The 144,179-nt window shown below is 40.1% G+C and overlaps 2 protein-coding genes across 2 annotated transcripts; one reads left to right on the top strand and one right to left on the bottom strand.

The window, feature by feature from the left end:
- Positions 1-9,239: 9,239 nt before the first annotated feature.
- LOC126353233 (ubiquitin-like modifier-activating enzyme 5) lies at positions 9,240-110,929 on the bottom strand. The gene is made up of 7 exons (XM_050002749.1): positions 110,691-110,929; positions 81,217-81,352; positions 80,941-81,137; positions 80,491-80,677; positions 67,427-67,554; positions 37,628-37,845; positions 9,240-13,201 (listed from the first exon to the last, which is right to left on the bottom strand). Exons 1-7 carry the CDS (start codon positions 110,837-110,839, stop codon positions 13,014-13,016), a joined length of 1,203 nt encoding a protein of 400 aa, XP_049858706.1. The 5' UTR covers positions 110,840-110,929; the 3' UTR covers positions 9,240-13,013.
- Positions 110,930-110,982: 53 nt separating this feature from the next.
- LOC126353249 (39S ribosomal protein L55, mitochondrial) lies at positions 110,983-115,397 on the top strand. Its single transcript, XM_050002750.1, has 2 exons — positions 110,983-111,321; positions 115,013-115,397. The coding sequence occupies exons 1-2, from the start codon at positions 111,112-111,114 to the stop codon at positions 115,169-115,171; spliced, it is 369 nt and encodes a 122-aa protein (XP_049858707.1). The 5' UTR covers positions 110,983-111,111; the 3' UTR covers positions 115,172-115,397.
- The last annotated feature ends 28,782 nt before the right edge of the window (positions 115,398-144,179 follow it).

Genomic DNA, 144,179 nt, shown 5'->3' on the forward strand with positions numbered 1-144,179 from the left:
ATGTAGGTTACAGTAGGTACTGGGAGATGAAGAAGCTTGCACAGGATAGAGTAGCATGGAGAGCTGCATCAAACCAGACCACAACAACCTAAGGTCATTATAGGCCCATCTGTCAGAGTCACAACTATGATTTTCCAAGAAAGCTCTTAGTAGAGTCCTGTATTTGGACATTCAAGAGCTTGTGTTCGGTCCAGTATGTGGAAGGCTCCTAGATTTCTCTTTTAGGTGACATAATTAGAAAAAAGAGCATTATTAATGTTATTGGAATTTGTGCAGCTGAATAGGTATTAAGGAGAAGAAAGGACATTTTACTAATAACTATATTTGCACATTCAAGAACAAAAAAACTTACAGCGAGCACAACAGAATAATTAGCGCACACAAAGAGTTTTGTTTTTGTGAATATCCTTATACCACAAGTCTTGCTTTGTATTTTGGTGATGAGCTTTCAGGGTTCTTCAAATTGAATACCCATCTTGCCTGCAGTGGTTTCTTATCTCCTGGCATATCTACCCATTCAAAGGTTTCGTTCTGATATAAAGATTCTAATTCTCTCTTCATCGCTTCTTTCCATTCTTGAGAGTTTGGGCCACTCATTGCTTCTTCTGATGTTCTTGGCTCATCATTAAAAGACTGTGCTGTATACATCTCAAAATCCGGATATTCCTTCGGTTTTGGTACACGAGAAGAACGCCTTACATTGTTTTCTTCATTTTTTTCATGCTCTAACTCATTGTCATCATAAATTGTATCCATTTGTCCTTGGCTGCCGTCTTCCTCTTCTTCACTTTCTATTTCCTCACACAAGGTTTCACCCTCTGAACTAGGTGCAGCTGACTTAGTGGTTTTGCTCTGTTTAGAGTCCTTTCTATTTTCAAAGAATATGACATCTCTACTTGTGACAATCTTTTTAGTCAATGGATCCATTAATCAGTAGCCCTTTGAATTTTCACAATAGCCTACAAAAATATACGTTTTAACTTTCAGATCCCATTTTCCTCTTAGCTGTTTTGGAATATGTGCCATTGCATCGCACCCAAAAACCCTTATATTGCTTAGATCAGGTTTCTATCCGTATCTCATAAGGGGTTCTATTCTTTAATGCTTTTTTAGGTGATCTATTGTTCAAATATACAGCTGTTGACACTGCCTCTGCCCAAAAATCTTTGGATAATTCAGCATCAGTCATCATGCTCCTTGCTTTCTCAACAATGGTCCTATTAGCCCTCTCAGCAACCCCATTTTGAGATGGGCTGTACCTTATGGTAGTTTGATGCCTGATTCCCTTTTCTGCCAGAAGTTCCTTCAGTTTCTGGTTAATATATTCTCCTCCATTATCAGACCTGATGATCTTGATCATCTTTCCCACCCACCTTTCAACCATATTGCAATATTGCTCAAAGGTATCACTCACTTTGTCTTTAAACTAAGAAAATAAACATGAGTATATCGTGAGTAATCATCAATAAACGTAAGAAAATAATTACTCCCACCTATGGATTCACACTCCATCGGACCACATACATCTGTGTGGATTAACTGTAAGACTTCTGTGGATTTACTCTTACTAGTCTTGAAGGGTAACCTTGCTTGTTTTCCCTTTATACATGCCTCATAAGGATCCTTGGACACACTAAAATTCTGTATTCCCTTTACCATATCCTTTATTATAGACATACTCTTTCTATTTAGATGTCCAAGCCTCCGGTGCCATAAAAAACCTTCTGCTGAATATACTGAATCACTAACATTTTTATGTTTACTGTCAATGGTATCCAACTTAAAAATACCCCTTTCGTTTCTTGCTGTAGCTATAACTTCACCACTTTCACTGATTACTCTTGCACCCCGCATGTCAAAAGTGACTGTATTTCCTTTCTTGACAATTTCCCCTACAGACAGCAGGTTAGTTGCCACATTTTTCACATAATCATTGCGTGCTGTGACCATATCTGATTCACCATTTACACTTACATGTAGATCTAGTTTCCCAGCCACGTACCACTGGAGCTTGTTGCCAGTAGATATTCCCATATGAGTCTTATCTTTGATGTCATAAAGAAGTGATTTATCTTTAACAATATGCACAGATGCACCTGAGTCTAAAATCAGTTCCATATCACGATTACTCATCCCAGCAAAAGAATAAAAACACGAGAGTGCCTTACCTTTGTTATTGGTCCTTCTCTCTGGGCTATCAGTAACATACCTCTTTTGGTGAGTGTCTGATCTTGGGCTTACTTTTTCTTTGCACTGAGACGCAATATGTCCCATCTTCTGACATTTATAGCACCTCACCGATTTCTTCTTTTTGTTTTTTGTGTAGAGAGAAGACACACCTTCCTTCTCCAATGTACAACAGCTTGGAGCACTCTTCACGTCCTGCAGGATTTTTACCTTAACACTGTCGCCTGTGATTGGTATACCCGAGCTTTCAAGTCCCATAATCATAGGTGCATACCTTTCAGGCAGTCCTGCCAACAGCAATGTTCCTATCCATTCGTCAGCGATCTCGAATGTGATGTTTCTCAGTCGGTTCGACGTGGTTATTATTTTGTTAACGTATTCGTCTACAGTCCTACATTTGTCCAGATGAGTGGTAATTAACTCGCGTAATAATTCTACTTTTGTCATAAGACCACCATCCTCGAATGCACTACGTAAATTGTCCCAGACTTCTTTCGATGTAGCAGCTTTTTCAATGTGAACATAATTCACAGAATCAATCAGTAATATCAATTTTGATTTTGCTTTCCTATCCTTACTTGAATAATTCTGATCTGTGGATTTCATTGTCCCATCTACCACGTCCCACAGATCATCTGAACGTAAATACGCTTCTACTGCGAACTTCCAGGTTGCATAGTTTTCGCGACCTATAAGTCTTTCAATCTATGGAATTTGTACCGCGGTCGCTTAACGGTAACTTGCTTTTTATTGCCATAAAGAATACCGAAAAATAATGCGGAAAAAAAAAAAAATTGCGATCATCTTGTAAGGATAACTCGCACTTCACTTAAATTGAAACTTGTCCAATACTTTCTCCCTACTATTTTATGATATACTTATTCCAATGTTGCTCAATGTAGGTGAAAATACGATCAGCAGTGTTTCAGATTTCGAGGTAGAATGGGATAGGAATGATGATGGAAATAGGATCACATTTGAGGAAGTGGAGAAAATGGTCAATAGATTGCAGTGCAATAAAGCAGCTGGGATGGATTAAATTAAGTCGGAACTCATCAAATACAGTGGAACGTCAGGTCTTAAATGGCTACACAGGATAATTGAAATGGCCTGGGAGTCAGGACAGGTTCCATCAGACTGGACAAAAGCAGTAATCACACCAATCTTTAAACATGGAAACAGAAAAGATTGTAACAACTACAGAGGTATCTCTTTAATCAGCGTTGTGGGTAAAATCTTCTCAGGTATTGTTGAAAAGAAAGTGCGAGTATTAGTTGAGGACCTGTCAGTGTCGGTTTAGGCCTCTCAGAGGTTGTCAGGACCAGATCTTTAGCTTACGGCAAATAAAGGAGAAGTGTTATGAGTGGAACAGAAAACTGTATCTATGTTTTATAGATCTAGAAAAGGCATATCACCGGGTTCCTAGGAGGAAGTTATTGTCTGTTCTACGAGATTATGGAATAGGAGGCAAACTTTTTCAAGCAATTAAAGGTCTTTACATGGATAGTCAGGCAGCAATTAGAGTTGACGGTAAATTGAGTTCATGGTTCAGAGTAGTTTCAGGGGTAAGACAAGGCTGCAACCTGTCTCCACTGTTGTTCATATTATTTATGGATCATATGTTGAAAACAATAGACTGGCTGGGTGAGATCAAGATATCCTAACACAAAATAAGCAGTCTTGCATATGCGGATGACTTAGTTGTGATGGCAGATTCGATTGAAAGTTTGCAGAGTAATATTTCAGATCTAGATCAGAAATGTAAGGACTATGGTATGAAGATTAGCATCTTCAAAACGATAGCAGTGTCAGTGGGAAAGAAATATAAACGGATTGAGTGCCAAATAGGAGGAACAAAGTTAGAACAGGTGGAGTTTCAAGTACTTAGGATGCATATTCTCACAGGATGGCAACATAGTGAAAGAACTGGAAGCGAGGTGTAGCAAAGCTAATGCAGTGAGTGCTCAGCTACGATCTACTCTCTTCTGCAAGAAGGAAGTCAGTACCAAGACTAAGTTATCTGTGCACCGTTCAATCTTTCGACCAACTTTGTTGTATGGGAGTGAAAGCTGGGTGGATTCAGGTTACCTTATCAACAAGGTTGAGGTTACGGATATGAAAGTAGCTAGGATGATTGCAGGTACTAGTAGATGGGAACAATGGCAGGAGGGTGTTCGTAATGAGGAAATCAAAGAAAAACTGGGAATGAAATCTATAGATGTAGCAGTCAGGATGAACAGGCTTAGATGGTGGGGTCGTGTTACACGCATGGGAGAAGCAAGGTTACCCAAGACACTCATGGATTCAGCAGTAGAGGGTAGGAGGAGTCGGGGCAGACCAAGGAGAAGGTACCTGGATTTGGTTAAGAAAGATTTTGAAGTAATAGGTTTAACATCAGAAGAGGCACCAATGTTAGCACTGAATAGGGGATTATGGAGGAATTTTATAAGGGGGCTATGCTCCAGACTGAACGCTGAAAGGCATAATCAGTCTTAAAGGATGATGATGACTTATTACAAATACAGTCTGGGCCCACAACTTATTGGAATTTGCGCAGCTGAATAAGTGTTAAGGAGAAAAAAGGACATTTTACTAATAACTATATTTGCACATTCAAGAACAAAAAAATTTACAGTGAACACAACAGAATAATTAGCGCACACAAAGAGTGTTAGACAATGCAGAGGTCTATTTTACACACTGCACTTTGCGCCGTCACACATGAAATACACTCCTGGAAATTGAAATAAGAACACAGTGAATTCATTGTCCCAGGAAGGGGAAACTTTATTGACACATTCCTGGGGTCAGATACATCACATGATCACACTGACAGAACCACAGGCACATAGACACAGGCAACAGAGCATGTACAATGTCGGCACTAGTACAGTGTATATCCACCTTTCGCAGCAATGCAGGCTGCTATTCTCCCATGGAGACGATCGTAGAGGTGCTGGATGTAGTCCTGTGGAACGGCTTGCCATGCCATTTCCACCTGGCGCCTCAGTTGGACCAGCGTTCGTGCTGGACGTGCGGACCGCGTGAGACTACGCTTCATCCAGTCCCAAACATGCTGAATGGGGGACAGATCCGGAGATCTTGCTGGCCAGGGTAGTTGACTTACACCATCTAGAGCACGTTGGGTGGCACAGGAGACATGCGGACGTGCATTGTCCTGTTTTAACAGCAAGTTCCCTTGCCGGTCTAGGAATGGTAGAACGATGGGTTCGATGACGGTTTGGATGTACCGTGCACTATTCAGTGTCCCCTCGACGATCACCAGAGGGGTACGGCCAGTGTAGGCGATCACTCCCCACACCATGATGCTGGGTGTTGGCCCTGTGTGCCTCGGTCGTATGCAGTCCTCATTGTGGCACTCACCTGCACGGCGCCAAACACGCATACGACCATAATTGGCACCAAGGCAGAAGCGACTCTCATCGCTGAAGACGACACGTCTCAATTCGTCCCTCCATTCACGCCTGTCGCGACACCACTGGAGGCGGGCTGCACGATGTTGGGGCGTGAGCGGAAGATGGCATAACTGTGTGCGGGACCGTAGCCCAGCTTCATGGAGACGGTTGCGAATGGTCCTCGCCGATACCCCAGGAGCACCAGTGTCCCTAATTTGCTGGGAAGTGGCGGTGCGGTCCTCTACGGCACTGCGTAGGATTAGAAAATAACAACAATGCTGTTTTGTGTGATTCTTTCTGGCTTGTGAGAGAAATTACAAGACAAATGCACAGCATACAAATCTATACCAAGTGGAAGATATTTGCAAGTACTATACGCATAGTTGTATTGAATTCCCCAGGCACCTTCAGGAGCTTGGTAAATTTGAGAGGCAAAATCCCCATATATCTATTTACGTATACAGCATGAAGGAATACAAGACAGATGATGGTTCTGTTATACACAAAGTGATTGTACACCTTTACTGTTCCAAATCCGTGACACATGAAAAATTAATACCCCCAGGTGAGAAACAACACTACTATTGGCTCAAAAACATATCCTAGCAACTTTCTTGCCAAATCAGTAAAGATGGTACACTAACTCCTGGGTTGGAGTTAGTATACCCCAGCTGTCTGCGTCTAGTGTAAGCCATGAAATGGTGCGAACGTGTACTAGATATGTTATATCATGTGGAGTGCAGCGTACATGATTCAATACATGTAGAAATGTACACCAAGGAAAATAACTTTCTAAATTTAAGAATTTTCTCTACAAAGAATGAGTACCATTCGCTGTATATGCTGACTTTGAATGGCTTCTCGCTCCTGTGGTCGGCTGTGAGCGTCACCTCACAGTCTCAGATACTACTCTCACAGAATGACAGGTACATTTTGCAGCAGTATATCAAGTCACATGTGTGTGTATCTACTCTAGTCTTAATCAATTTGATTTATACATTATGGATGATCCTGTGAGTTGGTTGCTCTCTGAGCTTGAAGAACTTGCAAGGAAAGTTGGTGTGATTTATAGCACCAATGTTTCTATGTTCAGATTCTGGGAAAATAAATTAGTGCACAAGAAAGCAGTTGATTGTTATGTTTGTGGGCAGCCATTGGATAAAAAAGCTGAAACACTGCATTGCCTTCATATCATCATCTTTGTCCTGTTTCAATGTAGGTTCAGGCTTGTTACTATGGATTTGGCGGTGGTAGTTGCAAAGGGTGGCCAAATGCCATTGCTGTCGCCACCCTGAACCACCCTGGGTCGGAGTTAGTGCACCCTAGCTGTCTGTGTCTAGTGTAAGCCATGAAATGGTGCGAATGTGTACAAATGTCTGGGAGTTGTGTAACTGAGGCGAAATGTGGGGACCAGCCTGATATTCACATAGCAGGATGTGAAAAACCACCTAAAAACCACATCCAGGCTGGCTGCCATACTGGCCCCATCGTTAATCCGCCGGATGGATTCAATCCAGGGCCGGCGTACCTACCTGACTCCAGGAAGCAGCACATTAGCACTCTCAGCTACCCTGGCAGGTCAAACACTGCATTGCCTTCTAACCAGCAAATTCCATGGTGCTATTCACAATTCATGCAACTTGAATTGCCAACTACTCCTACACAAACCTGTTACCATCCACTATTTAAGCTGGTACGATGCTCACTTCCTTGTTAAAGGGGGGAGGACATATGAGAAACTACATGGTTACACATAGGCTGATGTAACTTTTACTGTCTGAGAGATAACTGAACCAAAATTTGCACATGTTGTTATCACTTTATTGGCTTCAAACTGGATTTTTTCAATTTTTTGCCACATAATTTGATCATCACATTGCAGGATACTTTAACCAGATATACTATCGTCACATGTGGAACGTTTTCTCAAAGTTTAGTTTATTTATCACTTCCAAAAAGTGATATGTTATTCATAGTAATTAGATAAACAAATCTGTGTACCAGTTTGTTAATAGCACTGTTGGAGCTCTCATAACAACTTTTGAAATTTAAATGTATGATACATATTTTTACTTCACAAAAATTTAAATAAAGTGGACAGTAATTCATTTTGAAAAATTTTGTACCACAGAAAGGTGTGTTATAGTTTGTAAAAAGTCTGTAGCAGATTTTACCCTTTTATTTGCATGTTGTGGGGAATGCAGAAAAAAGCTTTCATTAGCATTTATGCCAGAAACATGTACCTTAACGTTGGCCACAACAGTATTTTGGTCTCTTTGATATTTGGGCTTCTTCTAGTCTTATACTTCTGTCATTCCCTTTTGGCAATATCCTTGACTGACAATTTAGAACTAGCAATACACACATCGACAATCTTCTTCAACAAGTTGTCAGTGAAGTAACCTGCATCAAACCCTGCTCTCATTAGAGTCCTGATTTTCCCAGTATTACAATCATTGACCATCAGAAGAGCATCTTATGAGGAAATTTTAACAGCAATAGATAAACAAATTTTCATCTTAGGGTTTCTCTTCTAAATAAGGTTGTTAAAACTATCCTTCAGATTTTGCGTTCCACCATGTGTGCATTTCTTTAATAAATCACAATTAATTGTGTTGTAAATGGGTTCAGAGCATTCTATCCTCTACAGATGTCTTCTCTGATAGCAGGAAATCATAAAATATCGCAATCAAGGACATAGTCATATACAAAAGGACGCATATCACTACGTATTGGTTGAAACAATGTGGCTTCTACATCATTTTTAGTAGGAATTAAACTCTGAAAACTGGAGGCAATATTTCTAACATGCTGCAGAACTATCTGGCAGCAAAAAAATCAATATTTTTTTATCAGTCCTACAAACAACCCCCGTTAAGTCCTTGTATGATTCCAGTCTGAGTAAAGATCAGGTTAGTCTCATGCCTGACAGCAGAGCTCTTTTCCAAAGAGAGTCTCTAAGAAAATTACGCTGCACTGTCTGGACTCACAAATATCCATGAAGGCACCTCTTCAGAAACATGTTGAAACCATGCATCAATGGGACTTGTATCTCACTGCATTTCCTGAAGATGCTAAGTTTCAGCCCATAATGGTAAAGGGATTTTTCCATATGAATATCTGGATTTGAGGGCAAAACTCAGTGAAATCACATTGCCTGATATAACCACATACTCCAGCAAACTGCCATATCGGATGTAGAGTATGGCCACTTAGTGAGCGTTTGGCAGATTCAACATCTGTAATTTAGAGGAATATGCAAATTTTTATATGGACACAGATGTACACTTACTTGCAGACATTTTAAAATGATTCCAGAGTGTATGCCTGGTAGCACACTCTCAGGGTCCTGCCTTCTTTTACGTGAATGTATGTAACTTCTATAGGTTTGCTTTCTGTCATATGTTGTTTTGGTAACACTGCCTCTTAACCTTTCCTCTGCTTCCTTTAAACGCAAGTCTGTTTATCTACGAGTTGACTTTTTTTCTCTTTTAGAGCTTCTTCTACAGTAACTACATAAATTTTGCATTCTGACACTTCCTCTACAGCAAGGGTGCTGCCCTTATCCAGCATCCCGGCTTCAGCTTTTTGAGATATTTCCTTTACATCTGCACATAACTTATCTCTCTCTCTCTGTTTCTTTTTTTTTTTTTTGGCAAATTCCAACTCTAAACTTAGCTGATCTACTCTTAGATTCAACTTGTGTTTTTCTGTAGGTAGGTTTTTGCATACGTCTTGCAGCTTGCTGACTGCATTTGTCACATTTTTTGCCAACACATCCACTTGGGATTGCATCTCCTGAATTTGAGAATATGCTTAACTAAGATTTTGCACTCACCTGCAAGTTGTTGCTGTTTATAATCTATGGAAGTTACCTTCTTTTGTTAACGTATTTATACTGCGCGACATGTCAGTAATTATTTCTTGTTTTAGTTTTTTACTGAGCTCTGTGAACTTACTGGATAAATCGTCAGATAATTCAGTGCATATAGTTTTGCTCACCTCACTGACTGTTGACTAATACTATTCTTGAAATCGTTAAAAGCATGATTTTGCTGTGCAAACTCTTGGGTTATTATTTGTATGAGCTGTGTCAAAGTTTGTGTCTCAATAGTATTTGCATTGCTTTTGTGAACTTTTTACTGTGCTTGCGTTTGCAATGTAGTGAGCAAAAAATCAAAGGAATTTTTGCTGTTGCTAGCTTTGGTTTCACTATTTGAAAAAAATGATTCCTGTGAGACCTGAGAAATTGTCTCATCGAGCGTCATTAAAGTGACATCATGATGAGTTATATTACCAGTGTCATCATTTTTTAACAGTGGGATGCCAGCCTGTTTGTTTTGGTAGCCATCAGCCAGTTCGCGAGTTACTTTCAACTCGGATTTCCGACATTATGGCATATTACATTTTGTAATAAGTTTTCAACAATGGACATTTCCTTTTATTCCACTGTGAACAGTGTTTAATAAAATTATGAAAAAAAATCATTTAAAAAAAAAAGTTTTGTTTTTATCGGTACTTTTCAAATAAAGCAGTTTTATATGTATATTCATTAATGAAACTGATTATTCTGTGATACAGTGTTACAAAATTTGAATGACTTATTTTGAACTGTGATGTTGACTTTATGCAAATTTTTGTCTTTCCTATAGAAATACACTTTCTGTAAAGGATATTAATTGGAAGGAAAAGAGATTATCTACTGCGAGAGAGACAGCGCCAAGTGTGGCCATATCAGCATACAGCGTAGCAGCTTCCTTCCTTTACTTCTGCAATCCGCATTCCTGGCATGTCTCGTTTGTAGACAGAATTAATTTTGATTTGCTCCTTCAGGTTGTTAACAGTCCCAATCTCACGGACATGTAACAAAAAGGCCTCAGTAGTTTTTTGAAACGATAAAAAGGATCACTTACCTAAAAAAAGTATCAGAACAACTGAAAGGTTTGTTCATATTCCGCTCAGTGCCATCCTTTGAATGGTCACCACTGAATATTGGAAGGGGGGTGGGGGATAAAATGTAATATATATTGGAAAACTGATTAAAAATTTGCTGCTTAAACAATTAAAAGGGAAATTTTGAAAGAATAATTGAAATAAATTAAAATCAACATCCACCATTTAAATTTACGTACTTCTTGTTATTGCCATTGTGCATAGAGCTGGTTACGACGATCGCCTCTCTGTTGCTCACACAAATTCCTCATTCTTCTTGTTTGCTTTGATCCTCTTGATGCAGAATTCTCCGGGTGGCACAGAATGATGAAAAGGTGTTTTTTTTTAGTAAACTTCATCTGCCAAATGACATTTTTAACACTCCTTTACTGTCCGATTACAATACACATTTTTGAACAATATTCACATGGCGAAACTCTTCATACATCCGACCGCTACCACTTATAGAGACAAATAGATTATTTAACATTATTAAGTTGGCAGAACTTGTAATACGACTGCCCACTATCACTTTTAGAGACGAGTACCTTTGTGAACCACATACTCAGTGTTGAAACAGACAAAGAACATTTTCTTCAATTTGGATTTCTCATCCTCACCTTCTTCTGTATCGGGTATTCTGGGGTGTGTCATTGAGCACTCTGGTACTTCATCTCTGGGTTGTATTGAAATGTCAAAATTTCATCACCATAAATAACACTGTTCAGAAAACTTGACTAAATTTTCAGACGTTCCTTCAGTTCACTAATGACTGACACTCAATCGGCCTTTTGCTCATGCATCAATAGATTGGGAACCAGCTTAACAAAGAGCTTTCACAAGTTCAATTCTTCCACAACAATGCGATACACAATGATTTTCGGTATGTTTAGAATGTCTACCGGCAGCTGAAACAGCCATTCAATGGTCAGTACTCAACAACCCATGCACACAAGTCATATTGGCTTGTTGGTGGCCATCCGAGCACGGATCATCATCTGCCCATTTCTGGTTACCCTAAAACTACTTCATTCACTTCATAACTTATACATATGAAACAGCGTACTCCTGGCAGGCTTCTTTATGCACTTAATGAGTTTATACAGTTTTACGTCAAATTTTGTGTGGAATTTAATTGCACAATGTTGTTTGAAAGTATATGCCATGACATGGTCTCAAAACAGTGGTGCACTAAATCTAACATGGCCTTATTTTCTAGCCCCATGTGTGGGGTATATTACAACTTTTGGTACTGCACAAAAAGGCAATTTAAAAGATCTTAATTAAATGCAGTAAATACAATGATGAAGTAGTGTGAGCAGTCCAACTGTATTTATCAGAGCTGTGAATTTTCTTTAGCATGTCTGTATTCTTCAACAGCATATGAATAAATCAATGCAAATTTCATAATAAATCAATCCAGTGAGGAACAATGCTTTCATAGTTTCTACAGCAAGTTGTGTTTTATTCCTCTGCTCCATACGTTATCCATGCAGGAAAACGGTATTATGCAATACACTGGCAGCTCACACAACCCCTCTCAGTCCATGGCCGAGTAGCACTTGTTGTTTGGTAAAAACATTGAACTGACCTTTTCTTCCAACACCTCCACAAGTACAGTTAGTAGTATCAGCTCACAGTCCAACAGCAGAAGCACACGTGTTGCATCTCACTTTTCCTTTTGAGTCAGAAGAAATAATGTCACTGAAGAATGGAAATTCTTTTTGTAATTTTTTATTGAAAGAGGACTTGCACTTCTTGGAACTCACTCAAGCTGCTAAGAAAGGCCATTGACAAAGAAAAAGAATTAAACTTAACTACTGCCATATAGCATAACACTAAGAAGCACAAAATGCAGTCTGATATAATTGCTGATGTATAGATGACTATGGTGGTAAACGTGCAACAATGCAAGTGGGAACTCTTTGATAAGAGCAGAATCCCTGTTTGCTAAAACAGTTTCACCAACTTCATTAAAACTAATAATAAAATATACCGATACAGATGAAATAAATATCAAATTCAGGATAAATAATTTCATAACTGCTAAATCCAGGCTAAACAGGTGTCTGAAACTACCTTTGAAAAAAATTGGGACAGTGCTACAAAAATTATGACTGCCCAGAAAAAAGGACTGATGGCCAAGTCAGCAAATCAGCGATACTGGCACCACTGATGCTTGGAGCAGACTGAGCTAGGGTGTGCTATAAGGCTGAGAGCCCCTACACCAACCCCACTTACCTGGAACCATCCAAACAAGACAACTTGACGTGGGCCAGCAAAATAATATATTTCATGAATTTTGGGACACACATTGTATGTTGATGAGAAACTTATTCTCTTGTCTGAATTGAGTTTGACTGAGGGTAACAACAACAACAAGGGTAAAACAATTTTTATAAGATAAAAACATTTTTCTGGAAAAAATGCATCTATTTGGAATTACATCAATTAAAACATCACATTGCTGGTACTTATTCATACAGCTTTCATTTGTGCCATTAGTTCCTCTAAGCTTGCATCTGTGTCACCAACAGCTGGTGTATTACTGTCATCATCTGCAGGAAGTGTGTATGCTGGTTTCACTCCAGAAACAAAGCCTAAGTCCACCTTCACTTCACTTTTGTCTTGCTCTTCTGTGTTGGTTTCATCTATAAGGCATATTCCTGAGAAAAGATAAAGTATGTACAGTAAAATGTTTTCCTTCGTACTTCGTAAGAGGGGTACAAGGTGAAATATTTTTAATATCAACATAAAGTTGTAAATTATTGTCTTGTGCCTCCCCCTAGATCTGTGTGTCATTTGGTTATATGCTTGGCTCTATCTATTTTTTATACTACATCAAGTACATTACAGATTAGCATGGTATCAAACGTAAATACGGTGGATTGTATGTATTCAGTGGATGCAAGGTAAGCATTGCTCCTCCAGTATAAACAAAGGCAAATCTAATGGAAGCATTAAAGTTTAACAGCATTCCTTACATAGCTTGACAAATGTCATAGTACACAATACTTTTCGATTAGCACTGTCGATTTTTTATGATTCTCAAAAAAATATTTAAGTTAGGGCTCACTATGCATTATGATTCAGGGCAACAGCAGATCTTGGCATGAGGTTTGAACAATGAATAGTTGCATTTTTTTTCTGAGGCTATGGAAAAGTATTGGTGGTTGAGGCAAATATTTAATTATGCATGTGGTACATAGGTTTTTGTTATCTTAATGCCACAAAATAGCCTCACCAGTTTATAATAACCACTGCATAGGTATACATGAAATGTACTCACAAGTGTGAATATGGACAAGCATCAGCTGTATAATGGAATGAATCCGGTTTTTCTGCGTATTGCAAGCATTAGGATACCTGAACACGCTTCATGGCCAGATCCAAATTCCCACATGTCGTCAATCATGTGTCTACAACATGCACTTGTATATACATTATGCATATTCCTGAACAGAGGAGCCATTTTAATTTAAAGTTGCTTGCTGGTGTCGGCAGATAAACATGACAGTCCAGTGTCTGTGTTATTCACAACAACACAGATTTTGCAATACTGTATTGCATGGGTACGCTGCTGTTTGCCAAAAAGGTAAGCAATCGAGCTCAATGCGTATTATGGTTCTGAGCAGTAAAATTATGGAAATCAATGCAGTGCATCAGTGTAAATGCCTGCAATTTCCCAGAAGAGAAGAGGTCATCCTACAACTGAGTCATGAATTACAACGAGAAACCTTGCATATGGTATTTCAATACACAACTTTACAACAGCAACTAGTGCTTGTCAGGACACCCTATACTACACAAAAGCTGATTAAACGTAATTGTACTGAATTCTTTCCACCTTCTCAATGCATATGGAAAAAACATAAAACTTCATTTAGAACATTCTTCTGTGTTTACAGGAGTGTAAAATATAACACACAATGACTTGACTGCTTCTTTTTCAAACACATACATGGATGAACTAAGAAAAAATATAAGTGAATTAAATTATGTCTCAGATATTCCTCATGAGGCAGCTGATACCTGTAATTTCTCACAGGTGTCCTCAATAATTCACTATGTCACAGCTGTTGATCAAGTTCAACTGCATGCTGTGTCAAAGGTAAAAGAATGCAGAATATTGGTCCTCACTTGTTATGGTATTGTTACTTCTTTCCCAACTAACTAAAAGAAACCGGGCTTTAGATGAGAAAGCGAAGAAACAGCTGTGTAAAGTATCTGCCATGTGGTGGAGATCTGGATCTCGTTTGGTGGAAACCTTATAGTAAGTCAACCAGTTTCATTTTTCAGGAAAATAACAGGTCCATGTAATAAGACGAAGAAGCCTATTCTGTTGTTTGGTGATTTTAAATCATGATGCAAGCTGTCAGTTTCAATTTCTTTCCACAAACTTTTCCTGATATTTCCCCTCTTACTAATGCCTTCATTGATATACTGGGTGTAGAGCTTACAACAACAAAAATGAACACAAAGACTTCAAGACATGTTGAAAACTGAACTTCACAGATTTTCTGAAAGAACCTACTGTAAAATTTTGGAAACTGTGATGATGCAGTTACAAGATAGATCCAGTAACCTTAACTCTCTTATTTTTGAAACTTTTAAATGTACATAATTGTGATCAGTGTAAACTGTGTTACCTTGAACTTACATTACAACCACAAACAACTGTTGTAAATTTTTTTCTTTTTTGTTTTTCCCGCCTGTTTAAGATCACAGCTAGTAGTTGCATATTTTCCCAGATTTGGTGATTTGTTGAGGTTATTGTTAAATTGACACCAGACTGCATACTGCAAAATTGTAGACTTGCATCCAGTGCCTCAGCTTAAAGAAACTTCTCAGCCATAAAATGAATAAAGAACTATGTACACAGTCCACAAACTTGAACAGCTTTATAATCTTAGCTCTGTTATCAATTGAAAAGAATCTCCTGTGCCAGCTGATGTCCGAATTTTACAACCCAGTGGCAAATTGGAACAAATTGGCAAAAAGGTAATTTTATTTTTAATAAATGGCATATTACTCTTTTGTAACTGCTTGCCTTAATGAAAAGTTCAGTCTATGCCACTGGTTTAATGTTATCTCTCTCAGAACTTTAGCTACTGTAATGCATCTTCCCATGAAACACACTAATATACAGTATTTCAAGGGGAGGAAGCGCAATTGTATGTCTATTCATTGTGGCCATTTGATATCTGGCTGTTATGGAAGATTGTACGTATTTATTTGAAACAAAGCTTCATATTTAATGTATTTATTTGAAACAAAGCTTCATATTTAATGTGGGCATACTCCGTCATTCACAAAGAAGCATTAAAGTAGTTGATTACTCCAGTGAAAGAATCCTTAGAACATTTCTGAATAAACTACGCAAGAAAAAAAATAAAAACTTGCATAAGTATGTTGGAGCCAAATGCAAGTCAGTGCTGTACTGTTCCAACTTATGTCAATATGTGCCCATGTATTGTTTTGTACATTCCAATTATGGCAAGAAATGTATGCTTGTTTTTAGGATGAAAAATACAAGGTGCCATAAACTTTGTAAACAATCTTTTTTTGTTGAACTATCACCATAATGTGATATCTTTCAAAACTAAAGGTGTTGGATCCCTCCAAATGAGGACATAATGTGCATATTTAAAAACTAAAAATAGCAGATTTCGGCTATCAGAAAAAAATACACTACGCAATAGAAATATCAGTTATGAAGTTATCAGTGATTATTCTTTTGCAGCGCCAGTTTCCTATCTCCAGTGAAGTTTATTTGTCTTGCAATACAAAATCTGTTTCCTAAGATAATCTACCACAGCTTATCAAATGATCAAAAACTTCTTTAAACCAAGTAAAATTGACAAAATCATATGGATTCGAAACCCATTCGAAGCTGAAGGTATGCCTGAATTGATTTAGAGGAAGAAAATGTTGTACTGTGATAGCATATTAAAGATAATAACAGAATGGCATTCATGATTTTTGGATACCAGTAAAAGATGGATATCTGCTGCACAATGAACATTAATTCCATCTATTTAATAAAGAGTAAATACCATGTAAAACTTAATGTGGGATAGAAAATGTGAGTAATTTGAAACTTAATAGACTTAATGGTATTCTGAAATATATAATACCCATGTTTTTTGTAATCTGAAGATTTACATTTTTCATTTTTGTATCAACGATAATAATTTCTGAAAACGTAACTAGATAGATACAAATGTACTTTGCAAGTGATGACAGGAGAAGAAACATGTGCAAATTACAGAATTGTGCAAGCTTGTGATTGAAATGTGCTGGTTCAGTCAATCCTTCCCATCCCTGTCGGTAAGTCTTCCCTGACACACGGTTCTGGGTGTCTTTTCTGTAACTCTCCCCATTTCCTAAACTTCACCAGTCCTTTTCTTTCATCCCTCCCCTTCAACTCTTCTGCCAGAAGAAGGAGCCACTGGCTCTGAAAGTTTGCACATTTCCATAATTTTTTTGTGTTTGTTTTCTTCTGCAGCCACTTGGTCAATAGATATTTTTAGCTATCCAATCATATTAGATTTACATTTCTGAGAATATGTTGTTTCAGTGTAAGTGGTTAACATCTAGACGTGAGTTAGTTATGTTTTATACCAATAAGTAGCAACTGTGTACTTCATTGCTTTATGCAATGGAAAGAAAATATTTTTACATAAAGAGACTGTTGTTTGGAGAAAACTAGACTCCTGGTCACTAAAATTTCAACACCATGAAGTATACAAAGCAACAACATTGTACTCATTGTTCATATAGAGTCGAAATGATTAAATTTGTGGGTTGATTCAAGGCATACAAGGTGCAAAAATTTAGTACACAGAGCTGCCAGCTCCAGTAACAACACTGCTTCTAACCTAGCCGCATGTCAAGTCAGCTATGTTTGGATGACAGATACAGATACCCCATCCCTTGCTGTTTCTACACTAAGCCAGAGTTCATAAATAACAACAGCTGGCATGTGGTGGTGTGAGAACCTCTTGGCATACTGTGACTTAAGGTTTCCAGTGGGTCAGAAATATGAGGAATTTGCTGGCCAGAACAACAATGGAAAAGCATCTGTTATGAGGTAGGTACGGATAGCACAGATAACACACAGTTTTCCATTACCCTGTCCAAAGATAACATAAGCAGGACCTCGAAATGGGGCATGACTACTGACCTGAAAACAGCAGAAATGTCATTTCTGCTGTCCAAATTAAAAGCTGTGTGAACCAGAGATGATTGTGTTTGCACTAAGAGCACTTTGTATCACTACTGGTGATAGGCTTGTAAACTGATGACAGGCATAGTTTGGCAGTGTTCGTTCTCCATTTAGCCATCACAAAAAATATGTCCATAATTATACCACACGTAGAAACAGGACTTCTTGGAAAAGTTGATGTGATGCCACTCCTGTGTCCAGGGCTGTCATTGGCGGCAATACTGTTGGCACAACTCTCTCTGTTGCTACAGTGAGGGAAACAGCTACAATGGTTGAAATGCTAAATGGGTGGTTCCAGATGATGTCCACATTTGAATGACAGTCGTGGGATCCCGAACAATGCAAGCAGTGTCTATGTCTACAGCTACATCTAAATCTACATGGCTACTCTGCAAGTCACACTTAAGCACCTCACAGAGGGTTCATCAAACTATCTTCAAAATAATTCTCTATTATTCCACTCTTGTAGAGCATGCAGAAAAAATGAAAACCTATACCTTTCCATACAAATACTGCGTCCCTTATTTTATTATGATCTTTGTTTCTCTCTATGTAGGTCAGTGCCAACAAAATATTTTTTCATTTGGAGGAGAAAGCTGGTGACTCAAATTTCATTAGAGGATCCCGCTGGAATGAGAAAAGCCTTGTTTTAATTATGACTACCCCAAATCCTGCATCACATGCAGGACATTCTCGGCCCTATTTCTCGATAATACAAAACATGCTGCCCTTCTTTGAACTAACTTGATGTACTCTGTTAATCCTATCTGGTAAGGATCCCAAACTGTGCAGCAGTACTCCAAAGGAGCAATACTTAAAAAGAGGACAGACAAGCGTAATGTAGACAGTGTCTTTAGTAGACCTGTTTCTTCTAAGTGTTCTGCCAATAAAACACAGCCTTTTATCCATCTTCCCCACAACATTTTCTGTGTGTTCTTTTTCATTTAAGTCATTCATAATTGTAATTCCTATGTATTTAGTTCAATTTATGGCCTTTAAATCTGATTTATTTATTGTGTAACCAAATTTTAACAGATTACCTTTACCACTTATCTGGACGACTTCACACTTTTCATTATTTAGGATCAATTGCCAATTTTTGCACCATATAGATATCTTTTCTAAATAATTTTGCAAATGGTTTTGATCTTCTGCTGACTTATGTCTTCTGCTGACTTATGTCTTCTAAATCCTTGTTGACTGTGTGTTAATAGACCATTCTCTCCAAGGTAATCCGTCATGTTTGAAAACAATATTTGTTCCAAAATTCTGCTCCACATCAAAGTTAATGATATGGACCAGTAATTTAGTGGATAGGTCCTACTGCCTTTTTTAAATATTGGCAAGAACTGTGCAACTTTGCAGCCATTGGGTATTCGAGTCTTTCATCAACGAGCAGTTGCACATGATAGTTAAGTATGGAGCCATAGCGCTGGTATACTATGAAAGGAACCTAATTGGTATACAATCTGAACCAGAAGAATTGCTTTTATTAAGTAATTTATGCTCCGTCACTACTTTGAGGATATCTACTTCTAAGTTACCTATGTCAGCAAAAATACTGCATAATAATAAATCACAGTCTTGGTACACAAAATACTATTGGTATCAAATTCAATCACATGCTGCTTGACACTTTCTTCTTCTTCTTCTTCTTCTTCTTAACAGCATTACATGATCTCATAAACAACCTAACTTCAATTATGATTTCTGAATAAGTAAACCGTTTTGTTGTTGTTGTGGGCTTCAGTCCTGAGACTGGTTTGATGCAACTCTCCATGCTACTCTATCCTGTGCAGGCCTCTTCATCTCCCAGTATGTACTGCAGCTTACATCCTTCTGAATCTGCTTAGTGTATTCATCTCTTGGTCTCCCTCTACGATTTTTATCCTCCACTCTGCCCTCCAATACTAAATTGGTGATCCCTTGATGCCTCAGAACACGTCCTACCAACCGATCCCTTCTTCTAGTCAAGTTGTGCCACAAGCTCCTCTTCTCCCCAATCCTATTCAATACCTCCTCATTAGTTATGTGATCTACCCATCTAATCTTCAGCATTATTCTGTAGCACCACATTTCAAAAGCTTCTATTCTCTTCTTGTTTAAACTATTTATTGTCCATGTTTCACTTCCATACATGGCTACACTCCATACAAATACTTTCAGAAACGACGTAATGACACTTAAATCTATACTTGATGTTAACAAATTTCTCTTCTTCAGAATCACTTTCCTTGCCATTGCCAGTCTACATTTTATATCCTCTCTACTTCGACCATCATCAGTTATTTTGCTCCCCAAATAGCAAAACTCCTTTACTACGTTAAGTGTCTCATTTCCTAATCTAATTCCCTTAGCATCACCCGACTTAATTCCACTACATTCCATTATCCTCATTTTGCTTTTGTTGATTTTCATTTTACATCTTCCTTTCAAGACTCTGTCCATTCCGTTCAACTGCTATTCCAAGTCCTTTGTTGTCTCTGACAGAATTACAATGTCATCGGCGAACCTTAAAGTTTTTATTTCTTCTCCATGGATTTTAACATCTACTCCGAATTTTTCTTTTGTTTCTTTTACTGCTTGCTCAATATACAGATTGAACAACATCGGGGAGAGGCTACAACCCTGTCTCACTCCCTTCCCAACCACTTCTTCCCTTTCATGTCCTTCGACTCTTATAACTGCCATCTGGTTTCTGTACAAATTGTAAATAGCTTTTCACTCCCTGTATTTTACACCTGCCACCTTTAGAATTTGAAAGAGAGTATTCCAATCAACATTGTCAAAAGCTTTCTCTAAGTCTACAAATGCTAGAAACGAAGGTTTGCCTTTTCTTAATCTAGCTTCTAAAATGAGTCATAGGGTCAGTATTGCCTCACGTGTTCCCATATTTCTACGGAATCCAAACTGGTCTTCCACGAGGCAGCCTTCTACCAGGTTCTCCATTCGTCTGTAAAGAATTCGCATTAGTTTTTGCAGCCGTGACTTATTAAACTGATAGTTCGGTAATTTTCACATATGTCAACACCTGCTTTCTTTGGGATTGGAATCATTATATTCTTCTTGAAGTCTGAGGGTATTTCGCCTGTCTCATACATTTTGCTCACCAGATGGTAGAGTTTTGTCAGGACTGGCTCTCCCAAGGCTGTCAGTAGTTCTAATGGAATGTTGTCTACTCCTGGGGCCTTGTTTCGACTTAGGTCTTTCAGTGCTCTATTAAACTCTTCACGCAGTAACATATCTTCCTTTTCATCTTCATCTACATCCTCTTCCATTTCTATAACATTGCTCTCAAGTACATCATCCTTGTATAGACCCTCTATATACTCCTTCCACCTTTCTGCTTTCCCTTCTTTGCTTAGAACTGGGTTTCCATCTGAGCTCTTGATATTCATACAAGGAGTTCTCTTTTCTCCAAAGGTCTCTTTAATTTTCCTTTAGGCAGTATCTATCTTACCCCTAGTGAGATAAGCCTCTACATCCTTACATTTGTCCTCTAGCCATGTCTGCTTAGCCATTTTGCACTTCCTGTCGATTCATTTTTGAGACGTTTGTATTCCTTTTTGCCTGATTCATTGACTGCATTTTTATATTTTCTCCTTTCGTCAACTAAATTCAATATTTCTTCTGTCACCCAAGGACTTCTACTAGCCCTCGTCTTTTTACCTACTTGATCCCCTGCTGCCTTCATTACTTCATCCCTCAAAGCTACCCATTCTTCTTCTACTGTATTTCTTTCCCCCATTCTTGTCAGTTGTTCCCTTGTGCTCTCCCTGAAACTCTGTACAACCTCTGGTTTAGTCAGTTTATCCAGGTCCCATGTCCTTAGATTCCCACCTTTTTGCAGTTTCTTCAGTTTTAATCTGCATTTCATAACCAATAGATTGTGGCCAGAGTCCAGATCTGCCCCGGGTAATGTCTTACAATTTAAAACCTGGTTCCTAAATCTCTGTCTTACCATTATATTACCTGTTTTGTTATCTTTCCTTATAATGGGAATGAAGACAGCATTACCCCTACATACTTGATGTGGTTGTGCTGGGAGCACACTTCACGCCAATTTCACATTTGCTGCATGTTATCTTCTGTGTTTTGCAAATTTAATGGCCTTTTGCAAATTTAATGGCCAGCAATGTAGATTTTTTTCACAACTGTGGCATAATTTCATGACTGAATAACTCTACTTTTTCTTCATTTACAGTAACATATTAAACTTAAAATTACATGAACATCTTTTTCAAATAACTGAATGCTTTATAAGATAATATTTCCTGAAAAAAATCACAAAATATGAAAAAAAGAAAATTTTGAAATTCTAATACAAGTTATAAACATATAATATGAATAATATTTGTCCTAGTGTGTCCTAGTCCTGCACCCATGCACGTCACTTCATAAATCTGAGTACATAATCTTAGTTCTGCTTATTATAGATATTATTCAAGCTCAGTGTAAAACATGGAAATGAAATTTCCTCCTTTTACAATTGGAATCAAGACCTTTTTTCATTAGGAATAATCTTCTTATATTCAGCTCCATCAACTCCAGCAACAAGTAGGTATGATAGCTATAATCACTATCAATTTATTTGTAGTGTAGAGGTCTATTCTTATGAACGATGTCACGAAAGTAACAACTAAACCACTACCACAATCAAATCGTCAAAGGGGCATTGTAACTAGGCAATCTACTGCTCATACTACCTTCGCAAACCAGACAAACTGTGGTATTGATAGCTAGGATGCCACGGTGTAGCTGCCAGTTAAATTGGCACTACGACAGGCAACGACGACAGCGCCCTCTAGCAGGCGCTGTTCAGCTCTACGAGCACCACTGTACATTCAGCCCATTTGATCAAGAGCAGACGGCCGGGACACTTCGCTTCAGCTTTGCACCTCAGGGCAAAGTTATGTATTACTCTTGTTGCTAAAGTAAAAGTGATTTTAATTCACACAGCAGTACCGAGAGATTTTCACCTTTTCCTGCTACTACTCATGCGCCGCCTTCCAGGTGGGACACAAAAGTTGGTGAGGAGGTTTCCCCTATCATTTCCTTTCTTGCTCGGTACTACTTTCTTTTGGTGCTAGCTTCAGTATAAGACTTTCATTTGTGTAAACCATGGCTTTGCCACAGGAACAGGCTTCGCTGTCTGATCTTGTATTTTTTCAGGCTCAGCAAATGACGCAGCTGCTTGCTGCCGTAAATGAACTGGACACACTACAAACTGCAGCTATTTTGGTGCCTCCAACGCCAATGCCTGTACCGATGCCTTCGGCGACGGTGCCGCCATTTCATGCGTTCAATCCTGACGTTGAATGCTGGCCAGAATACATCGCACAGCTCGAGGCACGCTTCGCAGCATACAACATACCACGTACAGAGCGACTTGCCTTTTTCATTGCCAACACGGGTGCTCATGGAATTGTTTCCCACCACCCGCCCAGAAACTAAAACTTACGACGAAGTGATTGATGCTTTGAACTCCCACTTCCGTGACAGTGTAAATGTGGTAGCTGCACGGTACAAATTCTTTCGCCTCCGGCGTGGCCCTGCTCAGTCGAATAAATCTTGGTTAGCAGACCTTCAGGGACTAACTTCTGATTCCGACTTTAATTGCTCATGTGGATGCTCATATGCCGATATAATGATTACAGATGCTATTGCGCAGAATGTGGAGGATCACCGCACCTGCAAACAAATCCTCAGATTTAAAAACCCATCTTTGTAAAAAGTAGTGGACTTGCTAGACAGACGAGGTAAATAGGACATGGCTACTTTCACGTTCGACGTGACCCTGGGTGTGTGTACGGTTAGTGCGGCACAACACGCGCCCTCCCGCCTGGCGCCAGCCACACCGTGCCGTTCCCGCGCACGTAAACATGGTTCAAATCAGGCACCCTCTCAGAAACTGAAATCATGTCCAAACTGTTTTCGTGCCCACCCACGGGACAGTTGCCCATCCCATAAAGCATAGTGTTATTTTTGTAGTAAGAAAGGACATGTTCAAGCTGTGTGTATTAAGAGAGACTCTAATTCACACCATGTCTCACGTAAGCGTGACTCAAGTGGGTGTCACCACAACGGAAACCACCATGATCATGATTCACATCAGCCTACGGATGTTAATGCCATTTATTTACAGCCTTCTGCTTCGAATGCTTCAAAAGCTCGTCATGTGAATCACGTTTTGCAAGACGCTTCCTCTCGTATTCAGCTTGATGCGAGGAAACTTTTTGTGACTTTGAACATTTGTGGATGTTCTTTTCGGATGCAGATGGACACTGGTGCATCAGTTTCTTTACTGACACAAATCAAAAATAACTTGCTTGGTTTGGCCCACTCTGTCATTCGCATTCCACTCTGACTGCATTTACTGGACAGGAAATCTCAGTGCTCGGTGTGTGTAGTTTGTTAGCCATGTATGGTGCAACCACCTGTACAGTGGCTTTCCATGTGCTCCACTCTAGTGATGCTACGAACATTTTTGGCATGGACGCATTTGAACTTTTTGGCCTCGCAATTCAGGACAATGTACTTTGGATCAATGCTAGTGACCATGGAGACAGTATTGCTGAAATATGCAATGATTTTGCTGAACTCTTTTCTGATGGCCTTGGTTGTGCCACAGACTTTGCAGTGCATGTTGTAGTTAAAGACAATGCCATGCCTATTTTCCGGCATGCATGCCCAGTACTGCACACACTGCATGACACTGTAGCTGCTGAACTTAAGCATTTGCAAGATATTGGCGTCATTGAGCCTGTTTCTGCTTCGCCATGGGCTTTGCCTATAGTGTGTGTGAAGAAACCAAACGGTCACCTCCGTATTTGTGCTGACTTTAAGTCTACAGTAAATCCCCAGACAGTGGTAGCTACGCTTCCCTTACCGCGTCATGAAGACATTTTTGATAAGCTTGGTGTGGGAAAATTCTTTTCCGAGATTGACTTCCAGGACGCATACTTTCAGATTCCGCTCGATGAACAATCGCAACGGGGTTTTACGATCAACACCCACCATGGGTTGTTCAATTTTGCCACCTTCCGTTTGGTTGTGCTTTGGCTCCTGCTATTTTTCAGTCTTATTTGCAGCAGTTGTGTGCCACTATCCCTCGTTGTTCCAATTATCTGGACAATATACACTCCTGGAAATGGAAAAAAGAACGCATTGACACCGGTGTGTCAGACCCACCATACTTGCTCCGGACACTGCGAGAGGGCTGTACAAGCAATGATCACACGGACGGCACAGCGGACACACCAGGAACCGCGGTGTTGGCCGTAGAATGGCACTAGCTGCGCAGCATTTGTGCACCGCCGCCGTCAGTGTCAGCCAGTTTGCCGTGGCATACGGAGCTCCATCGCAGTCTTTAACACTGGTAGCATGCCGCGACAGCGTGGACGTCAACCGTATGTGCAGTTGACGGACTTTGAGCGAGGGCGTATAGTGGGCATGCGGGAGGCTGGGTGGACGTACCTCCGAATTGCTCAACACGTGGGGCGTGAGGTCTCCACAGTACATCGATGTTGTCGCCAGTGGTCGGCGGAAGGTGCACGTGCCCGTCGACCTTGGACCGGACCGCAGCGACGCACGGATGCACGCCAAGACCGTAGGATCCTACGCAGTGCCGTAGGGGACCGCACCGCCACTTCCCAGCAAATTAGGGACACTGTTGCTCCTGGGGTATCGGCGAGGACCATTCATAACTGTCTCCATGAAGCTGGGCTACGCTCCCGCACACCGTTAGGCCGTCTTCCGCTCATGCCCCAACATCGTGCAGCCCGCCTCCAGTGGTGTCACGACAGGCATGAATGGAGGGACGAATGGAGACGTGTCGTCTTCAGCGATGAGAGTCGCTTCTGCCTTGGTGCCAATTATGGTCGTATGCGTGTTTGGCGCCTTGCAGGTGAGCGCCACAATCAGGACTGCATACGACCGAGGCACACAGGGCCAACACCCAGCATCATGGTGTGGGGAGCGATCTCCTACACCGGCCGTACACCTCTGGTGATCGTCGAGGGGACACTGAATAGTGCACGGTACATCCAAATCGTCATCGAACCCATCGTTCTACCATTCCTAGACCGGCAAGGGAACTTGCTGTCCCAACAGGACAATGCACGTCCGCATGTATCCCGTGCCACCCAACGTGCTCTAGAAGGTGTAAGTCAACTACCCTGGCCAGCAAGATCTCCGGATCTGTCCCCCATTGAGCATGTTTGGGACTGGATGATCGTCTCACGCGGTCTGCACGTCCAGCACGAACGCTGGTCCAACTGAGGCGCCAGGTGGAAATGGCATGGCAAGCCGTTCCACAGGACTACATCCAGCATCTCTACGATCGTCTCCATGGGAGAATAGCAGCCTGCATTGCTGCGAAAGGTGGATATACCCTGTACTAGTGCCAACATTGTGCATGCTCTGTTGCCTGTGGTTCTGTCAGTGTGATCATGTGATGTATCTGACCCCAGGAATGTGTCAATAAAGTTTCCCCTTCCTGGGACAATGAATTCATGGTGTTCTTATTTCAATTTCCAGGAGTGTAGTTGTATCAAGTCGCACCCCTGACGAACATCTGCAGAGTTTGCGTGCCTTATTTACTGTTCTTTTGCAGGCAAGACTAACATGTAACAAAGACAAGTGCAAATTTTTTCAAACTGAGATTCAGTATTTAGGACATACGATTAACGGACAGGGTATCCACTCCTCACCATCACATCTCAGTGCAATTAGAGACTTGCCAGCACCCAGGAACTTGAAAGAACTTCAGGCAGTGTTGAGCAAGATTACATATTATATTCAGTTTATACCAAATGCAGCGCAGATTGCAGCGCCTTTGCATCGCCTTCAGCATAATTACGGTCCATTTGTTTGGTCTTCGGAATGTGATGCTGCTTTCCACAAGCTCAAATCTGCTTTGTTGAGTGGTCGCTGTTTGATTCCTTTTGATCCCTCCAAACCAGTTGTTTTAGCTGTCGATGCATCTTCTCACGGAATTGGAGCGGTTCTCTCGCACTGCATTAATTCTGCCGATCGCCCAATTGCTTTTGCGTCTAAGTTGCTCAATTCTGCCCAGCAAAACTATTCTCAAATCAAGAAAGAAGCTTTAGCTCTTTTATATGGCGTAACCAAGTTTTATGATTTTTTTGTACGGTCGCAAGTTCTATTTGTTAACTGACCGTAAGCCTTTGACATCGTCGTTCCACCCGTCACTGCCAGTCCCGGCCCCGAATTGCACAAAAGTTGCAGTGTTGGTCTTTGTTTTTGTCTAACTACAATTATGAAATCTTGTTTCGACCTATAGCCCAGCATGGCAATGCTGATGCTTTGTCTCGTCTGCCTATCGGTCCCAACAAAGTGTTTGATTCTTCTGAACTGTCCTGCATGTTTATTGAATCATAAGATAAGGAATAAGCTGATGGTTTTCCGGTGGATTTTCATCGCATTGCTTCCGCGACAGCTGCCGATGCTTCTTTGCAGATTCTTTTGCAGTATATTCGTACTCAATGGTCTTCATCTGCTACACAGATTAGAGATTCTCTTGTGAGGTGTTACTTTGCGCAACGTCACATGTCTGTACACCATGGTGTTATCTTGTTACAAACTGACAATGATCAGTCTCGTTTGGTTGTACCTCATGCGTTGCAGTCAGAAATCCTCAGATTGTTGCACGCTGGTCATTGGGGTATAGTGCAGACGAAACAATTAGTGCGACGTCACAGTACTTGGGTTGGCATTGATAAACAAATTGAGAATTTACTTGCTAACTGTCACTCTTGCACGGAGCATCAATCTGCTCCCTGCCAGTGCTTCTTTGAATGGCTGACTCCTACTGCACCTTGGCAGCGCATTCATATTGATTTTGCCGGTCCTTTCTGGGACACCCGCTGGTTGATAGTTATTGATGCCTACAGCAACTTTCCTTTTGTTGTCCCTATGTCTTCTACTACATCTGCGAGTACTGTTTGGGTTTTGATGTCAATTTTTTGCATTGAGGGCCTTCCTGAAGTTACTGTCTCCGACAATGGCCCCCAATTCATGTCCTCAGAGTGAAGCGTTCTGTGCTGCTAATGGCATTCACCATCTGACCTCAGCTCCGTTCCACCCCCAGTCGAACGGCGAGACTGAACGCTTTGTGCATACGTTTAAATCGCAGATGAGCAAGTTGCCCGCAACGTGCTCTGGACTTTCCTTACTTCCTATCGCTCTCAGCCACGTGGCGCCCGTTCCCCAGCGGAACTGCTACACAGCCGCACCCATCGGTTGTTCCTGCAGCTATTGCACCTGCCGCTGCACGCTCCCGCTGCTTCGCCTCGTTCTGGCTTGGCGCCGCATGATTAGGTGTTGATTATGCATTAGGCATGATTAGGCATTGGGAGCAGGGGCGCATTCTTCACCAGCTTGGCCGCATGTTATTTCTCATTTCTGGTCCCTCCGGCACTGTCACGCGACACTGGAACCTGATTCGTGTGTACCGCTGGTTGTTTTCCAGCAGAATTGGAGGCTTCGCAGCTTCCGCTGCATCCGCCCATGACTCCATCGACGGCACCTCCGCCGCTCGCACCTCTGCAGGCGCACTTGCTGTTGTCGCCGCTGCCAGTCCGGTAACCTGCATCGGACGGGCACCTCTCGCCACCGCCACGGCCCCACCTCCGGCCGTCATCGCTGCCGTCGTCGCCGAATTCCTCTGCGGTGCCGGAACCAAAGGGTGCTGAGGCTGCCGTTACACCACCGCCCATGGAGGTCGTTGCTCCGCCTCCTCATCTGAGCATACCCAGTAGCAGTGTGCGGCCCGGGCAGGTTTTCCATGGGGCGTTTTCCCTGGGGCATTTTCCTCGCCCTCACGCGAGCATTTTGAGGTCGCAGGTGGACAGCGTGCTGTCCGCCCCCTCAGCTGCACCGCCCCTGGGTCCCTCCACCCACCGTTGGAAGCCATACTCAACGATGGTGCTTCATTTCAGGGGGGAGGGATGTGGTATTGATAGCTAGGATGCCACAGCTAGCTGCCAGTTAAGTTGGCACTACAACAGACAACAATGACAGCGCCTTCTAGCAAGTGCTGTTCAGCTGTACAAGCACCAGTGCACATTCAGCCCATCTGATCAAGAGCAGACGGCCGGGACACCTCACTTCAGCTTCGCACCTCAGGCCAAAGTTATGTATTACTCTGGTTCTAAAGTAAAGGTGATTTTAATTCACACTGCAGTACCGAGACATTTTCACCTTTTCCTGCTCCTACCCAAGCGCCTCCTTCCAGGTGGGATACAAAACAAACAGTGATAACTACACAATTCTTGACACAGACTCAACCACAACAGTCAATCCAGCCAACAGCCAATCCAGAAAGGATTAATATCCACTGGCGGTCAGAGCTGAGAGTGTAGCGCTGATGTGTGCAAAAGGTGTGCTTGCTTGTGTGAATGAATATGTATTTTCTTTGCTGAAGATGGCTTTGGCCAAAAGCTATAACGTGTAACATCTTTATGGTGAGTAGTAATTATCCTTTTCCTAATTCTGTTAACACTAAATCACTTTTGGATACCTGCCACAGTGAATAAGATAGTTAGGTTTTAACATCCTATTAACATCTGGCCTATAGGTGATGAAGGTTACTCTGTAACACATATTATTCAGCTCTTTTATGATGTCTCAGAAGACATGTTCCAGGAATCTTATCCTTTTTTCCTTTACGTCATCTTTTTTCCCATTTACAAAGGAAATGTACTTGAGGACAATTTTGTGGAAAGGGAAGAAAAAACTGATAGAGACAAGATGGGTAATATGATATTACAGGAAGAATTTGACATAGTACTGAAAAATCTAAGTGGATATAATAATCCTGGAGTAGGACTAAGATCCTTGGGTTAACATATTATGACAAAACAAATCCACCTGATTATGCAAGATGTATGAAACAGGCAAAATACCCTCAGACTTCAAGAAGAATGTAATAATTCCATTTAGAAAGTTGATAGGATATGACAGATGTCAAAATTTCATTAGCCTAATTTTAATAAGTCATGGTTGCAAAATACTGACTACTGACATGAATTATTTACAGAAGAATGGAATGAAACAGATTTCAAGAAACATAACTTTGGGTTCTGAAGAAATGAAGGAACATGTGAGGCAATTGTGACCCTATGGTATATCTTAATAGACTGAAGAAAGGAAAACCTACATTTATAGCATTTATAGATTTAGAAAAATGTTGACAAAATTGACTAGAACATCTACTTTGAAATTCTGGAGGTAGCAGAGAATGAAAGGTTATCAACAATTTGTACAGAAAACAGATTTAGAGTCAAAGGATATGAAAGGAAAGCAGCAGTTGAGGAGGATGTCAGGCAGGGTTGTAACATATCCCTGATGTTATTAAATCTGTAAAGTAAGGAAAAGGAAACCAAGGAGAAATTTGGATTGGTTGATTTGGCATCCTGTATGACAGCTGTAATCTTCTTTCAGGAAAGACAACTTCCTCCACCAGGAGTGCTGCATGATTCTCAGTTTACAGAAAGACTATACCTCCACAGCATTTACTGTCCAGTTCTCTTATATGAGTAGGTGGCATAATTTCACTTAGCACATGATAGAGAAGATACTTTCAGTTTATTTGATGAGTACGTTTTGCAGTTGTTAAGTAAGCTTTTGCATAAATCACATTCCAGTAAACAGTGCTGAGAAGTGTTTAGTTTTATATGTGTGATATTGTTGGAAACCTATTTAGTGATAGTGGGAAAAAGAATGGATTGGTAAATGTGACACCTTGTTGTTTATCACTGACAGTATACTGTAAACCCATGTAACTGTGTTGTTGTCACTGGGTGGTGAATTCATGAACGATCGGAGAGTTACTGCACTTCTCTCACCATTACCTGTGTTACTGGTAAATTGCATAAATCTTTTCCATTCGCAAATTGCTGGCACTTGTTGAGATGGCTGCACTTACAGGAATGACTTATCACACATCCACATTATATCTTTCAAGATGGATGTGAATATGTCTGATGGAATGAGACTGATCATAGTCAATACTAGAACAGTATTCTGATGTAATGCATTGCTTGACTTACATTGAAATATCTCAAGTTCTGTAACACCTAGGTGACCTACTTCCATTGTAGAGGGATGCCACTTAAGCCCCTGGATCTCTTCAGATGTTGGGAAGACTGACACTGGTGTAAATCACTGCTTGCCCCTCATGCTGTGAAAAGTATTCCAACAGTGATAATGGAGACAATGTAACTGACATTGTCGAATACATAGTGACAGCATGTTACACCTGGAACAGGATCCTCAGTGTAGTGTAAAGTTACAACTCCAGCTGTTGAGATTTTTGACATAACAGCTCATTTAACAATTGCAAATATACAACACTTATTAAACTGAAAATAACCACAGTATACAAATGTGCGCTCAGTGAAGTTATTTTGTCTATTTAAATAACAGAATTGGACAGGAAATTCTCGGGAGGTCTAGTCTGCCTGTAAACTAAAAATAAAGCAGCACTCATGGTGGGGTTAGTTGCCTTTCCTGGAAAAACACTACAGTATGACTATGAATCAATTTTCCTTCTAGCAGTCAAGAACAATGTGCAGAGATTTATGTACATTCTGTCCACGTGTGTTTCTTGCATTAGTGTTACTAATAACTCATATCTGTGTTCCATGTAGTTTTAATGCATTTTGGAAAATAATCCCCTGGGCGTGTCCGTGAACTGTGCTGCCAATGATTCACAAGGTGTGCTGTGGAGAGTCGGCATAACTTTGTATGACACCCTGTAATTGTTTCTTGTGACAGTGGGGTAGATAGAGTGGAGGAATGCCTGGTTGGTCTTCAATTTGCAAACTGATGAAGGAGGGAAATGCATGAACATAATCTGTGGACTTACGTTCCCTCGCACCTCTACCCCACACATCTCCCCTACAAACCTCACTGTGTTACAGCGCAGAGTACAATTTATCCCTTACCATGCCTACTGCACATAAGTTTCTTATTTGTTGTTAACCCCTTCATTTACGGACAAACATTAATTTTATATGGTTAAAACAATATTTTTACTAATCTGCTAATTTTACATTCCCTGAAATGCACAAACTATTATTCCTAGAGAAAAAATGAACAGAATCTTTTTTGTAGGCAATTTAATGCAGTTTATTTTTGTACTGGGAAACATTTTTCCTACAAGGTGCAGTTTTTAAGTTATACAAAGAAACAAAGTTACCACTAAATGCTGCGTTCCCCACCCCTTTCCAATGCTCTCATTCCAGCAATCAGGAATTTTAGTCTGTTGTTCAGGTCAGTCCCTCTGAGCACGGTGCAAAAATTTGTGACTGAAATGTTGTTTCCCTAATCAATCTTTTTTGGTATTTGTCGGCTGGACTATATTCCACCAACCCACTCAACAGTTTTTTTTTTTTCCTCTCATTTTCCATTCTCCTTCCCTCCCCACCCTTAAATGTATTGACTGCACCTAGCAGCCCTATTCTGTCCCAACCACATCCCTGTAATCTCCCACAGGCAACACTATACCTTCCCCAACCCCTACATCAGTCTCCACTCCAGCCTCATCCCTATCCACATCACCCACAGAGTGTTTCTCCCATCAGGTGCAGATGTTGTACACAGTCCAGTCTCTGTGGCCACAGACAATGGTCATGCGTGTGTGAGTTGTAGTTGTGCTTGTGCTTGTGCTTGTGCTTGTGCGTGTGTGTGTGCGTGTGTGTGTGTGTGTGTGTGTGTGTGTGTGAGAGAGAGAGAGAGAGAGAGAGAGAGAGAGAGAGAGAGAGAGAGAGATATCTACTTCAGAAGAATGTCTTTTGGTTGAAAGTTGAAATGTGTAACGACTCAATCTCTCCTCTATAAAGTGAGTGGAAATCTATCCTTTTCATAATTTGTCAGTATTTCCCCTAGCTACAGACTTATTCTTGTCCTCTAATCAATCCTGCTTAGCTGTTATGGACTTTCTGGCAATCTCATGTTTAGAAGTTTGTATTGTGTTTCACCTGACTCATTTTCTGCATTTTCATATTTCTTCCTTCCATAAGTCAAATCTCTAATGATATCCAAGGATTTCTACTAGGCCTTATCTTTTTACCTAGTTTATCCTCTGTTGCCTTCACTATTTCCCCTCAACAAGCCAACCACTCATCATCTACTGTATTTATTTCCCCCCATTTTAATCAGACATTGCCTAATGCGCCATCTGAATCTCCCATAACCTCAGTTCTTTTGATTTATCCAGGTGAATCTCCTTAATTCCCTACCAATCTTTGTTCCTCTGGCATCTGCCACAGACTCAACCTGTACCAGTAGGTCTTCCTCTGATCCTATAGGGGTCTTGTAAATCACAGATTTCATATGGTCCCACAGGTATCACCTGGAGTGTTCAAGTTGGGAGAATGTGCAGGCCAAGCAATAAGGCCACCGCAATCTATCTATTGTAACCCAAATCGTTGATCTACATGATCTCAGACTAAATGTGGAAAATGAGGTGGTGGGCTATAGTGCTGGAAGAGCATGTTTTGCCTAACATGCAGTGACATACATTCCAAAAGACTATGCAGTAGACTGTCAAGAAATCACAAGTATGCAGCACCCACAAAATGCGATGGAAGAAGGTATGGATCAATCACATGTCCATTCAGGAACCCGGCCCAAATGTTCAGACAATATCGGTCAGGAAACCCGTGGTGTATATGCGGACAAAGAAAAAAAAAAAAAAATTCCTGGATTTTTCCCAGATTTCTCAGTTAAAAATACACCTTCTCCCGGGTGAAAACACACTTTTTCTGTATTAAGTGACAGTGTATTTTCCCTTGTCAATCCTTTGAATGGTTATGGTTTTATACACGGTACTTTAGAAAATGAAACTCAGGGAAAAAGACACATTTTGGAAATATCTTTGATGTGCAGCAACATGCACACTGTGTATTTTTGTATTATGAAAGTGTACATTGGAATTCCATCAAACATCGCATGTTACTTTCGGAATCATTGAAATCGAGATTGCGATATGCTTTTGTAAGCTAGTCGTAGCTCACGTCACGTGATCCCGCCAGCCGATGACAGCAGATATTCAGAGCATAGGACACGTGATGTAGTCAGCCAACAGCATCATCACTGTTAAGTAGCACGAACACACAAACAGGGAAAGTTAATTGTTTAAATTAATACACATGGTGTTGCTACAAGAAAAGCAAAGCTTTCACATATAAGATTGGTCTCTAAGGTTAATAAGCTGTAAGAGAAGCTAAGCTTTCATATGTAATGTTGATCGTTTTTGTGCATGTTACACTTTAAGATATATCTCACAAATGTGCCAGTAAAATTTTTAATAACGACATAAATGTCTGATCTTCAGGGTTCGCAATTCTAAATAGCTTGTCATCAAAGAGTTTATTTTTAAATGAGGATAAAACAGTCTGTGATTTAATAAATTCATGGTACATTCTCGCACATGGTTCAACTTATGTAAAAGGATATTTACATTGAAAGTAACGCTTTTCAAACCACCATTTGCAATATTTTCCCGCGAACTGTTAGAAATAGTTACGTTTCAGCAGTTACCAGAGAGAGCAGATAACAGGCGACACAGCACTTGTGCAGCTATCATGAAGTAGGAAGACCGTATGTATGTACGTGTAAAATATTGAATGATCATACACTATGTCATAAAAGAAACAAGACATCAGAGGTTACTCCAGGAGTATCGGAATTTCGTGAGCCATACTAAAATGCACACATTTAAAGTGCATACTTAAAGAGCACATTCCTATGTCCAGATTCCCAATGAAGTAGACCTCGACCTGATATTAAATTTTTCAATGTGATTTTCGGGATGTCAATTTTCTTGGAGCAGCGTACTGTATTATATCATGTTTGGTTCTTTATTATGGCATAATGCCATACAAGCTAGAAGATGAGAACGTGCACTTGGAATGCAGTGACCAGTTGAAACTAGCCAATACTGTGGAATTAAACATTTCATTTCAAATACATTGACTGCCTCTGCGGAAAAGTTTAATAAAAGTCAAATTTCTTTTGCAACCAGACAAAAACAACTTCATTGTTCCACAAGGCGATTAATGCTCGACTCAGAATGGTGGAAATAGAATAAAATCTGAAACTAATTACATATTTTAGCCTTCCATAATTATGTGAATGTATTTTAATTCACTTGATAGCTCCCGTCCACAGATATCCATTTTGTTTTCATGTGACATGAGAGTAAACAACGGGGAAAAAATGGTTCAAATGGCTTTGAGCACTATGGGACTTAACATCTGAGGTCATCAGTCCCCTAGAACTTAGAACTACTTAAACCTAACCAACCTAAGGACATCACACACATCCATGTCAAGGCAGGATTCGAACCTGTGACCGTAGCGGTCGCGTAGTTCGAGACTGAAGCGCCTAGAACCACTCGTCCACACTGGCTGGCAACGAGGGGGAAACAGAAAAATCACTAAATGTAAACACGGGTCACATGGAGACTACCCACTATAACTCAGACTGCTCTGCACATCAGCCCCGAATCTACGATATTTGCAAACCAGGTCAATATTAAAAAAACGACTTTTCAAACACATGTTCATCTTGTAGTGCACATCTTTCTGAAAAGTCTGAAACATAAAACATACGTGTTAGAGGAAATGTAAGACATAAGTGTGCGAAAGTGCAGTGCCATGCCTCTTCATAAAGCATTCTTCTACCGCACATCACTGTATTTCGCTCTGTGGAATGGAAATGTGTATATTTTGTAATGGATGCCATCAAACTATATTCAGAATAGTGGAAATTGAAATGTCCTGCTCTCAGTTGGCTGGTTTGACAGCGTGCCTCTCTCTCTCTCTTTTTTTTTTTTTTTTTTTTTTTTTAAAAAGAAATCTTGCAATTAATAGCAGATGGGATTATTTGTAATCGGGAGAACAAGAACACTTAAGAAAATTTGCACTCTTTATAGCCTATTAGTTAATAACTTGCTATTTTGCGTCATAAAATTAAATACAGGATACATAAAATCAATAAAGACAAGAGACAAGCAAGAAAGTACACATTTCTTCAATCCTTAGCTCCTAGCATTTTTTCTCTCTAATCTTGTCACAGCTTTACATGGTGTGCTTACCTTTCCGCGAAAGAATCTGTCACCTCATCAAAGACCGTCAAACGTTTTGCTATATGAAAAATCGAAATGTCATTATCTAATACTGAAAAAGCTGTTAACAGAAATAATGCCCAAGACTGGTATGGTTTCTCGATCTGATTACGTCTATTTTGTCACTGTCTGCTGAATAAAACAAGTTAGTAACACCCTGTATATTTATTTTCAAATGAAAATGTCAATTAAAAAATACTTAATCATAATTTTTAATAAAACAACTCAACTGCCTTTACCTTTAAGCAGAACACACCAAACAGTTCCATAATTCACATTCTATCAACTTCCTATATTTCTGGCACTCATCATCGCATCCTCTGTCATTGCATGGAGTACAGCCTCTTCAACCTCATGTGTACATCAGAACTATGCAACACCACAGTCAGCCCTACTGGCAGTTAATGTAACCATGTCTGTGGCCTGCTGGTACACCGTAGCACAGAGGAGGAGGAGGAGGAGGAGGAGGAGGAGGAGATTAGTGTTTAGTGTCCCATCGACAATGAGGTCATTAGAGACGGAACACAAGCTCGGTTTACGGAAGGATGGGGAAGGAAAACTGCCGTGCCCTTTGAAAGGAACCATCCTGGCAGTTGCCTGAAACAATTTAGAGAAATCGAGGAAAACCTAAATCAGGATGGCTGGAGACAGATTTGAACCGTCATCCTCCCAAATGTGAGTCCAGTATGCTAACCACTGCACCACCTCGCTAGGTCGTAGCACAGAGGGAATGCAAGATGGCAGGGGTTGTGGAAAATGCTCTGCATACAACTGACAAGTTTTGCCATACAATAAGATCATGGCAATGTATTCCACCAATGTGAAGTTCACCATGGTCAATAGCATCACACTAAAAATGAAATTTATGTACAGCTTGCATTCTGTACTGTAGTGAATGATTGCTACTGTCCAAGAATACAGTATGAACAAAAACCACAAGCACAATAGTAGGTACAGACCTCTCTGGGCAGATCACAAACTCAACAGAATTGCATGTAAACAAACCTGTAGTGGGCGTGGGACATCTGGTGATTGGTGAATGATGTAATTATTACCCTAGTCAGTGGCACTGAAAATGCAGGTGATTTGAATATGTGTTGTGGTATTTTAAGTTTAGGGGGAAAATGGTATGTTTCCAGACATAAGTTCTTATGTAAAACTTAACCTCCTTGGTGCCCACCACGTGACCTCGATGTCTGGGAAGGGAATTTAGTAACACCCTGTATATTTATTTTCAAATGAAACTGATAATTAAAAAATACTTAATCATAATTTTTAATAAAACAACTTTTTTGCTTTTAATTACAAATCGCATAAAAAAATGACTATTCACAATAAATTAAACTTTGGTATAAAAGTGCAGCAAATCATCAAACAGTAGATAAAATACTTCTTTTACACACACACACACACACACACACACACACACACACACACACACACACAAACAAACAAACAAAACACAACACAACACAACACAACACACGCTGAATAGGTGTCTGATAAAGCTAGCTTCTTTATGGTGGTATGAAGGTACACTTGCATTTTCCCCTCTTCTCTTTACTGACTTCTCTATAGCTTTTAATTCTTTGTTTACCATTTCCCAAGAATTTATGATTAAAATCCATAATTCAACTGTTTCATGCTAATGATCTGGTAATTTTCTCAATTAAGTTTGTGTATAAAAACATACTGAATAGAGCTTACCCCATTCGTTATCTTCATGTACAACATTTTCCTGTGAATGCTTTTCTATGCATTCCTCAGCATTTGCTGTTTGAGGCTTTGCAGCTTCTTCTTGCTGTCTTTTCCTACAAAAATTATCTTCACATGATGGGTTAGGGCGCAGTTTCATTACTGGAAAGAAATCCTGTAGAGCACTGTATCCTAAGTAGTACGTTACTTGACCAAAACCTAAAAGATACCTGAAAGCAAGGGAAAGGTTTTAAGATTTATGATGTAGTATTCTTCTGAAAAGCTCATAATCGACAGATTAAAAAATCTAGTAATGTAAGTAAGCATGAATACTCAAGTATATTATTTTATTTGTTTCACATGTAGAAAAAGTGACTTATTTGAAAGCTATTCCTTTCGCTATCCAAGTTAAGACAGTGAACTGCTGCAACAGTCAATTTCTGAGAATGACATTTCAAGAACAGGAGGTCTTTAAAGGTTTCAGCAAGGCATGGGTTAACTTCTAGTCGCTTGCGGGCCTGATTCACATACTTAAGTTATTGCGCCTCATCACATGATGCAACAGCAGTGCTTTGAGTGGCGAAAGTCAAAATTATAGTGTCCATGACGGTAACGTTTATCAGGTAATGGGCTGATATAAGTGGTACCCCTTTTCCACATACCACTTCAACAAACATGTGTAAAAACATGTGTTTTTGAGAGTACATTCATTTTATGTTCATCCCATCTTTAGATGTTTGCAATTATTTACATGTCATGAATACTGTTTCCTTACTTTGAGATTTTACAATAGCTATCTTAAAAACTTCCACTGCAAAATTCAGCAATGTCATTAGTAAAGAAACAATATTCAGAGGATACAAATAAATATAAACATCTGTAAATGGCCTAGCAGGAGGCATCTTCAAATGTCATCACAGAAACATAAACTCTTATAAAAACAACTGGTTGCAGATAATTTATTATAAATTTCCTTCAATTTCAGCAGCTGCAGTGCTCTAAAACATCAAAGCAGGCAAGAACTATTTACTAATGCCCAATATGTATTGGTAACAGGAAGTATTTTGTTTGGTATTAACATAGTTTGACAATATTTCCAGTATTGACAACACAACACTCTCCATAAGATTATTGTTATATTGACGAGTGACGTCCCTAAAAGTCACATTTCCACTACAGCAGATGATAGGCATGAATCGTACATTCATAACACTGCACAAAATGGACAAAACTGCTCACAAGCATGAAACCAGAGCTCACTAAAACTTTTAGTCTGTACAGCTAATAAGAAAGCAGTATTCTTGTGGTGTGATCATAGGACTCCTAACACATAAGTTCAAAAGTATATTACCTGTGTTGTTTATGGATAATGTAAATCAGCACTAAACTTTCCAACATGCCATCAGAATAAATTATACCTATAATATGCCTCTTCAAGAGAAGATGAATATTATCATAGACAGAAACTGCCAAAATTAAACACAAATCTACAAGACAGCTAAATGTCTCTCCCCCATAAATTTCTTCCATGGACCAGACTGAAACCAAATGCAGGCCAGATGCAGCCTGTGGGCCATCGGTTGTCCACCAAAAGATCATAATGGCAACAGTCAGCCACCCAACATGAGACTGTATGTCAGGGAAAAAATCAAATTATTCACTCTTTAGACGCTGCACACGAAATGAACAAAAATATATAAAAAGCTGCATATTACTGTAATTTTCCAAAAATTCCAACATTTTCTACACACCATGCAACTCAAATTATGGTACAAATGTCACCAGCATTCCTTTTACCCTTGAAGCTATAAATCCAAGGCATCAGAGTTAATTTTTGATGGAAATTGTGTCAGGTGGCATTACAAGTAATACTCACAATTTTGTAATGCCTGTAGACAAAAGAGGTTAGACTATTGTACAAAAGGCAGAGATTGTGTATTGTTCCCAGAAATCAAGTGTTCCTGTGACACTTAAGCACCTAGTATGCTCAGAACAATATGTTATATTGTCAATAGCAACGTAGTGGGCCTGCTTAGGAGAGTAAGTGGCTAAAGAGTATATGGGGATATCAGCTCAGGGTAAGAGATATGATGCAAAAATAAGTACTGAAAATTGGGTGACAGAGAGAAAGTCAGTGTTTCACTAGACGTTTTTTAATGAAATATTCTTTCACATCAACAAACAAAGTTTTTAGTAGTGCACATGAAATAAATGTATCTGGGAAAAGTGAGTGTGATTTTGTGTATGTGTATGCTTGTGCACGCGTGTTGGTTTTTCTCTACAGCCACTATATGCACAGTACTGCAAAACCAATTTTCCCCCAGTCATGAGAACGTGTCTACCACTATGAGCATATTGGTTTGTGCAGGGTGCAACGTGGCCATGACCTGTCAATGTTGAGTTTCATTTCCTTTGAGAAAGAATTGGCCTTCGTATAATTTTAAACAGTGTTTCAGAACATCATGGAGGAGGCTTAATATAAAAGCCCCAAAATCTGTACAACAGGAAACCACAAAAATGCATTTTAACTCGGGTCAATCTTAGTAAACTTATACTGTAAAATTTCGGAAGATTTGGCGACAAGGTACAAATGTGACTACAATAATCTGTGCTGCAAAATGGTGAACATGTGGAACATGTTTTCCATTCCGGGTCTATCGATGCTACAGCCATTACTTTGATATGAATTCTGCACCAATATTTACCAAAACAAATGTGTAATAACCAGAACCAAGTGACTTTATGTCCTATGTATAATTTCACAATTAATACTGTTGACAATCTAAACACCTACATTTGGAGGTGTATTAAACTGAGTGTACAAAGACATAAGTAGGAGAGCACAGAATGTACTTATTTGCCATACCACCATCATTATGGAACTGATCAGTATATGGTCACAGAAAAATAACAGCTGAGATGAAGTATATTAAGAAACCCTGTTGGTTATTAAAATTGCAACATTATGAAGGATAGTAAATAAATATTTTTTTTGTTTATTGTGTGTATACAATACAGCAGGAAGAATACATTATTAAATTTGCAGATGATTGGTTGCATACAGATTGTGATGTGTACTAAAAAGAGCTGATACTCTGGTTGGTTGGTTGGTTGGTTGGTTGGTTCGTTGCATGTTCCATAGATCTGAACAATTTAGTGTTTTTTTACTGGCTATCAGTTTGTAAGCAGAAATTCTTCAAGGGAAAAAAAGAAGTTGACCAGTAGAAATGATTTTAAATTAGATTTAAAACGTGCTTCACTTCTTCTCAGACATTTTATGTTATTGGGCAATTGATCAAATACTTCTGTTGCTGCAAATTGAACTCCTTTCTGAGCCACTGACAGGTCATTTTTTCCCTCTAGTGTTGAAGGTATTTACATCGCTGTTTGTCTCAAATTGTGATGGATTATTTACGATGAATTTCATCAGCAAACGTGTGTTGTGACAGTGCAGTTAAAATGCCTAGCTCATTGAAGACGTATCTATATGACATCCATGAGTGAACACCACATATAATTACTGCTCACTTTTGTGCAATCAATACTTACTCTCTTGGAGATGAGTTAGCGCTCAAAATCATTTCGTATGTCATTATTGAGAGGAAATATGCCAGAAGGTTATGTTTGTTTCCAAGACTAGCAATTATATGAAGAGCAAAAGTAGCTAAACTTAATTGTTTGAAAAGCTCAGCAATATGCTTCTTCCAGTTCAAGTTTTCATCAATATGTAACCCAAAAATTTGGAGCATTCTACACTATTTACTGACTCCTGCTCATGTTTTCCATCAATTGTTGTTATGAGTCTATTTATTGTACAGAAATGAATGTAGTGTGTTTTTTCAAAATTTAAGGAGAGTCCATTTTTAGATGGCCGCTTAATAATTCTTTGGAAAATGTTTACCAGCTCTTCTGTTGCTTTGTCTCTAATAGAATTCATTATAAAACTAGCATAATTTGCAAAAAGTACCAAGTTTGCATGTTGAATGTTAATTCTCTCTAATAGAATTCATTATAAAACTAGCATAATCTGCAAAAAGTACCAAGTTTGCATGTTGAATTTTAACTGGATGAACCCTGTAGGACTTCCTTTGTTATTTTTTGTTCCCCCCAGTCACTAAAATATTCTACCTTTCCAACATCGTCTAAATTATTCAGCACAACCTTTTGCATTCTGTTTGTTGAGTATGATTCAGACCAACTGTGTGAAAAGCCATCAATTCCATAAGACTTGAGTTTTTTTCTAAGAGAGTATTATGATCTACACAATCAAAAGCCTTGGAAAGATCATAAAATATATGAACTAGCAATATGTTAGTATTTAAGGCTTGTACTGTGTGACGAGTGAAAATACACATAGCATTCTAAGTAAAGCAATCCTTCTGGAATCCAAATTGTGATATCCTATGTAAATTGTTTCCATTTAATTGCCTGACTACTCTGGAGTACATTAATTTTTTGAATATTTTGGAAAAAGGTATCAGGAATGAAATTAAATGATAATTGCTTAAGTCTGTCTTGTCACCCTTTTTAGGAAGAGGTTTAATAATTGCACGTCTTAAGCTGTCTGGAAAAATTCCCTGTGCCAGTGATGCATTGCACATACCACTAACAACATTGAAACTTCCTGGCAGATTAAAACTGTGTACCGGACTGAGACTCGAACTCGGGATTTTTGCCTTTCGCAGGCAAGTGCTCTACCAACTGAGCTACCCAAGCAAGACTCACACCCCGTCCTCATAGATTTACTTCCGCCAGTACCTCATCTCATACCTTCCAAACTTTACAGAAGCTCTCCTGCGAACTAGCAAGTTTCGCAGGAGAGCTCCTGTAAAGTTTGTAAGGTAGGTGACGAGGTACTGGCGGAAGTAAAGTTGTGAGGACGGGGCGTGAGTCATACTTGGGTAGCTCAGTTGGTAGAGCACTTGCCCGTGAAAGGCAAAGGTGCTGAGTTCGAGTCTCGGTCCGGCACACAATTTTAATCTGCCAGGAAGTTTCATATCAACGCACACTCCACTGCAGAGTGAAAATCTTATTCTACTAACAACTTTTCTGAATTCTGTTTGAATTTCCATTAACATCACATGAGCTTTTGTTTTTTGAGTTTCTGTAATTGTATTAATTTCAGCGAAGAATTTAGTGCTACTTGTAGTTACTTAAAGTTTTGTGGAATGTCATTTTTAATATATTCTGTTGTTTCTTCAACAGAATCATTTAATCCTATATTCCCTGCTATGTTTAGAAAGTGATTGTTAAAAGTACTTGCAACTTATGAGTTATCAGTCACAGTACTGTCATTTAGTTTAATTGTTACGGAATACAGAGATTGTCAAATAGATGACAGGACAACCAGTCAGTTTGCAATTATTATTTTTTTTTATCTGCATTATTTAGAAATGTTATCAATCAGTGTACTACTATTTTGACATTATTATGAAAAGGATGGCTTGCTACTCATCATATAGCGGAGATGTTGACTCACAAATAGCACAACAAAAATACTGTCACATAAGTAAGCTTTCAGACACACACAAGCAAAAAGCAAACATGACCACAGTCTCTGGCTGCCAGAGACAAAGTTCATGCATGTGTATGTGTATGTTTTGTCTAATTTGGATGAAGGCCTTTTTGTCAAAACCTTACTTGTTTGACAGTTTTTTGTTGTTGTTGTGCCTATCTGTGACGTAACATCTCCACTACATGATGAGTAGCAATTTATACTTTTCATAATATTGTCATTATTTCATTGTTTGTACTAATATTATACTGCACATGAGTTCGAAAACTACCTACCTACTTCAGCTGAAACACCCAAATAATAATTCTAGTTCATTTTTCCTGTCCGTATCTTTTAATAAATCTCCACTGAAATCTCCACAAACTTCTAACTGCTTTTCTCATCTGACAGGTAGCTCAATAATGCATCAACATTTCTCATAAATAGCTGCAAGTTTCCTACAGGGGATCTGTAGATGAGCAGATGCTTCTAGGTTCTGATCAACACAAAAATTATTTGTTCCAATATTTTTGACTGTGTGTCCAATTTTTACATATGTTGCAACTCCTCCTTTTTCCATAAAAATGATGCTTGCCTTCAAACCCTGATGTCTAAATTCTCCATCAACATGGTTGCATCAAGTTCAGAGAGGCACAGAACATCAATAACTTCAGAATTTTCCACATTTTACAGGAATACAGTAATCTTATCTATTTTGTTTTTCACTCTCTAATGTTCTGATGAAACATATTAATTTTATTTTTCCGGAAACTGTTACACATATTAAGGTCCTGTACTGCTATAATTTCATTCAATACTCTCTATCTGTAACCTGACACTATCATAAAAAATATGCCTCTTTGATTGTAGTAATCACAGGTATTTGGTCTTGTTTGCTTGTGACTCCCTTATACTTTCTGCAAGGTGCTCAGGTAATCTTTCCTTCCCCCTCCTATTTGGGTGCAGCCCATGTTTTAGAGCATCCCCATCTCCTAACCACAGCAACAGGCACAGAACAGATAAGATACTTTGTTTCAGTCAAAAGTAATTAACTTAGATCTTTCTTCACACAGCTGACGGCTGTGTTAACTCAGGACTGGTGACGTTGATGCAAAACCTCCACAAACCATGCGAGTGTGTGCTGTTTCTGCTCCAGCTCACCTTTAATGCTATATTGTAAGTTTCTAGTCATGCAGTACCCTCAACATCAAAATCTAAAGCCCCTATGTATTGTGTCTCCTGGCTAAGCTACAACTAGCATTTCCTGTAGCAGTTTGTCTACATCTTTCCTGTGTCTGCTCCCAAGTAGCAAGATTCTCTTCTTTGTACGTGACTTTTTACTGACCTAGCCTTAATGTCATTCTTGCAAGTCTGCTGCACCCTATTAAGCTTAAAAACTGTTGTGGTTCTTCCCCCACTTCAGGTGAGGAGTCAAACTGATTGTTAGCTGGAATTTGAAACGTAATTTCTGATGTTTTCTCCTTTTGTCTATTACTTGTCACCTTCTCCCAGCTCCCATGGTCTATTTCCCCCCTTCACCCTATCTAATTAAAAATATGCTATTTCTAATTATGCCTAGAGGGCACATATCTTTCTTCCTTGTTCCATGATTTTCTTGTCTCAACTATATAATGTACAACTCCATGGAAGGGCCTCATCTGACATTTTGCCAGTGAAACACCAACCCAGAGTCCACACGTTTCTCCCATAACAATTAACCTAAGGCAGCATTCACATTTGTCATGCATGATCTACTCTTACAGTAAACTAAAAAGCACTATAAACTTAAATTGTAGTAAAGTAATAATCAGTAAAAACTTATATTTTGGTGAGCTTTGGAGCTACTTCTAGGTGTCGGGCAGAAATAGAGTAACATGTTCAAAGTTTGTTGAACATAAGTAGTACCAGACATGAAGTGAATGAAAACTATAGAAGCACAATATTTTCTAACACTGTCAAATGGATGCTATCAGGAAATTATTTAAAACACTGTAATGGATCCATGAAAACATGTAACAATTATCCAGCAAGCAGAAGTTAACACTTGGTTGTAAACACAGCATCAATTTTCATTTTATGTAGATTTTAGTTAATGGAAGAAACGAAGTGAAAAAAGCGTGGTATTTCTAACAACAGTATTAAACTGACACAAGTTGGAAATTGTGGAGAGCACCGCACTGTATTAAACAAAAAAAAAAAAAAAAAAAAAAAAAACTCATAACACTATGCCATTGCTGTCAACAGCCACCTGCTGGTGGCAACAATACCTCAAACTCGAATGGCCATCAAGTTTAACCGAGTCTGGGTAAGAGATACATGTATGTCATCCCATGGCACTTCATCTCTGTGGCAGAGTTCATTGTAGTGGCGGGCAAGTGGTGGCGAGAGGAGGGAGGTGTGTCAACAGTGGTGTATCCAACAACAGTAGTTGGCAAAGGAGAGGCACTGCATTATATCTTGAGATGAGTCCCAGTTCTGTGTGCAGTATCATGCGGAAGGTGTCAGTGTGCAGAGGCTCCAAGGAGAATTGTCAGACTGCATTAGCTGTCACACAGGCCCAACATTTTGTGTGATGGCACCATTGGGAACATAGCACAGTTACCTCTGGTTTGCACAGCTGGTAATCTGGACAGCAGACATTACATTTCTGATGTGTTAAGGTTAGTGACTGTGCCCTATCTTTGAGGTGTCCATGATATCAGCTTTCAATGAGATAACACAAAACGGCACATTGCCTGTGCTACTTTGAATTACATCAATACAGAGGATATCTGACTCTTGCCCTGATCAGCTTCTTTTCTAAATCTCTCACCAGTTGAAAGCAGATGGTCATGGGTTGCCAAGAAATTACAATGCCACCACTCGCTAGCCGCTAGGATGAACTATGGCATAGAGATGAAGTAGCATGGTGTGTGAGATGCCTGTATGGTCCTGCATGGTCAAGTGAATAATGTCTGTCCTCTTGGTACACAAAATTCTGCCTCAGCTTCAACTTCTTCACTATCTTCTTTTGCAGTACTGATCATTTTTATGAACTCTAAGATCACATTCAGACTAATTCAGCTTTTACTCGAGATATCTTTCTGAGCATGTCTGAAAGATCTACAGTATTAGTTTTGGGCAGTATGTAGTACATAATAATTATGGAGTTGGTTAATTTGAAATTCTAACTTTGCTGCTTAAGAATTGACCACATTTCCTGTTTCAGAGAGAGTGTTCTCAATATGAATAAATTTGTTATAACACATAAAGCTTTCCTAAGTTGAAATGAAGTCCTTGCAATGCTTCAAACCTGCTCTCTGTTTGGGTAGTAAAACAATGACATTAACAGACAATGCAGATAGTATTAATAAGTATTTGGCAATGTGGGTTGGGCATAGCTGTCTTGTTTCTAGGACTTCTTGCACCTTCATTCACTTGTCAACTGAGACTGGGTGCTGCACATGGGATGTCAAAGGTACAAGAGTATTCTTTTCTAAGGTCTATAATTTTGCCTCTCATATCTGCACCATTATCATTGGGATTTTATCACACATATCTTGCAAATCAGTGTTGCATGATCATATAAAAATGTAGTACAATGTAATTAGCTCCTGACCACTGGCATCTGTGATACCAAAAAAGCACAAAAATGTTCCTTTACTTTAATTTTTTCTGTGTAGGGGTAAAGAAACACGAATCTAACAATTACTGAAACCTGTTCTGTGTGTGCGAAGCCAGAAGCGCGGCTTAAAACAATAGAAAAGTATTTTGACTATTTTAAGTTAAAAGTAATAGTTCTTTCATTCTTTACCCCAACAACTAAGCAATTTCATTTTGGAATTTGTGAGCAAGATAATGAGTCGTCTGAGACTGAGCATTTTGGATGCAAGCGATGTGATCTTTTCCCATTGTTTATATGTGAAATACAATAAATAATACAGTAGCTTTGTACTATAAATTAGTAATTAGCTTAATGCTAAATTACCTATTTCTTCTGTGTTCTGGTGACCCATGTTGTGAATGCATCATACAATATGGAATGAGTTAGTTTTACAAATTTTGTTGTTGTTACGTAAATTTGTGGCCACTCCTTCCATTCACCTCCATTTGTGGTAGCAGATGCCATGCTGCGCTGACCCGCGATCAGCAAAGCTCCTGCTGATCAACATACCACCGCATCTCCTCAGTATCCTCGTTGGTCATTTCTGCCGCAGGTAGACCTTCGACTGCCATGCTTTCTGGGAGTCATGAATGCTGAAGCATCACTCAATCAGTCTCTGCTCTCATTTCAAGTAGGTAACATTTCCCGGCCATGCTATTGCAACTCATTCCATGCAATGCTATGTGGCTCACACGATTAGCTGCTGCATCTCGCCAGAGTTTGTGCTAGCAGCAAGATTTCACACCCACGTCCTGTTCCGTGTTGCCTGCTGTTCACCTAATGAGAGAAAGACCTATGTACAGGCTTCACTCCAGCAAAAGCCCTGTGTTATGTTCCCCATCTAAGCAATTGTCTTCTTGCACCACCAGATGAGGTCATACAAAATACTGTAAACTGTGTAATAGTTCACCCTCTTCAAAGACTCTGTCACGAGCGAGGACCCCACTTGCTTACGAGTTTGTAACTCATTAAATTTTGCTGTAGTACTTAATTTTTAGAAATAAATGCCTAAAAACAAGCTCAGGTGTTTCTTTCAGTACACTTCATTATTCTTTGTTTGTCCTTATTGATTAGGATGCCTCTATAGACATGTAGATGTAGATGTAGATGTAGATGTTTGCTTTTATGAGCATTGAGGGAAACCCTTAAATTGTTCCTTCACTGGTGACCCCATCTAAACCAAAGTGCCAAGTCTCACTACCAGACCACACTGGTTCTTCTTTTTTATTATTCCAACTGACACACCTCACATGGATGCAAATTCAGTTTCCGTTAGGTTGGCTGGACTTACCCCACTCACCACCTGCCTCCTCCCACACCGTCCTCTACTCATAGCACCCAACCTAGTTACACACTGTCACTCCCTCCCCACACCCTTCCATGCAAGCCCTCCCAATGTGCACACCGCTATGCGCCTCCCACACCCTGCGCTCATCTCACAGCACCACTCCTCACCCATCCTCGCTGCTCACGAAGTGGGTGCCGTGCACTATCAAATGCTCTGGTACCGCACACTTTGACAATTCACAGTTTTACTGTGCAGTGTACTGAACCCTCCTTCCCTCGGCAACAAACAGTGGAGATTGTATTGCTTCATCCACAGTGAGCGTGTTCTGCTTACCTTCTTCTCCACAACATTGTTTGCCAGTACCACACTACATGATGCAACACACTGCTAATTCACAATGTTGCTGCCCACTCCTGCAGTGGTCATGCCCAATGGGCTCTACAACCAGCAGCCTCCCATACCCCTCTCACCCCAGCACCTACAAGCACTTCGGAGGTGTCAGAACATCGCACACAACTGTCAGCACTACAGAACCACTTGACTCAGCTGACCAACAGTGCAATGTGACCAGCACAAGCCATCTCTGCAGACACTCCCCTCAGTCATGTGGCTGTCCACTTGCTCCCCTTCAACTTGTGAAACCCATGCTTGTGGGGTACTTCTATTGCAGCAGTTTTTGCAGGGTGCTCTACAATAAGTGATGCAATGAAATTCAGAATGGTTGTCAGTCACCTCAACCTCACTACCACTACCCAAGTCCAAGATATTATTTCACATCCACCTCCTTCCAGCAGTGACAGTAAACTAAAAGAGTGCATCATACCCAGTTTTGCACTGTCAGAGTTGCAAAGGGCAAATGATTTGTTATCATCCGAGGGTGTGGGAGAGAAGTGGTGGTGCGTAGCAAGGGTGGGCACTGTGAGTGGTGGATGGTGTGGGGGAGGTAAGTGGTGAGAGTGGGTGAGAGTGGGATGCATCCAGCTGACCTAACGGAAACTGAATTTGAGACCATGCGAAATGTGCCATTTGTGGTGACATGTGCCATTCCCTGTTGCTACATCACATCCAAACCACACATCTTCCGCAAAGGCCTGCTCCTAAATTGTTGGCTCGTGCACCTCCCTGCCCCCATACAGGCTGCTCTGGCCTCACATGCTCCCTTATCATTACAGGGCGTATATGGGGACAGGGAAAAAAAATCCCAGATTTCCTGGTTAAAAGTACACTTTCTCCCAGGTGAAAATACACATTTTCCCTATTTAAGTGACAGTAAACTTTCCCTCAGAACAGTAAAACTTATCAATCTTTTGAATGGTTTAGTTTTAATAGACTGACATAGAGCTTCCAGGCACTTAAGAAAGCGAACACACCCCAGAAAAAAAAAAAGAAAAAAAATGTGTGTTATGGAACGTGCTTTGATGTGCAGCAACATGTATGCTGCCTACTTTCGTATTACTGAAGTATATATTCAAGTTCCACCAATCACAGCACGTTAGTGAAATTGAGATTGCGATGCTTTTGTAAGCCAGTCATAGCTCGTGTCACGTGATCTCGCCAGGCGATGACAGCAGATCTTCAGAGCATAGGACACGTGATGTAGTCAGCCAATAGCAACATCACTGTTAGAAAGCATAAACATAAAAATAGGAAAAATTAATGGTTTAAATTAATGTACGTCGTGTAGCTACAAGAAAAGCTAAGCTTTCACGTATAGTATTTGTCTTTTTTGAGTGTGTTACACTTTAAGATACATCATGCAAATGTGCCAGCAAAATTTTAAATAATGGCGTAAATGTCTGGTCTTCAAAGTGTTAAGCTTTAAATGAGACTCAAAATCTCTGTCATTTAAAAAATTCAAAGAACATTCTTGTACTTAACAAATTCACCTTGCATAAAATTAAATTTACTTTGATAGTAACGCTTTTCAAACCACCATTTGCAATATTTTCCCACGACCTGTCAGAATTCATTTCACGAATTACCAAACACCACCAGAAAACAGGTGTTACTGCCCATGCAAATACAACCACGTAGGAAGCCCATATGTTCGTATGTACAAGGATTGGAACTTCAATAGTGGCAACTATTTATTTACAGCTCGTACAAAATAGATACGTGTTTCAAAGTTTTACTGACCTTCAAAGTAGTCACCAGCATTGTGTATAACCCGTTGCCAGCAATGTGGAAGTCGTAGGAGACTCTTAGCAGTGCCAGTCGTGGTCACAGTTCGAGTGGCGTGGTCTACTGCCTGATGAATTTTTAGCAGTTCTGAAGTGAATTCCGTGAAGTGCTTCCTTCAGTTTAGAAATCAAGCTGAACTTACAAGGGCTTAAGTCAGGGGAGTGCAGCAGGTGGTGTAGCACTTAGCAGCCCCATCAGCCAAACAATCAGTAACAGGTTGCACTGTACCTGCTTGAGCGTTCTCCTGCAAAATGATGGTCAGATCCTGCAGAAAGTGTCATCACTTCTGTCTCTACGCTGTTCATTTTTGGAACACAACCTATGACCAGCTTAGATACAGAAGTGAAACTAAACTGAAGGAAACACTTCACGGTGTTTGCTGCAGAACTGCTACAAATTCATCGCGCAATAGACTGCGCAGCTCGAACTGTCAACACATCTGGCACTGCTAAGAGTATCCCCTTCCACATCACTGGCAACGGGTTATACATAATGCTGGTGACTACTTTGAAGGTCAGTAAAACTTTGAAACACATGTCTATTTTGTACAAGCTATAAATAAATGGTTGCCACTATTAAAGTTCCAAGCCTCATACATAGCATTAACAGATCTTACATAGCATTAAGAGATCTTAACATTACCTCATAAACGAAACAGGACATCAGATGATACTCCGAGAACATCGGAATTTATTAACACTAAAATGCATAATCCAACTTAAAGTGCGTATTCGTGTGTCCAGATTCACAAAGATGTAGGCCCCAATCTGATATTCAGCTTTTTGGGATACAAATTTTCTTGGAGTACCGGTACTGTATCATCTTATGTTTGCTTCTTTATTATGACATAATGCCATAAGGTCAGGAAACTGAAACTAATAACATATATTTCAGCATTCCATAATTATGTGAATTTTTGTTTTTCACTTCCTAGCTACTGGCCACAGAATTATATTTTGTTTTCATTTGAAATGAGAGCTGTAAATAAAGAGTAAACAGCAAAATTACTAAAAGTGGAGACTATTACCCGTCTCCACTACAACTCAGACTGCTCGGCGCATGTATGAATCTGACAGCTTGGGTGTGCCGGAAAAATTTTGCCAGGTAGCATCTGGTTGCTTTTTGCTACTGCTGATACATCTAACACTCCTAACAGTCACACTTCAAGTAGGCAGAAGCGGTAGAAGGTACTGCTCACATATGACTCAACAGCGCATAGGCAAGAGCCCGTTAGTAACTCTTCAAAAGAACCTGATGTGAACAGTTGTGACATCACGGTCAGCGGAAGCAGTATGTTGTTATGAAGAATTGCATAGTCTTTGTCCAAAAGCATTTTGCTGTTGGAAGACGCTTGTGTGTGCACTGTATTTCGTTGTTGTAAATAGTGCATTCCCTTTGGAACTTAAGTTCTATTTGGATTTTTTTGTCTCGTTTATGTTTTAGGGCCACAGTATTGTTCTGCAGTGGCGAGATAGTCTTCATCAGACTATCAGTTCTTACCAGTCAAAATTACAAAAATTTAAATGAAAACTAAAAAACAATGAAAACTTCCTGGAATTCTAACCGTAAACTACATCACGGAATGACAGCTATCACCCCACTCTGGATTGCAGCCGCCAGCACAACTGCTGTTCACCCACCACTCCTGCCCCCACCCAGGTCCTCACACATGTGACATCAATCACACCACCTGCTGCTAATGACCAGCAGAAAGGATCGCAACCTCTACCCGATTCTAATATCTGAGGTGGCAGTACTTACTGCAAGCGTTGCCTGCCTATACCCGACACACTTACTGTCAGGCACTGACCGCCCACCACCCGTGTGATGCCGGCCCTGCTGGCATAGTTCTAACTGCTCCTCTGACGACTACCGTACCACCAGAGATTTGGCGAGAATGCTGATAACTGCAGACCCCAAACCCTGGCAGCCACCTGCAGTAGGCACACCCAGTTGCTGTACCACTTCAAAGTGCGTATTCATATATGATTTGAATGATGCTAGTTCTCCTGTCTACTACCTCATCGACACTGAGTCCGATTTATCCATATTTCCCCATTCCTAAATCATAGCCCCTCTTCCCTCCCCATAAATGCTGCCAACAATTTAGCCATCCCTACATACAAGATGCATACCCCCTTGCTCAATTTAGGCCTTCAACACGAATTTTCGTGGACCTTCACAGTCGTGGGCATTACCGACCTCATTCTAGGCACTGACTTTCTCAGTCATTACTGTCCATTGGCTGACTTAGTGAAATGTTGCTCAGTCAATTGCACCTCCAGTATGTTCCTCTGCCCTCTCCAGGAGACACCACCTTGATGAAGCACTGTCCGTGCGGATGGAGAGGCTTGCATATCCGTGTGAAGCTGAGGGCTATGCTGAAGGTTGACGACCTAGGCTATGCTGAAGGTTGACGACATACTGCTGGAAAGGCCTTAGCTGCTGGATCAGACTAAGAGTGTCCCACAATGTCCTGTCTTCTTTATCCACTCATACTCCTTACCCAATTCCCTTTCCCAAAACAAGGTGTTATGCGATCTGTGCTGAGGGGTACTTGGCACATGGGAAGATGTGTTGCAAATGGAGCCTCAGGGATACCAGACGACCTCCCTAAGTAAGTAGCCTTACACTGCGTGGGGTTTTCATGATATGGACCGTGTAGATCCCCAAATCTCATGGGACCAAGATGGACATGACAAAAGGAAATAAATTAAAACAAACTGAGGGGCAAACTGAGACCTCAGACACCCAAACATTGGGGTCAGGATCAATGGAATGCACTCCCACTATTGAATCAGGGTCTAGACCTGAGCCGGAAGTGGGAACTGTAACTGAGAAGTTGGACCAGATTAAGATTAGAGCCTTGTCTGGGGCCCAGAAGAGGAAACTCCTCAGTGAACAAAGACAAAAGGAAGGGAAAAAATGGCTTCCCAAACACAAGTGGAAGGAATTAAAAGGGCTTGAGCCCAAGACACCCAAGAAAAACTGTCTCAGGTTGAAGGGGATACGCAGACCCCCACAACGTCAAAGATAGGTAACAAAAGGATAAGGGAGAAATCTAAGACTCCCTCCTCCCTGGGTAAGTGAGCCCAGAAAAAGTTGAGGCAAGAAATAGGGAAACAGACCTACAGTACTGCAGTCTCGGTTTTTAAGATGGCAGTTATCCAGGGAGGCTATCCACTGGTAGCCATCACCTCACAGCAGGAGGAAGTCGCACAGATGGCCCTCTTTGGAAACATTGGGAGGAGGAGGGGGGGGGGGGGGGGGGGGAGCGACACTGGTCCTGGACCCAACTTCAGAAGGGTCTATCTAGATCATGGGGTCCTCATTTTTGTCTGTGGCTTAAGAACAAGGTGCCCACGATATCTCCGTGGGAGGCTGTGAAGCTGCTGGTCAAGACAGCAGTGGAGCTTCTTAAAACCGCATAGGTATCAATATGGGCACCAAAGATTCTTAAGGATGTCTCTCCAAAGACTGTTTGAGAGAATAGGGTCAAGAACCCAAAAGTCACAACACAGGACTGGAGAGTAATCAACCAGAAGGCTGTACCGGAAGGACAAACCCCAGTGATGAAGGTTGGAGAGAAGTCCCTGAAGGCGATGTGAGAACGAGACCTGAAATTGTTTTTAGGATTCTTGCAGGTCACCGTCAGGGTAATCAAAGACCTCAGAGGCAATGATGGCAGCAAAACAGAGACTGGAGGTTCTCCAGATTAATCTGCAGCACAGCAAAGGGGCCACTGCAACCATGAACCAGTGCCTAGTGATATAGGAAGTAGACGTGGCCCTGGTACATGAGATATATAAAGGGGGTGTATCAAGCCTCGGTGGCACTGGAGGTAAGCTAATTTATGCTAGAAATCTAAGAAACTCCAGAACATGCATCTATGTAAGAAATGGAATTTCTTTCATGCCAATGATGGATTTCTGCTCCAGGGACCTAGTGACCATCAGTATGCAGCAACGTGAGGAAGGTATCACGAGGGAAATGGTTTGGGCTCCCTTCCTTATCAAAACAGCTCTCCTCCTCCTTTGGAGGCGAAGAGACTGACAAGCTTGCCATCGGCAAGGTAACCAACTCTTTGTTGGATGTGATGCCAATGCCAACAACCTCGTGTCGGGCAGCAAGGATACCAATAGTAGAGGTGAGTACCTTCTTGAATGCCTCTTGTCTAACAGCTTGGAGGTCCTGAATAGGGGCAATGGACCTACATTCAGGAATAGCAGAAAGAAAGAAGTAATTGTCATAACATTTGGCTGTATTATGATGGACTGCTATGTCAAACAATGGCATGTGGCATCAGAGCCATCCTCACGCAAGACCACATGTACATTAAATTCAAAGTTGAAATGGGAATCAGACAGACCACGGCCTATAGGAGTCCCAGGAAAACAGACTGGGAGACATATAGGAGGGACCTTGACTTAAGCTTATCATAAATTAAAACCTCAATAAGGAATCCAGTAGAGTTTGAGGAAGTAGCAGAGGTTGTTACCTCTGCCACAGTGACCTCATACCAGGACAACTGCACAATCACTAAGAAGTGCACTTATAGGAGTGTGTCTTGGTGGAACAATAACTTGGAAATGCAAGGAAACAGGTACAAAGACTGTTTAACCTTGCGAGACATAGAGGACAATGCGGAAAATATCATGAGGCCCTTGTCAACTACAACCTTGAAATTAGACAAGTAATCCTGGAAGGCATTCTATGAGGACATGGAGACCATGGCTGCTCAAGCCACACTTCACAGAATCCTCACTAGAGTACCAACTAATCCAGGAGGTATGTTGAGGAAAGAGGATGGGGCATATACAAAGACAGCACATGAGACACTAGAACTGCTCCTCAAAACTGACTTTCCTACCACTCAATCTGTCCTCCATTCTTAAAATGCTGGAAAAATTGGTTAATGTATATGTTGGGGAGAGGAGGCTAATTATGGACCCTCTACATTCAAACCAACACACATATCAACCAGGTAAATCATGTAAGACAGCTCTCCAACTCATTGGGAGGGTGGAGAAAGTACTTCACTTTCAAGAAATAGCCCTCTGCATCTTCCTGGACATCGAGGGAGCCTTCAGTAACACAACCTTCAATTCCATGGTAAGGGCAGCAGAGGTGCATGACCTAGGGACCACTATATGTAAGTGGTCTAGGGCCATGTTTAGTGGGAGGAAGGAAGAGGGTGCCATGATGAATGAAAAGATAGTAATTAACACCACTAGAGGTTGTCCACAAGGAGGAGTTCTGTCCCCTTCATTGTGAAATCTAGTGGTGAGCGAACTCACTGAGGAACTAAATTCCAGACAACGCTTTTGTCATGGATACGCAGATGACCTTGTCACAGTTATACTTGGCAAATTTACTGACACAGTTAGAAATATGACACAGGATGCACAGACATTGTGCAAGACTGGTGCATTAAACAGGATCTAAGGGGTAATCCTAAGAAGACTTCTGTGGTGCCATTGTCGAAGAGGCATATCCAACACTCAAATTGGAATCTGAAGCTCTTCGATGAAACTCTACCTGTGAAGGGATCGTGAAATATCTAGGAGTAACCTTAGATGAGAAACTAACACGGACCCCTCATATTAAGAACATCTGCTCAAAGGCGAAAGGTACTCTAGTGAGTACCAGAAGGGCTTGTGGCAAAAACTGGGGCCTAAGCCCCAGAGGTATGCACTGGATATACATCACAGTGGTTAGGCCTAGGATTACCTACAAGCCCATAGTGTGGTGGAAGAAGGTAGAACAGCAGGTTGCAGCTAAGGAGCTTGCTAAGGTGCAGAGACTGGCCTGCTTAACCATAACAGGCAGAATTAGCACACACCAACTGCTGGGATGGAAGCCACGCTGGATATGCCCCCACTACACTTTTGGGTCAAGATGGAGGCAGCAGCTGATGCATACAGACTTAAAACTGATAAAAACTGGATCTCACTGGGATATCCAGAATCACACACTAAGACAGTGGGTGAGGTAAATATAGGAATGGCTGTTTCAACAAGCCATACAATATAATAAATAATTGGAAGCAGGTAGAAATGGGAAAAAAACAGTTCGACACCGTATGGGGGACACTGTTTGGTTTACCGATGGGTCGAAATCAGGCCAAGGTGCTGGGACAGGGGTGTTCCAGGTTCAGCCAGGACTGGAGGACCTCATCTCTCTAAGAAAACTGGGCCTCAGTATTCCAAGCTGAAATTACTGCAATCAGGGCACGAGTGGAGGAGAATATGCATTAGTGCTACAATGACTGTAGCATCTACATCTATTCAGCCAGCCAGGCAGCCCTGAAATCATTAGCAGCTCCTGCAACGAGATCTAAGATTGTTGCAGAATGCCACAGGGCTCTGGTGGAGCTAGGGGGATGCAATAGGGTAAACCTAGTGGGGGTCCCTAACCACTCAGGGATCTGTGGCAACGAACAAGCCAACAGATTGACCAGGTTGGGGCAACAAATCCAGTCATTGAACCAGAACCTGACCTGACAATCACCAAGGCTATGATCAAACTAGAACTATGAAACAGGCTTAGGAAACATCACGTAGAATACTGGGCCAAGGTCTATAAACAAAAACATGGTAAGGTAATGATGCCTAGGCCATGCTGTAAAAGAAGCTCTGTAATCCTGGGATTGAGCAGGAAAGAGATGAAACTCATGGGAATTTCAAAAACACCTACATACAATGGGTATAACGGAAGAAGACCCTAAATGTAGGATCTGTGATGAGGGTGAAGAAGCTGCATCACACCTAATCTTCAAATGCATGGCACTGGACAGCAAGATATACATAATTTTTGGGACAGCTAGACCTGAAGAAATTGCGTCTAACCAAAAACTGGTAAAGGGACTCCTTGCACTATTTAAGGGCATTGGTTGGCTTTACTAGATATACAGGGAGTGATACTGCACAATAAACTTGGTTTTGGTGTGGGTTAGACCAAAGCTGTTTTAGCTCCCCTGTCAAAATCAAATCGATGTTCCTCTGCTGCAGCTCCCATTCTACCCCATGTTTTGCCATGAAATAGCTGACAATTTCATATGCTCCTTGCTGAATTCCCCTCCTCACCCAGCCATCTGATGCCTCCTGGAATGTTCAGCGTGACACTGTGCATTAAATCATCACTACCCATGGGCCCTGGTTTTCTGCTGCACCCACTCCCTCCCCATCCACAAGCACAAAATTACACAAAGGGAGTTCAAAGAGCTGCTCACCACCAGCATACTTCACCCTTCCAAAAGCCCTTGGACCTAAGCATCTCACCTCGCTCCCAACAATGACAGTTCCTGGCACCATTGCAGTGATTACCACAGACTCAATGCCCACACCATTCCTGACCATTATCCTGTCTCACTCATCTGTACCTACAATTGCGCCATATTGGGAACTACTGTCTTTAGTAAAATAGATTGCACTGAAGCCTACACACAAACTTCAGTCCCCTAGGCAGGCACTGAGAAAACAACCATAATCACACCTTTCAGCCTGTTCGAGAGTGCACTCATGACATTCGGCCTCTGCAATGCTGCACAAACTTGGCAGTGATTTTTGGACAACATTCTGCAGGGCACACCAACCTGCTCTGCCTACTCTGATGATATACTCATCAACTCCTGGGACCCTACTGACCGCCACCAACTGCTACACAAACTTTCTTCTCACCTGCAGAAAGCTGGAGTGATTCTCAACATCGCAAAATTCATTTTCAGGGCGAGCGAGGTCAAATTTCTCAGATACTTAGTCCCTGCCACCGGCTCCTGCCCCCTACCTGAGACAGTACAGGAAGTAGTGAACGTTCCACACCCTACTGCCTTCAAAGGCCTCCGGCATTACACTGGCATGGTCAACTTTTTCCGCCAAGATCCTAAGGATACTGCTACCACCCAAGAGCCCCTTACTACAGCACTCTGTGGTGATAAAAACAAAGGGAACAAACTGGTCCCTTGGACCCACGCCATGATCAAGAGCTTTTAAAAATAAAAAGGGACCTCACTATTGGGGGTCTGTAGGCCCATCCCACCCAAGTGACACCTGCACAATATTGGCAGATGTGGGCCAGACAGCTATTGGGGCCATGGATGTCTGGCAACTGCTCATGCTCTTTTTGTTTAAGATCTTCGATGCACAATGTCACTGGAGCACATAAAACCACATGCTGCTTGCAGTCCACAAAACCATCCAATGTTTCCGACCTTGAAATCAGGGGCACATTTTTACAATCTTTACATATCACCACCCCCTCGCCTTCGGTTTCTACAGGAATAACATAGACCAGATCTCACCCTCACAGTTTAGGCCACAGGAGTACATTTCATTACTGACATCTAGCATGTTGCCAGCATTAATAACATTGTAGCAGATTACTTTAGCCGCTCCTGTGCCATCACCCAATCCTTAGATTACAATGACCTGGCCGCTGCTCAAAAGGAAGACCTGGACCTAACTCACATCCTTCAGAATGCTGACTCTAGCCTCAATCTTCAGCTAAGATATATACCCAGCTCCTACCATAAAATTTTGTGTGACATTCTCATGGATTCTTCACAACCTGACACTTCTAGTGATCACACCCAGCCTTGTCTCCCACTCACCTTGCAAAAACGGCATTTGAGCATGTCTGCAGCTTCACACAACCAGGTATCTGCACTTCTGCCATCATTATGAAACAAAGTTTTGTCTGCTGGGCATCCAATGTGATGGCAGCAACTGGTCCCACTTCTGTATACCATGCCAGCATGCCAAGGCTGGAAGGCAAATTCAGTACCCCACGGCTGCCTTTCCCCTCAGACTTCATCAGTTCATGCACGTACACTTCAACATTGTCAGCCCACTACCCTCCTCTATGGTTGTCAATATCTGTGAACCATTACTGACCGCTTTATGTACTGGCTGGAGACCATCCCCCTATCTGACATTTCAGCCAAAATTGTGGATTTAGCCTTCATTCAGACCTGGGTCTCCCATTTTGGATGGCCCCATGACATCAATATGGATCTTGGGTGCCAGTTCATCTTTACCCACTTCCAATCTCTGACAGCCACCTGTGGCTCTAATTTCCAGCAAACCACCAGCTCCCACCCTGCAGATAATGGCATGGTGGAGCGATTCCTCCATACACTCAAAGCCACCCTTACATGTTATTCTTCTGCATGGCCTCCTGCCCTACCCCTGGCACTTCTAAGCCTGTGGTTTGCACACAAAACTGACCTACAAACTACTGCTGCTGAGCTGGACATACCCATCATTCCCGGTGATTTTGTGGAAGCAACCTCATTTCCTCCTAGCAGTATCATGCCACGTTATCCTTAATTAGCTCCAAACACTCCTCGGCATTGTTGGCACAAGTGTTTTCCTCTCAGAGGGGGGGAAATGTATGGCGATTCTTTCCGCTTACCACGACTTGTAGCAACAAAGATATGTTGCGCTGACCAAAAACCAGCAATCAGCAAAGCTCCTGCTAGCCAAGGTACCACCGCATCTCTCAAGCACCCTAGCTGGTCACTTTCACAGCAGGTAGACCTCTGAATGTCATATTCTCCATGGGCCATACACACCAAACTGTCACTCAACCAACCTCTGCTTCCACTTCTATGAGGTAACATCTGGCTGTATTCTCAGCAACCTCCCTGCACAATGTCATGTGGTCCATATCATTAGCTGCATTCACGTTTCATGTTTTCATGTAGTCCAGATAACAAGAGAAGTGCTACTGTGTCTTTCACATTGCCTTCCTGAGCTGCATTTCTTCAAGGGACTTCCTTTGACTGCAGCTGTACAAAGTCTGATGCAAGATGCCCAGTTCATCCCCTGTTATCAGCACCTGGATTACTGAGTGCAATGGGTGCCACCAGTCAGGTTTATTACCATTTCATCCCCAGCCATTTTGGCACCCCTTTACCGCCAAGCGCACCACTGAAATTAGTTTTCTCCCTGACTGTGCTGGCTTCCTTGAGTGCCAATTGAGTCCGTATTACTCTCAAACTTCTCCCTTTTTCCCCATGGATACATAGGACTTATGTACAAGCGTCACTCCAACGAAACCCTGCGTTAACATCCCCCTTCTCAGTGCTTATCTTCTCGCACCTCAAGACAACATAAAACAAAATACTATAAACTGTATAGTAACTCACCCTGTTCAAAGACTCCTCCATGAGCTAGGACCCCCCTTGATTAAGAGATTGTAACCCACTAAATTTTAGAAATAAATACCTCACAAACCAGCTCAAATCTCTCTTTCAGAATGTTTCATTATTTATTGTTTGTTCTTACTAATTAGTGTCCCTTCTATATACATGTTTGCTCTTCGGAGCACAGAAGGGAACCTTTAAATAGTCCCTTTACAGTCTGTGGTATTAGGTAAATAGTACTAATCAAATTCATATTATGGTACCTGCAACATAGGTTACATTACAGAAAAAAAAGTATTTAAATATGCTTGCAATAATAAATAAACAAGCAGACAAATAACAATCTAAGAATATACCCAACTATTACAGGTACATGGTTTTTATTCATCATGGTTCACGAAATCCTCTACAGTTTAGAATGGCCCTTGCAACAGAACAGCCTTAAGCACTTTTTAAACAAGAGTTCATCGTCCACTAGATAATTTATGAAGGGAAGGCATTAAAAATCTAACAGCCATTAAAACTGGATCACTGAAATGTACCACACTCAGTTTTGCATGCTCACTGTGGATATCTTCTCTTCTTCTAGATCATGACTGTCATACGCACTACTGGGTATTTAACAAAAACTTTTCTCTTACAAAACAGATAAGTGACAATATATGTTGTGCAACAGATGTTACTTTGAGGCCCTTGAAAAGATTTCTGCATGAGGTTGAAGGGAAGATCCCTCCCATAATTGTTTCTGTTTACACAGTGCATTTCTAGCCAATGCCAGATTTCTAAAAAAAACTATTCCAGGGGCCATAGTGGCATGAAAATAACCACAATTGGCTGCTTTATTAATTTCTATATTTCTATATGAGCAAACTGCGTAAAGCACATGTTAAAGGAAACAATCCTTTGCACACATCCAGGATGTGAATGGTCAGTTTAGTTAGCTATCAATAAGTAAATCCAGGTATTTTGAGTATCCACCCTTGTTTGTTTGCTGGTTGTCATGTTTTTCTCCCATTTCTTTATCCTTAAAGGTTGTGTGAAACAGAATAAAGATTATTTCACTGTAATTAATAGACTGACCATTTGTGTTAAACAAGTTCACAATAACCACGAGAAATTTATCATCTGAAATGTCAAGTTTATTTAATGAATCGTCAGTAACATCTTAGTCACCAACAAAGGTGATAAATTTACAATATTCTGTATAAAGAGGTAGGTTTTTAATAAAAATAACAAAAAGGAGGTGACCTATAACTGAGCCCTGAGGCACTTCACCTGTGGTAGTACCCCGTTATGATGAAGCTGGAACACCTTCTCCACTATCCAATATATCTTTCTGCTTTCTTTTAGAAAAGTATGAATCAAGCAACTATCATGCTGCACCACTGGTACCTAGATACTTAGTTTTGTTTAATAACATTGGTGATGGATACAGTCAAAACCCTTTGTTAGGGTACAAAATATTTCAGCCATCTTCAATTTTTTATTGTGGGCACCAGACAGGTTGCCAGCAAATGTAAATGTTTCATTTTCTGTTTCTGAAATACAAACTTATGTTTGGTGATTATCTATGACTCCCAAGGTGTTTAATACTCCTGGCATGCATTAGTTTCTCTAAAACGTTGTAAAATTCATGAGCAGTGAGATTGGCCAACAGTCAGCAGTATCTGCCTTTTCTTCTTCTTCTTCTTCTTCTTCTTCTTCTTCTTCTTCTTCTTCGGCACTACAGCCCTTGGTGGGCATGGCCTTCTCAACAATCTTCCTCCATATCTATCTCTTCTCAGCTTTTTTCTTCCATCCACGAATCCCTATCTTGGCAAAGTCAGCCAGCACATCGTCCATCCAGCTAGCTCTTGGCCTACCATTCCTTCTGTTGGAATACAATCTGGCATTCATTATTCATTTTGGCATCCTGTCTTCTGTCATCCTCTCCATATGTCCTAACCAACGTATTCTTTGAGATTTGATAAATTTCACTATATCTCTCCCTTGTATAAGTTCTTGTATTGCATGGTTGTATCTCACTCTCCAGCCTTCTGCCTCTCTCCAGAATCATAGATTTTTCTTAAGACTTTCCTTTCAAATGCCCTCAGGCTGCTACTGTCTGCTTCTGTCATTGTCCACGTTTCTGATCCGTATGTGGCAACAGATTGCACAAGGGAATAGCATACACTCAATTTAGTTGTTCTTGTAATTAGAAAGTTATTGAGTATCTTTAGGTTTGCATAATAGGCTTTGTTTCCTGCTTGTATCCTTTCTCTTATACATTGTCTCGTACTATTATCATTGCTTAGGAGGACACCTAAATAATGGAAGCATCTAACAGCTTTGAAACATTTATCAGCAATCTTCAGGTCCTGTGGTGTTGTTCTAGTTACAGAATTGGACATAACCATATATCTTGTCTTGCTTTAATTTACAATAAGTCCAATTTTTGTTCCTTCTGCTTCCATTTGTCCATATACTTCTTTAAGCAATGTTACATCCCTTGTCATAATGGCAATATCATCTGCATATGCACATATCTGACTGGACTTCATCATTATTGTTTCTCTTTTATCTACTTTTTGTATGATACTATGCAGTACTAAGTTAAACAGCACTGCAGAGAGGCCATCACTCTGTTTCACTCCATCCTAAAAGTCAAACTGCCTGGCCACTCTGTTACTCACTTTTAATTTTGCTTTTGTATCATTCATTGTTAGCACAATTAACCTTCTCAGTTCATCACAGATGCCAAATTCTTTCAGCCCTTTATACAATGCTGATCTATTAATACTAGCGAAAACTTATTTAAAGTCAATGACAGGAAGTGGAGATCTATATCACATTCATGAAATTTTTCGGTTATTTGTCTAACAACAAACTGTTCAAATGTACCTCTGTTTGGTCGAAATCCACACTGGATTCTCTGAGCATTTTTTCAGTGCACTTCTTTATTCTTTAGATTAGCACTCCAGAGAAAATCGTATATAACATGTTCAGTAGGGCTATGCTTCTATAGTTTTCACAATTGAGATTTTGTCCTTTCTTATATATTAGACATATTATTCCAGTCTTCCACTCCTCTGGCATTCTTTCATTTATCCATATGTTCTTTATTAGTTAAAATATTTCACGTCTTAGAGGTTGCATCCCTGATTTTATTAGTTCTGACATGATTCTATCTTCACTAGGTGCATGGTTATTTTTTTAGTTTATTTACCACCGTTTCCACTTCCAGCATTGATGGGTTTTCTGCCTCATCCCTTTCAATTTCTCTTGCCTCGGTGTTCTCTTCCTGTTGCTGTGTGCCTCTTGGGGCCTGACCTGAGTTTTTGTTGAGCGTATCTTCAAAGTATTCTGCCCACCTCTACAATATTTCTTGTTCATGTCTTGTTATCTTGCTGTTGCTGTTTTTGCATGCATTTTGTTTGGGTTGAAATTTTTTTCTCATCTTTCACATGGCATGATAGAATTTCTTAGTTTCATTCTGTTCCCTTAATTCTTCTTTGATTTCAGTCATTCTTTTTCTTTTTCTTGCATATTCTTTGGGTATTGGATCTTAATTCTTTGTACACCTCCTGCCTATATATTGATTTCACAACTGCTTGCTCAAGCCTTTCATGAACTATTTCATGTTTAAATGATGCATCAAAAATACGGCACACTTTTAACAGCTAATTAGATACGTGGTCAACTCTAGCAAAGTTAGTAGTTTCTAGAGATTTAATGATTCTTTCACTTCCCTGTATAATGACTAGTGCTATATGAATATGATGTACTGTACTAGGTAAACTGGCTTTCATGGCTTGATTTATGGAGCCTCATTATCCTATTTGTTCCGATACTATCAAAAAAGTTTGCTGACTGTATCAGCAACTTTTTTTTTATCCCTAACAAGATGAACCCTCACTTTTTATTTGGATATTTTCTCTACAAACTGCACTTACCAGTTTCCTTCTGTATGAAATCCCAGATAGTTTTTACTTTACTGTTTGTGTTATCAACTTCTGCCATCGTGGACATGTTTTCCAATGCCTGTATGGTCCTATTAGAGATTCTATTGTCCAGTTTTTAATAATGATATTGGAAGAATTTGATTTCTTGGCTACTGCATAAATCTCCCTTTTTGTTCTACAAGAAATTTTGATGACTTTAATCATCCAATGCATTTACCCTGACTTAAACACATTTTCTCTAATTACCCTTTTAGAAAATATTTTTAACACATATGTGTAACATAATTAATTAATATATTAAATTTGGAGTTAACATCAACAGAAAGATAGGCAGAAGACTACTCCACAAGCTGGAGATGATGGTTCAAGTTTTACATAGTGTGGGTGTTTATAATACTCAAATTTTCCTAAATGAAATTTACCTTTCTCTACTCATTTACTCGGTTTATGGTGAGGAAATGTCCATCATGATCAGAGGGGCGATTTAGAATACTTTTGACAGTTATATTATTATATCTATCCTTATCTATAAGTAGTTTTTCTGGACAAGTGTGATGAGAATTGCAACTTCACCAATTCCCTATATTATATCTTCAATAATAAGCAGCTAAACTAAAGTTTTCAGTCTGTAAAATGTGAATTCCATTTGTAGTATTATGATCAGAAACACAGTACATCAAGTTCACTTCCACAGTCTTCATCTTTTAGATATATTACCATTCTGCTTCTGGCACTTGAGGCTCCTTTTGAATACACAATGGAGATCATTTGGCACCCCCACCCCCTGGAGCTCACACCATCTGCTAATGTAATGTGGCCCCTATTAGTGGACCCAACATCAAATAACAAGGCTTAGTAGTAGAGGCTTATTGGCAGTTGTAAGATGATTCTTATCAAATCTGATGGATGGCTAATATGACACTCAGATTCCTATCAGTTAAATATTTAAACTGTCCATTAGGACAAATGGCCCCTGTCAAACCATGGCAAAGAGAAAACTAGACAACTCTGTGGCATAAAATGCCGTTGAACATAACATGCTTGATTTGAATGGTTTCTTCACTATTTGAGCCATCTGGATCCTCCCCTCTGTCACCAGCTTCTCTGAACTGTGCAGATGGTAGTTACCCTTACATTAATCATCCCAACCTCAAATTATGGTAACATACTCTCTATACACCCTCCCCCAACAGTTTCCACCCCCCCCCCCCACCCCCCCGCCCCGGTCTCCGGTCTATCATCTTTCCACATTTTCTTCTCCCACCCTCTTTGTTTGCTGCCATCTGCCAATGCACCCACCCATTTCTCCCTGCTTCTCTCCTTTTTTGCTCCATTTTCCTCACCTCCCTACCCCATAACCTCCTGACACTGCACCCTTTGGCATTCTAGTCCCTGCACACTTCACCTGACAGCGCTCCTCTCTCTCCCCCCACCTGTACGCTGCTATCTGTTTCCCTTCCCCGCCCCCTCCAGATTGCTATTTCCATCCCATGTGATAGTTGCACCCTGGCCTGAGCTGCTGGAGTTGGCAGTTGTGGCCGAAACCTTATGCGTATGTGTCTTTTAATTGTACTGGTCTGCAACATAAATTGACATCTTTACTGTAAGTAGCAATCTATCTTTTCCTATATTCTTGTAAATATTAAGCAAACTATTTACGACTTGTATCATCACTGCCACAGAATTTAGGTTTTCCACACAGAATGTTGTGATTTAAGCAGCCACATACTCTCACTCACCGCAGAAAAATTCAGTTGTTGAAATTTTATCATTTAAATATTTCGTTACACGGATGATGAATTGATAGAGAGCATGTTCAGTGGAAAGGGGCCCTTACAAATCAAGAGCTGTTTCTGATGGGAAACCTCTGGCGACACTACCTCCATATAGCTCCCAATATGCACTTCCCAGTGAACTGAACATGACCTCTGGCACCATGTATATTAGCTGAACCAGTGGTTACCAAGGCAACTTGTCCAATCTGTACAATTACATGCTAAAAAAAGCTATGATAAAATAAAACCGGTTCATAATGAAGATAAATAGTGACAAGTGTTAACTGGAGAACCATTCAAAATGTCTACATCAGCAGCTCACCATATAGTGGAAACGCTAAGTCTTATACAGGCACAACACTTAGAAGATGCAACAAGTCCACTAAAGAGACAGCTTACACTACACTCGTTCATCCTCTGTTAGAATATTGCTGCGCGGTGTGGGATCCTTACCAGGTGGGATTGACGGAGGACATCGAGAGGGTGCAAAGAAGGGCAGCTCGTTTTGTATTATCGCGTTATAGGGGAGAGAGTGTGGCAGATATGATACACGAGTTGGGATGGAAGTCATTACAGCATAGACGTTTTTCGTCGCGGCGAGACCTTTTTACGAAATTTCAGTCACCAACTTTCTCTTCCGAATGCGAAAATATTTTGTTGAGCCCAACCTACATAGGTAGGAATGATCATCAAAATAAAATAAGAGAAATCAGAGCTCGAACAGAAAGGTTTAGGTGTTCGTTTTTCCCGCTCGCTGTTCGGGAGTGGAATAGTAGAGAGATAGTATGATTGTGGTTCGATGAACCCTCTGCCAAGCACTTAAATGTGAATTGCAGAGTAGTCATGTAGATGTAGATGTAGAACAAAAACTGCTAGTGTGTGTGTGTGTGTGTGTGTGTGTGTGTGTGTGTGTGTGTGTGTGTGTGTGTGTGCTGTCTAATTCAGAAGAAGGCTTTTTGGCTGAAAGCTTACTTGTCAAGCAGTCTTTTTGTTGTGCCTGTCTGCGACTCAACATTCCCAATATGTGGTGAGTAGCTATCTATCCTTTTAATAATATTGTCATTATTCCATCCTGGCTTTTCCATTGTTTGTTTCTGTCAGCTTTCCTCCTCAGATACCACGTATGGCCACTCTTGTCTTTATATTTACTGGTCCTAGAACAAACTAATATTAGTTCATATTGACCTAGCTGTATCCGTTACATTTAAGTTATTTCCAAGTAGTGCTCAGGTCATACAGCAAAAGCTGACACAAAGTTTATAAGCATCACACTTTTCAAAAAGTTTTCACATTACATGCTGCTGCCCAAATTTCTGTACATTAAATTTCAAGAAATTAGACTTACTTGAGAGTGTTTTGTACAAGGAAGCCTGCTACAATACCCATTGTAGTCGGTAAACTTGCAGCACATACTCCCTCACGTTTCAATGTCTTTTCATCAATGTTGGATGCAACAACAAGAGGTGGTGCACACTGAAAAAGAAGGTTTTATTAAAACTTCATTTAAAAAAAGTTAAATTTAAATTATGAAACAACAACAGTGAAAGATATTTTTAGGATTTCCAATTGACATGTGAATATTCTTGCTCATATGGTATACATGCAGTAAACTTGGCTGTTTTTTCTTGTCTGAACTCCAATCAAATAGGACAGTTGGCAAAATATTGTGCATTCTGGTTCCATGACCAAACAGGCTTAAGTTATGATATCAAGAAAAATTGATCAATCATATCAAGGTAGAAAATTGTGATCACATAGAAAACCCAATAGGTACACCATTATTTTTAAAATTAATATAGTATAGCATAGTACTAGTATACTTGTATATTACTATACAAGTATACTAATACTCCATAAAAAATTGTAGTTCTTATGCTGTGATATTACTTTCCATTGATGATCAGGTACACAGCTCATTAGCAAATTGGAAGTAAGAGCACCTTGTCTTTGCCTATCCCTCATGTTACGAAGCAGCAAATAAGTTGGCGCAGTTGGTGAGGGCGGAAAGCCTCGCTCGTGGGTGGAATCAGAGCTAACTATTTGTAGTATCGTTCCCAGAACCGATCGCGGTCCTCTGGTTTGGAGCCGAGTGGAACGCTTAAACCAGAGGCTCAGACGATTCTGCGGAGAGCTGGGGTGCAAATTTCTCGACCTCCGCTATCGGGTGGAGAAATGTAGGGTCCCCCTGAATAGGTCAGGCGTGCACTACACGCCGGAAGCGGCTACGAGGGTAGCGGAGTACGTGTGGAGTGCACATGGGGTTTTTTTAGGTTAGAGAATTCCCTCCCTAGGCCCGACAAGACGCCTCCTGAGACGCGGCAAGGCAGGAGTAGGCAAAATGCAACAGGGAATAACAACATTAATGTGCTAATAGTAAACTGCAGGAGCGTCTATAGAAAGGTCCCAGAACTGCTCTCATTAATAAACGGTCACAACGCCCATATAGTACTAGGGACAGAAAGTTGTCTGAAACCACATGTAAACAGTAATGAAATCCTAAACTCAGATTGGAATGTATACCGCAGAGACAGGCTGGACAGTGAAGGGGGAGGCGTGTTTATAGCGATAAGAAGTGCAATAGTATCGAAGGAAATTGACGGAGAATCGAATTGTGAAATGATTTGGGTGAAGGTCACGGTTAAAGCAGGCTCAGACATGGTAATTGGATGTATCTATAGGCACCCGGGCTCAGCAGCTGTTGTGGCTCAGCACCTGAAGAATAATTTGGAAAATATTTCGAGTAGATTTCCCCACCATATTATAGTTCTGGGTGGAGATTTTAATTTGCCGGATATAGACTGGGAGACTCAAACGTTCATAACGGGTGGCAGGGACAAAGAATCCAGTGAAATATTTTTAAGTGCTTTATCTGAAAACTACCTTGAGCAGTTAAACAGAGAACCGACTCGTGGCGATAACATATTAGACCTTCTGGTGACAAACAGACCCGAACTATTTGAATCAGTTAATGCAGAACAGGGAATCAGCGATCATAAAGCGGTTACTGCATCAATGATTTCAGCCGTAAATAGAAATATTAAAAAAGGTATGAAGATTTTTCTGTTTAGCAAAAGTGACGAAAAGCAGAGTACAGAGTACGTGACGACTCAACACAAAAGTTTTGTCTCAAGCACAGATAGTGTTGAGGATCAGTGGACAAAGTTCAAAACCATCATACAATATGCGTTAGATGAGTATGTGCCAAGCAAGATCGTAAGAGATGGGAAAGAGCCACCGTGGTACAACAACCGAGTTAGAAAACTGCTGCGGAAGCAAAGGGAACTTCACAGCAAACATAAACATAGCCAAAGCCTTGCAGACAAACAAAAAATACGTGAAGCGAAATGTAGTGTGAGGAGGGCTATGCGAGAGGCTTTCAATGAATTCGAAAGTAAAGTTCTATGTACTGACTTGGCAGAAAATCCTAAGAAATTTTGGTCCTATGTCTTAGCGGTACGTGGATCAAAACAAAATGTCCAGACACTCTGTGACCAAAATGATACTGAAACAGAGGATGACAGACTAAAGGCCGAAATACTAAATGTCTTCTTCCAAAGCTGTTTCACAGAGGAAGACTGCAGTGTGCTTCCTTCTCTAGATTGTCGCACAATTGACAAAATGGTAGATATCGAAATAGACGACAGAGGGATAGAGAAACATTTAAAATCGCTCAAAAGAGGAAAGGCCACTGGTCCTGATGGGATACCAGTTTGATTTTACACAGAGTACGCGAAAGAACTTGCCCCCCCCTTCTTGCAGCGGTGTACCGTAGGTCTCTAGAAGAGCGTAGCGTTCCAAAGGATTGGAAAAGGGCACAGGTCATTCCCGTTTTCAAGAAGGGACGTCGAACAGATGAGCAGAACTATAGACCTATATCTCTAACGTCGATCAGTTGTAGAATTTTGGAACATGTATTATGTTCGAGTATAATGTCTTTTCTGGAGACTAGAAATCTACTCTGTAGGAATCAACATGGGTTTCGAAAAAGACGGTCGTGTGAAACCCAGCTCGCAATATTCGTCCACGAGACTCAGAGGGCCTTAGACACGGGTTCACAGGTAGATGCCGTGTTTCTTGACTTCCGCAAGGCGTTTGACACAGTTCCCCACAGTCGTTTAATGAACAAAGTAAGAGCATACGGACTATCAGATCAATTGTGTGATTGGATTGAAGAGTTCCTAGATAACAGAACGCAGCATGTCATTCTCAATGGAGAGAAGTCTTCCGAAGTAAGAGTGATTTCAGGTGTGCCGCAGGGGAGTGTCATAGGACCGTTGCTATTCACAATATACATAAATGACCTGGTGGATGACATCGGAAGTTCACTGAGGCTTTTTGCAGATGATGCTGTGGTGTATCGAGAGGTTGCAACAATGGAAAATTGTACTGAAATGCAGGTGGATCTGCAGCGAATTGACGCATGGTGCACGGAATGGCAATTGAATCTCAATGTAGACAAGTGTAATGTGATGCGAATACATAGAAAGATAGGTCCCTTATCATTTAGCTACAAAATAGCAGGTCAGCAACTGGAAGCAGTTAATTCCATAAATTATCTGAGAGTACACATTAGGAGTGATTTAAAATGGAATGAACATATAAAGTTGATCGTTGGTAAAGCAGATGCTAGACTGAGATTCATTGGAAGAATCCTAAGGAAATGCAATCCGACAACAAAGGAAGTAGGTTACACTACGCTTGTGCGCCCACTGCTTGAATACTGCTCAGCAGTGTGGGATCCGCACCAGATAGGGTTGATAGAAGAGAGAGAGAAGATCCAACGGAGAGCAGCGCGATTCGTTACAGGATCATTTAGTAATCGCGAAAGCGTTGCGGAGATGATAGATAAACTCCAGTGGAAGACTCTGCAGGAGAGACGCTCAGTAGCTCAGTACGGGCTTTTGTTAAAGTTTCGAGAACATACCTTCACCGAAGAATCAAGCAGTATATTGCTCCCTCCTACGTATATCTCGCGAAGAGACCATTAGGATAAAATCAGAGAGATTAGAGCCCACACAGAAGCATACCGACAATCCTTTTTTCCACGTACAATACGAGACTGGAATAGAAGGGAGAACCGATAGAGGTACTCAGGGTACCCTCCGCCACACACTGTCAGGTGGCTTGCGGAGTATGGATGTAGATGTAGATGTAGGTGTAGGTGTAGAATTTAATTTCCATAATGGTTATAGTTTCTACAAACACAGACCACATTTGTATGTTATCAACCAACACTGGTGTACCAATGTGTTTTCCATTAGTCCTGAGGGTGTTAAAGGTAAAATTACTGGCCTGACACACATCATTTTACTAATAGTGACATGAGGACAGAAAACCATGGATTGTGTCATATCTGACACTACAGACACAGATGTATAGATGGAGTGTATCCACAAGATAGTCTCAGAGATGGACTTGAATATTCAGTATGAGTATTCACAGCCCTAATATGGCTGGTTTTTGCAGCAAGCCTTGCAAATATAGGAATGGATCATGTGGACCAATCAATGTGCACCTATCCAGTATAAATCTGCTGACCCTGCAAAACTCCAGGAAAGGCCCATGTTTACTGGCACGTGCTTCAAAGCTATACTAACTGAAAAAGACTACAACTAAGATGACTGCTACAGACTTTGACTTGATCTGGTTCCCAGAAAATAATTGTGGAAAAATGATGACACAATGAAATTTTTTGGACAAGTCTCAGTATAAGGGATGGGCATAAAATGGAAACTGGATCCTTCTATCGCCCACCAGACTCCTGATGGAACCAAAAACTTTAGAGAAAACCTCAGTTCACTTGTACATAAGTTCCACAATCGCACAATAATCAGTGGTGGAGACTTAAATTATCCAAAAATTAATTGGGAAAATTACAGTTTTGTTAGTGGTGGGCATTATAACATATCCTATGAAACATTAGAAAATACCTTATCTGAAAACTACCTAGAACAGATAAGAACCCCACTCATGATGAAAATATATTGACCTAATGGCAGCAAACAGATCTGACCTCTTTGAGAATGTCCACATTGAAACTGGTATCAGTGAACGTTACATGGTTGCAGTAAAACAGATTACCAAAGTACAAAGGACAACTAAAACAAGCAGAAAGGTATGTATGTTCAGTTAGTTGGATAAAGGACCAGTGATGTCATACCTCAGTGAGGAACTTGAAACTTTCAGAACAGGGCAGGAGCATGTAGAGGAACTATGGCTTAGGATTAAAACAATAGTTGACCATGCACTGGATAGATTTGTACCCAGTAGAACAGTTCATAATGGGAGGGAACCTCTACGGTATACAGTAACTGTAAGGAAACTGCATGATTGGTGTAAAACGAAGTGTAGGGCTGTAGATAGAGAGATGCTGAATGAAATAGGTTCGGCTGCCAAGAGAGCAATGTGTGATGCCTTCAATGACTACTGTAGCAGAACGTCGTCAAATGATATTTCACAAAATCCAAAGAAATTCTGGTCATATGTAAAGGCTGTTATTGGCACCAAATTTAGTGTCAAGTCCCTAATGAATTAGACAGGAACTGAAATCGAAGATAGTAAAGCAAAAGCTGAAATGCCCCAAGAGAATTGCCCCAATTTAATCCTCATACCACTGAAAAGATCAATGAAATAAGTATTATCATAAGTGGAGTCGAGAAGCAGCTGAAATTGTTAAAACTGAGCAAAGCTTCAGGGCCCAATGGAATCCCTATCACATTTTATTCTGAATCTGTGGCTCAGTTAGCACAACTAACTATACTGTCACAGATCCCTCAAACAACAAACATGCAAAGGTCACACCCGTCTACAAGAAGGGTGGTAGAATTGATCCACAAAACTACCATCCAATATCCTTGACATCTATTTGTTGTAAAGTCTTAGGATAATCCTGAGCTCAAACTTAATGAGGTATTTTGAATAGAATGACCTCCTCAATGCCAACCAGCATGGATTTTGAAAACACTGATCATGTGAAACCCAGATCCCACTTTTCTCACATGAGATACTGAAAAAATTGGATAAAAGCAGTCAGGCAGATAAAGTATTTCTTGATTTCTGAAAAGCATTCGTCTTATGCTTACTGTCAAAAGTACAATCACATGGGGTTTTGTAGTGGCACATGTTGCTGTAAAGCATAGCAACATGTCTTACTTTCGTTTTACTAGGCCAATGAAAGATGTGCATGTGAAAAATGTGTGTTAACTAGTAGAAATGTAAAGAGCATCTTCTTTACCCGGGTTTGTTGGAATTTATGTGCAGATATGAGAAAGAAAAATGCGGGCATGGCACTGAAAGCAATGATGGATGTGTAATTTGTACTGGGCAGTAAGAGATCACTTGCACTTTGGAGTCATGCTTTGTGGATGCTTTGGACTCCAAAGAAGAAAGGGGCACGATGAGAATGGTCAACCACTAAAGAAAAATGAATGTTGTGATAAAGACTCAATGCTATGCTATCTTGATCTAAGTACAAACTTATGGTTTTGGTCAAGCAGTGAAGCATTATTTATGAAAATTTTATCTGAAAAGCTTTGTTAATTTGTGGTGTGCGTACTGTAAGACCTTCGGTACACGCACCATCAGATTATTTGACTTGTCACTCTAGCGAAGCAGGCGAGTGTCAGCAATATCTCTCGTGGTCTTATCGTGGCGTGTTTATCTTCTGCCATTAGGTCAGACGATAGAAATGCCACTTGCACGCTTAGAGTAGCAGATTGATGGTGACCAACTTTAAACAGAACTTGATTAATTTTCAAACACATTTATTAAAATAATAACAAGCATAAAAATAACTTAACTTGGTTCTGGATGCTATTTACAATTCAAGATCTGAAGTGCCTTTGGTCTGGTATGTTAATCTTGTCCTCACATATCTCTGATACTTGACAAAGTGTCTATGCATTTATCTTCATGTCTACGTACAGGAATATGGTAATCTTATTAGGCACAGACTGAAACTTGACTATAGACTGGTGCAGACTAATGCAGGTGCAGACTGGTGCAGACTGTCTAATTGGAGGTCTGTACACTCGTTATAATACCTTGCACGTTCAGGTATCCTGCGCGAGTGTGATCTGTGAGGAGAAAAGGTTCTACGTTAGCAGCAATCTCATTGGCTGCGTAACATATTAATACACGGATCGTTGGAAGCAGAATTTGGTCCGTCTCTATGACAGCACCATATCGTAGAGTGGAGACGGATGAGCGCTGCACCTGCGCTGTTGTGCTTAGTGGGACGCGCTCTAGTGGGAAAGTTGTGTACGCGCTGACTACACGGAACTATGTACACAACATAATTATTAATTGTTGCGAGCTGAAAACTTATTTGATTATGGAAGAATTATGGAAACTGTGTTCTGTGATTTTGTACCGTATTGTTTAAATGTAGATGCTCTTTTATAGCCCTCACCCATCTGCAATTAAAAAACAAATCAGTGGTAAGATACATGGCACTGCATAACAAGACCACAGCATCAAGAGAAAACAAGACAGTGACTGGGAAATTCAGAAAAGAAGGTAACTGTTATTACAGGAAACGAGTTGAGACTTGGCATATCGCAATATATTGACCACTTAAAATCAACACACAACAAGAAAAACACTTCAGTGTCAAGTGAAATTTGTGACTGGATTGAGGACTTCTTGGTAGGGAGGATCCAACACGTTATCTTCGAGGGAGAGTCACCGTCAGAAGTAGAAGTAACTTCAGGTGTACTCCCGAGGAAGTGTGTTGGGACCCTTGCTGTTCATGATGTATATCAATAAACTTGAAGACAATAATAATAGTAAGATGATGCAGTTAAATATGGCAAAGTACTGTCTGAAATAAGCTACATAAATGTTCAGTAAGATCTTCATAAGATTTCATAGTGGTGTAAAGATTAGTGACTTGCTTTAAATGTTCAGAAATGTAAAATTTTGCACTTCACAAAATCAAAAAAAATGTAGTATCTTATGACTAAAATATCAGTGAGTCAGTGTTGGAATTGGCCAACTCATATAAATACCTCCATGTAACACATTGTAGGGATATGAAACGGAATGATCACATAGACTCAGTTGTGGGTAAAGCAAGTGGTACACTTCGGTTTTTTGGTAGAATACGGTGGAAGTGCAGTCAGTTTACAAAGGTGATTGCATACAAATCGCTCCTGTGATTGGTTCTGGACTCATGTGTTTTGGCAGGGACCCAGTCGCATTGGGTGATTTGTCGAGCGACGTTGATTGTCGTGGCGACGTCAGTGTCCTGGCTGGGGTTGCCCAGTCATCCACATGCAAGTGCAACTGGTTGCAATGATGTGCACAGAGGCCCTCCCCTACAAAGACATCACAGAGATGGTGGCCACACCTTTGGGAGATGATGGCGGAAATCCATTTTGGGTGACGACCAAACCTGCCTGTCCAGACGGCCATCCTGGGCTGGAAATGGGATGACGGCTGCATAGGTTGGCACTGCTAGCTGGGCCACAGAAATGTTCGGGGTTGACAACTGTGGTGCAGTTTGGTGTGGCTGAACCAACAGGACGACAGAAATTGATCCAAGGCAATGTAGGACAGAGACTGAGTCACGTACTTTTTCTTTTGTGTTTTGAATGTTGTAACTAATCTTTCTGCCTCACTGTTGGACTGTGGGTGGAAGGGCAAGGCTAAAATGTGGCAAATCCTGTGGGGTGTCGCAGGAGACAACAGACTCCTGTGACACAATCTGAGGGCCACCATTATCAGAGACCAATGTTGTCGGAAGTCCTTCAATGGAAAAAATTTTCAACATGGTTGCCACAGTGGCAGAGACTGAAGTTGACAGGTAAGGAACAACATATGGGAACAGAGAGAATGAATCAATTATTGTTAGCAAGTATGCATTAAGGAATGGGCCAGCGAAATCGACATGGAGACGGTCCCAGGCCTGCGAAGGTTGTGGCTATGGAAACAATACTAACCAACAGGGAGCTTAGCAAAAGGTTCATCAGGGCATGGCAAGGGATACATGTCAATGATACAGAGCATTGACAGAAACTTTCAAATCACTGCAAAGGCATAACGTCCTAATGGCTTCTTGACAATGACTAAGGGGATAGCCCATTAGCTGGATACAATTGGTTGGACAACCCTGGAGGCCATGAGGCAGTTGAGCTCTGCCTTGACCCAGTCACAGAGCACCAGTGGCACTGGGCGAGACCGAAATAAACGGGTCTGGCTGAAGGTTTCATGGTGACGTGGGCTTTGAAATTATTGGTACAACTGAAACCTGCAGAAAAAAAGGCGGAAAATTCTGAGTATAAAGAGTCGAGTTGTGTACATGGCACATGATCAGAGACGAGATTAACTTCACTGGAAATAGTAAACCCCAAAAGGTTAAAGGGATCCAAACCAAACAAATTTTTTGTGCGTGCATTGTTCACCACCAGACAATTCTGTTGATGAACCATTGATTTATATGTAACTGGGATCAAGAAACTACCTAATATCCGAATGCTTTGTTTATTGCAGGTGACTAATGTATATGACACTGGCACTAAAGGGGGAGAACTCGAGTCCATATACGTTTGCAAGTTGAGTAACGACATGACAGCACAGTGTTGACTCGTACGTGCAAAATCTTTTGACAGACCTTCACATCAATGAAAAGCTTACTGGGTGCAATGGAGATTGACGATACAGAATTGACATCCATGTCAGCGTCTGCAACAGGCTGTCAGAATTTTGCGTTACAAACAGGAGCAATGTGGCCCATTTTGTTGCACTGGCAACCAAGTGCCCACCGCTTAGTACAGTCTGGCCTACAATTAGCGACAAAACACAATGGACAAGAGGGAAGCATAGAGCCCTTCAGTTGTCATTCATTACTGGGCTTGCTGTGCTGCTGCTATGGCCGTGGCTGCCGCAGTAAGTCGGGCAAGCTGCCATGATCATTTGATCGCTCGCACACCACTGCCACAATATCATCCCCTGTGAATTGTCTGACAAATGGTGGTGGGAGGGGGTGGGGTGGGGGGGGGGGGGGGGGGGGGGGGGGAAGCGGGCTGAACTTCTGCAACCTCACACCACAATTTGATTTGATTCTGCAGTCCTTGAAACTTCAAACAATTGTGCAATAGTTAGAACATCGGAGAGGGAGGGTTTTCATACTTAAAGGCCCACTCACGGACCTCACTATCAGGGGTCAACCGAATAATTGCATCCAAACCATTTGGCTGGCATATGATCCCTTACATACATCAGTGACAACGAGATAATGACAGCTTAAACCTTGAAGCTTAGCAACCCAAGTCCAACAGAAATGTTCTGATTTCTTGCGAGACCAACAGAACTCAACTCAAGAGGCAATGATGTGCATCTGATTACAGTAGTAATTTGAAAGTAGGTCCCACTTGTTATCAAAAGAGAGTGAAGACGGATCCTCCAGGGTGACCAGTTGCGGAAGGAGCCGATACATGCGTGGTGACAACCAAGATAAAACGAAAACACGGCATAACACATCAGTCAATCCAAAAGCATGAAAATGCTGCAGCAACCATTTTTCATATGCTTCCCATTCTTTTACAGGCTCATCTGAAGCCAGAAATGATGGAGGCTAAAAGAGTGGGGTACCGATAGGGGATCTGAACTGGCCAAAAGAGAGGGAAGCATTTGTAATACCTGGGTTTGATTGTGTTGCACTGTGGTGAATTCCCCTTGCTGTTAAGTGAGATGCTGCAATGCTGCAGTAAGAACTTCTTGTTGATCAACCATCTGGCATAAAAACTCATCAGTAGCACCATCAGACATCATAGATGCAACCGAGGACCAACCACAGACTAAAAACTGCATGGAGAACAATCTCACACTCGTCGTCACTTGTGTTGTAGCTTGGACACACAACACAACCAAGAATGTTAGTACAACCTTTAGACTGCGGCATGTACGCCAATGGCCATAACATACACTGAACACAATAAGGCAAATGTATGCAAGCAGTAATGACATGATAACTGAGCATGAGCATAGCACAGCAGGGTTTAAATTGGCGCTAACCCATGGCGGGCTCTATTGCTCTTTTGTGGCACACTCTTGTGGCTGACAACACACTGCTAATGCACATGGCTTTCAAGTGTATGTTTACATTACTTCACTGTCTCCTCCCAAAATATGGAAAGGAAAGAGTTTTCAGCAGAAGAGACTTGCTTCACTGTATTGAAGATTAAGTAGTGCTCATAACTCATAAGGTAGGTATTTTAGAGCCCATGTTTACTACACTTTTTTGCTTTGAATGATTGTTGCCGCCGTATTCATGAATACTGACAATTCTTCCTGTGACACTCCTGTATTATGACCTCTTCAATGTCCTTATCTGAGGCCTGAGTGATGAAGTGCAAAGGAATGATGTCTCTTCATTTGTGCCCTTTTCCACCATACATTCATTTGCCCGATGCAAGAACATTGATGTTGAACAAATACATCAAAAGCTGCTGCTTAAAGTAAATGTAATTGACTGCTGTATGTGGCAGGGATACGTTTTTTTTACAAAATCTATGAAGATTACTACCTTCTCTTTGAGTTCCTTGCCTCCAGTTTCCTGGGGGAAGGGGGAGGGGGAGGGGTGGCAGATTGCATACGAATTCCATTTGCTCTGTCTTCTCATGGCCAGATGAGTCATCTGATTCTGCTTCTTTACCCTGGAAAATTGATGACCTTGTTTTTCCCCTTACAGCACAACAAGTTAAAAGGCTAATATCTTTACAACTGCTTGTTTTTCCCCAGTTTTATCTTCTCAGCAGATGTATGATCAATCTGAATCGAGCTGTAGCGATAAAATGATTTTGAAAGAAAAGTCACTTACCTGGTTTTTTGCGCCTGACTATTCACGACTATTATTTAAATAAATTATCAGAAGTACTTTGAAGGAAGAAAATAGTATCACAAGAATGAGACACCAGAAAAAGAACTGCACTACCAAAGAAAAAGAGTGAAAACAATGTAATAATTCTGTTTTATTCATTTTACTTCCCCATTCCACACAATTCTTTTTAAGAAACACAAGTAAAATGATAAAAGAAATCAGAAATACTATATGGTTTCAGGTATTAATATCTCTTGATGACTTTATGCCAGCAAACAACCAGAACCAGTGGTTGTTTACTGATAATACAAGTCTGCAGATGACAGCAAAATGTATATAGCACCAGGTAGATCATGAAACAAGGTATAACAGAATCAAATTGTCTCATTTCCCTTCAAAGCATGAAGTATAACTGTAACCTTCTTCTAAGAATTTTTGGTAATTTCTTCGAAGTGATTTCGCAGCACTATCAAAAACCTACCTTAGGATTTCTGGATGAGGATTTGAATACCACTCCTTCCAAATGTTGAGTCAATGCCTTAAATATTGCCATTTCATTCAGTGCCTTGAAAATAAGGTTAAGAGGACAGTAGGATATCATCAGGCAGGTGTAATTAGCTGTGAGGCTCCACCAGTGTGTACGAGTGCTGTTGTTGAGTAAGTGCCAAAAGACTACAAAATATATGACAAAGGAAAATGTGTTACATAATTCGCTGAAGACAAATAGATCACCTCAAGAAAAGTTGAAATCTTGAAAAGTAAGCCAAGTCAAAAGAAATATTGTGGACTACTGCTAGGTTACTAAAAGTGAGTATCGAGGAAACAGAGAAAGCAAGATCCTTCCAGTACACAGATGATGAAAAGGAGTTGTGACATGCATTGGGTGCAGATTCTGCTTTCTTCACACAACACTACTATAATACCTTTGCATTTTTCTTTGCGCTGAACATTTATATTCACACTGTGGACAGCAGGCATTCTTTCCTGTGACGGTATCATAGGCCATGCTTGTAAGTGTTTTATCACTCATTCTAGGACGCACAGTAAAATGAAGTATGGCAACAACAATGGCTGGTACAGTGTTATTGCATCCGCTACTTTTCTTATCATTAAGACTAGCAGTTGCTAGACACCAAATACTAACAAGCTGAAGTCTTCCAACTCCTAGCAAGTCAGAACTATGCAGCTGAGTACCAAGGAAAACATTTGCAGACTGTTAAATAAAACTAAAACAGAACTTGCTAAAGCAGATGTGTTTATAAATGAACTATATACTAATTGGGATTAACGTGACAAAGACATGCTAAGAGACTTCAGTACAGGGGAAAAGTAGAATAAATGTATGTTTGTAGAGCAGTACAGAAAAGATGCAGAGAAACCTGCTGTCAGATATGATGAAAACGTACTGAGAAATACATGGTGATAACTTTTGTGTGTTGCAGAAGACAGTTTCCTACCAGACTGATGAACCCAGGGAGGAATATTAGACAAGTGGAGTGGCGGCAGTGCAACTGTGCATATCATAAGAATTTCCAATTAAAACATATTAAATTCTTTAGAGAACCACAGAGAAAATAAATTCCACTTACAGCAAAACATGCTGAACGGCCTGGTTCTACTAGCTGAATATGGCCTGACACAGCATTCTCTGATACTCCAGATTCAAACCATGTCTGGTTCAGTTCATTGCATGCAGTATTTATTGCCATGCGGGCTTCAAAATTATCCACACAACTAAGTACGAGGTCCACTGGTCCTCCAGACAAACCTCCGTGGCTGCAGAGAGAATTTTTGAATTAGTAATTTATTATCAATACAAATTTGTCTTAGTTTCTTTCAACAGATAAATTTTCTACATGGAAAACACAAAAATATGAACATGTGAGTGCAATTTAGTTGTCTTTTTAAGTGTAACATACAACCATTATCTACTTGGCATAAGACATTTTAAGTGTAACATACAACCATTATCTATTTGGCATAAAACAACTTTGATATGCAACACTAATTGTGATCAAACCTCATCATATTAACATTACCTTATTCTCTCCATAAAATCTTGAAAGTTATCCACAGTAGTAACATTGTAGTTATAAGTTTCCATAACAACATCTGGGTTTATGAATGATAATGTCTTGGCAGCTGCATCAACTTTTGACAGACCAGCATGGTGAGGTTGAAAGAATAATCTGTTCATATTTGCCATCTCCACTTTGTCATAATCAAATAGCAGTAACTACACATAAGAAAACATGCATAAGTAATGACTAAAATGTATTATAAGATGTAAAAAGAAACACAATAATGTATATAACCTTGCCAATTCCACACCGTGTAAGCATTTCAGCTGTGACACTTCCAACACCGCCAATTCCAACCACAGCTACAGTAAAATCACGAATCTTCTCGTAATTCTTTACAATACCCATGCGTTTAAGAGCCATTAATCGACTGGGGAAAAAGAAATGAACACTGTAAATACACAGCTGAGAGCTCCATTATTATTTGTAAGTTGTACCCAAATGTGAACCCCCCACACATCCACACAAAACCTCCTTCCTTCATATAACAACAGTAAACATTCACTAATAGTAATATCAATGAACAGTGCTTTCTTCCCTGTATTTACACTAGTACATACAATTAGGAAATATCTTATTCTATGCATTAAACAGTAGCTGCTGATCATAAAAATGAAATGTTGATTATTGTAAATATTAAAGCTTGGCCTACTGGTAAGTTCAAAGAAATGTGGATCATAGATGTGTGCATATGCAGATTTTTATACATAAAGATGCATAACAGTAGGAGTTTTAGATTCAAGGTATTGTTCTGAATGTGCCTATAAAAGGATATCACACTTATTTAGATACTTGGTTGGTTAGTTTCTTGATTCACCAGTACATATAACAAATACATGTACCGATGAAAAACATGTCAATTCCCCACACTTTTACAGAACAACTTACCAATAATTTAAATGGGACTGGTTATACATGAGGCACTTATAGGTAAATTTGCAAAAGAATGAATAACAGAAGACATAAGTACAAACTATTTTGTACTCTGGCTAATCCCAATAATGAAACTTTATGACTGAGGATTTCTGTGATGAAATTCTTATACCTATGTTTTAAAATCAGCTTATTATATATATTGCTAGGTAAATAATTTGGGAGTGAGAGAGACCACTCACGAAAAAGGAGAAGAGTTGAACTGTCAACTGTTGAAAGGCACACACAAAAGAGAAAGAAAACATGTTACGTATACTGCACCAGCTGGACACCCAAAGCCAGGATTGCATTTTGACAAGTGAACTAGGGTGGGGTGGGCAGAGGGAAACAGAGGTCGTAGGCAGGAAGAGGGGGTTGCAGAAGGATAGGTATTGGCTCTGAGGGAGGCAGCATCTTTGCTTGCTAGGAATGAGGGAGGGAGGTGTGGCAAGTACACAGGCTAGGCATAGGATACATGGGTACTGCAATCGGTGAGGTGTGGCGCACAATGACGTAGACGTGGAGGTGTGGATTGGGTGACAGGAAAAAGGAAGAGGAAACTGATAGGTAGATGGTGTGAGAACAATTGTTTAGTGGAGACTGAGGTCAAGAAGGCTACAGAACTGAAGGAAGTGTTGCAAGGATGAAGTCCATCTGCATAGTTCAGAAAATCTGGTGCTGGAGAGAAAGATGCAGATGGCACAGGTTGCAAAGCAGGCACTGAACTTGAGCCTGTTGTGCTTGCTGCTTGTAGTGGCACTGGCTGGTCAACTTTGTTCTTGAGCAGTCTCATGGTGGCCATTCATTCTGGTGGGTAGCTGGTTGGTTGTCATGCTGATATAAAGAGCTGTGCATTGATTGCATCTACCACTTTGACAGGTGGCCCTAGCTCTGGTGGGACAGGATAGGTCTGTGGCAGGACTGGAGTAGGAAGTGCTTGTTGAGTGTACTGAGCAGGTTTTGCTCTTGGGTCTTTCACAGCAATAAGGCACCCCTGTGACAAGGTGCTAGTAGTGGGAGTTGCATAGAGAAGGAACAGGATGTTTTGCAGGTTGGGTGGGTGATGGAATATCACTTTAGGAGAGGTGGGAAGGATCTTGAAAAAGATGTCCCTCATTTCTAGGAGTGGTGATAAATAATCAAAGCCTTTGTGAAGGGTATGGTTCAGTTTCTCCAGTCCAGGATGGTACTGTGTGATATGGGTAGTCCTTTGCAGCTGATTCTTGAGGGTGGTGGGAGGATTACGGTTTGTGTGGATATGGCACAAAAATTTTCTTCCTCAACTAGGTATGGGGGGGGGGGGGGGGGGGGTTGTATTTTACCTGCCTGTGAAGGCCCTTGCGACAGTTTCAGCATATTGGACAAGGAAATTCTTGTCACTGCAGATGTGGTGCCAAGGGTGGCCAGGCTATATGGGATTGCTTTTTGGTTGGGAGGTATGAAAACTGTCAAAATGCAGGTACTTTTGGTGGTTAGTGGGCTTAATACTGATAGACTTGGGAATGGAGCCATCATAGGTGGAGGTCAACATCCACGAAAAATAGATGTTGCGTTCAGGAGGACCACGTAGAATGGATGGGAAACAAGGTGATGAAGTTATGGAGGAAGGATAGAGTGCCTTTCCTTTATGACCCTGAACCACAGGAGGATTTTGGGGTTTTGGTTTTGGGTGGCTACGAAGGTTTCCTCTAGATGCAAATAAAAATGCTGTCGTGTGAAGGTGCCACACCTGGTGCCCATAGTTGTGCCATGTATTTGTTTATACATTTTCCCTTCAAAGGAGTAGTATGTGTGTGTGAGGATACAGTTGGTAAAGTGTAAGAGAAATGATGTAATGTGTTTGGAAGCTAAATGGGGTAGGTAGCATTTAATAGTAGCAAGGCCTTGGGCATGAAGGATATTGGTGTGTAGGTAGGTGGCATCAACAGTAATGAGTAGGGATCCAGGAGTTAAGGGGTAGGTTGGTGGAGAGTTGGTGAAGGAAGTGGTTATTATCTTTTATGCAATCGGTTACGTTTTATGCAATTGATTGGAGGTGTTTGGCAATCAGGGTCGAAATTCTTTCAGCGGGGATACAACAACCAGCTACAATGGGGCATCTAGGATTGCTGGGTATGTGGATTTTGGGGAGCATGTAGAAGGTGGGTATTCGGGGTTTTATTTATATTAACAGGTAAGTCACTGAAATGTTGTGCACAGTGTAATACGCTATGTTCAAGACTAAATCAGGTTCAGTGCAAAGTGATAACAAGTTGTAGTTGAAATTTAATATTGTAGATCATTATAGTGACCATAAATGTACAACATTTGGCTAATGACAGTGCTTGAATACTAAATATGTTTCATATAAGTCTACAATGAATTTGTAATAATCTTCATAATAGCAATAACTTTTGTAAATATCAGTTTAAGTCAACACTAGCTGACTGAAAATATGTATAAAGGAATAATTTTATTATTTCCACTACCAAACTGCATTCAATTATTTCTAATGTCAATAGTATTTTAAATAATCTAATACATTAGTATATTATGAGTTAGAGAGGCCAAGTAGAGTTGGTTGCCCTGGCACTGCCATGACAAGCAGCCCATAATTTGTGTGTCAGTTTGTCCAATTTATTGGCATCTGATTTAGGGAGCACCACGGCCTTTGTAACAAAGTATGTCCGTCAGCTCACTCATAGTATTTCTCAGCCTTGTTCTCCCTCTCATTGAGATGTTAAAATTGGACAAGATAGCCTACAAGAACAACAGGTTGTCCTTCACATATAATCTAGAAAGTGGACAGAACCTCCATAGTGATTTCCAAACTGAATGGCTTCATTGAAGTTGGATCAAATACTTTAGTCACACATTCTTGTAATGTCTACACATTGTTGCTGGGTTGGGCTTGCATCAATACCTTCAAATGTCACCACAACCAGGTACCTATAGGATTTGGATCCAGTGAAAGAGAAAGCCGTGCTACCAGGCCACACTGACCAACCCATATCCCATGAAATGCTTTTGTGACGTACTGCCACATCATGCAAAAACCACAGCTGTCATCTTTCTTCAAGGTGGCATTCTCCAATAGTGCTGGTAATTCACTGTGCTGAAATCAGTGATACACAGCACCTGTTAATGTTTGGTAAGGTGCATGGTCCCCATGCCTCTGTTACCGAGAATCTTGCCCACATAATAACAATAAAGTGCTCCTGATGCCTCACCTGCAGGATCGCTCGACAATTTGCATCTGTACATATGTGTGCAATGTGGTAATTTGCTATGCCATCTCTTGTGAATATTGTGTCATCTGTATATAAAATGCAGGCTGTGAACTGCATACCTTCAGAAATGTGTTGTAGAAGCCATAATCGGGCATGGTGGTCTGCTAACTAAAGAGCTTGCATGCATTGCATATGACAGAGATAAAGCAACTGCTCATGCAGAACTGACCAAGAAAGAGTATGGCTGATACCTCCAACAACTCCAGTTCTTTAACACATTTCAGCATCACGATCTATATTTCATAATACCTGCTCCTCCATCTCCAGCAGGTGAACTGTGTGAGACCTACCACAGTTTACTGTCCTCGCTGTGAAAGATCCAGTGTCTGCAAGTTGCTGAAACTGTCTGCTGAATGTTGTTGCAGATGGAATAGTGTGTGGCGGATGTTGTGCATTTCAACAGCCTGGTAATTACTACCATCAGTTAATCCATAACATAATGTCGCGTCTGTCATTTTTCTTGTGGAATAGTGTGCCTTCACTACACTGATCACACTATGGTTTGTTTACACTACACAGAATCACTAAGGTTGTTCTGCTAACAAAGTGCTTGGGCAACAAAATCTTTACTGACTGCTGTAGCACATAACTCTACTGCTATGACTGGTATCAGCCCCACAATCAGTGTCTTGCAAATTACAATCATTCAGACCTGTGCAATAAATTGCATCACAATGCAGTTATGCACATATTGACGAAGGGGCATAAGCCACAATTTATGAGGCCCAGAAATCCTATTTGTACTTCAATGAAATGCAATGCCATCTAGTGACTGACCAAAGACCTTTTTCTATCACTTAGCCCTCAAAATGCTCTTCCGGGCTAAATGACAAAATGCTTCAAATGCTGGGTGCTCTTTTCTACAAATACTAATATCAAATATGATACAAATCTACTGTTTGCCACACCATTGCTGATGCTCCCTTTCAACTTCCTGTGAATCCTAACACCACCCCTGTTAAATAAGTAGTAATCTGTTCTTATCTACACTTCCCACTATCAGCTGTAGTCACCTCTGAAACTGTCAAAGATCCAAAGCTGTGCAATATTTCACTGGGAGCACAGAGGCTTGCCTAAACAAAAATAACCTTGAGCAAAACAGGTGTTACTTCTCTCTCTGTCACTGGCTGTCTCTTGGTCAAGAAATAATTCTTCCACCATATGCCATTGGGGGGACTAATCACATGAAAACATCAGCTTCCTATCAAGTCTACTCGTTAGCCATAACTCAGATCTCTAACGGCTGGCTGGTTTGCATACAGTTAGCACATTCAACCAAAATGTGCCAGCAAAAGCTGGTTCCTTGGCCCGTGCCAACTGAACCATGAGAGTACTTTCATATGAACTTCATGAGCCCATTTCTGAATCACATGTAGCTTTTCAATATTTACACTTATTCTGATTTTCCATATGTACACAAACTGGGTATCACAGCCTTAGACGCAATCTTCATGGCTCTTTTGCTAGTTTCTACCATCATAGGCCTTCCCCGACTCATTGTGATGGACAATGATCTACAATTCAATTCACATATTTTTTCTTCCTTTTTTTACACAGCAAGGAATCTGTGATCTTCTCACAAAACATTTTCATCCAAAATCTAATAGTGAAACTGAACACAAGGCGTGCAGCCTCTAAACTAGTATGCAGAAGATTTTAAGCTCTGGTACCATTCATCCTGATGAAGCATTCACCACATTTCTATATTCTTACGGAGTTACAACTTATGGAGACAAGTCAGTGGAAATATTACATGGATATCAACCCCACACACACTACTGTGTCTGCTGTCAACTGTCTCAAAAGCCATGTAGCAAATTAAGTGATCACACTACTGCTCCACAATAATTATTTTCTCTTTTGAAAATTTTACAACTATATGCTAGTAACAAACAAAGGATAATTCAATTTTCCAAAGAGCAAACAACATAAAATCCATCTCTGACCTAGGGCACACAAAAATCACTTTGCAGGTTTATTTTTCTGTGACAATTCCCACATAGCACCCCTGTAGTACAGCAGAGCTCCTGGAATGTGTGAGTATTTGAAATGCACTCGTCACCTTGCCCTGTTATGAATTACTGGAGTCTCTAGTGTTGTCTGTTGAATTTTCTGGTGGGGCAACAGTGCATTTCCTCTGCTTGCTCCTCTTCTTCTGCATCCTGTAAGGGTACAGCAGGTGCCGGTTCTGACTGCTCCTCTTGAACTGCCTCATCGTCTAACGTGAGGATATAAGCTGGCTTCACTCATTCTATTGATGCCATCTGCTGCTTGCCATTACATTGTATGAATAAGGTATATCATCTCACTGTAACACTTTGTACACCCCAGCTTACAGTGGTTGCAAGGGGGGGGGGGGGGGGGGGGGGGGGGTACCACATCTGTCCACAACATGATGTGCAAGCATATTCGCAAATCTTTTTAATTCCTGTGCTGTCATGCTGGCAATGGGCATAGATTTGCAACTTGGCTCTGCACTTATTGAAGCAAATATGATAAATTTGCATCTCCTGTTACTGGCAGTGCTGAAAAAAACCTCTGAGGGTAGACGTAAAGTCTCTCCACATAGCATCTCTGCTGTGAAAGCTCGAATATCCAGTTGGCGTGCAATTTGGAGGCCCAACAAAATCAGTAGCAGTCCAGAGGTCCAACAGTTTTTATGGCACATGAGCATGGCCTTTAATATTCTGTGCCACCGATCCACTGCCCCATTATTCGATGGATGGTAACTGGTGATATGATGGTGCCGAAATCTGCACAGATTGAATAGTTCATGGAACAGAGTTAAGTCAAACGGCCATCCTTGATCTATGGCGACACATGATGGATGGTTGAACCACATTATACAAGTCAATAAAAAGGTCCGTGCTACTGTTTCCACTGATATATCTGCGATTGGTACTGCTTTGACTGATCTAGTATGCCTATCAATGGCAATCAGTAAGCAGCAATACTCTTCAGAAGGGGGCAGTGAGCCTATGATATCTAAATGCATATGTGAGCATCGAGCTGTTTCTTTGGAAACTATTGGTACTGTTTACGCACATGTCTGTACATCTTGCACTGCTGGCTCAAATCACACTCCCTCACACACCTGTAGCTGTCCTTGTGAACTGGCTGATGAACTCCAGCTGTCAGGATTGCCTTGGGGAGCAGCTGTCTCTGTTTTTATCGAAAGTGAAACTTATTGGTTTATGATCCACAAATACAGTGAACAGTTTTGCTTTCACATGCAGTCAAAAATAACTTATCATCTCACAAATGGCTAGCAGCTCATGGTCATACACATTCCATCTGACCTGCTCTTCTGTGGGCTTGAATGAGAAAAAACCCCATGGCTGCACTTTTGTTTTGCACCAACTGATGGAATATGTGACCCTAATTGCCTGTTGGCTTGTGTCTACCACCACTGGTGGCATTTGGTGAACTGGATGGGCCAAAAGAACTGCTTTTAAACTGGCTTAAATATGCTCAGAAGACCATTGAAATTCTATCATCTATGGCAGTGATCATCACCCATAGGTATCTTTACCTCTCAGCACAGGAGCCAAAGGCACTTCCATCTTGGTTGCTCCTTGTAAGTGTTGATAGAAGTTCACAACTCCTAGGAAACTTCCTAATTGATGATAATTGATCAGACAAGGTATGTCCTTTATGACACTGATTTTGTCTTTTACAGGACTGGCTGCTGACTCCGCAAGGCTGAGGCATGTTACTTGTTTCTGTAAAAGATTACATTTTGCCTTGTTGACAATTACGCCATACTTGTTGATCTATTCAAACACTTCCTTGAGTTGTTCCTCGTGTACCCTTGGATTACTGGAAATACGAAAATATCACCAAGATACACAAAACAGCACTCTAACCCTCCACAGGACGCCATTTATGAAATGCTGCCACATGTGTGTGGCATTTTTACCCTGAACGGCATTTGCAAGTATTCAGATACCCAGAATGGAGTTATTGTGGTCTCTTAACATTCAGCATTGGATATTGACCCAGAATTGCGCACGCCTTCAGTTTGTCGTAATCTCCACAGGGTCTCCATGTGCCCGTCCTTTTTCATGATGAGATGCAGTGTCAACACACACGGACTATTTGACCTGCATGTAGCCCCTGTATGCAGCTTATTCTCTAATTCTGACATGGTAGCTGCAAAATGGCCAGGCACTAACCTTCTTGGCTGCTGCAATATCGGTTGACCTGATACAGTCTTAATTAGGTGGATAGTCTTTTGAGTCACACTTTTAGGCCGACTCTCACTACAGTGGTCCTCTGCCTGTATTTCCAAATTATGACTTGGACCATTGTGCTGCAGGTGTCCATCCTAATTAATCTGTCACAGACTCTGCGCTGAAGTCTATCTCGAGCCACTAGCGGCTGACGAAATCTGCACCCAATATGGGTTCCGTTACATCTGCTAGCACACACTCCTGCTGGCATTTTTTACTAAACCTGAGATCCACTTCTGTCTCAATCTCTTCACAAAACAGAATGGATGAATTAGATGCCATGAGGAGGATAAGACTGGCTAACAAGGCCAGGCCAGCAACATGCTAATGTCTGATCTGGTATTGACCAGAAAGCAATGGTCCACCCTACAGTCCCTAACACACAACTTACGTGACCACATTAGCAAGTTGGACCGATTACTGATCCACCTGGTTGCCACAGTACCTGCAACACTTTTGTTGTGGCACTTCCATTTTCTCCTGTGACCAACTGCGCCTACTCCATTTGGGTAGGTACATGGGGATGTACATCTTGTGGCTCACCCACCGAAACATCAGTTCTACAAGAAAACATGCATCTGTTGCTTTCATTGAAATGGTTTATCTCTGCTGTTAATGTCTCATTTGGGTGTAATCTTTTTATCCCACACCAGTGTCATTATCTGCTGTTGCAGTGCATCTACCTCCTCTTTCAGACTGCTTAATTGGTTCAAATGGCTCTGAGCACTATGGCACTCAACATCTGTGGTCATAAGTCCCCTAGAACTTAGAACTACTTAAACCTAACTAATCTAAGGACATTACACACATCCATGCCCGAGGCAGGATTCGAACCTGCGACCGACTGCTTAATTGCTTAGTGATGTCTGTGTGATGTTCTTTCTGTGTCACTGTGGTCTCTTGGTTGTCACCTTGCCTGGTTGCTTTTGTCACACTCAATGTGGTTGCAGGGTCCAGAGCTGCATACACCCCATATGCTACTGCAATTAATGAAGTGATGTCTGCTCCTTCATATGTGGCAACAGCTGCTTTTACCACTATAAGTAATTGTGCCAATCATACCTACACAACATCATGTTTGACAACTCCTCTTTGTTCACAATTGCTCATAAGCAGCATCTGAATTCTGAAGGTTTTCTGTACCCTGTCTGTTCACCACGTACAGCTTGCTGTAGTTGTTCCACTGGCTTGCACAGTCTGTTAATCAGCATTTTCCTCTGGTGACAATACTGTTGGTTTGTACCTTCATTTGAGGCTTGACTGTTACTGTGTCATAAAACCCTGTATTCATTGCATTCCCATTTTCTCCCATTAACTGTGGAACTGACTGTCTGTTATTCTGTGTTTTTATTTCCGCTTGTAGTCCTATTTGCTTCTATAACTCTCTTGGCATCTCTATGAGTTGTATTTTCACATGCCCTCGCTTCATGTCTTGATTCAATGACACTGTACTTCTTTGTACAGTTAGTTCCTCTCATGCTTCATGTTTTGTTTTCAGGGTCACCAGTTTGGAGGTCTACAGCACGACAGTGTAGTGAATTAAGTCATCACACTACTGCTCTACACTAACTTTTTATTCTCTCTCGAAAATATTACAACTTTAAGTTAGTAACAAACAAAGAGTAATTAACTATTCCAAAGAGCAAACAAAATAAAAGCTGTCACTGACCCAAGCATGCAAAACACAATTTGCAGATTTCTTTTCCCTTGACGAGTCTCACAAGCATCTCACTAGCTCTACTGTTACTATGCACCATGTGCTCCACTCTGGCTCTGCCACTATGTCCAGGTTGGCTACCAGTAAAGATCCAGGCAGCCCAGAGATGCCACCAATACATTCTTTCCAACAGACATCAAATTTGGAGGCACTGTCTGCATTGTATGTGCCTACACCGATTATGACCCAAGTCAGTGGTTCTGACAGCATGAACACCATGCCACTGCGACATTTAGGTTGCCAGTCTTTTTCCAACAGTGACACAAATGTTGTGGAACCACTTTTACCCCCCCCCCCCCCCCCAACTGAGATAATGACCCTCATTCCCATAAACAAAAACATGCATTTTGCATTCCTCAGCATAACCATGGTCATTTCTCCCCATATCTTTGCACTCCAGAAAGGAGGGACATTGTTACTGCCTCCAAAACTGATAAGGTCACTGAACTTGACCAGTCTTGGTGCTGCTCCTCTACCACAACGGGAAACTTCATGTCAAACAGGGCTACTTCCCAAACTACAGCACCCTATAAATATTACTGCCCCAGGCTGTAGATAAAGTCTGCTTAATCTAGCTGAACCTATTCAGATCCCACCAGGAAACCACTGATATTACCACTATTGCTACAGAACTCTTTTTGAATCTGGCCTTGATTTGGGCTCAGCTTTTTCAGGTATTCATCAATGATTTTGCTAACTTAGAGGTAACAGCATTAGCATATTTTTATCGATATTTAGGTACTTTGTCTTATTAAATTGTGTTACTCATATGCCACTGCAACAGACGGCTGACATTTTTGTGAATATATGATGGAAAATGAAATTAATTAATAACAGTTTCTCTTCCATTATACACAGATCCATGTTTTCAATGAGTGCTTTTTTCAAGCTAGTACTGAAAGGATCCAGAAAATGATGTAAGGAAAAATAAATACACTATCAATATCGCCCTAGTGTGAAGAAATAAACTGAAAATAAAAACCAACAATAATGAAAGTATATGTTACACTCAAAACTGCTGCCTGTACAGAATTTTGAAGTGTATATTTCCTCACCTATAATGTGTTACAGCTATGGCTGGACAGAACACACATAAAGTGAAGGAAATATACAGTGATCTTTAGTAAAAGCAACAAGTGATATCCAGTATCAACTAATGATGCTCTAGTATCACGTCATGCAGTTTAATATTAAACAGTGGAGTAGTCAGCACTTGAAAATAAAGAAATCTTAGTGAGTGACTTACAACAGACATGTGTTGCAACTGCAACAATATCATAAACATGACTCCATTTGAATAGGTAGTTTGTTATCAAAGGCTTCACTACCTGTAAAGTCAACTGAGATGAGAGAAACAGAGTCTTAAAAAAATAATCGATAATATAATTATCATCAAACAGCCCTAAAATCAAATCATCTGTTACTGCACATCGTGTCTATCATAACTGGATTAAGCAAACCATTGGTTTCATATGTTCATTATACATTCTACCAGGATTTCCGACATATGAAACTCAGTGAAACAATTTAGTTCAATAAACAGAAACTCTATGTTTCATGGGGTGGCTAGCCTATAGTTCCCACAGTGTCAGTTGGGACAGCACATATAATAACAGAATGGACAATTCAGCTCTTATACTCTTACACTCACGGGTGATAAATTGCAGACTTCTCTCAATAATGGGTCTCTGACAAGAGTATTGTCACACTGCAGTATTTTCCATGTAGGAACTTAGTTACATGAAAGTAACTAACTAACTAAGGGGCGAGTTTGTGTGGGTTCAGGATGGTTAACAGAGAGGTTATTAGTGTTCTTGTGAAAATAGTCTGATATGAATGTCGTTATAACAAGTAAAACTAAAAATGTATAAAAATAATCTCACTTAAAATCACAATCACTCTCATTTTCATTAGCTTCCACAGCTCACTGGTCAGTGTGTCTGACCTGGAACGAGGTGCACTCAAGTATCATGATATCAACTGACGAGTTAGTTGAATCAGAAATAGCTGCTCCAAGATCTAGAAAGTCGACTATGGCTGGAAGAGCAGTGTGCTAACCCCAAACCCATACATACTTCATCTGAATGCTATCATTTGCAGAGAATGACATGTCAGTTAGTCAGTCCTGACTGGTCCATCTGGTCCAAAATGTGGAGCTTTGCTTGCCTGTTTCTCATTTACACTCACATTCAGTTACCCAGACATACCATGCCATACAAAATGTAAAAGTCTGAACTTTGTCAGTGCTAAAATATGTAGTTAACATTATTACTGGTCTACTGCAAAAGCTAAAATAAAAAATAAGGATAATGGACCAGGGTAATGATTTACAAAAAAAAAAAAAAAAAAAAAAAAAAAAAAAAGTCAGGACGAGCCAGCCATACAGATAACACACTAAAACTTTTTCCCTAGAAGTTAAGGGAGCAAGTCAAATATTTCGTATAAAAAAAAAAAATAAAAAAAATAAAAAAAAAAGTTGTACCACAGTTGCCGTGTTGTCTGCTAGAATAGAGGTCAGATCACTTGGTAAACTAAGTCTCCGCCCACCTTCTCTGAACACAAAATACATTCATTTAAAATGGGGCACACTGAAGTACATACACCACGGGTATCAGACATTAGAAGGTCCTCCTGTTGGTGCAGGAAGCCATGCATAATTGGACTGTGGTCAGGAGGCGGTATGCTATGGTTGCATAGTTGGTTATTCCAACTGCAATAACTTCCAGCCAATCTTCTCTACACTAACACATAATTCTGCATCTCAACTGTGAGGCTACGGCACATAGGGTGGAAAGCACATTTAGTCACAAGAAGAAGAGTGCGTGCTTTCTTGGCTACCACACTGACTAATTCACTTCCTGAATTCCCTTCTGCCCACGCACCCAGCATAATGATTCCTCCTTTCTGAACATTTGCAGGCAGAGAAGAAAGCTCTCAATATATTTGTCTGCTGCACACACATGTTGAGAAAAGGATGGATCACTACTTACTGTAAAGAACACAAATTGAAATGCAAACAACAGTCTTTTTGGTTTGCCTGTCTGCAACTCAGTGTGACAGCTTTGTGGTTAGTACCAATATGTTCTTTTCATAAAATTGTTGGTATTCTGACCTGGACTTCAAAATTGTTTGGGCATCATTGTTGCACATATTTAAGAGCACGCAAGGCGTCACAACAGACTAGGAACATCTCTGGACAAATACATCTCATCTGCTGCAGTGCCTTCAAGATTACATGTACTTCCGCATTAAACGTAGTACATTTTTTTGATAAATGAGTCACAACGAAGTGCTAAGAGAAAACCATTGTGCAGCCAAGAGAGTGCTCCTTGCTTCAACCTTTCTGTAACTACAGATATGCAGTTGTGGCGTACATTTAACATTTCATAAAACATCAAATTAAAAACATATTTGAGTGAATTCTTTCCTTAGCTCACAAAATCTACAATTATTTCAAGCCTTTTCAGGAGCTAAGCTGGCAGTCACATCCAACACTCAATTAGAGCACTGTCCACACAAAGCACTACTAGATTGTGCTTTGTACAGATCTCAAATAGCCTAGATGCGCGGTTTGTAAAAAAAAAATTCCATGAGACAGCGAGCAATTTTCGGTATGGCACCTATTTTGGAACAGTGAAGCACCAGTATGCCTCAAACACTACAGTGTGTTGCTATTTTGTGGCAAATGGTACACTTCCCACTCTCATGATACGAGCTAGGTATCAAGGTATATGGTTGGTCCTGTAGATGCCTGAGGCCAGCCTAATTGCATTATGGTGGAGAACTCCTATGGTCTTGAGGTACATAAGTCATTCTGATCCATAAATTGTGCATCTACAATACAGTTGGGATCACATAAGAGCATAATAAAATTGGAAGCATCTGCTATCATGACCTGTGACAAAGGGAGCTCTTTTTGTCCACTCCCTTAAGGAACCTTACCTGCATATACAATGTGTGTGGTGTAGAATCCCATATGAGGCCCAGAAACATCAGCAAATCTGTATTTGCGGATCAGGTAAATTAAAAATCTAATGTGAACAATCAAAAAACACACAAACTTATCTGTACAAAATCTGAAATCAATATGGGGACAAAAATTTGATGGTAAGGAAGTTGCAGCTGACAAGTTGCTGTTGCATGGTTGGAAGAGAAACCAAATACTGGAGTGTCATCCGCAAATAAAGAGCACTCCATTACCACTGACATTATACTAATTGTACCAATGGCAAATAGCATTATGCTTAAATTACTTTCTTGAAGATCACCATTCTCCTGTTGTCAGACAGATCTTTGCAAACTCAATACCTAAAACAATGTTGGTACAGAAAAGACTGTACATACATACCCAAATGTTCATAGAGGGCCCATTTATGGAGTTGTTCAAGAAGTAATAAAATATGCCTTTTCTATCTCGAAGAATAGGCGTATCAGATGCTGTGTCTGTAAGAAAGCCCATTGTACAGTGGTCTCTAGCAGAGACAGGTTGATAATGGCGCACCGATTACCTCCCAATCTTGCACTGAAATCAACTGAGGAACTTCTTTGCCTCTAGGATCCATAGTTGGCAATGAGTCATCATATATTCCAAGGTCTTACCTACGCACTTAGTTAATGTGACACTTTGGTAACTACTGGGGCATGTTTGGTTTTTCCTTGGTTTGAGGAGAGGGACCAACATTGCTTCTCTCCACAAGTTTGAAAATAATTCTGTCTGCCAAATTTTACTAAAAAAACATCTACAAAGATTTTCTTTTATTTCTTTCTGGGTGGCTGTAGCACCTAGAAAATTGTGCCACATCCTGTATAACATACATATTATGTAGCTGATCTGATTTTAAGTACGTTTCCATAAAACTGGTGTGATTCCAATTCTTAACTGGTTGGGTGGTTGGTTTAAGAGATGGGGGAAGGGACCAAGCTGCTAGGTCATCGGTCCCTTGTTCCGAATAAAACAATGCCACAGTGGTGAGAATAAAACAAGTGAGCCTGACAACACAGAATGCAGAGAAAGGAAAAACTACAAGAACGATGGAAGGGCAACAAACACTTAATTGGACAAAAGGGGACAAGAAAACCACAGAAACGCAAGAAACAGGTAGAAGAGATTAAAACGACAAAACAGATTACCATGGATGGATGACCATGAGAATAAAAAGGAGAAGCCAGCCACTCTGCAACACATTAAAACCTCCACCCTAAAAGCACTAGGGTGGAGGACACAGAGGGACAAAGGACATGCGCTAAAACTTAGTTCAAATAATAAAACCCACCCTCATGAATAAAACATAAAGCTAAACCAGATGATGAGGTGTAGTCAGATAAAACTAGTGGCAACAAGTCCGGTAACCGAAGATTTCATCACAGGGCAGTCAAAGTGGGCCACTGTCAACCGGGTGCCGCACCGACACTGAGGCAGGTCTTCACTGCACAGGAGGTAGCCGTGGGTCGCCCAAGCATGGCCAATGCGGAGCCAGCAGAGAACCACAGAGTCCCTGCGAGAGGCCCGCATGGAGGCCTGCCGCACATTTGTAGTCTCCTTAATGGCACGCAGTTTGTTGTGCATACTGAGACTATGCCATTCCATCTCCCAAAACCGAAAAACCTGGCAATGCAATAATGAACACAGGTCAGTTTTTGGAATGTCGATCTCCATAAGCGGTTTCTGTGTAGCCTGTTTGGCCAGACTGTCAGCAAGTTCATTGCCTGGGATTCCGACATATCCTGGGGGTCCACACAAACACCACTGAAAGACAGGAGCATTCCAGGGCATAGATGGAGTCCTGGATGGTTGCTACCAAAGAATGACGAGGACAGCACTGGTCGATAGCTTGTAGGCTGCTCAAGGAATCAGTACACAGAAGAAACGACTCCCTAGGGCCTGAACAGATGCGCTCGAGAGCACGAGATATAGCCACCAACTCTGCAGTGAAAACACTGCAGCCATTGGGCAAGGATGCTCTTCAATATGTCCTCCATGGACATATGCAAAGGCAACATGACCGGCAGCCATCGTGCCATTGGTGTAAACCACTTCATGGCCTCGGTACATGTCAAGAATCAAGAGGAAGTGACAGCGGAGAGCAGAGGGGTGAACTGAGTCCTATGAGCCATGTGAAAGGTCCAGGCAAAGCCGCAGCCTAGGTGTACACCGCGGAGGTGCATGTGAATGGACCTCGAGTCTAAATGGTAAAGGCATAGACACCAGTTCAGATAGAAGGGATCGGAAGCAAACTGCAATTGTAAGCCCTGACCTGGGCCACTGATGGGGGGAGATGAACAACCGTGAGTGGGAAAAGGAAACAGTAATCTGGATGCACAGGAGAACATGTGGGCAACATAACTAGTGCACAGTTACGCACGCCTGACCTGCAATGGAGGGATTCCAGCCTCTGCCAGGACACTGGTCATCGGACTCATCCTAAAAGCTCCCTTCGCTAGTCAAATGCCACAGTGGTGCACTGGGTTGAGTAAACACAACGCCGAGGGTGCCGCCGAACTATAAACCAGGCTCCCATAGTCAGGGCGGGATTGAACAAGGGCTCTGTAGAGCTGCAGCAGCATAGAGTGATCTACACCCCAATTGGTGTTTCTCAGGCAGCGGAGGGCATTGAGGTGCTGCCAGCACTTCCACTAAAGCTCACAAAGGTGAAGAAGCCAAGTCAATCAGGTGTCGAAAACCAGTCCTAAAAATGGATGTGTCTCCAGTATAGTCAGGGGATCATCAGTAAGGAAAAGTTCTAGTTCCGGATGAAAGGTACGATGCCAACAGAAGTGCATAACACACAACTTTGCGGCCAAAAACTGGACGCCGTGGGCTAGAGCCCATGACTGCGCCTTGTAGATGGCTCTCTGTAGGCATCACTTAGCAACACCAGTACTGGTGGAGCAGCACGAAATGCAGAAGTCATCTGCAAACAGAGAAGGTGATGGATGGCCCTACAGCAGCTGCTTGACTGTTAATGGCCACTAAAAATATAGATTCACTCAATACAGAGCCCTGCAGAACCCCATTCTCCTGGATATGGGAAGAACTATGGGACACACCAACTTGGACATGGAAAGTACAAAGCGAGAGGAACTCCTCGATAAAACTCGGGAGTGGGCCTCGAAGACCCCACTCGCATAATGTAGCAAGGATATGATGTCACCAGGTGGTGTCATACACTTTTCGTAAACAAAAAAAGACAGCAACAAGGTGTTGGCATCTGGAAAAGGGTGTTCAGATGGAAGACTTGAGGGACACAAGATTATCCGGAAGGCTTTCGACACTGTACCACACAAGCAACTTCATAGTGAAATTGCATGTTTATGCAATATCGTCTCAGTTATGTGACTGGATTTGTGATTTCCTGTCAGAGAGGTCACAGTTCATCGTAATTGATAGAAAGACATCAAGGAAAACAGAAGTGATTTCTAGCATTTCCCAAGGTATTGTTATAGGCCCTTTGCTGTACCTTATCTGTGCAAACGATTTTGGAGACAATCTAAGCAGCCGTCTTTGGTTGTTTGCAGATGACGCTGTCGTTTATCAACTAATAAAGTCATCAGAAGATCAAAACAAACAGCAAAATGATTTAGAAAAGAATTCTGAATGGTGCGAAAAGTGGCAGTTGACCCTAAATAACGAAAAGTGTGAGGTCATCCACATGAGTGCTGTAAGGAACTCATTAAACTTCGTTGACACGATAAATCAGTCTAATATAAAAGCCGTAAATTCAACTAAATACATAGCTATTACAATTACGAACAACTAAAATTGGAAGGAAAAGACAGAAAATGTTGTGGGGAAGGCTAACCAAAGACTACGTTTTATTGGCAGGACACTTAGAAAATGTAACAGACCTACAGAAGAGACTGGCTACACTACACTTGTCCGTCCTCTTTTAGAATACTGCTGCACGGTGTGGGATCTTTACCACATAGGACTGATGGAGAACATCTAAAAAGTTCAAAGAAAGGCATAACATTTTGTATTATCGTGAAATATGGAAGAGAGTGTCACAGAAATGATACAAAATTTGGGCTGGACATCATTAAAAGAAAATTGTTTTTCATTGGGATGGAATCTTCCCAAGAAATTCCAATCACCAACTTTCTCCTCCAAATGCGAAAATATTTTGTTGAGACCGACTTACATAGGGAGGAACAATCACCACCATAAAATAAGGGAAATCAGAGGTCGTACGGAAAGATGTACGTGTTCATTCTTTCCGCGCACTGTACAAGACTGGAATAATAGAGAATTGTGAAGGTGGTTCAATGAACCCTCTAACGGGAAATTGAATGTGTTTTGCAGAGTATCCATGTAGATGTAGATGTAGATCAGTGGTAGAGCGACCCAGGCTGAAACTGCCCTGGCATGGTGCCAGTAGGCCACATGACTCCAGGACCCAACCCAACCGCCAACACTCCATACGTTCCAGCCGCTTATGAAGAACATTGGTGAGGCTGATGGGCCAATAGCTATCCACATCAAGCAGGTTTTTGCCAGGTTTGAACACTGGTATGATGCTGCTCCACTGCCAGTGTGATGGAAAGACGCCATGACATCAGATCCGGCTGAAGACCACAAGGAGATGTCACTTGTAGTCAGACGAGAGAAGTTTAATCATCTGACTGTGGCTCCAATCTGGCCCAGGAGCTGAGGTGGAGCAATGTCCAATGGTACTGAAGAGCTCCCACTCTGTAAATGGGGTGTTACAGGGTTCACTGTGGGGTGTAGTGAACAAGAGGACTTTCCCTTAAATCCGTGGTTTCAGAGTGCAAAAGGCTGGGGGATAATTCTACGACACAGTGGCGCAAGCATAGTGCTCAGCAATCGAGTTTGCGTTGTTAGATAACACGCTATTTATTTTGACACCAGGAAAACCTGTTGGGGTCCGGTACCCAAAAACACATTTAATCTTTGCCCAGACCTGGAAAGGTGACGTATGGCACCCAATAGTCGAGATGTATCTCTCCCAATACTTGCATTTCCGTCTTTTGATACACTGGCGAATGCAGGCACAGAGCTGTTTATAAAGGCTATGAGGTGCTTATGCCATTGTAGAGCTCGCCAAAGCTTCTTGATTGCCTCAGCGGCTTCCGGCAAACACCAAGGGACTGTCTTTCACTGTGGTCACCCTAAAAAATGAGGGATGGTGTTCCCACCGCAGAAATGATCATTGCAGTTACCTGCTCAACCACCACATCGATGTTACTATGTGGGGGAGATTCCACAGTGAAAGCATCCTAGTCTGCCTTGTTTAAGGCTAATCTGGGAAGGCGTCTGTGGGCCTGATGCTGGGGCAGTGACAAGAAGATGGGGAAGTGGTCACTACCACACAAGTCATCACGTGCTCTCCAGTGGATACATGGGAGAAGGCCAAGACTGCAAACTGAGAGATCCGTGGCCAAATATGTGCCATGTGCCACACTGAAAAGTGTGGGGGTACCTGAATGTAAGTGGCCAAGGTCAAATTGTGACAGTAAATTTTCAACATCTTTGCCTCAGCCACTAAGCACGGTCCACCTTAAAAGGGGGTTATGAGTGTTAAAATCTCCCAAAAGTAGGAAAGGCTTACGGAGTTGATCAATCAGTGCAGCCAATGCGTTCAGGGGTAATGCACCATCTGCAGGAAAATATACGTTGCAGACAGTTATTTAGTAGGTTTGAAGGAGCACAGGGTCACTGCATACTGAGTTCAGGACATAGACACAAGCTCCACCCAACACTCTGTTATAGTTGCTGCGGTTCTCGTAATACCCGCTATGCGGAGGGTAGGAGTCCGCATTGCCAGGAACCAGGTTTCCTGGAGAGCAATGCAGAAAGCAGGTGTAAGGCTTAAGAGTTGCCGTAACTCAGCCAGATGGTGGAAAAAAACTGCCACAATTCCACTGGAGGATTATGTTATCATGAGACTGGGAAGGCATGAAGCGCGCAAGGAGGTGCTTGCTGTCTCACTTCTCTTTAGGAGCTTGCTGGGAAGATTTTTCTGAAGGAGCTTCAGGTGCAGAGGAAGACTGTGAAGCTCTTCGTCCAGCAGCTTTTGGCTCCTTGAGCCACTGGGAGTGTCTGCCGTGGCATTAGTGGAGACCTTGGGAGAGAGAGCCCCAAGGGACCCCTTCCGCACAAGAGGAGCCGGAAGAGGCTGTTGTTTCTTCGGCAGGGGGGAGGGGACTGATGTCTCCTGTATTTGGAGGGCCTTGCTCCCAAATTAGGTGCTTTGGGAGAAACAGAGGAAGATTTAACCCGTACCACCAAAGGGGTGGATGTATTCTGGTGGCCCGGAGGGCCCACTGTTCATGACACAGAGTGAGGAACCACTAGCACTTGGGTTGGCGATGGTGACATAGCTGCAGCATAAGTTGACGTCAATCAAATGGGGTGTAATCTTTCAAATTTACATTTAACCTCTGTTTAAGTCAACTGGTCCATGGTCTTGTACTCCACAATTTTCTGCTCCTTTTGGAGTACTGGGCTGTCTGGCAGGCAGGGGCAGTGGTGCTCTCCACAGTTGATGCAAGTGGGAGGAGGCGTACATAGAGTATCTGGGTGCAGTGGCTGTCCGCAGTCTCGACATGTGGCACTGGAAGTGCAGAGAGAAGACATGTGCACTAACTAAGCACCGCAGAGGGGGAGGGATGTATGGTTTGACATTGCAATGGTAAACCATCACCTTGGCTGTTTCAGGCAATTAATCACCCTCAAAGGCCAAGATGAAGGCACCGGTAGCAACCCTGTTGTCTTTGGGCCCCTTGTAAATGAGCCAGATGGAATGAACACCCAGCTATTCTAAATTGGCGTGGAGCTCGTCGTCAAACTGCAAGAGGTGACCACAATGGAAAATAATTCCCTGGACCATGTTGAGGTTTTTATGGGAAGTAACAGAAACAAGAATAACACCCAGCTTGTCACAGGAGAGTAAAGCTCGGGAGTGGGCTGTGGATGCTGCCTGAATCACAACTGTACATTTTCGCATCTTGGACAGTGCTGTCACTTCTCCAAACTCATCCTCAAGGGGTTCAACGAAAAATTGAGTCTTCGTAGATAGAAAGGAGTCCCCATCAGTTCTGCTACAGACTAAAAACCAAGGCAAATATGGCTCTCTGTTCTGTAGCCCTACATTCTGCCCATGGTGTAGCAAGGGAGGGAATCGATTTAGGATCATATCTTTCAGTATGGTCGCCAGCAAGAGATGATTTAGTCCACTTCATTGTGGGTCATCCACCCTGATGTCACCCACTGCGATCAGGAGCTCTCCCCAAGGGCGTCACCCAGCCACAGCAAAGGCCAACTAGCATGATGGCTGTTGCCAGAGTCCTGATACCCCAGGAAGACAGGTGTCTACTCCTTGGTATATGTGGGGAGTTTACAGCTCAGGCATCAGCAGTGCGATCCCTGTGTTGTCAGAGGGCTACCACAAAATGGCTACATGACGGCCCCACCACAACGGACTGGCTACTATGCCGTACATTTGGCACAGAGAAATCCAGTATTGTCATGCGGGTGAAAGAGGACAGGAGACAACGGAAGAGGATGACATAGCTCGGAAAGTGTCCTTGCCCAAATAATTCAATAGCAGGTGGAGATGCAAAGCCATGACAAGATATCCAGGAGATTGAATCTAAGGGCACCAAGGATAATTCGTGCACCACGTAAGGCATCCTTCCCCACATGGCCTGCACTTCTGTAGAATTTTGAAAGTGACAGGTCAAACCATAGATTGGGAACTGAACTCATAGGGCAGAGAAGTGTGAGACTCCTTTTAGTCATCTCTTACGACAGGCAGGATTACCTCAGGCCTATTCTAACCCCCGCAGGGAGATCTTATCTGGGATGGGATTCGTATAAGCAATTTCCTTACTGTGTTTCACCCACCTATACAAATGAATTATCATGGATAATGTGCTTCCATTATGAGATTTCATTAGAATTTGTCAATGGCTCTGCATCAGTCTTGGCAATGTACAACAGCGGAGATGCCAAGTCGCACAAAGGCACAACAAAAAGACTGATAGAAAGTTAGCTTTTGGCCAATAAGGCCTTTGTCAAAGATAGGCAACACACACACACACACACACACACACACACACACACACTCACTCACTCACTCACTCACTCACTCACTCACTCTCTCTCTCTCTCTCTCTCACGCAAATGCAGCTCACACACACTTGACCACAACTGGTGTGTGTAAGGGGGCGGGGGGGGGGGGGGGGGGGGGAGGGGGTGGAACTTCTCTTCACCAAAACAATATTCAATAATTTTTTAAAAAAATTGCCAATAAACTACAAAAACATTTCTTAGCATTGACACTAAAATCATGCAAAGTAGCAACTTACATCCACATTTTTATACTGTCCATTGCTTTCTCTGGCATGTGCAGGCTGCTGCACAGGTGTCATCAACCTTGATGCAATGGTACCAAGTTTGGTCATGACAGAGCACCCTAGGACTATCCTCAGTGACGAATCCATCTCCCACATTGATAAAGAGCAGTTATAGGACTCAAGATTATTTGACCTGATGTCCATTCCAAATTCCTTATTGCAGTGAAGCTTATTTTAATGTCCTCCATACTTCGTTTGCCTGATTTGTTTGTTACCAGTGTGTAAGTAGTGGCTGCTTTTCAAATAAACTTGTAGAAGCATGTATTTGTGTTTAAGCTTTCGGTCGGAATTCTGAGAGATGTTTTTATAAGCTATACATTACCTACTAACTGCATTTAAGTGTTGCGTGACCACATCACCGACACTCAAAACATTACACGGGATTTGAGATTTATAGCTATACTTTCAGTCAGAGGTATCCTACCTTAACGCATTCCAGGAGCTATAGAGAATCAAAAGTTTTAATAACGCAGAAGTCTTTTCAAGCACACCATTGAGCTGATTTGTAATATTTCAGACCTCTGCTGCAGTAGGCCAATTCTTTTGCATCAATATTCATAATGTTGATGGTGCTGTGACAGCAACCAGGCACAAATTTATTTTCAGTTCCTTTATTCAAAAGGTACCGTTACCAGTTTCGAATCATTACAATTCATCTTCAAATGGTTTTTATGTCTGCATTACAACATGTGGTGCATTTTTTTACAAATTCATTGTCGTGAAATGTCAGTTTGGAGTGTTTGTTTTCATAGTTTTCGTCCAACCGATGTCAATGCATTCTTATCATTGCACACACAAATTTTTCACACTGAACACTTTGGATTTGTCACAGAATAGATTTCTAATGTGCACCAAATGTTTTGATACATACATATGTTTGTATGCACTTTGTATGTATCAAAACATTCTGTGACAAATCCAAAGTGTTCAGTGAGAAAAATTGACTTGTGCAACAATAAGAATGCAGTGGGAATGTATTCACATCTGTTGGATGAAAACTATGAAAAAAGACACTCCAAGCAGACATTTCACGAGAATTAATCTGTAAAAAAAAAAACATACCACATATTGTAATGAAAGCATGAATACCGTCTGAAGATGAATCATAATGATTTGAAACCAGTAACGGTACCTTTTGAATAAAGGAACCGAAAATAAATTTGTGGCTCGTTGTTGTCTCAACACCATCAACATTTCTCTTCAAATAACAGCCACGGTCTCGAACCATGTTATCATATAACAAAATTGTGTCAATACTCATAATATTGTGACAGGAGATCCTACCTCTTCTTGTGTTAAAAAAACTTCTGCTTTTCACTACAACATAGAATCCCCCTAATTTCTTGCATGTTTTAAGCATCTGCTCAACTTGTTTAGCTGTAGTTGTTTCTGTTAGTGGTCTCTCTCTCTCTCTCTCTCTCTCTCTCTCTCTCTCTCTCTCTCTCTCTCTCTCACACACACACACACAGGGATTCTGAATATTCTAGATATGAACATAAAAGTTGTGAAGAGGACAATGATATAAACAAATAGTCCTAAGAAAGTCTGAAAACTGACTTCACACACACACACACACACACACACACACACACACACACACACACACACAAAGGTGTTATTGTCTTCCTAGACTGAAAACAGCAGCACACGACACAGTTTGGAAGACGGACTACTAATGAAACCGACCAAAATAGTTACCTGCAGAATTATAATCTCCTTATCAGATAATATGCTAATAATCCTCTGTTCCTACTCTATTCCAAACACATGTAGCGTAAATTTTACAAACTGAAAACTGGCCTGTCTCGATGTCCAGTTCCCTCCCCCACACTGTTCGACCCAAACATGGTAGAAATTGTATTGCAAACATATATATGCTCATGCCTCTGTCTAATGGCTCAACAGGCCAGTTTCTTAGAAGCATAAGAACTAAAGGTAGAAGATTTGAATTATTGGCTAAATAATTCAGAAGGTGGAAACTAAAACCAAATTTGCTGATAAAAGAAGTTGCAGCATTCTAGCTGAGCAATAAGTATGCAAACTACCACCAGCGAGCAGTTACTATTCAGACACAGTATAACAACAATGCAAAGTACCTGGGCATCACTTTGGATAGGCCACTTACCAATCAGAACCATCTTTGGGAAACAGCTGCAAAAGACCAAAATTCTGGATAGCTATTGAAACAGCAAATAATAACTTCACAGAGAACCATCAAAAACACACTGAAAACAGCAGTATTGGCTCTGGTTTACTCACAAGCTGAGTACTGTTCAGTATATATTTATGTAGTGTATGGCAACATACACTGAAGTGCAACTAATATAGTTAAAATTGTATGACTTTACAAAACAAATAGAACTAAAACGCTAAACCTAAAAATTAACATCTAACTTCTTAATTCATTCCAGGGCTGCCTCTGTTGCTTCACAAAAATCTTCTACATTTCCCTGGTAAGCTCACCTGCTACTCCTTATTATCACCTGCTACTCCTTATTACAATGTGTCTGATAGTATATCATTCCTTCCCACAGTCACATTGTGAAGATGAATCCTTCCCCCATCAGTAGAGGCTTTCTGCATAGATGTCGTGGCCTGTACAAGTCATGTTAACCCCTCCCTAATGATAGTACAGTAACTCCATTGCCAGGTGGTCATGTACCAGAGTCTTATGAGGATCTGATATTTCTTCTGACCATTGCTATTCTGTCAATATGATAAGTAACTGTCTGGATTTTAATTGGCTCATTCTAAGTGCAGCCACATCAGAATGGACTGGGAGCTGGAGAATTTTGATTAATTTTGCTTATTCCTTAAGAAGGGCATTCTGTCTTCAAAGATCTGGTGGCATAATGAGGCTTACAGCTGGTAACACATGAAGAGGAATAATCTGATGCAGCTTGTTCTAGTCCTCATAGCTGTATTTACCTGAACATCAATTTTTCTCACATATGAACCATTAAGCCACAATGGAGCAGCAGCAGAGTAGATGAGTCCTAAGCAAGAGCACGATAATCTTGTAGTTTTTGCATTCCCTGAGGTCCATCTCAGCTTCTGTATGATGCTACTGCACACTTTCAGCTTTGCTGTTGTGTTACCTATGTGATTCTTGTCAGATAAGATTCTCTCAGGAATTACTTCTGAATACTTTCGGGAGTCTTGGTGGTGGATGACTTTATCATTTAAGGTGACATTTAGCTTTGCATTGACCATTCCATTGTTAACATGAAAGCAGTTAACTTCAGTCTTCATTGGATGTAGTGTTAATATATTCTTTTTGAAGCATTCAGGAGTTGTACTTTGAACTATAGAGAGCAACTCTTCACCAGTATCGAGACTTCTTTGTTGAGTGGCCAAAGCCAGACTTTCCACATAGATGAACTTCCTTGACTCTGTTTCAGGATATAAGTTGAGCATATCTGGTGCCAAAAGCTGAACCCCAAAGAAGATCATTATTAAGTTTCTGCTGTCTGCTTAATCGATTGCTGAGGACCACTTGCTAGTATCTCTCAAATAAAATGTTTAAGAGCCTAATTATATTTTGGCAGCGTTATAAAATTTGCGAATTGGTACAGAGGTCCTTGTTACTATTTCGTATCATTTGGAATTGCAAGATCAACAAAATCCACTGAAATTTTAAGTCATCATTGGAACGCAGCTTATATGTGTGTGTGTGGTTAAGCTAAGTACATGGTCTGTTCAACTTCTGTTCAGTTTGAATCCTTCTTGCTTGATGGGAGTAGCCTCATATACCTTTGAGTGAGTCTGTTAAGGACGAGTCTGTCAAAGCATGCAGCAATTGCTCAGCAGGGTGACTGGACAATGCCAACAGCTTTATTCATTGGTTTAGCATGCTTCAGAATAGGTATGATTTTTATTCTTTTGAAAGCTGGTGGAAGGTTACTTAAATAGAATAATATTGATGAAAAGCTCTCAAGCTACTTAAGAGTCTTGTTTACTCAACTGATGAGGAACTCTGGGTGTATCCCATCAAATCCTGGAGTTATGGTTTTTTTTTTTTCATTATTTTGAGTACTGCACTGTTCTTATCTAAGGTGAAGTCTCTGGAATACTCTGATCTGTTGTCTTCTGCTTGTAACTGCTAAGCTCTTTCTTAACCAGTTTTGTATGTTGCTTGTATAAGAGGGAGGAGAGGTGGGGATGGGGGGGTAAATGGAAACGTCCAATCCCACCATTCAGCTTTGACCGATGACATAAGGCTGTTGTGGCATTGTGGCGTCATGACGGTGCGGAATTTAGTTTGTGAGTGTGGCGTGTTTGTAGGTGTCATTTTGATGTGATCAGTGGTGTATGTGTGTGTGTGTTATGCGATGTTTTTGGTTTAGTTTGTGTGCATGGCGTGTTTATAGGAAGCGTATTGTTGGGGTCGGTGGTTCTCTCTGGTGGTGTGTTTATGGGTAGCATGTTATGTAGCGTATGGGGTTCATTTGCGTGGTAGCATTGCACGTGTGTGGTATCGGTAATGACTGTGCTTTCAGCGCAATAGTTTTCAGTGAGTTAATGATTTTGGTTTTGTTATGTCAACATTATTGTAGTTTTTTTTCTATTCGTCATGCGTGAAGTTTGGTAAATTGCTTTATTTATGCCTTTGGTAGGTATGGATACAACTGACAAGGTCAACAGTTTACAGTTGCTGGCGATGATGGGGGACAGTGCATTGTCTCTAATAAAATTTCTTCAACTATTCGGATTTTTGGATGGAGTCGTGAAGTGTTCAGTGTGTCGTGAAGAAAAGAGGCTCACTAAAGTTCCGGCGTCTCGGATCAGGTGTGGCTATATCTGGAGATGTCGTAAGAATAACAGGTCAAGGGAAGTGTTCGATTCCAATTTTGATTTTCTAGGGTTTTTTTTTTTTAATGGTAGTATTAAGTGTGGTGGTAGTGAAAGTTTTGAGATTTATAGTGTGGTATCGGTAGTTGCTGTTGATCTATAAAGGTCAAGAGAAATGTTCAATTCCAATTTTATTGGTTTGTTGCGCTTTTTGAGGTACTGATGATTGTGGACGTGGCTGTAGTTTTGGGTTTTATGACTTGGTACCGGTAGTTTCTGTTGACCTATGTAAGTCAAGGGAAGTGTTCGATTCCAGTGGCTATTGTTTTTAGCTGATTTTGGGAAGGTTGTCGTCATTTTATTTTATCGTTTTTGTCATTTGGTTTATTGGCATGTGTTTATTTTTAGTTTGTCCCCACCTAAAAACCCCCAATTTCCCCCACTTGTCCCGTTAGTTTCATTATATTTTTTGGATGAATATGCATTTGATAGTTTTTCGATTTATTTTTGTGTTTGTTGTCATGTTAACATAATGATGTCGTAGTCGCGATATGGGAGTAGTTGTGAATGGTCATTTCTGCCATATTGGTGACATATTTGGTCAAAGCAGACAGGTGGAATTCGACGTTTCCGTTAACTCGTTGTGCTTAACAACATCACTCCATCTTACATAAGAAGATAGCAAGCTATCATTCAGTCATGGAAAAAATTGAGAAGCAGCACAATAAAAGGCAGCAAGGCTCTGTAATTGGGCTGAAATCTTGTCAACCACACTGGATAACTGCTATGAGCCGAAATTTCCTTACTTCATGCCTATGGTTGCAATTTTTTTTTTGTCATCAGACTACAGGTTTCGGTCTATGATGACAATCTTCAGATCTGTACACACACACACACACACACACACACACACACACACACACACACACACACACACACTTATTCCCATTTCCCAATATCTATTTTGTCAAACACTACACTCCTCTTACTGCAAAGAAGATGGCAATCATTTTCTTCTTTATAAATCACTGTATCTGAAACCTCATCTTCAAGTCCTCACAAGTTTTGTGCACCCTGTTTGGATATCTGTAGTAATAAAGGCCTATCTCATCTAATGTCATGAAGGAGGCATGCAAACTTGTTGAAAAATATACAAAGTCTGCAAACTACTGAATAGTTCATTGAATAAAAGTCACTGAATGCAACTTTATTAACCCATTACATGTTTTAGTGTTTGCCATAATCAGATATCCTGGGACTGTAAACAACCAGTAGACATGGTAGTTGCATGTACCAGAGGACATAACAACTATATGTTGTAAATGTAAGAGACATGAACAGACTCTGGCCATGCCTATTACCTTACCTTACAGTCCTACCAGGATATCTGATGGCGGCAAACATCGAAACATGTAATACTAGATTAATAAAGTCATTTTACATTCAGTCAACAACACTTGCCTCAGCGACCTAATCAGCAATTTGCAGACTACATACAAATTTATGACTGCTTCTCCTGTGTATTAGAAATGCTGAAAAACGCCACAAGAAATATAAACCTCAGGCTTCCAAATCAGTGGCAGAATAATGTTTTTACGTCTACGCCTATACTCTGCAAATCACCGTGAGGGCAATCGCAGAGGGTATGTCTAATTGTACCAGTTATTGGGTTTTCTTCCCATTCCATTCACATATGGAGTGCGGGAAGGATGGGTGATTGAATGCTTCTGTGTGTGCAGAGATTGTTCTACTCTTATCCTCATGATCCCTATGTGAGCAACACATCCCTAGAGTCATCATTTAAAGCCGGTTCTTGAAACTTCGTTAATACACTTTCTTGGGGTAGTTTATCCCTATTTTCAAGAGTTTTCCAATTCAGTTCGTTCAGTATTTCTGTGACACACTCCCACAGATTAAACAAACTTGTGACCACTCTTACTACCCTGCTCTGTATGCGTTCAAAATCCCCCGTTAGTCCTATATTGTATGGGTCCCACACATTTTAGCAAACGAATAACGGGTGATTTGTACGTAATCTCTTTTGTAGGCTGATTGAACTTCCTCGATATTCTACCAATAAAGAAAGCCTACCACCTGTATCACCCACAACTGAACCTTTCTGATCACTCCACTTCATATCCCTACAAAGTGTTACACCCAGGTATTTGTATGAGTTCCCCGATTCCCTCGCTCTCTCTTGCCATTCCACTCCCTGTGTAAAACTGCTCAGTGTTCATGAATTAATATGACTATCTGTAATCAGCATTCCATATACTCAAACCGTGAAATCAAAAATTTAATCACAATAGTTGTATCTACATACTATTTCCGGTAAACTGCACAGAAACTTGTTCGTGTTCGGCAAAGGCATTATTGGTAATTTACCACAATCCGCTAAGTGTATATATTTACCTATACGGGTTTGAGTCGACAACTTCTGCTGACATCTGTCCAATTTTTTGTCTTACTGTGTCTCCAGAATTTCTCTGTTTCTCCTTCTGGAGTTCCTCTTCTAATTCTTTTATGCGAATTTTCAGTTTCTCCACACTACACGAATCCATTATTTAACAATTCAAAACGTATCTTGCAACAGCTGTCAACTTGTTTATCCACACGTGCCACCTGTCACCTTGTACTTCTACCGTAACCGTATTATTCTCTCTGGCTGAAACGATCGAATCATAAAGATCTCTGACGCTATAAACATTGGAATATGTTGGTTTGTGATCTTTGAGTTAAAACTTTGTTAAAAGAGTATAATGAACTTTTATTGTAGTTGACAGTGCTAATTGTTTCAAGTTTACAAGATTTCGTTTTGTTCCACGTGGAAGTAATGTCAGGTTTGCTGCGAAGAGAATTCAGACGCTTACCATGTCTTTATGAGAGTGGAAAGTGTGAAATGAAACGCCATTTAAATAGTAATACGGCAAGTGTATGTAAGATACACCGACAGGTATATCCGCGGACCTATCCTGTTCTTGTTGTTTTGCCCGATGGTGCCACTATAAACATCAGATATCATGAACCAAGGAAAATCATAAAGGTATCATTCTTGTGATTCACTAATTGCGAATGAGTCCACGTTGGAAGTGACGTTCACTTTTTAGCAATAGTTATTTGTATTGTATATCTTTATTTATCCACTCAATCATTCAATGTACAGAAGTGTACAACATTCTTTGGGGCAAGTCAAACATTATAGACAATGATGTTGGTCATACACAGACAGCAGAAGTCCATTAATGGTCAACAGGATATTTCTAATAAAACAGTTTAATTTCGAAAGACTGTGCAAATACATGTGATAGCTCGCCTTCAACAAAAGTTCTGTATGCTGTAGAAGCAATGTATTACAACAATATCAGAAATTGAGTCAGCCTTGATGAAAACACCTTGTTATTCGTTTATTTATTTATTCTCCCAAACTAGTCATCAGTGTTTTTTTTAATTTTATTTATTGTATGTTACAGCATATTGCCGCTTTTTGCGACGTATTTTCTATGCCCTTTTTTGTTGCCGTTTTTAACTCTGCTAACATCATGTCATCTGCAAGTTTGTTGGATGATACGTAGCTGAATATTCCTGATCAGAAACAAAGTGCGAAGTTTTGATTTTCTGTATAGAATCAGCTACATACCCTCCAACGAACTTGCAGATGACTTTATGTTCGCCGAGTAAAAACCGGCAACCAAAAAAGCGCGTAGAAAATAGTCGCAAACAGCGACAATAATTCTCAAATCATGCAGCAACATACAATAAATATGCTTAATAAAACCTACTGATGATGGTGATACTTGTCGCCGAAAGTAGTTTGGGAGACTAAAGAAATTAACGAATAACAAGGTGTTTTGTATCAAGCCGTACTCAATTTATGATATTGTTGTTTTTCTGCGCAAACGTGGACCAAATGGAAGAGTTCCAAGATTCAAAAGCAATGTATTGTTAAGAGTGCTACTAAAGTTGTTTGTTTTAAATGTTTTCTCCATCATTTCCGAAATGGTTGTACAGTTTGAATCCCAAACATTTAACACAATTTTTTCTTACCTTCAGCTTGCTTGAACTCTCTCAATTTCCCTGTGTATTGAAAAAGGTACTTTTCTACTCCTGCTTTCACTGGGTTTTGTTACAGCAGCAAGTCATGTAGTCTCTTCCTTCTGTACTGTAGACTGAGAGACTCAATAAAACTTGTAGTCTTCTTAGACAATGTTGGCAGAGACCATCAGTTTTGCATGTTGATGAATTCTGCACATACAGACTGAATGCATTCCAGCAGAGCCTACAACAAGACACAACTATGCCTTGAGTCATTAAATTATGAAAAACTGATCTGCACCAACCTTGTTACAACATGTGACAAACGTAAAAACCCTGCCTGTGTTTGAATTTTACTGATGTACACTCAACCTAGGTGGAATTAAAGTAAGAATCTGAAATTGTCGAGCATGGTTTTAAAATTGGAATTCTTGCTTTAATTTTTAGAGGAGAATAATTAAATCTTTTTGCAGATTTGACAACTGTGCAGCAAAGGTGCATTTAAACCACAAAGTGCAGCAATCTGTTCGATCACAGAGGTGCTTGTCTGGCTGAGTTAGCTTTTGTGTAAGTTTTTGAATATTTGAAACTTCAGTGCTGATGCACCAAAACAAAGTAAAGCTAGCATTAACTGGTTCTGGATAAACTTTGATTTTGATATCATTTTCATCACTATCAGGTGTTCTTCGTGACAATTTGAGCACAACTGTAAGCCAGAAGTTGTAATATCTGAAAATTTGCGAGACTTATGAGCTGTGCACTAATAAGTCTCAAACTATATTGAAAGGGGACTACAATTAGTAGTCTGCAGAAACTCAAACTCTGTCAAAAGCTAAGCCTTATGAAGCCAAAAGAATTTTGATTTGTCATCAGATTTCAAATTTACTTGAGCTCGCAGGAGCTGTTTTCCACAATCATTGACACTCCAAACAGATGGCATATAGTATTATTATGAGCTCCAACAGTACACTTCAAGAGCTCATCAATATCTGCATTACCTGGATCCCTGATGAAATCTTGAAAAGTTTCTGTACTTTATATGCAATAGTAAGCACTTCAGCAGGCACACCTGTCATTTTCAAGGAACAAATGTAGTTAGGAAGGTTTTTAATTCCCCTGCTCTTTGCTTTCTTGTTGCACTTCTGGCTTGAAAATGACAGTGTGTGCACCTGTCAAAACAGAGGCAGTTGTCAAATACGTCAACTGGCTGCATTCCCGTACATTATTTGTACACTAAATACCCCGGGAGAAACTTGGGTAGCAGTGTTATTTCCTATTCTCTGATGAAAAGATATTCATAAGTGTACATAATATCATTATCAAACAAAAATTTTAGAATATTCTTGAATAAATAAAATTTTGAACCATTAACAGTCACATAAAAATATTTATTGAAGCTTTCCAAATTATGTTAATTCCTTTGTGAAATTAAATACCATTCTAACAGGGAAACATTAAATAAAAGTATAATTTCTATAGGCCTAGGGAATAAATCTTGAATATTCTAAAGCCTTTGTCATTTAATGACTATTATCAGTGTGTCCCATGAAACAATTATACATATACTTGTAGGAAAAATATGCTCTTTCAAATTGTAGTCATAGCTAAAAAAAAAAAGAGAGAGAGAGAGAGGGGGGGTGGGGTGGAAATATCCTTCATAGGCCTTCAAAAAGGAGTAATGTTTGACACACAATCTTCTGGAAGACTCCGTACATCAAAATATCTATGAAACTAAAAAGTAAATGTGATGCATAGAATTTTATGATGTTAACAATAAAGAACTTTGCTGTCTTACAAAATAAGGGCTTCGTAAAGCATTTTGTTTAGGCAAAGTTGATGGCCAAGCTTGGAAAACTATCTGACTTGGTGGATTTTCCCTTAGCTTTGAATCACAATGGTAACCAGAATATTTAATCTTGAATCTTACAATTTATAAGTTGTTTACTACACTTAGCATTGAATTGCATCAGCAAATTTCACTCAGAGATCATGCTTTAACTACTATGTAGTCTTTTGTAAAAAAGAATGACAAAAGACTTGGAATGTCAATGAAATGTTGGTCTCACTCACTTAAATGAGTGCAACATCTTAAATGTTGCATATCAAGAGCTAAAATTTTGTGGCTTAAGTTTGTTAAGTCCTGGAATCTACATACCAAATTTCAGCAAAACCTGAGATGCTAATGTGGGGGGGCTAAATCAGTCATAGTGGAATGTCGCCTTACTTAGTCTTCCTTGCCCAGGACTTGAACTATCAGGAAAGTCAGCAGCCTCCACCCCTCCCCCTCAAGCCTCTTTCCCTCTTATTTTTGGAACTCTAAATAAGTATTTCTGCTGCTGTAACCAATATTTTGACATGTGTGTTGAATATATATACACTATAAAGTAATCTATTATTTATTTTCAGGATGTTTTATTTGACTTTCCTGTTTTTAAATATAATGCAGAACACTCAGGGCTGAGATTTGTTAATCTTCTCCTAGTATTGCCACTAGAATACTGTACTTCACCATGTTTTTTATAGATCTTACACCAGCTTTTAATTCTTGCCAGAATAGCTATTAAAACTTACAAAACTTTGTACTAATTGTCTTTGTTGTTACTTACTAGTCAATAGAAGAAAAGGTTTACTTTTCACTTAATTCACATAGCCCTACAGTGCCAGTCTTTACTGAAGCTATAAAATCATTATGTTTATGGCAGCTTCCATTGGATTTGTCTATACTGAGTGATGAAGAACGTAAACTCCGTTTGGAAAAGCGGAAGCCAAAGTCCAAGGTGAAGATAGAAGATGACTATGAAGATGACTTCGATGTTAATAAATATCTGAAATACATCAGAAAAACAAATTCTAATGCATAGAAACAAGTATTGTATTTCCAGTAGTAATAATAATAATAATAATAATGAGCGTATGGCATTGGTGGCCAGTAATGTATCATTACTGAAAAACTAACACCTTGTAATTGTTCTCTCATGCCATAGAACATGTTATAATACTGGTAACTTTGAAAGTGGTGACAAAAACAAAACATTGCCAAGTATAGTTATTATGATACTAGTTTTGAAATAGATGTATGAATTTCCACTTTGCCTACAAATTAACTTCATGTCATCATAAACTACTGTCCTACAAATTGAATCTGCTTTAATTACATGGTGGGATCAGCACAGCATGACTCATTGGCAAAGATGTTAAGGGATGATAAATACATTCATATTCAAGGCTAACAACAATGCATGTACATGGTATTTTTGCCATTCTGGTGGGTTAAGAAATAACAGTGAGATATCGGCTATAAGTTAAATAGGGAAATATCTGAATTTGTAATTCATTGGAAATGTTTTTGTACTGTATAAGTTGCTTTTTATGTAAGTATTGTTACAATGAAACAATGGTCTTGATGAAGGGACCATCTCATCATTTGCCTGAATGATTTAGTAAAATCTAAATCAGGATGGCTGGACAGAGCCCCCCCCCCCCCCCCCTCTCTCTCTCTCTCTCTCTCTCTCTCTCTCTCTCTCTCTCTCTCTCTCTCTCTCTCTCTCTCTCTCTCTCTCTCTCTCTGTGTGTGTGTGTGTGTGTGTGTGTGTGTGTGTGTGTGTGTGTGTGTGTGTGTGTGTGTGAGAGAGAGAGAGAGAAATTGTCTAGCACGTACTACTGATACAAAATATAAAATACTTTGGTTTCTGGTCCTTGATGAGACGTGGTGTGCACAGTCTGTGGTCTACACTGACACAAAAGGATTGAATATAACATCCTAGCAATGACTGCTAATTGAATCCCAAGAGAATACTGTTGGTATTGGATATAGCACATACAGCAGGAATTAGCTTGGCCACTGTGATATTTAATGAGAGACTAATTCACAGTGTACCACAATAGTTGTTCGTGGTGCAAGGTGCAATGTTTCTCTTGAAATTGGTGTTGGCACTTTTTGCAGTGTTTCAGATTTATTGGTTATGAAATTACTGGAAGCTCAATGCAATACAGGGTGTTCCTCATCTACTGCTGCAGTACTAAATCTATAAAATATAGACATAAATTTTGTGCTCTCCAATGTCCTGCAAGGATTTGCTGGAATGCCATTCTTTTCCAGGCATTTCCGACATCTACTGAAGAAGTTATGCATCACACAATGTAATTCTGTTTGCAAATTTGAATTCATAGACTTGTGGATATTATCCTTGAGTATGTTAATTTGTTGTGTACAGTTTATCCTTTAGTGTTCCTCACAAACAGAAATTCTACTGGGTTAAATCTGGACTTCAGACTGGCAATATATTGTTGCTAAAGATCCTGTCATCAAACACATTGTGAAAATGCGTGTAAAGAAAGATTGGCCAAAAAAAAAAGCTGGGCCTACTATTATTCTGTCACCACAAACTGCACACCACACTTATATTTTCTGATCATGTAGGGATTCACCATGAAGCAGAATGTGTCTCTGGGTGCCCTCCAAAGTTTGAGAATTAACATGCATGTGTAAATGGAACCAAGCCTCACCTGAAAACAGAATGAGATAAGGATCCATTTCACCGTCATGTATTTGTTTCAAAACCCACTCACAAAACCTATCCTTTGTGTGGAATGACGGTGTAATTTCTTAGACTACTGTTACTTTATAAGGTATTAGCCCAGGTAACTTAACAGCTCTTTGTACGGAGGTGCAAGAAATTTGTTTGCTTGAAAGACGTCTAAGATACTTTTTAGGGGAGTTTTCTAGGTGGGATACAGTGTCATCGAGATGAGCTTCTGTGAGAGCTGTTCACCTCCGTTTACCCTTCTTGTCATGAACACTTCCTGTTTCATGAAATTGATTCCCTAATTTGTGCATTGCATCGTGACTCTGAATTCAAACACCTGGAAACTTCCATTCAAACAGTCTCTAGACAATACAAGTGGAGACTTTTTCTTTTCTGTCTGTAAAAGCATTAGCTCTCACATATTTTTCAAGTACTTTTCTTGTAAATATGCAGGTTTGGTTGACAATTTTGAGCAGTTAATAGTGTTATTTACCTTTACATGTAGGAAAAAGCTTCGTAATTATTAAGTCACTGATGACTATTATCTTGTGATGGTACACTTTGTTTGGCAGTACCTCAGAAAATTCTTTTCCGGTAGCATTTTAAATATGTTCACTGGTACAACATTCATACACTTTCGGATTCAGGGATGTGAACTACTTAATGTTCTTAAAATAAAATATGCTGAATTCCCCTACATATTTATCTCTAATAAATCTCAGACAAATGTTTGTTGTCTGCAAGACAGATAGACAAATTTCTCACAGGCTGGATACAATACAAATATTGCCAGTGTAACACAGCCAATGCTCACCATCAACTAATTCTTAATGGATGCTAAACCTTTTTGTTATCATTTAAGTCCCAGATATAGAGCTTTTATCTCAAAACTAAAAAAGTGCAACAAGTCTCTTGACAATTCAGATACCTCTTGTGTTGTCAGGCAAGATGCGCGCGCGCGCACACACACACACACACACACACACACACACACACACACACACACACACACACACACAGGTGTCAAATGTATGTATTGAGTAAAATTCTTTTCTAATATATCAATGACTTTTCAGACAGTGTAAGATATGGAGAAAAAGTTTTCTTTTCTGATGATAGCAACATGATATTAGAGAAAGCAAATGGAAACCCCCAAGGTGTGAACAGTATGTCAGATAATAAACAGTATGCACTTCAGCATAAAGAGAGAAAAGAGTTCTGTCACATTAAGCATAGATAATAAATCTGCAGATTATGTAACAAACACACTTCTTTTTGTTGTGAATTTCATTGTCTGTTAACATGGAATGAACTTACAAAAATAATGTTGTCTGCATGTTTCTGTCATAGGGTTCTTACATCAGTTTGTAACAGCTACTGCCTTGTGGTGACATTCTGTTCTATGTACATTCAGTTCTGAGGTATGGCACGCACGCGCACACACACACACACACACACACACACACACACACACACACACACACACACACACACACAGAGATTAAAATATGTTTCATGAGAACTGAATTGTTAAACATAGACACTTGTCAATAATTATCATCAAATATTTTTGATAAGTGTTTCCTGAAGTGCCTTATTCAATTATTGCAGACAATCGTGCAGTGTCAATTGGCTCCATCTGTTGTAGAATCTTGGATTATATTCTGAGCTCAAACATAATGAGATATCTCAAACAGAATGACTTTATCTGCACTTATCAGAATTCCTTGAACACCAAACTATGGATCAAGGCAGTAGGATTCCTTGCTAGGGAAGCTTCAGCACTTTATCCTGGCTAGAAATGTCGAAATAACTTCAGCCACGCTCCAGGGAAATGTGTTGCAAGCCTTGCTATTCAAGTGTATATAAATGACATACAATCAATATTAACAGCAACCTCAGACTTTTTGTAGCTGATAATGCTATCTGTAATAGAGCAGTATTTGAAAATATCCGGGCAGATCTTGATAAGGTTTCAAAGGGGTGCAAATATTGGAAATTTGTTTGAATATTGAGAAATGGAAAATTGGGCACTTCACACAATGCAAAAACATAGAATTCTATGACTGCAGTATCAATGAGTCATAGTTGGAATAAGTCTAGTTGTGCAAATACCTGGGTGTAATGATTTTAGGGGTTATGAAAAGGAATAATCACATAGGCTCAACTACAGGTGAAGAAAGGTAATAGACTGGGAAGATATAGCCAACCAGCAAAGGAGATCATTTAACAAAACACTAGTGTCTCAGCCTCAGATATTGCACAAGTGTGAGGATTCCATACCAAATAGTTCTAACAAGAGATACTGAATGGACATAAAAAATGACAAGTTTCTCCGATCCGCGGGTCAGTCAGGAAATGGTGAAGAACTTGAACTGATAAATGTTTGAAGATAGTTGGCACGTACCTAGTGGATGCCTACTTACACAAATTTTCAAGAAATATTAGTAAGTGGGTAATTTAAAAATATACTGCAGCACACTACATATCATTGCTCCAGGTACCATGATGACAAGGTAAGACAAATTTTAGTGCATATGTAGGCATTTAAGCAGGTCCTGAACTTCACAGTGGTTTGTGGAGTATGGATGTTTGTGTATTATTTTCCCTTTTCTTTCTTATTTTAATCTTTAATAGTTATTTTGTTTCCAGTTTAAGTTACTTAACTGATGTGTTCTGGTGAGGTACTGCAGTTAATGTCCTGCTGGAAGAGATACCGCAAGTGACATAATTAAAATGAGGTTATACAGCAGTAATTTTTATTCGTAAAATACAGCATTTCACACATGAAAGAATTGTGCAAATTTTCTTTTTCTGTTTCAATTCTGAACATCTACGGAAGGCACTTCTAACATCCTTAAGTCTCATTGATCATAATTTTGTACACGTTGATTTCACTTTCTTATTGAAACACTGAATGGACAAAAGTTTAAATATTCTGATTTTGAAAACAACATGCAACTAAATAAAAGGGTTTGTAACACCCTGTGTACATAATCACAGTTGTCATTATAAAATATACTACATTGGTCAAGGTACAGAAAATGTTTTTTCCATCTTGCAGCTCATACTCCAGAGCAGTTTTTCATAAAATTAATTTCTTAATACTCAGTACTCCGATAGGTGAGTGGTCAGTGCGATGGAATGTCAATCCTAAGGGCCTGGGTTCGATTCCCGGGTGGGTCGGAGATTTTCTCCGCTCAGGAACTGAGTGTTGTGTTGTCCTAATCATCATCATTTCATCCCCATCGACACGCAAGTCGCCGAAGTGGCGTCAAATCGAAATACTTGCACCAGGCAAACGGTCTACCCGACGGGAGGCTATCATCACACAACATTTAGTACTTCACTATGCTGTACAATTTATTAAACTTCTCTCTGAAAGTTCATGAAATTACTGAGAAAGTTTTTATACTTACACTATTTTCAGCAGTGTCATCGAAATCCAGAGGACTTGTTTACACAGATTGAAAAACTAACATAAAATCCTTCAAATCATTGAAATCTTCACCATGTTTGAGGAAATTATAATGGCTTTCAGTATACCATGTTTATAGAAGTCAAAGCATAACTGTTAACACACAGTGGAACTACTTTCTTATCTGTAAATACGTGCAATTTAGTAAAGTAGATTGACATCCAAGACTATAAATAAATTTTTTAGTTTAATAGTTGTCACTGAGTTATTGCCTTAAATTGGAGACGGTGTCTATTGCAGAGTAAAGTTCATTGTCACTATAGCCTGACAGTGCAATGAAAACTGAACATATAATCTGTGGTTCATAGCCCATCATAATTTCCTGCTGAAGGTGAGGTAACTTATTTTTTCCTGAAATAATATACTGCCATGAAAGAAAGATTTTATGTTTCATACACATGCAGAAGAAACAAAAACGAACTGACTGTGTATTGCTACTGGTTACTGTTATTTAGTTGTTTACTAAAGCACTACTCAAGTCACAAAAAATATTAACATCACCAAACACACAATAATATGCCGGAATATAAAGCTTCAGAGCAGGCAAACAGAAACAGCTGTACTATTATTGCTGACATTTTGTTTTATTGGTATAAGGCCATGGACCAAGGCATAAATTTCTCTACCTAAGATTCAGTCTTCCAGTGATGCAGAGAATATCAGAGGCGTTAATGACTCAGAAAGCTGTTAGTCTCAAACAAGTTCAGCAAGCTGAACTTTCTATATGTATTCACATAACCGATTGGCTCATGATGTCATCAGACCACTACCTAAGATTGTGGAGTTGTGCTAATTTGTTATGGAGCTTTTAAAGGGGAGTGTTTGCTTTATTTTGCAGTAATGCCCACAACATGTCTAATGTCAATCCTCCCACTTTTGTGTTAAAGTTGTTTTTCTGCTTTTGGATTCCTATGACCTCTCTCTACATCATACACAGTAATGATCTGATCTTGCTGAAATCGCATCATCAGAGAAAGGAATTGGTGGTTCCCTGGTTCCAGACCATGATCTGCTACTGCTGATTTATCCGTCTTGCCCAGGCGACAGTTGCTGTTGTTCCTCAAGAATGGTTTAATGCTTCTTTTTGTTGTTCCTATGTACACCTGACCACAAGTGCAAATGATTTTATATACTTCAACTGTGACAAGTGGTGGGCGTAAGTCCTTTGCAGCGTTTAAACCAATAAGGAAGATGTGTGAATATTTGAACACTGCCCATAAAACAAATGTCAGCAATATGCATACACCAATTGTGAAAGTTTGCTTTCTGTAGTTGTACAGTTGACAGTAAAATTGGCCATTCTCTGTTATTTTCACTTGCCTTTCATTAAATTCTCAATCTCATCTCCAACACTATCCCCGACAGTAGAACATCAGCAGTTAGCATGGCGACTGAAAAACATATAAGCTACCTCATGTTTCCAGATTTAAGGGTATCATTATCTCCAAATTATGTTCTTTTTTCCATTTAGGCATTTAAGAATTTCAAGCGGTCATAAAATAATCAGATGCAGAGCAAAATAGACAGACAGCAAGGCAGGCACTGTGCCAAGTCAACTAAGATATGTAAATTACGAGACACTATGTATTATATGGAAGTATACTAGACTAAATTAAGTTTAGCAACTCGAAAATGACAACTAGTATACAGGAATAGACAAAGGGAAGTTCAAGTGTATGCGGGGTGACAATATTCAGGACTGTACTTTTGCAGACGGACTTCACAAAAGAGTAATGGCTCTCAGTGTGCCTCTTTCTTGGGGAGGAGAGAGGGGAAAAAAAGTGGAAATTGAATTGAGAAGCTGTTGCAAGTAGAATGCAGAGAAACTCATGTGACAATATGCAGGGAATTGCAAACAAATTGATGATTAAGGAATTGACTTAACTGAAAGGATTAAAAGTGGGGATGAGGGATCCGAATCAGCCCAATTTATCCAGGATGGAGTCATAGTTGCAGCCTTGGGAGGAAAAGCAAAAACCTACTAACACCATTAACCCTTTCATTCCTTGATTATCACGAAAATGCTGATTTTAGTGTAGTCCAGCGTATGAAATGTCCTTACTCATCAATTGTTTCTTATGTTTGCTCACCTAGCACAATGGCTCAACTCTAACCTGTATACTACACTCACTGTTTATAAAAATTTTAAATAATTTTCACATTCTTAATTTTTCAGTACTGAATGCAGTAGAGATGGGCAAAACTGTTCTTCTCAGAGATCGGATCAGAACTGCTCACTCACTGGACTGAACTAGCTCTTTTTCATGAATCACTACTCTACATTCACAGAAATAAACAAAAGGAAGTCCTATTGCCTCTTTAATTCAGGCCATTATGCCCATATTTTTATCTGATTTAGTCTTGTTTTGAAAGATTGTAGAAGGAGAAGTAATAATTTTGTTATTCCCCTAGCAGTTTTTAGATTCAAATCATCTGCATTTAATCTGCTGTAAAAATTAAAAATATTACAAAAAAATGCTAAATACTTCTTATCAATTAAAAAATTTTGAAAGCAACACTAATTTTCATATAATATAAGAAGTATAGCATAATACTATGTAAGAAATATAGCATAATTTTAATTAATGTAAGTATCTGCAATCTTCATTTACTATCAGTCTGGCTGTATATGTATCCAAAAAGGAAAAAAATTAATCAGTATCATTTATGAAAAAAATTTGACCTTTTACCTGAAGTCAGTCAGTTTCTTCTCTCGGTGTATATTTGTCCTCCTATTGAAAGATACATTCACAGGGCACTGACATAGGTGGGCTACACAATAGTTTCAGCACTGGATACAACAATTTCCCATCAGTTTAAGGAATCAATGTTTCTAGGCAAATATGCCTCAGATAAATGTTTGTCTAGTTTGACAGTCGCTCCGTGTGACTTCCTTGGAGCTGAGAACACACTCCAGGCAGCTGTTAATATTCTATCCACAACTGTAAAGGGATATAATCTGTTTGTATCTTAAAGGAAAATGGAAGTTAAGTCTTTCAGGGACCAGAAGCCAATTCTCAGCAAAATAATAATAAATGATCAGAAAATAGCAAGTGTAAACTCGTTTAGTCTCTTACAAAATATTATTTCATTCATGATGGAAATTGACATAAAAAAGAAAGTAGAAGGATTTAATTAGATTGATAGAAAAATATATAGAACCTTCAGAACTAAAGAATTTTGGAGTGACAAAAACTCAAGCAACTGACTTTATAGAGCAGATGGAAGAAAAGAAAATCAAATCAACTCTTAAGTAGACCACAGTATGCAACACACTCAGCTAGTCATGGGGAGGTAGCCTAGATAATCTAGGATGAGCTCACAAAAACAAAAGAGGAGATAAATAAACAGCAACTACTGGACAGTAGCAGAATGTTGAGAGAGTTAATTGAGGAACTGTGACTAGGAAATGGAACAGGTTTTTCCAAGCAATTTCCTAAGTTAAAACTGGAGGGAGAAGTAAAACCAATGTATTTTTATGGTATTTTATAGGTCACAGGCTAAATGTTGGGACCATTCAAGAATAATTCCCCTTGTTTGGTCATGCATTCTACTTTCTACAGATGCAATTTATATAGCCCGCATCATCTAGGATGGCACTTCCACACATAGAGGCGGAGCGGTAGGGAACCGTGAAGGGGATGAGATATGTACATGCGTGGCAGCAGAGAATGGGCAAACAAAGTCCGCATTGCTGAACTGTGTTACTGCAGACAACAGTCAGGTTCATTTGCCTGTGGTTCAATGTATTATACGTTCAAATGTATGAGCAGAATAATAAATTTTAAAACTGATTTCAATCAGTTACCTTTAGAGAAATCTTACTTCTTGTATTGACAACATTGCGTCCACTGCTCCACAGCTATGGTGTCAGAAGGCGAGAACAGTTGACACAGCTATGTGGAGATGTCGGATTCAATTTTTCTTGAAATTACTACTGTCTAATGACAAGGTCATTGAAACTGCTTGGAATAATCGTCATTTGTTGCGATTTGGACCAATCAGAAACCCTCTAGTTCTAGTCAATGGAATTTTCAAAAATGTCTATAAGGCATGTTTGTGTGTTTAACTGTAGTTAGACGTAATATTTTTCAATGTCAACTGGTGTTATGAGTGTAAACTAGCTCGTTCAACGTTACAGTGAGAAATGGCATTTTTATTCCCTTGAACAAGCAAACAGTTAACCATCTTCTTTGAATAACTCGAGGGAAAGTTCGTGCTTTGAAAATGACAGGGGTTTAGCTGTGGACGTTTTTCATGAATTTATCTGACTGCATTCTCACGTTGTTAGAGCATACTACACAGGATACAAATTCATAATTGATAAAGGCCAGGCAGTTCTCACCTACTATGTACGCATCTGATATATTGACACACACATTTTTAAACCATGAATCTTTAAAACCAAGAAATATTATTACTTTACTTTGTTGTAAAGTTTACATTGTAATACTATAGTCACTTCTACCTGAGTTTGTGTCTGAACCATCTGACTGTAAATTTACAATGATAGGTTAAAGGCCTATATCCACCTTCACCTTACCATCAAAGCCTTCTTCCTGAAGCTTTGCAGCATGCTGCACAGACTGTGCTCATGCTGCAGGGGGGAATGTCGTCTATTGATTCATGCACAAGCAGTTCATTAGAATGAGATTTTCACTGTGCAGCGGAGCACACAGAGCTTGTGCTGATATGAAACTTCCTGGCAGATTAAAACTGTGTGCCAGATAGAGACTCGACCTAGGACCTTTGCCTTTCACAGGGAAGTCTTTTACCAACTGAGCGACCCAAGCACAACTCACGACCTGTCCTCGCAGCTTCAATTCTACCAGTACCTCATCTCCTACCTTCCAAACTTCACAGAAGCTCTTTTGTGAACCTTACAGAACTAGCACTTCTGGAAGAAATGATATTGCAGAGACATGGCTTAGCCACACCCTGGGGTATTTCAAGAATGAGATTTTCACTCTGCAGCAGTGTGTGCACTGATATGAAACTTCCTGGCATATTAAAACTGTGTGCTGGACCAAGACTCGAACTCGGGACCTTTCCCTTTCGCGGGCAAGTGCTCTACCACTTGTTAGAGCACTGCCTCCTCTTTTATCATGCATCTTTATAAAGGATGTAGACCATTCTGCATCTGTGTCACTTCTTTCAATTAGAAATTCTCTTCTTAACACATTTGAAATCGGTATCTTTTTAAAATTCTTATACTGATGAAGTGCTACCTTCGAAGTCAGTATTCTCATGCATAATTTTAACAAGTTTTTGTGAAGTCGGGTACTCACCATTTACATGGGGCACTTTAAAACATCATTTTCAAAACCATCCATTTGTGTTACAGGTTTCTAGTGATTTCAGTGTTTTCCAGGGACACAAAACCAACTTTGCCCAAGGTATCTACAGCTCCGACACTTTCGTTTACACTTCTCTCTACAGTTCCCTTGCTAACACCACATGCTGTTACAGTCTCTTCTTGTGCCTTCACATGTCAGGAGTATGAGTTGGGCTTTCAAATGAACATTTGACAAAGTTATTAATCCCCCTCACCTGCTTTGTGAAGCATTTCATACTTATTGCCATCACCTGACTTTTTTCTTTAACTGCTCTAAAACGTTTATAAATACACATTCATAGTTATTTTTAAAAAAATGAAAGGTTTGGTTATCACGAAGTGCAGCAAGAGTACCGCATGCGGGAGATAGATTATCGCCATCGGGCTGTAACCCTCTGCTAGCCACACGGAGAGAGAATTAATCTTTTTGGCTGTCAGTGGTTAATGAAGGGAGATGCACAGAACGGCTGAAAATTGGGCCACCTTCCTACATGACATAGACTTTAGTAAGAGGGGAATTATCAAAACGCACTGTAGGAGGTAAAGACTTTAGGTATGTCTACTGTCCAAATCCCACCGCAGATATGTCGTGTCATATCATGGAGATCATTAAAGATGCGGTATGCCTCATGTTGGCCAGTGAAAGGGCTGGAAATACATGCAATTGTCTTATGTTAAAGGTTGAATAGCATGTATCATACCATTGCAGTTCTTTGTATTTATTTGCTTACCTGAGGACAGCATCCTCACTTATGTAATTATTTGTTTATTGCTGAAGTAGAAGAATAGTACCAAGATTAATGTCTGTCTATCCATGAAGTACGCAAATTTCTTTGCCCTGCTGCTGTAGGAAATTTAAATATTAAATAGGATCTAGACAAATGTGGACAGAGACAAAGGTTAAGTTCAGTATAGAATTAATTCTTTACAGGTGCAAAAGTGTTAATGCATGCTACCTCACATAAATACTTGGTTGGGATTTAATACTGAATGAGTAAAATTAAGAGATATTGTCAATGTTCAGTTCTGCAAGCTGCTGCTAAAGACTGTTAGTGAATGTGCTATCAATGGTCTGATACAACTACACCTAAGGTCATTTAGCACAATTCTTGTGGGCACTTTTATTGTGATTGCTTAATATATTTGGAATTTACAGCAACTGAGTATTGGCAGAAGTATTAGGGGTCAGCGGAATCCTAATTATTTGATCACAAAGCAACTAAAACAAAGAATGAGATAAATTACCTAACAAAAATGAGCTAGGCCCTCAAACATAAGGAAACAATTCTTTGAATAAGTTACATTAAGAAAGTATGTTATATCAAAGTTTAAATATTAACGCCTCCAAACATGCCTTGAAAGGCCCAATGGTACCGACTGGCTGCCATGTCATCCTCAACCCACAGGCATCACAGGTTGCGGACATGGAGGGGCATGCAGTCAGCACACTGCTGTCCCGGCCGTATGTCAGTTTACGAGACCAGAGCTGCTACTTCTCAGTCAAGTAGCTCCTCAGTTTGCCTCACAAGGGCTGAGTGCACCCCACTTGCCAACAGTGCTTGGCAGACCGAATGGTCACCCATCTAAGTGCTAGCCTAGCCCGACAGAACCCAACTTCAGTGATCTGACAGGAACTGGTGTTACCACCGCGACAAGACCATTGGCCACAGTTTAAATATTAACAACACTAAATTTTAATCCAGCCACTGTACCCCAGATGCATTGTTAACTGAATACAACAGCCTGAATGTTACTGATTCACATAAAATGGGGAAAAGGTTAGGCAGGCCCAAATAACTAATGTACCATAGCTAACGATTTGGTAACATCCAGATTATACCCTATTGAAGATGATGTATCAATGTCTGAGCTTATGGTATTGCAACACTTGGGGGAGCACTCTTGAGCTGCTGTAGTGGATGTGCAAGTTGAAGATAGAGACATGAGTGCTAGATGCCAAAAGGTATAGAATTAATAAAATGGAACACGGATAGATGCTTCACATGGCACAGGATAATGACCCGGTATATTTGTATACAAGAAAGGTGGGCTGGACTGAAAGGGTGACCCATACTGAAAGGGGAATGAGTGAAGGAATAAGGGACACTATCTCGGTAGAGAATCATAAGTACATAGGGAGTGTGTTTCTCAGTAATACATAATTACCACGTTTTATTTTATGCATTTTTAGAATATATGTTGGAGTTGGTAGGCCATCTGTTATAAGGTGATTAATTGCTTCTACCTGTGAAATTTTATAGTTCTATGGAATATAAGACGTACGTGGTTGGCTTTATAAGCATTTTTCTCTGGGGAGGTTATTTTTAATTTAAAAGTAAGTTACCTGTATATTTTATTATGTAAACTGGTAAACAAAATGAACACATGAACAAGAGAATGATTCATAAACATACTTACCAGTTTCTTGAGTGAAACAGGTGGAGGTTAGACCAGATGTCCAAAAAGTACTGATAATGAAGTGGAAGCTGTGAAGAATGGAACAGTTGTTTTGAGTGGCTAGTCGTTGCAAATTGTGATAAATTTAAAATAGAAAGGTGTAGTGTGCAGACTGTTGTTGTGGCAAGTACTGTTAACGAAAGGGTTTTGTGAAAAGCGGTTTATATAAACAGAAAGGCATTGCAACACTGAGTAATTGCTAAGACCTGCAAATTCGAAAGATCGAAATATATACGTAGGAATATGGGATTTTGTGAAAGTTGTTATAAGTAATGCAAAGAAATAATTATTGTCTTTGAGTTAAGTGCAAAGTCACTTGTGAATTAGTTAAAGATATTTTTAGTTGTTTAGATGATTGAATTGTCACAATATCCTTAACCTAAGTGGGGGGGGGGGGGGGGGGGGATATGAGTAGTAACATACCAATTTGAAGAAAGTGATGTGTACACTCTCTCTCTCTCTCTCTCTCTCTCTCTCTCTCTCTCTCTCTCTCTCTCTCTCTCTCTCACACACACACACACACACACACACACACACACACACACACACACACACTCTTTATCTTATGAAGGATAGTCATGATCTTGAACAAGCATTTTTGTTATTTTAGTAAGTGTTTATTTGTTTTGGGCCACATATTGTGTGGGAGTTTTTGTTTCTTCTATGCATGTCATGAGAGTGAAGTGGATGCAGTGTATATGCAGGTGTAATGTGCACGTGGATTTCCTGTGCATGGAGACAGATGCTCTTCGGGCAAGTTATTCCATGAGAACATCACATCACTTCAGAGACTCATTGCAGACCCCATAACCTTGCCATCCAAGACAAAGTTCATGACGTCACTTGTCAAGGAAGGCTCATAGAATACAGACAGAGCTAGACGTCAAAGGGACATGTGTGTTGTAAGCTTTGTTAAAGTTTTGGTGCAGTAAAATCTGATGTGGAATGTATAATAAGAGAGGCAAAATATGTGAATGATAAAGAAGCAACACATGAATGTATTTTGTATTGACTGTTGTTTGAGATTTCCAGCTGGCATGGACTTGGCATCTTCAAGAATGGAGTCTGCTGCCTCAAGATAGAGCAACATGGTCCGAACAGTTAACAGATACATGTAATGATGACCGCAAAAACTTGTTGCCCACATAGTCCACCTCCAAATGACGTCTGAACAACGGTATGCACATTACATTCCAGTTGTAACAGAAAGCTTGCATTCTAGGGAAGTTGTATTATTAGTTACCATCATATGATTTGTAAAACTACTACATAATCCAAATTATTTGAAACTCAGTAATACTACCTGTTCACACACTAAAAAGTACACAAAATAATGTCACTCAAGCTATTATCCTCTCATATCCAGCAGTTCATACCCCATATAGCTGTGACCCGAACTGATTTACCCTTTATTTTGAGCTAATGTAGCTAAAATTGACTGTGAAAAAGAAAATGAAACCACACATTTTCACAAGAAAGCAGAGCACAGCATTTTCTGTCTTGCAGTCAGTTTTAATAGGAAACCTATTCATTGTTGTTTCAAAAAATGCTTATTAAAATACTGGGTAAACTTTTGAAACAAATGTAGAACTTAACAAGATTTTTGAAAAGCCTCTTTACATATTACACTAGCTTAGCATCCACTGCTTCTTCCCCCTAACACATATTTATTTATATCTAAATGGAAAGTGAAATACCAGTTATCATAAATTTAGCTTTAAAATTGCTTCCACATGGGAAAAATATATTAAAAACAAAGATTCCAAGACTTACCAAGCGGGAAAGCGCCGGCAGACAGGCACATGAACAAAACACACACACAGAATTACTAGCTTTCGCAACCGATGGTTGCTTCTTCAGGAAGGAGAGGGAAAGACGAAAGGATGTGGGTTTTAAGGGAGAGGGTAAGGAGTCATTCCAATCCCGGGAGCGGAAAGACTTCCCTTAGGGGAAAAAAAAGGACAGGTGTACACTCGCACACACACACACACACACACACACACACACACACACACACACACACACATATCCATCGGCCTATGTGCTGGACTTAGATTGGTGAACAACAATGGGTGCAAAGGTTGGGTAGTTAATGTTGTCTCCAGATCACGTTAAAGGGTGGGGAAATTCAAGAAAATTTCGAAAAAAAAATTTTTCGAAGAAAGTTTCGAAAAAATAGTTTCCGAAAAAATAAAATTCGAAAAAAATTTTTGAATAAAATCTCGAAGAATATGTGTGTAAATGTATTCAAAGGACTGGTTATGTACTGGCAGGTTATGAGAATGAGGCTAACAATTGTTTGATGAAGAAATAATAACGTGTAAACCTGTGGGAAGCTGCTAAAAAATGATCGGTTATGTGGGAAAAAACGGGAATGGAAATAAAACGAAAGTTGTTGGAAAAAACTGAGATGGTTGTGTAATGGGTGAAAGGAACTGAAGCTGTGAAATAGTATTCACGAGTTTACACGAAATGTTTGTAAACTTGGAACAATGGATTTTATAGCAGCGGTTATGTTGAAAGCGTTGAAAATTTTAGGTTATGATTTGGAAGTAAATTACGTATTATTGAGTATAATTAGGCAGGATAAAATGTATGGTAGATTACGGAAAAATGGAAGATGAATACAAAATGAAACTTCTTGTACAAACGAAAAGAGAAAGTAAGACGATAGAGATTTCGAAATGCAACAGAGACAATAACAAACGTAATTGTTGGCTTCAAATTAATGATGATGTAAATAAAATAGAAAGAAACTTCCACATGGGAAAAATATATTAAAAACAAAGATTCCAAGACTTACCAAGCGGGAAAGCGCCGGCAGACAGGCACATGAACAAAACACACACACAGAATTACTAGCTTTCGCAACCGATGGTTGCTTCTTCAGGAAGGAGAGGGAAAGACGAAAGGATGTGGGTTTTAAGGGAGAGGGTAAGGAGTCATTCCAATCCCGGGAGCGGAAAGACTTCCCTTAGGGGAAAAAAAGGACAGGTGTACACACACACACACACACACACACACACACACACACACACACACACATATCCATGTGTGTGTGTGCGAGTGTACACCTGTCCTTTTTTTCCCCTAAGGGAAGTCTTTCCGCTCCCGGGATTGGAATGACTCCTTACCCTCTCCCTTTAAACCCACATCCTTTCCCTCTCCTTCCTGAAGAAGCAACCATCGGTTGCGAAAGCTAGTAATTCTGTGTGTTTTGTTCATGTGCCTGTCTGCCGGCGCTTTCCCGCTTCCTTTAATTGAATTTTTATATTGTTCATAATTGGCATAGATGCATGCTGTTTTTCCAAACATATTTCTGACCAAAAATCCATTTTGGTAGCTGGAGTCCAAGATTTTTGATAATCATATCATATTTCTTGATACGATATTTCCAAATAAACATTCTTCCCACCTACACAATTTCCTTATATCTAACAGAGAATGAAACATCAGTTTTCATAGAATTAGCTTAAATTTTTTTAAATATAACAAAATATTTCTTTGAAATTTTGAGCCCATATTTCACTCCCTTAGGGGCTGAGTTTCTAAAAAACTGTGAAACATACATTTTTTAAACTTTCTGGCAGAGGAGCCAAATACAGATTTTCATAGATTTAGTTTCGAAAATGCTTACACATTGAAATAATTTAATAAAACTTTTCATCTCCTATTTCACTCCCCTGGGGGATTGAATTTCCTACAATAATGAAACATGTATTTTTTTTTAAATTTCCAACCGAGAAGTCAAATACCAGTATTCATAGATGTAACTTTAAAAATGGTTTAGTATTCCTAAAAAAACTTTCACCAACTATTGTATCAAATTAGTAGTTGAATTTCCAAAAATATTAAAACATGTTCTCTATTTATTATTTCCAGCTGTGAAACCAAATACCGATTTTTGTAGTTCGAGCTTCAAAATTGCCTTCATAGCAACTTGTTTCAAAAAGCCTTTCATCACCTATTACACCATTTACAGGTGGAATTTTGATCTATCTCTTCTTAAACAATGCCTAGAATATAAAATCGTCACAGTCTCCAAATTTCAAGTTGCTATCCATGGCCTTGGGCTAGGCGATAATGAGAATGTGATGCAGTATGGCCCTATTTCACTCCCTTAGGGGCTGAATTTCCAAAAATTGCAGACTAGTTTTTTTTAACCATGCAGCAAATACAAATTTTTATAAAATATTTATCTCGTATTTCACCCCCTTAGTGAAGAGTAGACTGGAGTTTAAGACATTAATCAGGAAGTATTAATACACAAAGAAGTTGGATACAGAAATACTAAGGAATATCAAGATATGCTTGAAGTTCTCGAAGGCCATAGATACAGCAATAAGAAATAGCTCAGTAGGCAGGACAGTTGAAGAGGAATGGACATCTCTAAAAAGAGCCATCACAGAAGTTGGAAAGAAAAATGTAGGTACAAAAAAGGTTATTGCAAAGAAACCATGGTAACACAAGAAATACTTCAGTTGATTGATGAAAGGAGGAAGTACAAAAATATTCCAGGAAGCTCAGGAACACAGAAATACAAGCCACTGAGGAATGAAATAAATAGGAAGTGTAGGGAAGCTAAGACAAAATGTGAAGAAATCGAAAAAGAAATGATTGTCGGAAGGACAGACTCAGCATATAGGAAAGTCAAAACAACCTTCGATGACATTAAAAGTAAGAGTGGTAACGTTAAGAGTGCAATGGAAATTCCACTGTTAAATGCAGAGGAGAGAATGGGTCGGTGGAAACGATACATTGAAAGCATCTATAAGGGGGAAGATTTGTCTGATGTGATAGAAGAAGAAACAGTAGTCAATTTAGGAGAGGTAGGGGCTCCAGTATTAGAATGAATTTATCAATAGTGCATAACAGTGTTTCATTCTGACAGTGTGTTAATTCTGTAAATATTAGCTGCTCCAGTTACTGCATTCTATTAACGTATTTCAACTATCTGCCGACAAGTGATCAGGCTAGTAAGTATTATATTCAAATGTTTTATGTTATACTTTCTGACATGTTCCACACCCACGAGAGTCAACTCATTTTTTGGGTCTATGGAACGAAAACTGAATCTAATCTAATCTAAACAGAATTTAAAAGAGCTTTGGAGGACTTAAAATCAAATGAGGGAGAAGGGATAGATAACATTCCATCAGAATTTCTACCATCATTAGGGGAAGCGACAACAAAATGGCTAATCACATCGGTGTGTAGATTGTATGAGTCTGGCGACGTACCATCTAACTACCGGGGGGAAAAAAATCACCCACGCAATTCTAAAGACTGCAAGAGCTGACAAGTGCGAGAATTATCACACAATCAGCTTAACAACTCGTGCATCGAAGTTGCTGACAAGAAGAATATACAGAAGAATGGGTAAGAAAACAGGTGCTAGATAATCATTTTGGCTTCAGAAAAGGTAATGGCATGAGAGAGGCAATTCTGATATTGCAGTTGATAATGGAAGCTAGACTAAAGAAAAATCAAGACACGTTCATACGATTTGTTGACATGGAAAAAGTTAGACAATATAAAATCGTACAAGATGTTCGGAATTCTGAGAAAAATAGGGGTAAGCTATAGGGACAGACAGTTAATATAAAATATGTACAAGAGCCAAGATGGAATAATAAGAGTAGACAACCATGAACGAGAAGTGCTCGGATTAAAAAGGGTGTACAACAGGGATGCAGTCATACTGTTCAATCTGTACATCAAAGAAGCAGTGGTAGAAATAAAATAAAGGTTTAGGAGTGGAATTAAAATTCAAGGTGATAGGATATCGATACAATTTTCTGATTACATTGCTATCCTGAGTGAAAGTGAAGAAGAATTACATGATCTGCTGAATGAAATGAACAATCTAATGGGTACAGAATGTGGATTGAGAGTAAATTGAAGAAAGATGAAAGTAATGAAAAGTAGCAGAAATGAGAACAGAGAGAAACTTAACATCACAATTGATGGTCATGAGGTAGATGAAGTTCAGGAATTCTGCTACCTAGGCAGTAAAATCACCAATGGTGAATGGAGTGCGGAGGACATCAGAAACAGGGTAGCAATGGGAGAATGTACATCTGGAGTAGAGCATTGTATGCTACTGAAACATGGCTTGTAGGTAAACCGGAACAGAAGAGAATTGAAGCATCTGAGATGCAGTGCTACAGATGAATGTTGAAAATTAGGAGGATTGATAAGGTAAGGAATGAGGAGGTTCTGTGCAGAATTGGAGAGGAAAGGAATATGTGGAAAACACTGATAAGGAGAAGGGACAGGATGGTGGGACATTTGTTAAGACATGGGGGAATGACGTCTATGGTACTAGAGGGAGCTGTAGAGAGCACAAACTATAGAGGAAGACTGAGACTGGAATACATTTTGCAAATAATTGAGGACATGGGTTGCAAGTGCTACTCTGAGATGAAGAGGTTTGCACAGGAGAGGAATTCGTGGTGGGCTGCATCAAAGCAGTCAGAAGACTGATGACGCAAACAACAAACAGGTGGTGAATTCCAAGAACACTGAAACACTTATTTATTTAAATTCTAACTGAGAAGTCAAATACCAATTTTCATACAAGTAGCTTTAAGAATATTTTAGTAGTTCTTTAATAGTGATTTATTTTTTAAAAAATCACTTGCTATTTCCCCCATGTGCAGGTTAAGTTTCCAGAAACATTGAAATACATATTTCTGACCAAGAGACCATATACCAATTTTCCTGAGTTTAGCTTCAAAATTACCCTTAGGGGCAGAAATTTGAAAAACCCTTCTTAACTAATGACTATGGTATAAGATCAACACACTCTCCAAATTTCAAATTACTGTCCTTAGCAGTTTGGGCTGGGTGATGAGGAGTCTGTTCGTCAGAACACAGCCTTTTATAGATGTGGTGTTTCAGGAGGAATGTCACGTAATATTGTGAGGTGATTCTACAAGTGAAAATAAACCAAAAAAGGCCTATGAACATTTGTCCAGTTTTTGATCATTATCAAACTGGAGCAGATTCAAGACTACACACATCTACTAATGAATATGAAGATGAGTGTGAATATTATGTACCAAAATGCTATGAAAACCAGATAAGAAAGGGAAAAGATTTGGCGTTTGCAAAAAAGTATTTATGGACTTGCTGGAATTGATGTCTAAATAAAACTCATATGAATATGAAGCAATCGAAGGCAGATCCCAGTATGTAGCATAAAAGTGAAAGAGAAGGGATGATAATGATAATGGCAATATGGGTGGACAACTTCTTTATCCTGTCTGAAAACGAAAGTCAAATGAGAATTTTTAAGAAACAGCTGCAAACCAAGTTTAAGGTGCATAATTTAGGTATGCAGATTACTAAGGATTAAGAAAGACAAGAATTGATAGTAAATCACTCATATACAGAAAAAAATCTTAAAGAAATTTGGCATCAGTGATTGTAAACCCACAACTAATCCAATGGAAGTAGGAGTGAATATAAATGCAAATGAGACAGATATGGAATGTGATTATGAATGTTCCCTATTTAGAATTAGAAGGGAGTCTGTTACATTTGACTTGAAAATGTCACGATCCGACGCTGCTTATGCCACTAACGCAGTGAGCAGATATCCAAAGGAAAAGCACTGGAAATCTGTGAAAACGATATTCCAATACCTAAGAGGAACTTCAAACAATGAATTAAGATACCATAGAGAAGGTAATGCAAAACCAGAAGGCTACAGCAATGGAGACTGGGGGAGTTAATTGGGAGATAGGCAATCCACTACTGGCCGCTGGTTTAAATTAATGGGAGGCCTCGTTTCATGGTCCTGTCAAAAGCAAAAAAACTGTTGCATTGAGTACCGCAGAGGCTGAGTATATGGCGCTGTCTTACACCACACAGTGGGCATTGTGGCTAAGAACATTAATACGTGAAATAGAACCCTATTTAATAGTGGAACCCATAACGATCTCCTGTGACAATAAAGGAGCCATTAACCCAGCTAAAAATGGTGTCACTAGTACTAGAACAAAACATATTGATATAAGGCACCATTTTATTCGGGACTACATAGAGCGACAGAACATCGCTGTGGAATACCTGCACACAGAAGACACGTTGGCGGACCTGACAAAACCATTGGACAAAGAGAAGTTTGAAAATATTGCGGAACTATTTGGTTTATCTTGCGAAGGCAAGCCACAAAATATGTGTTCAAAGGGGATGTTGGAATTGGGGGAAAAATATATTTCATGTGAAACGACGGAAAAGTGAATCATGTGGAATGTAACAGACCTCTCTGGTGCTCTTGTACACTCTGGTTTTTACATATGTCTTAAATGTTCCTTGGTTGTTGTGTTTTATGTATTTAACCTGGAAGTGCAAATATAGTTACTGGCACTAAATGTGTTTTACTCGCTATTACTTATTCACCTGTGTTTATTCTAACACAGCGTAACTTTCTATTTACTTGTACATATTTGAACATGTTTACGATATGTAGTGTGTTGCAGCCCGAAAAAAGATTGCTGACCATCCTGGAACATTTACATATGACGGAATTGTTTTATAATGCCGAGTTTGTGACAACAATGATTCATGTAAAAAAAAGTTTCAAATAGACCAGCATGTCAAAGTAAGTCTTCATGTCGCAGGAATGCAGAAGAAAGGCCCATGACAACAACTTCTGACAACAGCAAGTTGTAGTAGCAGGGATTTGTCCACAGGTAACGGAAAAAGGCGGTTCAACATGGATCTATGTGAAGCATTCACTGCAAGCAATACTCCTCTTCACAAACTCTCAAACCCTATCCTCAAAGGCTTCCTGCACAAATACTGCTTAAATCAAAATATACCAGATGAATCAACATTGTGTGATAATTACATACTGACAATGTTCTGGAAGAAATATGCAATGAAGTCAAGGACAGGGTTATCTGGGTATCAGTTGATGAAACTACAGACACTTGTGGCAGTTACATCGCAAATTTAATTGTTGGTGCATTAAAAGATGAGCCTTCATCTTCCTATTTAGAGGCCTGCAAAGAACCTGAAAAAGTAATACATTTTATGATCGCCAGATTTGTGAATGTGGGTACCAGAAAAATATTTCCGGTATCTTATCCATATGAAAGGGTGTTAGTGTTTATCTCTATATGATCAAAGCAGGAAAAGCCCTCTGAGTACTTTATCATAATCTGATTCATGTGACGTGCTTTGCTCATGGAGTACATTCCCTTGCTGAAGAAGTACGTTCCACATTTGTAAATGTAAATAAACTGATTTCAAACACAAAGAAATTGTTTCTAGACGCTCCTGCTCACATCAAGACCTACAAAGAAAAACTACCAAACATGCCTTTACCTCCTGAACCAGTGGGTCGAAGCTGTGTTGTTTTGCAATGAACATTTAGTGGTCATTAGAGGGTTAGTAAACGATTTTGGTAGTGCAGAGGCTTTGGCAGTTTGCCAGCACAAGGAAGTTTTAATGATTCCAATATTAAAATAGACATTGCTGAGATTAGCACTCATTTTTCCCACATACCTACAAGTATTAAAAAGTTTGAAACTCAAGATCTGGCGTTGAATGAATCTGTTGTTGTGGTCTTCAGTCCTGAGACTGATTTGATGCAGCTCTCCATGCTGCTCTATCCTGTGCATGCTTCTTTATCTACCAGTACCTACTGCAACCTACATCCTTCTGAATCTGCTTGGTGTATTCCTCTCTTGGTCTCCCTCTACGATTTTTACCCTCCACACTGCCCTCCAATGCTAAATTGGTGATCCCTTGATGCCTCAGAACATGTCCTACCAATCGATCCCTTCTTCTAGTCAAGTTGTGCCACAAACTTCTCTTCTCCCCAATCCTATTCAATACCTCCTCATTAGTTATGTGATCTACCCATCTAATCTTCAGCATTCTTGTGTAGCACCACATTTCGAAAGCTTCTTTTTCTTCTTGTCCAAACTATTTATCATCCATGTTTCACTTCCATACATGGCTACACTCCATACAAATACTTTCAGAAATGACTTCCTGACACTTAAATCTATACTCTATGTCAACAAATTTCTCTTCTTTAGAAACGCTTTCCTTGCCATTGTCAGTCTACATTTTATATCCTCTCTACTTCGACCATCATCAGTTATTTTGCTCCCCAAATAGCGAAACTCCTTTTCTACTTGAATTGTCTCATTTCCTAATCTCGTACCCTCAGTATCTCCCAACTTAACTCGACTACATTCTATTATCCTCGTTTTGTTTTGTTGATGTTCATGAATGAATCTACTCAGTTAATAAATAAAATTATTCTAGTGAACTCCTCATTGCTGGAGGTATATCAAGAAAAGTTTGAAAACATTTTAAACAATAACCCAGGCTTGGTACATGTGTGCCAAATTGATAGTTTTATTAATGGGATGAGTGAACTTTTACCAGAAACAATAATTGCCAACATGGCACCCGAATTCAAATACCGCCCAGTTACCTCAGTTGATGTAGAATGGTCCTTTTCTGCTTCTAAAAATGCTTTGAGTGATTGGAGACACATTCTTACTGCTGAACATTTGTGTTAACAGTGGTAGAAAAATGTAAAATAAATTGTAAAAGATGGTTTGGTCCAATAGTATTAATTAAAAGTTAATGCTGTTCAAAAAAAATTCATGAATGTATGTTGTTTTTTTTTAATAAAATATTATGGAGTTTCTGAGTGTACCCCTCTGCGTGCGTTATATCTCGAAGTTGGTACTGTATATATCGATTGTTTCGCTGCAAGTCATTCTCATCACATCCACTTGTTACCGACAACAATAGCAAAGAGGAACATTTCTTGAAACATGGTATGCATCTCCATTTTGCAAATTTTTAGTGAACAATCCCAGAAAGTTCCCCTTCCTCCCCTTACCAGAAAGTGTTCAGAAAATGATATCAGCGCTCTAAATGTACCGTTTTTTTCGCGTGCCTGGCGCTCTTCCTCATAATTGATATGCACGGATTTTGTGATATAATGCACACAGTGACTACCATGTATTTTTTTTTTACTATTTGACCTTGCATATGTCGACACTTTTCATGATGCCTATAATCCGATTACCGATCACTTATTCCATAATGGAATTGTTTATCGAGTTAGTTACTTTTCCTTCAACAGTTCCAGATACAGATAAAAAATATAAATGGTTCTAAAAACCAGGTTTGTAATGCATTAACAAGGCTGCATTTAGGTACGTGCAAACTGGAAAGAACTAAGGAACCTGGGGTAACTTTTTCCATTAATTTCTTAAGTGCAAGCTGTACTAATGATGAGATAAGTAGCCTACTGTTGCACATTCGACAATGGATAACGAAGATTATTATTTTAAAAGTAAGTATCAGCAGTCTGAACGGATGTCAGAATTACCACTGGAACAACGTTTACGGGCAATTATAGATGGAATGTTACTTAGTGAGTGAATGTAATATAGGAAGCTACAGTGTTCTGGGGACGACTTAATGTGGTCCATCCGTTAAGGGTATGGAAATTTTGGCATTAGTAAGTGTGTAACACATATGACCAAGTTTTAGTAATTTGATAAGGAAAGTACTGTATTTACCTGAATCTAAGTTGCACGCGAATCTAAGCCACGTGCAAAAAATGAGACTCAAAAGTTAATACAAAAAAGTACTTGAAATTACGCTGCACCCTAAAAGTGAGACTCAAAAGTCGGTGGAGGGAGTTGTAGACCGCACTTCAACGTCAAGTTGGTTCAATCTAACGTGAGATACAAATTAGCTGGAATTTAACATCACAATGCGGGCGGCAATTATCGTGGAGTAGCATCACCTCATACAGTCTTCCTGGTCATTGTTCTCTGATTGCTTTTGTAAGACGTCTCAGTTGTTGCCGATAAACGTCAGCAGACATGGTCGCACCTCAGGGAAGTAAGTTGTAGTACACCACACCGCCGCTCTTCTACCAGGTGCATAACATTATAATTTGTGGATGCACACAAGGCTTGGTACGGGAAGCTGCTGCTTTGTTTGCATTCAGGCATTCCGCTCTTTTCCTTATGTCAGCATAAAGGCACCGTTTCTCATCACCAATAACGATACAGGTTAGGAATGGTCAGCGTTGTTCGCGAATCATTTGATGACGAGCAAAGAGATAGACATATGGCCAATTGCTGACTTTTGTAATTTTGGCTTAGAACATGCGACAACTTCACATCCAATTTTTGAACTTTCCCATTTGCATGCAAATGTCGCACGTCGGTAGGATGATCATGGTTCATCACATTTGCCAGTTCTCAAGTACAGTGACATGCATCATTGTGGATTGATCTTCATCAAACCCCGAAAGGCTTCCAGAACTTGGAGAGTCACTAGTATCAAAAAGATCCTCCCTAAAACGAGTTGATCACTTTCTTGCCGTACTCTGTCCAGTGGCATTATCCCCACAAACGACGCAAATGTTTCTGTCTGCATCCGCTGCTCTGCTGAACTCAAATAGATGAACAGGCGGAAATGTTCCGATTTTCCAACTTGGAAGTCCATTTTATAGTGTCCATAGCTCCACTCATCATTTCCAAATGACCAAATGATAATACGTAAACTCTGATAGCAACAGTGAACTACCATAAAAATGATAATTGATAAATAAAAACATTGAAACCGAAAATCCAACATACTAAACAAAACCTCTACGAACTTGTACACAACAGAAGATATCAGGAATAGTTGTTAGCAAAAATTTCGAAAAGTTATTGACCGATTTACGTCATATGTTCAACACGATACTCTAATAGACATTCAGTGGGACATAGGCTCTATTACTTTTTAAACAAAAATGTACAGTTTTTTCTATTAAACCAAGTGAGAGGAAAAAGTGCTAAGCTATGAAAATGTGCAGTTTCGTTTCCTTCCTTGCAGTCAGTTTTAACTACCTCATCACAGCATTTAAACCATTAGACAAATTGCTTTGTTATATACTTTTTCTCATTATTAATAATTTAATACAAAAATTATATACATAAAAATGTGCGGTTTTATTTTCTTCCTCACAGTTGGTTTTAACACAAAAAAAAAGGAAAATTCTATTTGTGGCTCTTTGGCTTAAGATTAGAATACTAACATGAAATCTGAATTGTCCAAAACTTTGTGCTACTATCCATTTGCAGTTTAAACCTATTCAAAATACAGTCACTGAAGCTACCATCCTCAAAGATCCAGGAGCTGTAGAAATCTGTCTCATACCCAGTATACCAATAATCCCAATTGATTTACCCACTCATCTTAAGCGACTTACATTCCCAAGTAAGGCTTCATTTTGCAGTAATAATACAAGGCTATGGTAGGAGAGACAGGGAAAGAGCAGATGAATAGAGAGAGGAAGAAGAAATGGACATAGAGGGTGTGAAGGAGGATATGGACAGAGAGGGGGAAGAGGATATGGAAAGAGAGGGCAGGAAGGAGGAGATGAGCAGAGAGAGGCAGGAAGAGATGATGGATAGAGAATGGAGGAGGAGGAGAAGATGGACAGAGATAGTGTGGGAGCTGCAGGTGGACGGGGGAGATTAAAGCGTATATCAAATTCCCATACATATTTAGTAAGTGTGAACTTTTGCCACGTTTGATAGCAATATACGAACAGGAAAGATTGTTAATGAAATTTTGAACAGTTGTTGACTGATTTTCTTCAGATTTTAAGTTATACTCTAATAAGCATTTGGACTGACATAGGCTATACATCTTTTAAATATGTATACTACATAAATATATTTATAACATATGAAAGAGAATGTTGTTAGCCAAAATCTCGTTATTGATCGATGTTTTTGAAATTTTTAAACGATATTGTAATAAACATTTGCATCGTCATACAAAAGCTCTGCAAAAGCTCTAGATTGATTTACTTCATATATTTACATGGTAATCTAACAAATAAACATTCAGAGGTTACATGTTTTTAAGACCAATGGTATATAAAAATATACATAATAAGTAAAGGGGAGACAATGCTAACAGAAATTTTAAAACGTTCTTGCCGATTTACTTCAAATTTATACACAATTCTGTAATAAATTAGCAGATGGACATAGGTTATGTATTTTTTAAACAGGAATTTACAGTTGTTCTGTTGAAACTACCATTGAGGAAAGATTGCTGTACTGGGAAAATGTGGGTTCATTTTCTTTTTCATTGTCACAGCAGTTACACCGTTAGGCAAAGTTCAAAATGTTTGCAGTTAGGAATTTACTGTGAACAATTACGTTCACTACTCCCAGTCTTTCTAAGATTTAATAAAACTGAGTTTATTCAGCTCAATGTAACACTTATCAGAGGTTAGTAATTGTTGATTTTTGAATTAATGAATGTCTGAATGAAGGCTTAGAACAAACCGTCATATTATGTATCCTGTAGACATCCAAAACTCGGAAAATTAATCAAAATTTGTTAAGCTCAAGTTCAAAGTCAAAGCTCCACAACTGCAAACTAGATAAATTGTGAGTGCGCATCACACGAAAATATCCACGGTAAAGTCTTTGAGTTAAGATTAATTTGGCTAACACGAAATATTCGAAGTCCACAAGCGAAAATATTTCAGATTATTTGCTAGGGATACTTGAAAATATTACAAGCCCATGATTCAACACTGAAAAATTTCCACATATTTAAAATGTGACCTAATGCAGCTTACACATATTGCCTCTGCCATCTCTCGAAATCGACTGCTCCACAAATCTGAACAAAATGCTCAACGAAAATAGCTGTCCCTAAACCCTCACTTCGACCTGAGTCGAACGCACATGCTTCCAGCTACCACAACATATTTTTAAATGAAGACATGGCCATTTGACTGTACTGCTGTTTATTTAATTACGACCCAGGTTTCGACCTTTTATGCCATTTTCGTTGACTGAGTTTATGTCATTAATATATATTGCTGGGCATCAAGCTTGATTTGGTAATTAAATAAACAACAGTACAGTCAAACGGCGGTGTGTTCATTTAAAACTTATAACTGTTGCTCAGTGAGATCAAAAACAGTCTACCACAATATACTTCAGAACTATAAATTTCATGTTAAACAAGTATATATTATCAAACTGTATGTAAATTTTCTCAGTTTTCAATTGTTGTTCTTGGCTTTTCTCTGGTTAAATATAGTAGTGTACTCGAGAAATTATTTTGTGACATCAGATACTGTGAACATTTCCAATGAGGGTCCACAGCTCATGGCCATGTGGTAGCGTTCTCGCTTCCCACGCCCGGGTTCCCGGGTTCGATTCCTGGTGGGGTCAGGGATTTTCTCTGCCTCGTGACGACTGTGTGTTGTTTGATGTCCTTAGGTTAGTTAGGTTTAAGTAGTTCTAAGTTCTAGTGCTCAGAGCCATTTGATCCATTTTTTTCCAATGAGGTCGTTGGGCGCTGGGCGCCAAAACTGTAGTGAACTAAATGAAATCAGACACAAAGGGTACAAAATTAACGGGTTCATGTATGAATATAAAAGATTGCTTATTGATCAAAACCTGAAAGAAATGTATTTATTTTCGTGCTGTCTACACAAAAACCAAAACAAAATTATAAATCTCAGGGCCGATTTGACTGGGCGTGGACACGACTCGGTTATTAAGAGGAAGGAGGAGACAACGAATCGCCTCACCATTCTTCGTTGGCGTTCGTTGTATACTGCTGTCGGCGGCATTCGCTGCGTTGGTACGGCGCGTCGCCTCAGAGCGTGTATGGGCTACCCTCACCAGTAATCGCGGCGTTGCGGAGGGGCCTAGGTACGATCTTCGCGTTGTCTGCCCTATGTCGGTTGCGTGGCCGAAGCTGTGCTGCCTCGGTGTCAGAAGACGGGTGCGCATGCTGGGTGGAAAAGCGCCCATGTCGTCCCGCTTCCGATGTATCGCCACGACTCCGTCTTTCTCTCTTCTCCTCCCTCTCTCAGCCCAACTCCTCTTCGAAATATTCTTCCTTTCGCCGTTGTCATCATCGGACGAAATTTCCAATGCAGCCCAATGACAGATCGCCGTTTCATCGCCACGCCTCTCCGTTCTGGGTGGAAATTTTCTATCTGGCGTGGGCTGGCGTGTGGCTCGTGAATCGGCATATTTCTC

Source organism: Schistocerca gregaria, chromosome 1 (assembly GCF_023897955.1).
Source record: "Schistocerca gregaria isolate iqSchGreg1 chromosome 1, iqSchGreg1.2, whole genome shotgun sequence".
Lineage (NCBI taxonomy): Eukaryota > Metazoa > Arthropoda > Insecta > Orthoptera > Acrididae > Schistocerca > Schistocerca gregaria.

Bases quoted from the DNA above. Each gene is read 5' to 3' on its own strand.
- LOC126353233 (XM_050002749.1), bottom strand. From the start codon at position 110,839: ATGGATTCGTGTAGTGTGGAGAAACTGAAAATTCGCATAAAAGAATTA. The intron at 37,846-67,426 runs GTAAGTCTAATT...CCTTGCTTTCAG, and splicing joins CTTGTACAAAACACTCTCAA to GTATCTTTTAGGTTTTGGTC. The intron at 13,202-37,627 runs GTAAGCTCTATT...ATCTTTTCTCAG, and splicing joins ACATGAAGATAACGAATGGG to GAATATGCCTTATAGATGAA.
- LOC126353249 (XM_050002750.1), top strand. From the start codon at position 111,112: ATGTCAGGTTTGCTGCGAAGAGAATTCAGACGCTTACCATGTCTTTAT. The intron at 111,322-115,012 runs GTATCATTCTTG...TGTTTATGGCAG, and splicing joins AACCAAGGAAAATCATAAAG to CTTCCATTGGATTTGTCTAT.